General features: G+C 50.5%; 3 protein-coding genes across 5 annotated transcripts; 2 read left to right on the top strand and 1 right to left on the bottom strand.

Annotated features, from left to right (window-relative positions):
- Positions 1–4,501: 4,501 nt before the first annotated feature.
- Brap (BRCA1 associated protein) lies at positions 4,502–29,791 on the bottom strand. Of its 2 annotated transcripts, none has more exons than XM_059248778.1 (10): positions 29,774–29,791; positions 27,564–27,725; positions 26,249–26,444; positions 23,912–24,101; positions 16,631–16,744; positions 13,428–13,576; positions 9,414–9,489; positions 8,735–8,873; positions 8,113–8,222; positions 4,502–4,618 (listed from the first exon to the last, which is right to left on the bottom strand). In XM_059248778.1, exons 2-10 carry the CDS (start codon positions 27,715–27,717, stop codon positions 4,517–4,519), a joined length of 1,230 nt encoding a protein of 409 aa, XP_059104761.1. In that variant the 5' UTR covers positions 27,718–27,725; positions 29,774–29,791; the 3' UTR covers positions 4,502–4,516. The 2 variants fall into 2 exon arrangements, with proteins under 2 accessions (XP_059104761.1, XP_059104760.1); XM_059248777.1 differs by lacking the exon at positions 29,774–29,791 and adding an exon at positions 29,110–29,324.
- Acad10 (acyl-CoA dehydrogenase family member 10) lies at positions 29,603–78,262 on the top strand. Of its 2 annotated transcripts, none has more exons than XM_059248775.1 (22): positions 29,603–29,692; positions 41,181–41,380; positions 48,224–48,372; positions 51,376–51,570; positions 52,532–52,690; positions 53,912–54,071; positions 55,490–55,631; positions 56,953–57,021; positions 60,396–60,577; positions 62,132–62,282; positions 65,280–65,425; positions 66,226–66,399; positions 67,311–67,711; positions 68,738–68,878; positions 69,294–69,431; positions 69,529–69,619; positions 71,257–71,415; positions 72,592–72,764; positions 74,974–75,117; positions 75,907–75,984; positions 76,429–76,621; positions 76,820–78,262. In XM_059248775.1, exons 2-21 carry the CDS (start codon positions 41,194–41,196, stop codon positions 76,597–76,599), a joined length of 3,210 nt encoding a protein of 1,069 aa, XP_059104758.1. In that variant the 5' UTR covers positions 29,603–29,692; positions 41,181–41,193; the 3' UTR covers positions 76,600–76,621; positions 76,820–78,262. The 2 variants fall into 2 exon arrangements, with proteins under 2 accessions (XP_059104758.1, XP_059104759.1); XM_059248776.1 differs by lacking the exon at positions 29,603–29,692 and adding an exon at positions 38,130–38,242.
- A 10,351-nt stretch (positions 78,263–88,613) lies between these two features.
- Positions 88,614–113,503, top strand: Aldh2 (aldehyde dehydrogenase 2 family member). Its single transcript, XM_059249070.1, has 13 exons — positions 88,614–88,821; positions 99,229–99,333; positions 100,702–100,842; positions 101,815–101,894; positions 103,722–103,833; positions 104,263–104,391; positions 104,877–104,990; positions 107,245–107,347; positions 107,707–107,891; positions 108,392–108,556; positions 109,878–110,035; positions 111,973–112,087; positions 113,183–113,503. The coding sequence occupies exons 1-13, from the start codon at positions 88,702–88,704 to the stop codon at positions 113,213–113,215; spliced, it is 1,560 nt and encodes a 519-aa protein (XP_059105053.1). The 5' UTR covers positions 88,614–88,701; the 3' UTR covers positions 113,216–113,503.
- The last annotated feature ends 12,029 nt before the right edge of the window (positions 113,504–125,532 follow it).

The raw sequence follows: 125,532 nt of genomic DNA, 5'->3' as shown, positions 1-125,532 counted from the left end.
TTTGGTTTGTCCTCCAACTTACTGCTTTTCTGATGTGCCATGAAGCAGTATGAACTGCATGTTTGTCTGGGGTCAGTCTATAAGGCAATGTATCTAGAGAACTAATTCATACTTCAGAGAACTAGAAAGAATGCAAGTTCTGGATGATATGGAGGTCAGGCAAAAGCAGTCCTACCAAGAGCCCACTGGAGTCTAGCTAGAGGAACATGGGGCCGACCCACATGTGAAGAGCTGCAGAGCTGGGTGCTGCCTCAACTCCAAGTTTTAGAAACTGAGAGAAGGTGAGCGGAGCAGGGAAATAGAGGGGCCGGGCTGCTAGGCACCGGCATCCAGCAGCCTTTGAACCCACACCTCTCAGTAAGCGATGGCACAGGTCAACAAGCTTCTGAGGAAACAGACTCAGAGAAAGACAAGGCAATGACCCAAGGCCACTCAGCTGCAGGATGGGGGATCCTGTCCAAAACCAAGCTTTAAACCTCTCTGAAGCTGAAGGCCAAAGTTTTATGTTCTCTGCTTGGGGCACATGTGACACCACCACACTAGGGTCATACTTTAGCCTTTCTTTTTTGCCTTGCCTGATTTATCTATCTATTTATTTATTTTGGTTTGTTGAGACAGGGTTTCTCTGTGTAGCCTTGGCTTTCCTGGAACTCGCTCTGTAGACCAGGCTGGTCTCAAACTCAGAGATCTGCCTGCCTCTGCCTCCAAGTGCTGGGATTAAAGGTGTGCACCACAATGGGTGGTCCTTCGTGTGTGTGTGTGTGTGTGTGTGTGTGTGTGTGTGTGTGTGTGTGTGTGACAAAGTCTTACTCTGTAGCCTAGGCTGGCTTTCAACTTGTCAAGCTTCCCGCCAAACCTGCCAGGAGCTAGATTTCACGCATGACTACCAGGCCCAACTACTTCAACCCTGTTTCCAGGTAAGAGACCACTAGACTCTCCAGCTGCTTTTCTGCTTCCCTGCCTTCCTCTGCAGAGCAGTGGAAGGTAGAATTAATACCAAGAGGACTCAAGTACATTTTGGTCAATGAAAATATTAAGCCAAACATCTTTAAATCGAGATGAAAACTTTCTTTGAGAGGTCTTATGTAGCCCAAGCTATATTCAAACTCATGATGAAGCCCAGGATGGCCCTGATCTTCTGATTCTCCTGTTTTCTCTCCCTGGGTGCTGAGATTACAGGTGTGCCATTATGGCCATCTCTGGAGAAGGTCTTGGTGCTCCACAGACAGATGCTATGGTAACTAGGGTTAGTGTTTAAGAAACACCCCAAAGGGCTAGTGAAATGGCTCAGGGGTGTAGGTGATGGCTGCACAAAGCTGATGGCCTGAGTCAATGTCCAGAACCCACTTAAAAGTGGAAGGAGAGAACTAAAAGTTGTTATCTGACCTCTGCACTAGCATGCTTGTGTACACACACACACACACACACACACTATAGATACACATGCGCACACAACAGAAACAAGCTTCACAAAACAATAGATGTAGTACACTTTACTCCTATATCTACCATATTCTATGTAATAAAAATGCCAATTGTGATCTATCAAACTGATTTTTATAGTTTATAACTGAAAGAAGTATGGATTTAAATGGAGCTAGAAATCTGAAAAGATGTATCTTCAGGGGTCCCATTTATGCCCACTGCTTAACTGTGTATTCTCTATACTCAGTCCCATGAAAACCAAAAGCCACACACGGGCTGGAGAGATGGCTCAGTGGCTAAGAGCATTGGCTGCTCTTCTAGAGGACTGGGGTTCAATTCCCAGTTAACAACTGTCAGTAACTCCAGTTCCTGGGGATTTGATGCCCTCTTCTGACCTCTCTAGACATCAGTTAAGCACATGCTGCACATACACACACACACACACACACACACACACACACACACACACACACACACACACACACGGTCAAAACACTCATATACAAAAAACTAAAATAATTTTTTTCTTTTCTTTTTGTTTTTTTGAGACAAAGTTTCTCTGGCTGTCCTGGAACTCACTATGTAGACCAGGCTGGCCTCAAACTCAGATATCCACCTGCCTCTGCCTTCTGAGTGCTGGAATTAAAGGCGTGCACCACCACTGCCTAGCTAAAATAGATTACATTTTAAAAAAGAGAAAGGAAGCCAAGAGCTTTCACATGGCTCTGAGTGGCCGGCTGCTCCTATATCCGTGACGGGCTGAAATAAATCACACTCCCTCAAGTCTACAAGTGACCTGCAGGTTTCAGGCTTGGCTTACCACCCCTCCCCCAGCCCCACCACCTCCATGAATGTGTTATGAAGTCCACGAGTGAGACCCTGTCACTGTCCCCCTGCATGCTCTACTGCTTGGGGTGCAAATGGACAGAATGCCAGTCACAAAAGGACACTGCAGGACAAAAGGCTTGCATCAGCCATGAACTTATGGACAAATGACATCTGTCATTTGAAAACAAAGGCATCCTTTTCAAGTGCTGTAAGCTTTCATTGGGAGCTGCCCTGGCTCCAGCTCACTCCGACCTGAAAGCGAATTCCTTGGGGCTTCTCTTCCCCAGCCCTGACTTGCTTTTGTTGGCATGTCTTAGAGAATGTGGCTAATCCTGAGGAATCATACAAGGCAGAGAGGGTTCTGAGCCCAGCTCGATAGGGTCTGTGTGAAACAAGTTGGGTGGCCATGCTGGTAAAGCCACAAAAAAGCCATTAGTGAAGCTGCGACAGCACACGGCCTGGGGAGTCCACAGTGGGAGTGGCAGCCCCCGCTCTGCCCCCTGTGTGGCAACCACACCCTATCTGGGGCAGAAAGGCCAGTGTCCTCTGGGCCTCTGCACTGGCACCTTCACTGTCTGGAAGGCTGTAGCAAGAATTTCATCCATGACTTTTAACTAAAGATCACTCCAAAGCCTGATCACTCAAACACTGGCTATTTGAAAAGCCAATTCATACTGTTGCTAGGGCCCAGGGCAGCGGCGGGGACTAAGTCACCAGTTGGGACCTTTAGAAAATTCAAAGACCTCATATACTGCTAAGAGAAGCAGCTGCTGGAGATGTCACACACACAAGCCCCAGGTGCACCTGTGTTCAAACCGTCTTCTCTGGAACTCTCAAGGTTCCTTGAACATGCTACACACTAGGAGGAAATCAAACGTGCAGAGCGCAGGCCTTCTATATAGGTTTCTGCAAAACTCACATCACTTTCTATGCCTTGAAATCTAAAACCAAACCAACCCAACAAAGAACCTTGCTAAGAGCTCTGTCTCTCCTTGCAGGGAGGGGACCTTGGTTTAGTTCCTAGCACCCACTGTACTTCACAACCACATGCAGCTTCAGTTTGAAGGGTGCTTATGCCCTCTTCTGGTCTCCAAAGGCACTGTACACACAGACATACAATCAAACATCTTCTCCCCCCCCCCCCCCAGTCCTGGCTGTCCTGGAACTCAATCTGTAGACCAAGTGGCCTTCAAACTCACAGAGATCCACTTGCCTCTGCCTCCCGAGCGCTGGGACTAAAGGCGTGCGCCACCACGGCCTGGCCAATCAAACACTCATACACATAAAATCAAAATGAATCTTCAAAAATTAAAAAAAAAAAAAAAAAAAAAAAAAGGGCTATGTGGCCTCAAACTTCTGGGCTTAAACAATCCTCCTGCCTCTACCCGGTGAGCAGCTAGAGCTACAGGCTTAGGCCCCTATGCATGGCACATTTAAGGGATCACTTAGTTAAAAATATGGTAACTGCAACCACGAATCAGTTATTCTCCAGGGTAACTACAAAAGCTCCATTTCTGCCTAATTTATTTCCCTCGGTTTACAAAGCCTCACAAGTCCACACCAGCTCCCAAAGGCACCGTTCCCAAGCTGACATGCCAGCGGCTGACCCATGCTGCAAAACCGTGTGAACACACTTCCATGGATTTTGGGTTTTACAGGAGAATCCTTGCCTGAGGACACTGGCAGGGAGCAGCAGGCTAGTCAGTCACCACTTTATGTTCTTAGTGGGACTGTGCAAAGCACTAGCTCTGACCCAGGTGAAACACAAACTATCAAGACCCTTAAGTCTATCACCCAGCGAAGATTCTGTCCTGGGCCCTCTCCCACTGTCCTGGGCCCTCTCCCGCTGTCCTGGGCCCTCTCCCGCTGTCCTGGGCCCTCTCCCGCTGTCAGGAGCCCTCTCCCGCTGTCAGGTGCCCTCTCCCGCTGTCAGGTGCCCTCTCCCGCTGTCCTGGGCCCTCTCCCGCTGTCCTGGGCCCTCTCCCGCTGTCAGGTGCCCTCTCCCGCTGTCAGGTGCCCTCTCCCGCTGTCAGGTGCCCTCTCCCGCTGTCCTGGGCCCCCTCCCGCTGTCCTGGGCCCTCTCCCGCTGTCCTGGGCCCTCTCCCGCTGTCAGGTGCCCTCTCCCACTGTCAGGTACCCTCTCCCGCTGTCCTGGGCCCTCTCCCGCTGTCAGGTGCCCTCTCCCACTGTCAGGTACCCTCTCCCGCTGTCCTGGGCCCTCTCCCGCTGTCAGGTGCCCTGCCATGGCATTCCAGTCACCAGGTCAGACACTCACCTCCTCTGCCGTGTCCTTCTCTATGCGAACGATCTTGTTTTCCCAGTATATCCGCTGCGATTCCAGCTGGCTTGTCAGTAAGTACGAATACTAGAAGCAGAACAAACACCAGATATAAGCCATCACCGATACTGAGACCCAGTGAACGTGACCCATGATAGCCAGTAGAACTGCGTGCAGAGTCAAGGTCTCCACGGCACAGTGCTGCTCCTACACTCACAACAAACCAACTCAACTTAGAAAACTCATAAGACAAACAAACAAAACAGAACAGCTGCTGGGCCGTGGTGGTTGCATCCCAACACTCCAGGCTAGCCAGGACTACACAGACAGTCATTATTACAAGAACCAGAGAGAGAGAATGGAGATGTGGCTTTGCTTGTTGCCCAAACTGCCTCACACTTGAGGCACTGGCCACCTTCCAACCTTATCAGCTGGGACTTGAGGCTTATACTCCCATGTCAGGCTCATCAGAATCTGTTACACTTGGGTTCAACCCAGGTCAGCAGGCACTGGGCCAGAGGTACAGAGTGGAGCTTGCAATCTAGCTGGGAAAAATCCAAGAATCCAAATTTACATATATATGTAAATCTTGTTATTTTTTGTTTTGTTTTGTTTTTGAGACAGGGTTTCTCTGTGTCCTGGTTGTCCTGGAACTTGTGTTGTAGACTAGGCTGCCCTTGAACTCACAGAAATCCACTTGCCTCTGCCCGCCTCTGCCTCCTGAGTGCTGGGATTAAAGGTATGCACCACTATACCCAGCTTACTTTTATGTTTTTATAATGCTGTATGTGTGTTCTATTCATGTGTGTGCAAGGGGAGGGCAGAGTCAGCCTCCGGTATCGTTCCTCAGGCACTGTCTACTTTAGTTTTAGAGACAGGGTCTCTCACTGACCTAGGACTTACCAAGCAGGCTAGGCTGGCCAGCCAGTGGGTCCCAGAGAACTGTCTGTGTCCATCTCCTCAGTACTAGGGTTACAACCTTGCACCACCACTTCCATTCCGTAAAAACTTCAGGTTCTGGGGACTGAACTCAGCCCCTTATATTGGCATGGCAAGCACCTTGATAGACTGAGCTATCTTTCTAGTCTTTTTGTGTTTGTTTTGTTTTGTTTTTTAATTTATGTGTATTGGTGTTTTGTCTACATTCATGTCTTTGTGAGAGTGTTGGGTCCCTAAAACTGGAGTTATAGACAGTTGTGAGCTGCCATGTGGGTGCTGGGAATTTAACCTGGATCCTCTGGAAGAGCAGCCAGTGCTCTTAACTGCTGAGCCATCTCTTCAGCCCGTCTTAGGGTTCCTATTGCTGTGAAGAGACACCATGACCATAGCAACTCTTAGAAGGAAAACATTTAATTGAGGTGGTGGGTTATAGTTCAGAGGTTCAGTCCATCATCATCGTCACAGCAGAGAGCATGGCAGTGTACAGGCAGACATGGTGCTGGCTACATCGTGATCAGAAGGCAATAGGAAGTGGACTGTCTCACTGAGCGTGGCTGGAGCATAAATGAGACCTCAAAGCCCACCTCCACAGTGACACACTTCCTCCAACAAGACCACACCTAATCCAAAAAAGCCACACCTCCTAATAGTGCCACTCCCTATGGGGCCATTTTCTTTCAAACCACCACACCAGGTCTTTTTGTCTTTTTGATACAGGGTCTCATATACCCCAGACTGGCCTCAAATGTCCAGTATGGCCTCGAGCTCTTGATCTTCCTACCTTTACCTCTTTAGTGTAAATGCACATTTATATAAACTTATTCTAGTCTAGACAATTTGTAAAATGGAGACTTTGAATTTATATAAAATTCAGGGCTAGAGTGGTAGCTTAGTGGTAAAATGTGGGCTTAGCATGCGTGAGACTCTGGGTTCCACACTCAGCACCCTCCCCAATGCAACTCTAACCCACTCCTCTATCTCTGCACCCCCACTGGCAGCACTCACGACAGCAGTACTGACTGGAAGGTTTACTCACAGACCACCCTGACTAGACTGTGAACTCTGGAAATGAGGACTGTATTTGGTCTCTGTATCTCCACTGCTACATGGTGGCATGAGCCCACAGCACTGTGTGGCCACAGGTAGGAAAGGATGATGGGCTGCAGTAGACAGCTAGGACTTCTGGGAAGAGGCTGTTGACAGTCATGAGACCAGCCCAGGGCCTCTTCATCTCAAAGGACAACAAAGATGCCAGGTGTGGACACAGCAGGATGGGGCCATGGGTGTTCAGACCTGTAGGCAAGGCCAGGTGTGGTGGTGTGTCTGAATAGGCCGGCCTAGCCTACATAGTGAGTTCTAGAACAACCACAGCCTGGTACCAACTGAGGTACAACCCTACCCTGACAAGCTATTTCTTAAATATAAAATGTGGATGGCACCATTACTCAGAGTTCATATGGAAGAGATATTTATTCTAAAGACTTAATGTCAAGGGTTTGATCATTTCTGTAAATATATTAATTTATTAAGAATACAAGCCTTACAGAAGGCCACTTTTCTACATTTATCAGAACTATAAAGTCCACAAATGAGGGGCTGGAGAGATGGCTCAGCGGATAAGCACACTGGCTGCTCTTCCAGAGGACCCAAGTTCAATCTCCAGCATCTGCAAGTGGCTCAAACATCTACAATTCCAGTTCCAGGGCATCTGAGGCCCACTTCTGAGCTTCTCAGGCACCAAGCATGCATGTAGTCCAGACATACCTGTAGACATAACACTCATACACATAAAATGAAAAAAATAGATCTCAAAAAGAGTCTACTAATGAGCCAATTTCCAAACATCCATTTCCTCTGATAGTCGGGGGTTTGGGTTAGTTTTCCTGGTTAAACTTTTTTTTTTTTTTTTGAAATTTACATAAAATAGATAGGAGGATCATTAGTCTGAGGTCAAGTACTTGACAAGACCCTGTCTTGGAACCAAACCCAACCCACTGATCAGTGGTGGTGGTGGTGGTGGTGGTGGTGGTGGTGCACACCTTTAATCCCAGCACTTGTGCAAGCCCCACCCACAGGAAACAACAAAATATTACTAACCACATGAGTGACAGGACGCTCTATGTGTCCAACAGTTCTGTGGGAGGACTGTGCTACAGACAGGGTTTACCGCTCAGAAGAAAACCGAGTGTGCTAAATGTGCTGTTCCTTCAAACACATCAACTCAGAAATGGCTTTAACTACGAGCCCCAACTCACAAAGCACACACATTGAACACACCGCTGCGCACAGACAACTCCAGGGAGGAAGGGCACTGCCGGGGTTCACTCTGACCAAGTCTACTGCGTCAGCTTCTGTGGAGTCACTGACAGGAACATCCTACCTTTCGGCTTTATTGCTGCTGCAGAAGATGACCTGAATTGCCTTAACTAATGAGCCAGAACTCAAGACAACCAGGAACATCACACTGAAAACAGTGAGGCACAGGGAAGCTTAACCTTCAAAACAGAAACATTTTAGAAATTCTTCGAAGAAATGACAGAACTGAAAAAAAAAAAAATCCACACAGGGCAGATGACTGTATTAAAAGGTCAGAGCACCTTTCTCCAGGGAGCGTTGCTAGGCGACGGCTCACAGCATCTCACCTCTAACTGGAGGGCGTCTATCTTCTCTTCCTGGCAGGTGTCGCCCTCACACTCGTACTGAACGATCTTGCCATCCGTCTTGCTTGCAACCAGTCGATGGACATAATTATCTGAGACAGGAGAGTTGGCCAGAAGCGGCTCTTAGGAATGAAAAGTTCTCTGCTCTTAACTCTGAGACATTTTTGTTTTTAGAAATCTAAATTAAGCGTGGTTGCACAGGCCTTTAATCTCAGCAGTTGGGAGGCAGAGGCAGAACTGAGTTTGAGGCCAGCCTGGTCTATAAACAGAGTTTCAGGACAGCCAGGGCTGTTAGACAGAGAAACCCTATCTCAGAGAAAAAACAAACAAACAAACAAAAAAACAAAAAACAAAACAAAAAAGCCCTCTAAATTAAATGATGTATGATTTCTTTAAAAATGGGTCAAATTATTTAAACTTTAGAAAGTGAGAGAGGTTGAGAACAGACATCTAAACTCTCTCTGTAATTCTCGATCCCTAAGCATGGCACCCTCAGGGATAACCACGCAATCTGAGTTTGTCTAGCTGTCAAGAGATGACATTTCACGCTGTGAGGGAGTTTCCACAGCAAAGAGTCCAAATCAGAAAACGATCATGCACTCACCTCCAGCATAGTCCCAGACCCGATGGTTGGTAAGCTGCATGGCGTATGTGTGCTGAGTTTCCTCAAAGTGCTTGTAAGCATGCCGACTTACATACCGTCCACATCCTATGTGGCCACATATTAAACAAATCCAGAGGTTCTGCCAAGAGAGGAGATCTGAATTAGTGATGGGGGAGGGGAGGCATGTGACCTGGCTCACATGGCTTGGAAAAAAGATGACTCAGGAGCTGTTTCCACAGCCTTCTGAATACGAAGGTTCTAAAACCCAACCTTCCAGGGTCCTTATTGGTCTACCATTTCCCCTCCCTGGCTTCTGTAGAGTCCAAAGTACAGATTCACAAATGATTGGCAGGCATCTCAGTCTTTTCAAGAATCTGAACTAGAGAGATGGCTCAGCACTGGCTGTTCTTCCAGAGGATCTGGGTTCAATTCCCAGTACCCGCACGGTAGCTCACAACTATCTGTAACTCCAGTTCCAGGGGCTACAACACCCTCACACAACATGAAGGCAAAACATCAGTGCACATGAAATAAAAACAAATAAATTATTAAAAAAGAATCTGTGTGAGTACAGACAACAAAGAATTAGTCCACAAAGAATCTAAGCTGCATTGGGCAGAAGAAAATCCCAGACCATGAAAGCTTCTCATTATCATCCCCTGTCACCAGCAGTACTTACTTCCTGGACACCACACTCAAAACACTTGTTTTCTTCCACTGGCTCTGGCGTTTGACAGTATCGGCAAACAGGACACCTGTCCAGGACACAGAAGATAAGGCTGAGATTATATACAGATGTTGAAACCTGGACGATTGCTGGGCGGTGGTGGCACATGCCTTTAATCCCAGCACTCAAGAGGCAGAGACAAGCGGATCTTTGTGAGTTCGAGGCCAGCCTGGTCTATAGCGCAAGATCCAGGAGAGGTGCAAAGCCGCAAAGCTACACAGAGAAACCCTGTCTTGAAAAACAAAAAACAAACAAACAAACAAAAGCAAGAGAGAAACCTGGACTATAAACCCTCCCCTCTCGATGCTTTTTCTCTTTTTAAAAATTTATTTACTTAACTGAGATGGGATTGTTATGTGATATACACAATCAATAAAATATTGATGTATCCCTGTACGCCAGAAGAGGGCACCAGATCTCACTACAGATGGTTGTGAGCTATCATGTGGTTGCTGGGAATCAAACTCAGGACCTCTGGAAGAGCAGCCTGTGCTCTTAACCACTGAGCCATCTTTCCAGCCCTGACTCCTGAGTTTTTATTGATAAAGAATAATTAGATAAATGCATCACAGGATCTCACTACATAGTCCTGGCTGGCTTGGAGCTGGCTATGTAGACCAGGTTAATGTTGAACTCACAGAGAGAACAGCTTGTCTCTGATCCCAAGTGCTGGGACTCAAGATTTGAGCTACTACATCCAGCCAATTATTTTTGTTGTTTTTTTGAGACAGGGTCTCACTAGGTAGCCCTGGCTGACCTGGAACTTGCTATGCAGACCAGGTGGCCTAGAACTTACAGAGATCTGCCTGCCTCTTCTTCCTGAATGCTGGAGTTAAATGCATTTGCAACTGTACCTTGCTCCCAGCCAATTTTTTAAAAAAGGTTTATTTTTATTTGTATGTGTGTGCTCACCAAGGCCAAAAGAGAGGGCATCAGATCCCCTGGAGCTCGACTTACAAGTGGCTATGAATAGTTGAGCATGGGTACTGAGAACCTAACCTGGGTTTTCAGCAAGAGCAACCAGTGTACTTAACTGCTGAGCTACCTTTCAGACATACACATGACACCCCTCCCCGCTCAGGTAGTCCAGTCTGAAGATGACCTTTAACTCCTGATCCTCCTGCCTCCACCTCCCAAGTGTTAGTATTACAGGTGTGTGCCACCATGTTCAACTGGGGTAACCCTTTTCTATTATACTCAAGATGAAGTAATATTCAATACTGGTCATCAATATATTTTGTTCGATGGGTCAACGTGACAGCAAGTGGGATACAATTGTGGTTGACTGAACTGCCACCAAGAATGTAGCAAGCATCCATTCACTCTTTGGCCAGGTCATGAAGAACAGGTTTGAAAAGGCTCAGGCAGAAGGCCAAGGTCCTGCCTTGGCAAGGAGGGAGCTAAAGGTCACCTGACTTCTTTAGTGCTGAAGAAGATGGGCAGGTGCAGTGAGCATGCCTGTAGGGCCAGGACTCAGGAGAGAGGCAGGAGAACTCCATAAGCTCAAGGCTAGCCTTGGCTACATGAGTGCCAGATCAGCTGGGCTTAGATGGTAAGGGCTTTTTTTTTTTTTTGGTTTTCTGAGACAGGGTTTCCCTGTGTAGTTTTGGTTCCTGTCCTGGATCTCGCTTGTAGACCAGGCTGGCCTCAAACTCACAGAGATCCGCCAGGCCCTGTATCCGAGTGCTGGGATTAAAGGCGTGTGCCACCACCGCCCATGGAGTGTATTATATGCACCTTGTGAAGCAGTGCCCATGGAGGGCAGAAGAGACCACGGAATTCTCCGGAACTGGAGTTACAGCCCGTTGTGAGCTGTTCAACACGGATGCCGGGAACCTAACCCGGGCCCCTGCAAGAGCAGAAGTGCTCGTAACTGCCAAGCATCTCTCCAGTTCCCTTTTGCTTTTGAAATAGGTCTCATGTAGCCTAGGCTAGCCTCCACCTTTCTATGCAGCCAGGGGTGACCTGAACGTGGGTCCTCCAGCCTTCAGTTCCCTAGTACTGGGATGCACCATACTTCCTGGTTAGAGCTTGCCTAGCTTCCATGCTAGTCAGGGATTCACCAACTGAACTTTATCTCTAGACCTGAGACCTTGTTTCAATTAAAACAACAGACAGACAGGGACTGAGAGTTTAGTGGCAGAACTGTACTTAGCAAAGAGGGGGGAGAGGAAGAGAGAGGGGAGAATGAGTAAAAAAGACAGGAGGAAGTCAGGCAAAGAGGGAGGAAAAGAGAAAGGGAGAAGGAAGGGGGAGAGAGAGAGAAACTGGGAAGTAGTGATAGAAATGGTTCCTGGAGGGCTGGAGAGATGGCTCAGAGGTTAAGAGCACTGGCTGCTCTTCCAGAGGTCCTGAGTTCAATTCCCAGCAACCACATGGTGGCTCACAGCCATCTGTAATGAGATCTGACATCCTCTTTTGGCATAAAGTCAATAAAATACTCATATACTTAAGATAAATAAATAAATCTTAAAAAAAAACAAATGGCTCCTGGATTAGACAGAGCAGCTGCCACAGGTAGACAGTGGCTTCCTGTGACCCTTCTGCCCGTGTGGTGGCTGTAGCAGAGACTGGACAGGAAAACAAACTAATACCAAATTCTGATTCTGACTAGGTCATGTACCAGAATCTAGGGGAAATATTCAAAACTCTTGTAGCGCACAGTGAGTACATTTCGACATTCCACACCATCTATGAAAACATCCAGTGTACTGAAGGACTGATGCTCCTGCCAAAATCCAGCTGCCGTTGCCTCGGCCTGCCTGGAATTAAAGGCGTGGCCACAGGGCTTGGCTTCCACTTCTTTATTGTGTGGGCGGGACCGTTCTGTAGCCCAGCTGCCCTGAAACTCCTTAGCTTCCCCTCTCCAACCCAAATTATGGAATTACAGGTATGGCCACTTCAGCTTTTGAATCGACCTACTCAATTGTGTGGAGGTCAAAGGATAGTTCTGTGGAACTGGTGCTCTCTCCATCCACCACGGGACCCCTGGGGATCAAACTCAGGCATCAGACTTGACATCAAGTGTCTTTACCCAGTGAGTCATCTTGCCAGCCCTAAGCTTCAACAATTTTTTTTATTTTTACCCTTTTCTTTCGCTTTTTCGAGACAGGGTTTTTCTGTGTAACACTGGCTGTCCTGGAACTCCCTCTGTAGACCAGGCTGCCCTCGAACTCAGAGATCCACCTGTCTTCGCCTCCTGAGTGCTGGATTAAAGACAGGTGCCAGCACCGCTGACTAATTTTTATTCTGTGGGTGTCTGTGTATGTATCCACATGAATACCGGTGCCTACAGGGGCCAGAAAAGGGTTCTGTTCCCCTGAAGCTGGAGTTACAAGCGTTTGTAAGCTACCCAGTGCACTGGGACCCAAAATTGGGTCCTTTGCAATAGCAGCAAGTACTCTTCATTGCTAAGTCATCCTCTCGCCCCCCCAAAACTGTAACTTGTCATCCTCCTGACTCTACTACCCAACTTGCTGTGACTACAGGCTTGCAGGACTACATGTCGCTCGGTCTCCCGCGCCCCAATTATGCATCTGTGTGGGTCTGTCAATACACATATCTATATGTGTGTAGAGGAGAGGACAACTTAAAGGAGATTGTTTCTTCCTCTCACCAGCTGGCTCCCAGGACAAGGCCAGGCTGTCAGGTGTGGACGGAAGAGCCTTGACACCTGAGCCATTAGATGGCCCTACTGGCCTAGGACCTATGTCCAGTCACAACACTGCACACTGTTCCTTCCTCATACCTGTTGAGGCTGTGCTTTCACATATAATCACACATCCTGGGCGCACACACACACACACACAAATAAAAAAATAAACAAGTAACAATTTCTACGGGAACTGAGAGAAGGCAAGGAGAAACATCAAGGTCTTGTCCCAATTGCAATCCCAGCTTTGCAGAGACTAGGAGTGTCTGCTGATGGTTATTTTGAATTCTGGGAAGGGCAGCCCCTGCACTCACGTGGTGTCGTCCCAGCGCTGCAGACACTGGCTGTGGAAGCTGTGATTGCATAGGGTGGTGAGGATGCCATTCACAGACTCGTCCATTCGCTCCAGACAGACTGTGCACTTGGGGAGTTCCGTCAGGTCCATCACAGGGAGGCTGGCGCCCTACAGGAAACATCTAGTTAAGCCCCACCTCTCATCCTCTGCCATCTTCTTTAAACAAGAGACTTCCTGTTGCTTTTATTGTTCATTTTTGGAGACAGAGTCCCACTCCAGACCAGGTTCACTGGAACTTGAAGCAATCCTCCTGACTCAGCTTTGCAAGGCTTAAGATTAGAGGTGGGAGCCATATCTGGCATCTGCTGCTTTTTCTTTTTTTAAAGGGAGATTTTTTTTTTTCTCCACGAGATGGTGGTGCATGCCTTTAATCCCAGCACTCGGGAGGCAGAGACAGGCGGATCTCTGTGAGTTCGAGGCTAGCCTGGTCTCCAAAGCAAGTTCCAGGAAAGGCGCAAAGCTACACAGAGAAACCCTGTCTCGAAAAACAAAAAAAAACCAAACAAAAAAAAAACCAACCAAACAAACAAAAAAAACCCAGTACTCAGGAGGCAGAGCTCTGTGAGTTCGAGGCCATTTTGGTCTACAGAGTAAGATCCAGGACAGCCAAGGCTCTACATAGAGAACCTCTCTCAAAAAAAAAAAAAAAAAAAAAAAAAGAAAAAAGAAAGAAAGAAAGAAAAAGAAAAAAAGATTTAAAAAAAGATTTTTTTTTTACATGTATTGGTGTCTTACTTACACACGCCTTGTTACCACATACGTGCAGTGCCTATGGAGGCCAGAAGAAGGCATTAGATCCTCTGGAACTGGAGTTACAGAGGGTTGTGAGCCATCATGTGGGTGCTGGGAACTGAACTCAGGTTCTCTGCAGGAGCAGCAAAAGCTCTTAACCTCTGATCCATCTCTCCAGCCCCTTGTAAATCTTGCTTCTTACTTGTCTGTTTTGGACATAGGGTCTTGTTAACTCAGGCAGGCCTCAAGCTTCCTAAGTAGTTGATGATGACCTTGATGTCCTAATCCTCTTGCCTTCACCTTTTTAATTCTTAAAAATCAATTTATTTATGTCTGTGTCTGAGTGTATGTGTGTGCTCCATGTGCACGCAGAAACCTGTGAATATCAGAAGAGGACTGGAGTCACACAGGGTTGTGAGCTGCCACGTGGGTGCTGGGAACCTGAACCTGTGTCCTTGGAAAGAGCAGTCAGCGCTCTTAACTGCTTCAGTCCCAAGTCTCTACCTTGTTTGTTTGTTGGTTTGTTTTTCGAGACAGGGTTTCTCTGTGTAGCTTTGGAGCCTTTCCTGGAACTCTTTGTAGACCAGGCTGGCCTCGAACTCACAGAGATCCACCTGCCTCTGCCTCCCAAGTGCTGGGATTAAAGGCGTGCGCCACCACCGCCCAAGTAAATTTGTATGTATGTATGTATGTATGTATGTATGTATGTATGTATGTATTTACTTTAGATAGCTCGTGCTTGTGTGTGTTTGCACTCGCACGTGTGTATCTACATGCATGTGGAGGTCAAAGGACAACTTTCAGGAGTTGGTTCTCTCCTTAATCCATGTGGGTCCCATGCACTGAACTCAGGTCACTCAGCCTTGTAGTAGCAAACACTTGCTCAGTCTGTGAAGCCCTAGCTGTCCTGGAACTCAATCTGTAGACCAGATCCACCTGCCTCTGCCTCCCGAGTGCTGGAATTAAAGGCATGAGAATGCCTGGCTTTAAGGTCTCCTTGAAAAAGAAGGAAATTTTACAGCATTAGAGATACTCTCTGGCCTCAGAGCCGAACTTGCTATTTCCTATAGATGACCAAGTGAACCATCATTACATAGGCCAGCCTCGGTGGGAGTGGGGGTGGGCATGGTGGGAGGCCAAGGGTAGGGGGTGGGCTGTTCCACTACAGAAGAGAGCCACAGCAAGTAGACAGCAAGATTGACCCTTAGCACTCAGGATGCAGAGGCAGGAAGATCTCTATGAGTTCAAGGTCACCCTGGTCTACATAGTGAGTTCTAGGATAGCTAGGGCTAGCTACACAGTGAGACCCTGCCTTTATTTAAAAAAAAAAAAAAAAAAAAAAGGCTGAGCATGGTGGCATATGCCTTTAATCCCAGCACTTAGGAGGCAGAGACAAGGTGGATCTCTGTGAGTTCAAGGCTAGCATGGTCTATACAGTGAGTTTCAGGAAAGGAAAGGCTATATATAGAGAACTTCTTTCAAAAAAACCAAAACCCAAACAAACAACAAATAAACAAAAAAACAAAACAAAAACCCCAAACAAAAAACCAACCCAAACACAAAGACACATACACACACACACCAAAAAAAAAAAAAAAAAAAAAAAAAAGGAGACTAGGGTTAATATTTTGAACAAAAAATGCTTCTTTCTGCTTCAAACAGTGTCCCACTGTTCTGGGACAGTCTCCATGGTGAAGATTCTTCTGCTAAGTCTGAGTTGGGGACAGGTCTTGTTACATAGCTCTAGGCTGGCTTTCAACTCCCCAGTCCCTTGCCTCTCTTTTCTGAGTGCTGAGGCAACACGTATGCGCCACCACACCTGTTTTCTACATTTTAAAAATGAGATATAGCTGGGCAGTGGTGGCACACACCTTTAATCCCAGCACTCGGGAGGCAGAGGCATGCCGATCTCTGTGAGTTTGAGGCCAGCCTGGTCTACAGAGTGAGTTCCAGGACAGGCTTAAAGCTACACAGAGAAACCCTGTCTCGGAAAACCAAAAAAAAAAAAAAAAAGGAGATATAATTCTCCATTTTGTTTTTTTAAGCAGGGCCTTGCAATGTAGCACGTTAGCTTTGACCTTGCCATACTACCTGTGAACTCATGCTCCCCTCCCACACCCCACCTCAGTCTCCTGAGTGTTAAGATTCTGCATTTAAACCCGGTGGCTTTTAGAACAGCTACACCAATGTTTTATTGTGCCCAAAGTACCACCATCTAATCTGTCAACATTCCTTCACCCCAAAAGAACCTCCACCACTGTTAGCTGGTCCCTCCCATTCTGTTTTCTCCAGACTCCAGAACCAGTTTTCTGTCTCTCCTCTCAAGCTCCACAGTAAGGCCTTTCTGGAGGTTTCTACAAACATCTTAACAGTCGATCTTACACCAATCAGCAGCACTTCTCGTGAGATCTAGGAAGCCTTCACACTTACATCTTCAGATTTCAGCACTTCAGCCCTTTCCACGTAGACCAGCTGGCAAACGTCATCTTCAATGGAGTTGAACTGGCGGCCGTTGCATGCCATGTAGAAGCTATCGGCGTCAGCCTGTGCCCACCAATGGGGAGAGGCAAAAATAAAGGGCGGTCGGTCACGGAAGATGCTCTCCCCACTCTCCCACTCCCCGACGTTTACAGTCAGAAAAGAAGGAGAGTAGAAGTGGCATGCCCTGGAGCCAGAATCAACAGAGTTCTGCACCACCTCTGTCTGTAGGCTTGGCCTCCAAGGCAGAAGGCATCACTGTGTGCTGAGCAGAGCTGTGCACTGCTAACATTCAACCAGCCACACACAGTCAACACATTCCCGGGTAGCTCTTTCCACTCTAGTCATCATTTGTGTGGCAGTTGAGAGAAGATACTTCTTACAATTCTGGAACTAAACATAACTGATGACAGTCACCGAATTCTTAAAAAAAACAAAAACCAGCCAGGTGGTGGTAGTGCACCTTTAATCCCAGCACTTGGGAGGCAGAGGCAGGTGGATCTCTGTGAGATCGAGGCCAGCCTGGTCTACAGAGGGAGTTCCAGGACAGCCAGAGAAACTTTGCCTCAAACAAGCAAGCAAGCAAGCAAACAAACAAACAAAAACCCAAACTAGCAGCCTTGTTAAAGAATAGGCCCAGTGGATGAAATCCAGCTCCTCTTCAGTAAACGGAATGAGAACAACACAAGCTGGCTAGATGAACACCCCACTAGGAAGGTGCTGCACAAGCCAGGGCTCCTAGCACAGGTCAAGGTGTCTGAACTGGTGCTGGAGAGATTGCGCAGCTGTTAAGAACACTGGCTGCTCTCCCAAAGGCCCAGGGTCCAGTTCCCCACATGGCAGTTTACAAGCATCTGTAACTCTAGCTCAGGAACTCTGACGCCTTCTTCTGACCTCCACCACCACCAGGCCCACACGGAGGACATACACATATATGCAATAAACATATACACATATAATTAAAAAGTCAGGCAGTGGTGGTGCATACCTTTAAATCCTAACACTAAAGAGGCAAAGGCAGGCAAATCTCTGAGTTCGAGGCCAGCCTGGTCTCTAGAGTGAGTTCTAGGACAGACAGGGCTACAAAGAGAAATCCTGTCTCAAAAAAATAAAAAGAGGTCCAAGACTAGCCAGCCTTTTACATACTGAGCTGTGTTCTGTTGTGGTGGAGTCTAGATAAAGAGAGAGACAGCAAGGGAAAAGCAAATCAAACCCCTGGCTCAGGCTTAGTGGAAAGCAACAAGACAACTCCAGTGATTTTTTGTTTGTTTGTTTGTTTGTTTGTTTGTTTGAGACAGGGTTTCTCTGTGCAGTCCTGGCTGTCCTGGAACTTGCTCTGTAGACCAGGCTGGCCTCGAACTCACAGAGATCTGTCTGCCTCTGCCTCCCAAGTGCTGGGAGTAAAGGCTGCGCTACCACTGCCTGGCCTTCTTGAAAACAGTTTTTGCACCGGGAGGTGGTGGTGGTGGTGGTGGTCGCAGCGCAGGCCTTTAATCCCAGCACTTGGGAGGCAGAGCCAGGTGGATCTCTGTGAGTTCAAGGCCAGCCTGGGCTACAGAGTGAGTTCCAGGAAAGGTGCAAAGCTACACAGAGAAACGCTGTCTCAAAAAACCAAAAAGAGTCATATAAAAAAAAAAGAAGAAAGAAAACAGTTTTTAATTCCACTCCAGTGATATAATCACACGGTGGATTCTTAACTTATTATTTTATGTGTAAGGGTGTTTTGCCTGTAAGTATGTGCACCACGTGCCTGCAGTGCCTCGGGAAGCCAGAAGAGGGCATCTGACTCCCAGTAACTAGTTACAGATGGTTATGAGCTGCCATATGGTTGCCAGAAACTGAACCCAGATCTTTTCCAAGAGCAGCCAGTGCTCTTAACTGCTGAGTCTTTCTCTAGCCTCACATTTTGGATTTTTGGTTATTTATGTTTTCTTCATATAAGCCAGTGAACTGAGCCCTGAGAAAGGATGGTCAATTTTGAAGTCCCACCCTAGCCTCTTGAGTTCGGAGATTGCAGGTGTGCACTATCATACCAAGCAAAACAGGTTTGCTATTGTTTCATGGGTTTGTGGAGCCTAGGCTGGCATCAAATTCCTGATCTTCTCCCATACTGAGATTATGGGCATCTACCACCATGCTCAGCCAAAATGTCCCTCTTTCTCAAGTGACACTGTCCACAGCTGAGGTCTCCAATGTGAACACACTGGCATCCTTTTTACAATGCAGGTATTAAAAATGCAGGCTGGAGACCCTTTCTCAAACAAAACAAAACAAATCTGCACTGTGCAAATGTTGCATGGGACTAGGTGAGAGGGCTGCACCAGGGAAGCAGAGGAAGAGGGATAGAGTCTGAGGGCAGCTGGGTGGTGGTGGCGGCACACTCAATTAACTCCAGCACTTGGGAGGCAGAGGCAAGTGGATCTCTGAGTTCGAGGATAGCCTGGTCTACAGAGTGAGTTCCAGGACAGCAAAGGCTACACAGAGAAACCCTGTCTCAAAAAACCAAAAAAATAAAAAATAAAAAGGATTCCCAGGGCACCTGGGACTAGTGATCCACACAACTGGCAGATCTCCGATGGTTCAAAGGCAGACTGGAGTCTAGGACAGTGAACACCCTGTCTCAAAAGGACAAACAACTGAAAAAAGATTTTGAGGGCAGGGGCTGGACATGGATCAGAGGTAAAGAGCACTTGCTCTTTCAGAGTACCCAGGTTTGATTCCCAGAACCCACGTGGTGGTTCAACCATCCTTAACTCCAGTTCCAGGGATCCAATGCCCTCTTCTGAGCTCCAAGGACACTGCACACACATGGTGCACAACATACATACAGGCAAAACATTTATACGCAGAAAATTAAATAAATCTAAATTTTTTTTTTTTAAGTTTGAGGGCAGTCTTCATGACATCAGACTTTGTCTCAGAACAAGACAAAATGTTAGAATTGTATACAACCAAAAATTTAGCTGCGGTGGTGGCGCATGCCTTTAATCCCAGCACTCAGGAGGCAGAGGCAGGCGGGTCTCTGTGAGTTCGAGGCCAACCTGGGCTACAGAGTGAGTTTCAGGAAAGGTGCAAAGCTACACAGAGAAACCCTGTCTCAGAAAAACCAAAAAAAAAAAAAAAATTTAAAGAATTCCAACTTTTATTTTTGCTGTTTAATTTTGCTGTTCCTTCATTAAAGACTGAATCTCCTGGAGGTCACACCACTGACTCCTAAATTTTCATGAACCTCCAATGAAAGCCAAGACAACAGGAGCCAGCAAGATAATGCAGAGGGTAAAGCACTTGCCACCAAGCCTAACAGCCTGGGTTCGAGTCCTGAAACTCACATAGTAGGAGAGAACTGACTGCCACCAACACACACACACACACACACACACACACAGAGAGAGAGAGAGAGAGAGAGAGAGAGAGAGAGAGAGAGAGAGAATGTAGATAGTTAGGGCCAACAGAAATCACAAAATATTTAGAAGACTTTTTAGTTGTCTTGTAAAGAGGGGCCTGAGAACTTGGACAGCTGCCTGTAAAGGCACTCAGGCCGCAGTCTTCACGGGACACATCTGATCTAACTTTGGGAAGTGACTAGCTGGATCTTATTTGCACCTGTTCTGTGGGCCCCTTCAGTGCAGAGTCCTAAGTATACGAGTACACAGTTGTCAATTGGACTTTACAAAGTATGCCACCACCTGGGATATTAAAAATGTATTTGGAGAGCTGGAGAGATGGCTCAATGGTTAACAGCACTGGTTGCTCTTTCAGAGGAACCAGGTTTGGTTCAACAACACATTGCTCACAACCATTTTTAACTCCAGCTCCGGAGGAATGCGATGCCCTCTTCTGGTCTCCAAGGACACTGCACACAAGTGGGGCACAGGCGGATCTAGGAGCAAAACGCCCCCACACTGAGGCACTTTAGAGACAGTGGCTCTCTAGCTGGTTAGACTTGGCAGCATGTGTAATGCGAAGAACAGTGATAACATCACAGGTCCAGTGATGACAGCTCTGTCCTCACCCTTCTGCACACAAGGCAGGCAGTGTCTTGGTTGGTACCCCTGGAGGCCTGAGAATTCTGTCATCTCTGTTCCAAAGGTGAGGAATTGGTTGCAGAGAGGCTAGTGATTAGTTACACACTGCTAGACATCAATAACCAAGATGGATGAGGCCACTTTAGTCCCTAGGAGTGGGACACAAGTGTGGGTCAGGGGACACTCACTGTTTGCAAGTCACTAGTAACAGCAATTCTTTACAGTGTCTACAACTGTGATTACCAGACACTACAAGGGAAAAGGCACAGAACTAAACTGGAAAATGTCTAAAAATGTACTAAGCCCAAATCTGACATTCAAGTTCATGCCTATAATCCCAGGTCAGGAGGCTGAAGCCACGAGTGTGTTTGGGGGTTCAAGGCTAGCCTGGACTAAAAAGTGGAAGAAAAAAAAAAGTGAATTCCATGGCATCATATATTCACAATGAGACCTTATCACAAATAAAATAAAACAATATTTTAAAAAATTATAAAATTGGGCCCAGGATGGTAGTACACATCTTTAGGTCCAGCACTTTGGAGGCAGAGGCAGGTGGATCTCAGTGAGTTAGAGGCCAGTCTGGTCTACAGAGTGAGTTCCAGGACAGTCAAGGCTACACAGTGAAACTCTTGTCTTAAAAAACCAAAACCCGGGGCTGGAGAGATGGCTCAGCGGTTAAGAGCACTGGCTGTTCTTCCGGAGGTCCTGAGTTCAATTCCCAGCAACCACATGGTGGCTCACAACCATCTGTAATGGGATCTGGCGCCCTCTTCTGGTATGCAGGCACAACACTGTATGCATAATAAATAAATAAAATCTAAAAAATAAAAAAAAAAAAAAAAACCAAAACCAACCAAATAAACAAACAAAAAAACCAATACACACACACACACACACACACACACACACACACACACACCAGTGAGATGGCTCAGCAGGTAAAGGCACCAGCTGCCAAGCCTCATCATCCCTGGGACTCACATGGTAGATGAAGAAAACCACCTCCTATAAGTTGTCCCCTCTGATCTCCACGTGTACCCAAACATGCAGATACATACTCATAAAAAATAAACAAACAAACTGTAATCTGTAAAAGCTGTATACAGGGGCCAGTGAGATGGCTCAGTGGGTAAAGGTGCTTGCCCCCAAGTCTAACAACCTGAATCCAATCCCTGTTACCTCCCTCTGGATTCTTGAACGAGGGAGCCCATGTCATGAGTTCCCTTTTACCCACAAACCTCAGTGACCCATCAGAGTGGCAAGAACAAATGACCTGTCACACACACATTTGTAAACTAGAATGATGGGGCAGTTTATCTGGAGGAAACCGTTGACCCCAGAAGTAAGAGAAGTTAATTTTTCACAAAGTAAAACCTAGTCAGATTTCAATGGACAAATATCACAGGATATAAAAACACAACAAGCCGGGCAGTGGTGGCGCATGTCTTTAATCCCAGCACTCGGGAGGTAGAGCCAGGCGAATCTCTGTGAGTTCGAGGCTAGCCTGGTCTACAGAGCAAGTTCCAGGACAGGCACCAAAACTACACAGAGAAACCCTATCTCGAAAAACAAATAAACAAGCAAAACAAAACAACAACAACAAAAAAAAACACAACAAAGCTGGGACAGCTCCTTAGTAAGGCGAGTGGTTGCCAAAGCTCATACAGACATACACATGCTCTTACCTCAGCACAGGAAGAGATGATAACCCTTCCTAATTCAGAACTGCACAGGCACTTCCGAATCTGAGGACATCACTGATCTTTCGGTGTATCTGCCTCTCTGTACTGTCGACCATCCTTTTTTTTTTTTTTTGTTTTTTGTTTTTCGAGACAGTTTTCTCTGTGTAGCCCTGGCTGTCCTGGAACTCACTCTGTAGCCCAGGCTGGCCTCGAATTCACAGAGAACTGCTTCCTGAGTGCTGGGATTAAAGGTGTCGACCATTCTGAACACTACAATATTAGACCTACATCAATATTTAAAACAACAAATGGGAAGCTGGAGATATTCACCCTGCTCTTGCGGAGGACCAGGCTTTAGTTCCCAGCACCCATGCGGGGTGGCCTGCAACTCCAGGTCCAGGGGACATGACACATGATGCATTCTCTGGCTCCCATGGGTACTGCACTCACACACACAGGCACAGGATTAAAAATTTAAAGAAAAAAAATCTTAAAAAAAATGATTTTATTTTCTAAAATGTCTAAAGAGCATCTTGTAGGCAGAATGAAGGAAGCGGGGACGATGACACCGACCACAGACATGCGTGGGCTTCTGTGTCACTGGACAAATCAATCACCACTGGATAAGCACCACTGGATGAGCGCTGGATCTCACATCCAGTTTGATGCACAGGAACCATGAGTCAGGTGTGGGGCAAGTCTGTCATCAAGCAACCCAGGGGACGAGGCACGAGGTTGCAAGTTCAAGGTCTACCTGAGCTACAGAGTGAGTACAAAGGCGACCTGGGCAACTTAGTGAGATCTTGTCTCAAAATATAAAAAAGGAAAGAAAGAGCTGGAAAGACAGTCAGTGGCAGAGCATTTACCTAGTTATGTGTGAGGTGTTGGGACTAATCCCCAGGACCATAAAAATTAACAATTAATAAGTAATTTTTTTAATTTTTAAAAATTATGCTGGGCAGTGGCACACACCTTTAATCCCAGCACTTGGGAGACAGAGGCAGGAGGATCTCTGTGAGTACGAGGCCAGCCTGGGCTACAGAGCAAGTTCTAGGACAGCCAGGGCTACACAGAGAGAGACCCTGTCTCAAACCCCCCCCCAAAAAAATTATGACAGTGCAGGGCAGGGGAACAATGGATAATGCCTCTAACTACAGATGGGAAGATCCTAGGTTCAATGCATGGCTGGTTTGGTCATCTTAGTTTTTTTTGGTTGGGTGTGGTGGCATACACCTTAATCCCAACCTGGGGAAGCAAAGGCAGACAGATCTCTGTGAGTTCTAGGCCAGCCTGGTCTTCAAAGCAAGTACCAGGCAAGCCAAGGCTAGACAGTAAGACCCTGTTTATTAAAAAAAAAAAAAAAACAACGCAACTGTAATTGTATTTTTAATAGCTATGGGGTATGACTACGTTGACCACACCCTAATAGAAACATAACCACATTTGTGGCATAAACCACCCACAGCTGGCATCACAGTTACAACAGCACGTCCACAACAGAACAACGTTCAGCACCTCAACTTTACCTGTGCGCTGAACTTGATCAGCACCATATACTGATTGGGAGTAGAGTCTCTGATGATTTTCATCTGCTCAATCACGTCATTGAAGGGGGCAACAAACTTCATAAGGTCGTGACTGGTCATGGTGGCAGGGACGGTGAGGACACACAGCATGGCACTACGCCGCACATCTTCCTTTAAGGAGGTCATCTTACTGAGGACGACAACGAGACCACCTTGAGGAGTCTGGAGAACGCTAACCCAACAACTCTTTCATGCAAGAAAATACAAAAAAATAAAACGCCCAATATTTCACCATCAACCTAAACAACTTGTGAGTTTCCTTGAAAATACATACCTATGACTACACCTGAATCCTTTCATGTGTATTTTTAGGCAGTCTCTAAATGTTCCATATTACCCCCAACCAAAGTTTTCAATCTTTTTAAAATATTTTTATTAGACCCTTGAGAATTTCACACAATGCATTTTGAGTATATTCACCCCACCCAGCTCCTCTCCAGAATTTTCCTTTTTTTTCTTCTGGTTTCCAAGATAAGGTTTCTTTACATAATAGCCCTGGCTGTCCTGGAACTCACTCTGTAGATCAGGCAGGTCTCAAACTCACAGAGATCCACCTGCCTCTGTACTAGCCAGACTCAGTGTTTTATTCTTTTTTTTTTTTTTTTTTTTTTGGTTTTTTGAGACAGGGTTTCTCTGTGTAGCTTTGGAGCCTGTCCTGGAACTCACTCTGTAGCCCAGGCTAGCCTTGAACTCACAGAGGTCCACCTGCCTCTGCCTCTCGAGTGCTGGGATTAAAGGTGTGCACCACCACCGCCCGGCTAGTGTTTTATTCTTAAAAAAAAAAAAAAAAAAAAGATTTATTTTTATGTGTTTGCTTACATATATGTCTGTGTACCACATGTAGGCCTGGTGCCCAGAAGAGCATGAGATTCCCTAGAACCTGAGTTACAGACAGTTATGAGCTTCCTTGTCGGTGCTGGGAACTGAACCCAGGTCCTCTGGAAGAGCAGCAAGTGCTCTTAACCGCTGAGCCATCTCTCCAGCACCGTGTTTTAGTCTCTTTAATTGTTGGTAATAATCTATTGTTGAGTAACTCTGAAGCACGGTACCACTGTGAACTTTTCTGGAGAGCTCTAGAGGAAGAAAGAGCTCTAAATCCTGGTGAGGATTCTAACCCTGAGGATGGGAAGATCACAGACAGTGCTGCCGAGCCAAGCAGCTGGGAGGAGGGGAGAACCCTCTACAGGGCAGTTTGATTGGCAGCTGTGCTCCAAACTGGCTACCTGATGACGGGCTGTGTTCCCAGGAGGGATCCGGGGAACAAGTTAGGACAAGGACAGTCGCTGAGACATCGCCAATTATCCTGTCCAGGGGGCGGAAGGCCCAAGTGTTCATCTATCCAAGTGCTTCCTTTCCTTGAACTTCCAAAACAAGCTTTAAAAAACAAAACAAGGGCTGGAGAGATGGCTCCGCGGCTAAGAGCACCGACTGTTCTTCCAGAGGTCCTGAGTTCAATTCCCAGCACCCACATGGTGGCTCACAGCCATCTGTAATGAGATCTGGTGCCCTCTTCTGTGTACATAATAAATAAGTAAATCTTAAAAAAAAAAAAAAAAAGTACTTGAAAAAACAAAACAAAACAAAACAAAAAAACCAAAAACACCAGGGGAAAAGGTGTACAAAGGCAGGTCTAGTAGTACACACCTTTATAGGCTGATCTCTATGAGTTCCAGCCAGGGCTACACAGTGAGACCTTGTCGCAAAAACAAAACAAAACAAAAACAAACAGAAAAAAAACCCTCAAAAACAAAATAAAAACGAAGTCATACAAGAGGTATTCTAATTGAAATGAGTTAGCTGGCTTCTGAGCTACGGTACAGTTGTGGTAAGGACATGGCCATGTGGTGCTTTGCCTCACTTGATTTTAAATTCCCCAATACCCATGTCTAACAGCTAACAGAATACTTTCCAGAACATTTCTTTTTGTTGTTGTTGTTTTTGAGATAGAGTCTCTCTGTGTAACAGCCCTTACTGTCCTGGAACTAGATTTTAAACCAGACTGGCCTCACAGAGATCCGCCTGCTTCTGTCTGTAGTGCTCGGATTAAACGTGTGTACCACCAGGTCCAGCTCCACAGCATTCCTTAAGTGCATCTACATATTTATTTTTAAGTAAGGGAAGCTTTGACCCAATCGACACCGTCAAACACAGGGCAGCTCAGAACTCTCCAGTACACAGTTCCTAAAGGCAGTATGTTGTTAAGCCTTCAGGCCCACAGGGTTTTCTCCCTACTCAAAGGGGAATGAGAGCAGTCCAGAGGAAAAGAGCTTCTCTTACTTGGTCTTATACAGGTGCATGATGCCGTGGACTATTTCAACGGAGGGGTTGCCACTGAAGAAGGAAATCTGATCTGGGAGCTGCTTGGACGGGGAGTCTGGGGCTGTGTTCGCCGACTCACTCTGCTTTCTGCTTCTCTGCGCGGACAGGGAGGCTGCTGAAGACTTCTTCTCTTCCATTGTCTCTCTCATCTCATCTTACAAAAGCAAAAATTAGCAGATCGCAAACAGCTGGAAATATGCTGAAGGAGCCTAAGTTAGAATTTCAAGCCAGAGAATGAACTGTGACGGAGACACTATGCTGTACTGCATTAAGAACACTAGAGGCCGAAGCAGGAGGGCCGCAGATGTGGGCTCTTGTGAGAGACCCTGTCACAGACACAAACAACCACAGTGACAGAATGGCTAGGGGTTGGGAACATCTTAACTTTACAGCTTTCCCTGCCTGAAAATAACTCCTCACACCCTTGTAAAAATATGGGAACACCCTCTAAAACCCAAGAAGGGCCCCTCCCACATCTATCAGTACCCCAACCCAGCAGCAAGTCCCGTCCCACATCCAGCAGCACCCCAACACAACAGGCAACATTCACCACCTACTCCCCAATGAGACAGGCAATCAGAGTGCTCTGAAAACCGAACCTTCCAGTTCTGACCACACCTATGCTGGAGATGCAGAAGGCATCCACTCCCTCAGCTGAGGAGGCCAGCAGGGGAGGGAGGGCACTGCAAGCTTACCCGGATGTACCGCTCCTTGGAGCACTCCCCATCACAGTTAAGAATCCACTTCGTTACACTCAATCGATTTTTTTCCCTTTATTATTCTTTTGGAACAGGGTCTTCTTATGTTATCATCTGTTTCCAAACTCCAGGGTTTAAATAACCCTTTTGCGTAAGCCCCCACATTGGCTGAACTAAAGACATGTACCTCTACACTCAATTTTAGTACCATTTAGGAAAAAAATTAAAGAAAAAGAAATGTGGCTTCACAAAATCACACAGAGCACACAAGGGGTGAGAAATAAAAGCGCGCTGAAGCTAGGGCTCAGTTGGTAGAATGTTTGCCTACATGCGTGAGGCTGTGGGTCTGCACCACAGCCCCAGAGAAACTGGATATAATGGTATGGACACACAATCCCCCAACATTCAGGAGGTGGATTAGATGTTCAAGGTCATCCTCAGCTTCATACACTGTACGAGATTAGTGTGGGCTAAATAAGACCTTGTGTTAAAAAAAATTTAAAAATAGAAAGACGCCAGAGGTGAGCCCCATGGGCTCACAATTCAAAAGCAAGGCCAGGTTCCCGAGGGCATACCTGGGCTGGCCTTCATGGTCTCGATAATCACATCAGTCATTTCCCGACGGCCAAGGTGCTGGTGGATGATGGCTGCTTTCTCCCCTGGTGACTTCCCTTCTAGACAGGCGGTAGCTGAAGCCAGTGCCTTCTTTTTGATCTCCTCATCGGACATCTCCCCAGCTGAAGAACACATGAATGATTTATACCCGATGACAGAACAAGTTCCCCTGACTTCTCGGCACTCCAATCGATAGGGTTCCTCCTTGTCTACTGCGTTCCCCCAATGGGTGAGACTGAGTTTGCTGAGCGTGCCTCAGCCCCTCCAGGACTCCTACGGCACACCCCCCACCCCACCCCTGGCAACTGTCAGTGGCATCCATCACGATGATCTCAGAAACATGGGCTGTTCCAGTGAAATCATGTACTTAAAACAAACCCCCAGCAATAAAAGGCCTCCCAGAATGTTCCACGGTGACTATACCTAGATGAACTACCATGAGCAGCACCCCAGTAAACTGAGAGCCTATGTTGTGGCCCAAATACAAGTCTCTCGAATAAACGGCGGCGTTTCCGAGACCCTGAGACCAGGACTGAAATACCCTCAACACCAGCTCTGAGGCAGATCCCAGGCTTGTCCAGCGGGCACTCATCCCACACCACCCAGCATGCAGTAGAAGCTCTCACTCTTTTATCTTTGTTGCATAAATGACTTCATGATTGGGCCCACGAAGATACCTGGATCTGCCTAATGCCAACTTTGTTGACTCTCAGAACTAGCGGGTCACTTTGAGCCCTTGAAAGATGCTTGTAACCTCGAAATACATCACACTCCTTCGAGTACAAATTGCACAACAGGGTAAGACCACCATCTTCCACTGCTCCTCTAAATGCTGGACTCACGGAGGGTGTCCAGTGGTGCCATTTCCCGTGAACAAGCGTCATCCCGGCTCCCCAAGCTAAAGAAGTCTTCCTGTTTCCCTTTTCCATCAACTTATCACATTGATTCCGTGTACCACAAATTAGAGACCACGTCTAATTCTCCGCACGACGAAGCTCTGACACATAACCAAGCCATCACCCTCCCACACACCTTTTTTTTCCTTTCCTGTTTGTTTGTTGGGACAGGTTTCCCTGTAACCCAGACTGGCTTGTGGTTCGCCGGTCCTCCTGCCTCCCCCTCGGGAGTCTCTCTAATCTCCTGAACCAATGTCACCAGGTAATGTTTGGACGATCAAGGGAAGAGTCGGAGCTGCACGGCCCACGAAGGAACGTCAGATTCCCGGGCCCAGCTGGGTTAGCATCCCCGTTCCAGCCACTCACACCTAACTTTAGGCAAATCATTTCACCACAGGCCTGTCGTCTCCCAGTTTGGAAAAGGCACCGAGCATCCCACCCCCACCCCACCTCCACCCCCAGGCCGCGCTTTCTCGCGGCGAAAGCATCGGGGGGGGGGGGGGGGGGGGACGACGTCGAGCCAGGGGCACCTGGTTCCCCCGGGGGGTGGCGGGGGCGGGTGGAGCGAGGGCGGCCGACCCGCCGGCCCTGCGCGAGGCCGCGGACTCACCGGCGGCGCTGAAGCCGAAGTCGGCGGGGACAGGCGAGTGACCCGCGAGTTCCAGTCGGATGACTACCAGTGACACACTCATAGGGCAGGCGCTGGTCGGCGTGGGCCCCGGCGGGATCAGGGAAGGCTGCGGGCCGAGCCCAGAGCCCGAGCGGCCCGCGGTGGGCAGCGCCGCCACCGCCTCGGAGCCGCGGCCGCCGCCTCAGCAGCGGCAGCCCTCTCGCGCAGCCCGGCCGAGCCACAACAACCTCTACTTCCGCCTCCCGGCCGCCGTCTCCGACCCGCGGGGTCGCGCACGCGCATGCGCCAGCGGGAAGGAGGCGCGGCACCACCACCTCCCCGCCCCTCCCCCGGCGCGCATGCGCCCTGCGCCGCCCGAGGCTGAAACTTGGCTGGACGGACTCCTCCGAGATTGTTGGAGGAGAGAGTGCTTTTGGTCGGTGCAGAGCGTTCCGGGCTCTTTTTTTTTTTTTTTTTTTGCGTTCGACCCCTCGCTTCTTGCGTCCCGCCCACGCTCCGGCAGGGTTCTCCCGGGCTTTTTGATTTCCTGGGTCTTCGACCTCAGGGTCTTAACTTTATGCAGGTATGGCGATGGGATGGTTAGGAACGCAGGGGCTTCACAGATGACCACTAGAGCCTGGCACTGCGGGGCTTTGTGGGATACCTTCGCAGACACGGAAAACAGACCCTGGCCGGATGACCTTCAGCTCTCGTGCCACCATCTGAGCTAGTCGTGGCGTTAACACCGCACGTTTGTGTGAAACGAAACGCTGTGTGGAGACAGGGATAAGCCGTGAAGCCTATAGGTTGTGGTTGAGTTTGGTTTTGTTGTTTGGTTGTTTTGAGACAGGGACTGGTGTAGCGCAGCCTGGTCGAACTCTGTATGTTACAGAGGATGTCCTTGAACTTCTGATCCTCCTGCCTCTTCCACCTCCCCAGTGCTGGGGTTAGGGGCTTTCTGCTGAAGGCTTTGTGCTAGACTGAAAGACCCCCAGCCTCCCCGCCTAACATAGCTTAGCTCAGCTGCTTATGAATAAAGCCTGAGAGGTACTGAGGAGTTCAGTTAACGGACATGGGATAAACAGAACATTTGTACTTAGCCACCAGGCCCCAGAGCAAGGAACTAAAAGGTCAGAAAAACACCCTGTACCCTAGACAGAAGCTAGGCGTGGGCGAGCTCGGGGAGAAACCACGAGCTGACCTGGGTTCGAACCTGGCCTCATATGAATCATCCAATCAGAACTGGCCTCATTTGCATCATCCAATCAAGACTCTGTAACCAGGCTTCTTGTTTCTGTACCCGTGCCCGACCCTATAAAAACCCTCTGCTCCAGCCCGTGGGCGCGCCAGTCCCTTGAGCTTCTCGAGAGTCTGTGTCGCCCCGGGTACCCGTGTTCCTGAATAAAGCCTCTTGCTGTTTGCATCTGACTCGTGGTTTCGGTGTGTTCCTTGGGCAAGGGTCTCTCCTGAGGGAAGACTGCCTTCGGGGGTCTTTCATTTGGTGCGTTGGCCGGGAACAGAGACCCCCTGCCTCGGGACCACCGACCCACTGTCAGGAGGTAAGTTGGCCGGCCACTGTCTGTCTTGTCCCAGTCTGTCTACTTGTTTTCTGTTTTCGTCGGGCGCCCTAATTCAGGTTCAGGTAATTCAGGTACAGGTCAGCTGAGTCGGTGGGGGCTGAAGGAGCTGACGGGCTCAGACTTCGCCCACCAAGACCCTCCACGGGTCACGGGAAGTCCCCTGGAAGACGTTCCAGGGGTCACGGTTTTTCGGGGCCACTCCCGTATCAGAAGGATACATGGTGCTGGTAAGAGAACGGAGATCGAGGTCCCTCCGTTTCCCCGTCTACGGAGATCGAGGTTCCTCCGTTTCAGGTTCAGGTAATTTAATTTCTGCTTTCGGTTTTATGCCGAAGCCGCGCAGCGCAAATTTCTGTCGTCTGTATTGTCTTTTTGTTTATCGTTACTTGTCTAACACTCCTTTATCTAGAGACCACCATGGGACAGACCATCACCACCCCATTAAGCCTAACCACGGACCACTGGTCCGATGTTAAGGCCCGAGGAAACAATGAAGGTGTCATTGTTAAAAAGAAAAAATGGATCACCCTCTGCGAGGCCGAATGGGTCATGATGAATGTTGGCTGGCCGCGAGAGGGATCCTTTAACTTCTCTCTTATTTTACAGGTGGAGGGCAAGGTTTTTGCCCCTAATCCTTATGGGCACCCCGACCAGGTCCCATACATCGCCATCTGGAGATCTCTGGTCAAAAACCCATTTCCATGGGTCAAGCCTTTCCTTCCACAGCCCCCTCCAGTCTCTGGGCCCTCTGCACCCCTTAACCCGGACTCTTCCCTTTACCCTGTGCTCCCTCACAAGGAGACTCCCAAGCCCCCTGTCCTCCCCCCGGACCCTAACTCCCCTCTCATAGATCTCCTGGTAGAGGAGCCCCCTCCCTATCAGGCTGGACCCGCTCAGCGTCCAGCCGCTGCGGGGGCAGCTTCCGGCGCCGCGGGGGCGGCTTCCGCCGCCATGGAGGAGGCGGCGGCGGCGGCCGCATTAGCGGCCGCGATCCGGCCGTTGGCAGATGCTAAGGTTTACGACTGTCAGCAGCTCCTGCAGACCCTCTTAACAGTAGAGGAAAAGCAGAGAGTTTCCCTGGAGGCCCAGAAGCAGGTTCCGGGCGACGACGGGAGGCCAACCCAACTCCCGAACATCATCGATGCAGCTTTTCCTTTGACCCGCCCTAACTGGGACTTCAATACACCTGAAGGTAGGGAGCATCTACGTCTCTATCGCCAGTTGCTCTTAGCGGGTCTCCGAGCGGCCGCTAGAAGGCCTACCAATTTGGCTCAGGTAGGGAATATGGTACAGGGAAAGGAAGAGACACCCGCTGCATTTCTAGAAAGATTGAAGGAAGCTTATAGGATATATACTCCGTATGATCCGGAAGACCCAGGTCAGGCTCCAGGTATTATCCTATCATTTATCTATCAGTCTAGCTCAGATATCAGAACTAAATTGCAGCGGTTGGAGGGTCTACAGGCGTTAGGGTTGCCAGACCTAATGAAGGAAGCAGAGAAAATATTTAATAAGAGAGAAACTCCTGAAGAGCGAGAGGAAAAGAGATGGCAGAAACAAGAGGAAAGGGATAGGAAGCAGCATAGAGAGATAAAGAAAGTTCTGGCCGCCGTTATATCTCAGGGACAGCGGAGAGAGAGAGATAGGCCGGGAGGACGAAGGAGGCCACCCCTAGATAAAGATCAATGTGCTTACTGCAAGGAGAAGGGACACTGGGCCCGGGAATGCCCCAAGAAGCCACAAGGACCCCGCCGGCCCAAGCCCAAGACTGCGGACCTCCTTAGTCTGGAGGACTAGGGGGGTCGAGGCCAGGAGCCCCCCCCCCCTGAGCCTAGGATAACCCTCAAGATCGGGGGGCAGCCCGTGACCTTCCTGGTTGATACTGGTGCCGAACATTCAGTCCTAACCCATGCCGGAGTGCCCCTTAGCCGGCATTCTGCACTGGTACAAGGGGCAACTGGAAACAAGAGATATTACTGGACTACCGAGAGAAAAGTTCAACTGGCTTCAGGGCAAGTAACTCATTCCTTTCTGCACATACCTGAATGCCCCCATCCGCTGTTAGGACGGGATCTATTAACCAAGCTAAAAGCACAAATCTATTTTGATGAAGAGGGACCAAGGGTCACGGGTCCTAGAGGGGGCCCTCTACAAATCCTGGCCCTCAATCTAGAAGAAGAATACCGTTTGTTTGAGTCAGGACCCTCGAAAAAGGCCCCTGAGGAATTACAGAACTGGTTAGAAGAGTTTCCTCAAGCCTGGGCAGAGACTGGGGGTCTGGGGTTGGCACATGATCAGCCACCGATGATGATCTCATTAAAGGCCTCCGCGACTCCCGTCTCAATTAGACAATACCCAATGTCACGGGAAGCCCATGAGGGAATTAAACCCCATATCCGGAGGCTCCTGGACCGAGGGGTACTAAAGCCCTGTCAGTCCCCATGGAATACCCGTCTCTTGCCCGTAAAGAAACCGGGGACAGGGGACTACAGGCCAGTCCAGGATTTGAGAAAGGTCAATAAGCGGGTGGAGGACATACACCCCACGGTGCCCAACCCTTACAACCTCCTGAGTACCCTCCCACCGACGCACGTCTGGTACACGGTATTAGACCTGAAAGATGCCTTCTTCTGCTTGAGACTGCACCCTAAAAGCCAACTACTGTTTGCCTTTGAATGGAGAGACCCAGAACAGGGACTCTCGGGACAGCTGACCTGGACACGGCTCCCTCAAGGCTTCAAAAATAGCCCAACCCTCTTTGATGAGGCCCTGCATGCAGATCTGGCCGGGTTCCGGGTCGAGCATCCAACCCTGACCGTGCTCCAGTACGTAGACGACTTACTCCTGGCCGCCAGGAGTCGGGCCGAGTGCCTAGAGGGCACTCGGGCTTTACTGGCCAGGCTTGGACAGAAGGGCTACAGGGCCTCGGCCAGAAAGGCACAAATTTGCCGAGACAAGGTCACGTACCTGGGCTATACCCTGACTGGGGGACAGAGATGGCTGACGGAGGCCAGGAAAGAGACAATACTCTCCATTCCCCCTCCTCGCAGCCCCCGCCAGGTTCGGGAATTCCTGGGTACGGCTGGGTACTGTCGCTTATGGATCCCCGGGTTCGCTGAATTGGCCGCCCCCCCTATATCCCCTCACAAAACCAGGGGTAATGTTCCAATGGGGAGAAAAGCAGCAGGAAGCATTCCAACAGATCAAGAAGGCCTTACTTGAGGCCCCGGCTCTGGGTCTGCCAGATCTTACCAAACCCTTTGAACTGTTTGTAGATGAGAACTCGGGCTTTGCTAAAGGGGTGCTGGTGCAAAGACTGGGACCCTGGAGGAGACCTGTGGCATACTTGTCCAAGAAATTGGACCCTGTGGCCATAGGATGGCCTCCCTGCCTCCGCATGGTGGCAGCCATTGCAGTTCTACTCAAGGATGCCGGGAAACTGACCCTGGGTCAGCCCCTGACTGTACTGGCCTCCCATGCCGTGGAGGCCTTGGTCCGACAACCACCAGACAGATGGCTCTCCAACGCCTGAATGACTTACTACCAGGCCTTACTCTTGGACTCAGACCGGGTCACTTTCGGACCCGTTGTCTCCCTTAACCCTGCCACCTTGCTGCCGCTGCCTAGCCCATCCATAGAGCATGATTGCCTCCAGATTTTAGCCGAGGCGCATGGCACTCGCCCTGACCTAACAGATCAGCCGCTCAAGAACCCAGATGTCGTCTGGTACACAGATGGGAGCAGCTACCTGGACGGAGGAGAACGCAGGGCCGGGGCAGCTGTTACCACCGAGTCCGAAATGGTATGGGCCTCGGCCCTCCCGCCTGGGACTTCGGCTCAGCGGGCGGAACTGATCGCCCTCACCCAGGCCCTTCGGATGGCAGAAGGTAAGAAACTCATCGTGTATACAGATAGCAGATACGCCTTCGCCACTGCACATGTCCATGGTGAAATCTACCGACGGAGGGGCCTGCTCACATCCGCAGGTAAAGAGATCAAGAACAAAAAGGAAATCCTGGACCTCCTGCGGGCCCTGTTTCTCCCGCTCCAGCTCAGCATTGTCCACTGCCCGGGGCACCAAAAAGACAACTCCAAGATAGCCAAGGGGAACCGGCTGGCGGATTTGACTGCCCGGACAGTGGCATCCCAGCCAATAGGGAATAGCCAGTTAATGGCTATACAGGACACTCCAGAGCCTCCTCCACCCGGGAGAGAGCCCATGCCCTACAGCCCCGAAGACCATGAGCTAGCAAAGAAAATGGGGGCGGACTGGGACCCACAGAGACAAGCCTACCTACTGGGGAACCGGATAATGATGCCCACCTCTCACACCCACCATATGTTACAATTCCTCCATGCCCTAACTCATCTAAGTGAGACAAAAATAAAGACCCTGATAGACAGAGAAAACACCGGGACAATTCTGCTAAACCAGAATCGGGTGCTCCGACGGGTGGCCTCTACCTGCCCCGCATGTGCCCAGGTCAATGCAGGTAAAGCACATCTAGCCAAAGGAGCCCGTTTAAGGGGCCACCGTCCCGGTGTGCATTGGGAGATAGACTTTATAGAAGTAAAACCCGGACTCTATGGATACCGGTACCTCCTGGTCTTTGTGGACACCTTTTCAGGATGGATTGAGGCATTTCCAACCAAGAATGAGACGGCTAATATAGTCACAAAGAAACTGTTGGAGGAAATCTTCCCAAGGTATGGGATGCCTCAGATATTGGGGTCAGACAATGGGCCTGCCTTCGTCTCCCAGGTAAGTCAGAAGGTGGCCAAACTGTTGGGGATGGACTGGAGACTCCATTGCGCATACCGCCCCCAGAGTTCAGGACAGGTAGAGCGAGCTAATAGGACAATCAAGGAGACTTTAACCAAATTAACGCTTGCAACTGGCACTAGAGATTGGGTGCTCCTACTTCCCTTGGCTCTTTACCGAGCCCGGAATACTCCTGGGCCGCACGGCCTAACCCCTTTCGAAATTCTATATGGGGCCCCACCTCCAGTCGTGAAATTTCTCCATCCTGATATCTCATCTTTTGCCACCAGCCCCACTTTGGAGGCACATTTACAGGCCCTCCAGCTGGTGCAGAAGGAGATTTTTTTCTGTGCCAAATGGGGCTGCGAGACCACTGGCGCAGCATACTGGAGTCCAAGCTCAAGCTGGGACCTGATCCAGACCAATAGAGGTTTCAGGAAGGTTACAGGCAAATGGCCTTGCTCAGATGGGTCCCCCGAGGTCAGCCGATTCAAGCCCGGGCTTTCACTCCCCCTAAATATAACTTTCACTGGCCCGGGGAAGGCTGATAGAAACTGGCAACGGGGGCACACTTGGGGACTCAGGTTATATGAATACGGGTATGATCGGGGCGTAAGGTTCACTATCAGACTTAAGATTGAGGAGGCCTCCGCCCCCATGGGCCCCAATCAGGTTCTCTCTGACCAGAAGCGCCCCTCCTCACCTATTCCAGCACCCCCGAAGATTACCCCTCGACCCGGTTTGACTACTAGTCCAGGTATAACTCCAGCCACTACCAAGCCACCCCGACCAGGAACCGGAGACCGGCTCTTGGGTCTGCTAGCAGGGGCTTACCAGGCCTTAAACTTAACCTACCCAAATAGAACGCAAGAATGTTGGCTATGTCTGGTTTCCCAACCTCCCTACTACGAGGGGATAGCAACCCAGGGTAATTATATTAACGCCCACAGTCCCCCTCCAAGCCAATGTCTAGGGACAGCCCAACATAAGCTCACAATCTCAGAGATGTCAGGAGGAGGACTATGTCTAGGGAGCATCCCCCGCACCCACCAACACCTGTGTAACCGCATCCTGTCCGTAAGCGATGTCTCTGGTTATATCACCGGCCCTAATGGTACCTATTGGGCATGTAACACTGGGCTCACCCCCTGCGTTTCAGTCTCAGCCCTCAATGCTACCTCTGATTTTTGTGTGACCATAACCCAGAGGAGATTTACTCACACTTCGAACTGGGAAGGGACCTCCATCGATATAAAAGAGAACCGGTGTCCCTAACCCTAGCATTATTACTAGGAGGGCTGACTATGGGAGGGATAGCGGCCGGAGTAGGGACCGGTACCACAGCCCTACTGGAAACCCAGCAATATCAAAGGCTCAACCAGACGGAGCCCGAGTCGCGTCACCAATCTTCCCCATGAATGGAGGATTCCATTCCTGAGATAAGAAAATGGGGGAATGAAAGACCCCCAGCCTCCCCGCCTAACATAGCTTAGCTCAGCTGCTTATGAATAAAGCCTGAGAGGTACTGAGGAGTTCAGTTAACGGACATGGGATAAACAGAACATTTGTACTTAGCCACCAGGCCCCAGAGCAAGGAACTAAAAGGTCAGAAAAACACCCTGTACCCTAGACAGAAGCTAGGCGTGGGCGAGCTCGGGGAGAAACCACGAGCTGACCTGGGTTCGAACCTGGCCTCATATGAATCATCCAATCAGAACTGGCCTCATTTGCATCATCCAATCAAGACTCTGTAACCAGGCTTCTTGTTTCTGTACCCGTGCCCGACCCTATAAAAACCCTCTGCTCCAGCCCGTGGGCGCGCCAGTCCCTTGAGCTTCTCGAGAGTCTGTGTCGCCCCGGGTACCCGTGTTCCTGAATAAAGCCTCTTGCTGTTTGCATCTGACTCGTGGTTTCGGTGTGTTCCTTGGGCAAGGGTCTCTCCTGAGGGAAGACTGCCTTCGGGGGTCTTTCAAGACAAGGTAGCAGGATAGAACTCAAGAATTGTCCTCCATGCGATTGCCATAGTGAGCACACACACACTGAGGAATGTGCTTCAGTGGTAGAATGCTTGGGGTACATGCTCTGGGTTCAATATTCAGTATACACGCACAAGAAAAAAAGAGAGAGAGAGAGAGAGAAAGAAAAAGAAAAGCCAGCCAAAATCAGTGCATATATGGAAAAAAGTGACAGGTTACTATTCTATGTATATGCTGTAATGTATGAAATGTGAGAGAAAACTACAGAAACTGTATCTGTGACAAGAACACACGATATATGCTAGACCCTGTGTACTATGTCTCACACCCTGTGAATGCCTGGGTTCCCCAACTTCTGCTCACATTTTTGGGTCCTGATAACCATTTGAGGGTGCATGTCTGTCTGTGAACCATAGATGTCAGTAGTCCTCTCTCCTGCTGGTGACCAACAAAAATGTGCCAGAGATTAGCAAATGTCCCCTCTGGGGTCCAGATCACCCCCTGTGGACAAGCCATCCACACAGACCATGTGTCAGTAGCAGACATGCCTTTTATGGTGCTCAGGATTGACCTGTGGCCTTTGGCATGCTAAGCACATGCCCTGGTGCTGAGGCACACCCCCAGCTCAGGGGGGAGATAAACTTGATAGCTTTACATTCTTTACCTCAGGCCATGGGGACCCTGTTTTGCAATAGGTACTGTAATTGTCCCCATTTTACAGAGGAGACACCTGAGGCGCAGATAGAGGATTGTGCCTAGAAGCTCACTCTCAATAGGTAGCAGAGCTGGAATTTGAAACCAGAAAGTCACCCCAGGTCAGTTATGTCTTTGTTCAAACCATCTCTGTAATATATAACAATGCTCGTGTGGATGTTTATGAAATTATAATTCAGGCGGTAAGTCTGCATTATGCTAACCTCATCATTCTGATTGACAAGGGGGCAATAAGTCTTCTTTGGGGTGTAAAAGATGACAGTTCCAGAGCTAGCATCATCAGCCAGGAATAGACAAGCTGTCCCAGCTCTGTGGCTGTCAGCCACTGTAGTGTGTCCCTAGCCCCTCCCTCCCTGCATCAGTCCATCCCTCTCCTTCTTCCAAGGCGGCATTCAAGGCTGTCCTGCCTCTGCCTTCTCAGTGCTAGGAGCTCAGTCATGCATCACCACTCCCTGCTGTTCTCTGGTCTACCCTGTTTATTCATCCTTTAGCTCATTTATCCTGAGGAGCTGCTCTGACTCTAGAATCAGTCCCAAGCCCCAGGGGATGGATGTCTCAAGGATGCTTAAGACAGTCCTTGCCTTACGGAGCTTTGCTATAGGAGCAGATAGAGCAGTTACCCTGTGATGGGGGTAAACACCGCACTAAAGGTATGGAACTGTAAGAGTGAGGGTGGGAAATAACCCACCCCAACCCTGCCAGAGTCAGCTTGGGAAAAGACGTAAGATGTGCGGAGAAGAAGGCAAGGCTGAGGTGTGGAAATGAGTGGAAATTCACCAGGCAGATGAAGTAGGGGAAAGGGCCCTGGACTACCAGCACAGCAGGTGCCAAGGCCCGGAGAGATGCGAGGTAAAGTGCTTGCCTAGTGTGTACAAAGGCCAGCGTCGGGTTCCCAGCAGTCCCCACTACCCAGGGGTGGTAGCAGAAGCCTGTCATCTCAGCCTGCCTAGACTTTGACCTTGGCACGGAGAGAAGTGATACTGAAAGAAAGCTCAGCAGCCTTCAGGTTGGCTTTGTTGGTGGTTTTCCGAGACTGGGTTTCCTCTGTGTAGTAGCTCTGGCTGTCTTGGAACTATGTGGGCCAAGCTATCCTCGAACGCACAAATAATCCACCTGCCCCTGCCTCCCAAGTTCTAGGACTAGATGTGTGCGCCACTTACGCCAGGCAAGTTTGGGGTTGTTTTGTTTTTTGAGACAGGGTTTCTCTGTGTAGCCCTGGCTGTCCTGGAACTCGCTCTGTAGACCAGGCTGGCCTTGAACTCACAGAGATCCGTCTGCCTCTGCCTCCCAAATGCTCGGATTAAAGATGTGGGCCACCACCACCCAGCTGAGTAAATTAATTTTAAAACAGATAATTTTTGATTAGATGTGTATGTGTGTGTGTGTGTTCACCTGAGTGCAGATGACTGGCGGGTCAAATTTTTGATTACTAAGTACATCATGCCATTTTAAATATTTACCACTTTAGAGTCTTATGTTAGCTGGGTAGAGAGGTCGATATGTGCCTGCCATAGCAGATACCTGGGGAGGCTGAGGCATGAGGATTGCTTAGGTAGCAGAGCAAGACCCATCTCAAAAAGAAAGGAGATAAAAGATTCCTTTTTCAGGTTTTTGGTTTTTGTGTGTTGGTGAGTTCCTTTGTTTCTACTTGGGGTGTGTTTGTTTGTTGGTTTGTTGGTTTAAGATAGGGCCTCATTAGGTAGCCCTGGCTGGCCTGGAACTCACAGAGATCCCCTGCCTCTTCTCCCCAGGGCTTAGATAAAAGGTGTGCATCAGCAAACCCCAATAAAAGCCCAATTTCTTATGCTTGATTAAGAAGACCTCCAAAGTTAGGAAACTTGGTGTTCTGGTGAAGGGATCCAGAGACAGTGTTCTTCTGAGGGCTCTGGACCCAATCAGTGAATTGACCCCTGATGGATTCATAATGTGATCACGTTGTTGGGAGCTGATGAATCTAGAGAGGTGGGGCCCAGCCGGAAGAAGCAAGTCACTGGTGTATGTCCTGGCCTCTTGCCCTGGCTATTTCCTATATTCTCTCTATCTGTGTCCTGTTTGGCCATGAAGCAGATACCTTCCTACCACCATGATGTTCTGGCCAAGTGCATGGAGCCATGCAGCTATGGACTGAGGTCTCTGAAACCGTGTGCCAGAACAAATCCTTCCCTTGTGCTGCTTCTGCTTCTGTTAGGGAGTGGGTCACAGCAATGGAAATGGTTACTAATACACAGGTTCTTTAAGTTGCCCGGGCTAGCCAATCCTGGGCAACCAATCCTGCCTCAGCATTTCCAGTGAAGGTTGTTTTTTTTTTTTAAATTTATTTATTTATTTATTATGTATATGGAAAAGGGCACCAGATCTCATTACAGATGGTTGTGAGCCACCATGTGGGTGCTGGGAATTGAACTCAGGACCTCTGGAAGAGCAGTCAGTGCTCTTAACCTCTGAGCCATCTCTCCAGCCCCTCCAGTGAAGGTTTTAAATGGGGTTAAACCAGGCGTGGTGGTGCAAGCTTTTAATCCCTGCACTCTGGAGGCAGAGGCAGGCAGAAACCTGAGTTGGAGGCCAGCCTGGTAAACAGAGCTAGTTCCAGGACAGCCAGGGCTACACAGAGAAACCCTGTCTCTGAAAACCAAGGAAAAATGGGGTTACATGTGATCACATCTGCAGTTCTGAAGGGTTCCTCTGGCTGACGAGGGAGGAAGGTTGGAAGGAGGTTTGCAAGGAGGCAGAGGGGCCGTCAGCATCCCTGAAGAGACTGCTGCAGTGACAGAAGCCTGGAGATGGAGATGCTCGGGAGGAAGAGCAGGCAGAGCTGAGCCAGCTGAATTGGGATTAAGGAGAGTCAGGGATCAATACCCTTTTTCTATGGATATAGATGTTGAGGGGTAAAGGGCACCTTGGTGAAGTCGTTGAGGCCAGCTGTGAGTGGGGCTCAAGTGTCCATCGGGCATCAGCGGAGACATGTGGGTGGCACCCGGATTCAGGGATAGAGCCTGGATGGAAGCTCGATCAAGCTCCTTGTACCTTCTTCCCACACAGCCTCAGCCTCACCATGAGCATAAGGAGGCTTTTCCAGCCTTCTGCTCTCCACTGGGCATGGAGGACGGCTGCCATGAAAAGTACCCTGGGCAGGCAGCAGGGAGTCCAACGCTGGACACATTCTGGAGGCCACAGCTACAGAGCCGTCATTTTTGACATGGGGGGAGTTCTAGTGCCTTCTCCAGGGACAGTGGCTGCTGGTAAGCTTGTTGTTACTCTTTCCCTTTTGGGGGGTTTGAAGTAGGAAAAGGGGGTGGTAGGGGAGACAGACAGGCCGTGGAGTCAAATTCTAAGCTCTGGTTAATGGCAGTGTTTAATGCAAGTTCTTCAACTTCTCTGAGCCTTTGATGCCTTGTCATTGAATTAGGGCTAATAACAGGCCCTTCTTCCTTGGGACTCAGGGGAGAGTTAAATGATACGGTCTACAAAAAATACTGCAGCTCGGCTGGACGGTGGTGGCCCACGCCTTTAATCCCAGCACTCGGGAGGCAGAGACAGGCGGATCTCTGTGAGTTCGAGGCCAGCATGGTCTACAGCGCGAGATCCAGGAAAGGCGCAAAGCTGCACAGAGAAACCCTGTCTCGAAAAACCCCCCAAAAAAAAAAAAAAATACTGTAGCTCAGTTGGTAGAGCGCTTCCCCGGCATGCACAAATCCCTGGGTTCAATCCCTAGCTTCTTATAAACCTGGTGTGGCATTTGGGAAGTGGAAGCAGAACGATCAGGTGTTCAAGGTTATCCTCAGCCAAACGGCTAGTTCAATGGTAGCCTTGGCTATAGGAAACCTTGTCTCTAAAGAAATAACACATGGAGCTTTCTCTGCCCCCCGGCTGCCATGATGTGAGCTGTTGGGCTGTACCATGCCTTCCTGCCCATGAACTGAAGCCTCGGAAACTGTGAGCCAAGTAAGCCTTTCCTCCCTCAAAACCGAGTAGAACAAGTAACAGACAGAGAGAAAGCACACAATCGAAGTTCTCAACCATCGAAGCTACAAAACTGAAGCCGTCCCGGTGCATCTCTGCACCTCCCCACAGCCAGCGCTCAAGCCTTGGTGTGCTCTGGGGTTTTTGTTGTACACCGTCTGACTTCATTGTGAGCTCACAGCTACAGTCAAAGATGGCCTAGGATTTCCAAACAGGAGCCGGAAGGTAAAGACTTCAGGCGTTGAGACACACTGGGGGTCCAGTCCTGGGGCTGGGATGTAGCTCAGTGGTAGAGTGTTGGCCTGGCACTCACAAGGCCCTGGGTCCGTTCGCATCACTGCAGGAAAACATGGGGGAAGAGGGGAGGAGAGGAGAACCCAAAGGTCCCAGAGCCCTGCCTGCCGTGGACCACACTCTTGGGTTTTCAATGCAAGGAAAACAGGTTTCTTGTTGCGGTCCTGTCTTCACCCGCTTCTAATTGTTGTGATAAACGCCATGACCAAAGGCAACTTGGGGTGGCGGGGAGTTGGCTTTATTTGACTTCCGTGTCCCAGGCAGAGTCCATCATGGAGGGAAGTCAGGGCAGGAACTGGAGACAGGAACCGAAGCAGAGGACCATCAGCCCAGAGGTGGCACCATTTACAGTGGGCGGGGCCCTGCTACATCAGTCACTAGTTTAGAAAACGCCCCCACAGACATGCCTACTGTCTCAGTCGGGGTTTCTATTGCCGCGAAGAGACACCATGACCACAGCAACTCTTATAAAGGAAAACATTTAATTGGGGTGGTGGCTTACGGTTCAGAGGTTCAGTCCATTATCATCATGGTGGGCGGCATGCAGGCAAACATGGTGCTTGTGAGGTAGCTGAGAGTTCAACATCTTGTAGGCCACAGGAAGTGGTCTGAGATGCTGCTGTTGGCTTGAGCATATATGAGACCTCAAAGCCCACCTCTATAGTGACACACTTCCTCCAATAAAACCACACCTACTCGAACAAGGCCACACCTCCCATTATTGCCACTCCCTTTGAGGGCCATTTTCTTTCAAATCATCACACTCCACTCCCTGGCCTCCAAAGCCTTATAGCCATATCATAATGCAAAAATGCATTCAGTCTAACTTCAAAAGTCCCCATAGTCTACAACAGTCTCAAACTTATTTAAAGGTCTAAAGTTAAAAGTCTTTTCTAAGATTCATGCAATCTCTTAACTGTATTCCCCTGTAAAATTAAAATAAAAAATTAGATCGCACACTTCCAACACATAATGGCTCAGGATATCCATCACCATTCCAAAATGTAGGAACGGGAGCATAGGGAGGAAGTAATGGACCAAAGCAAGACCAAATCCCAGCTGGGCAAACTCCAAACTCTGTATCTCCATGTCTAATGTCAAACGCTTTGTCAGATCTCCAACTCTGTTCAGTTTTGTTGACTGAAACACTTCTTTCTCTGGCGCTGGTTCCACTCCCTGTTAGCAGCTCTCCTCAGCAGGTATCCCCTGTCACTGGCATCTCCAACATCATGGGGTCTCCAAGGCAATCAGGCTTCAACTTCACAGCTTCATTCAATGACCTCCCTAGGCCTCCATTCAGGGACACCCCTGACACATGCCTGGCCTCAGCTCATTTCCTTAGTCATGATGGGAGATTCTATAACCCCTTACTTCTATCCTTAACTCCAGAACCATGTGGCTGAAGCGGCCAAGTTCTGCTGCTTACTAGGGCTGGAACATGGCGCCCTCATTCAAGTTCAATTACATCGTCACCAGCTTTCTGTTTTCCACCTTCACCGCCTAGGCTTGGCTATTCTGGAACTTGCTCTGTAGACCAGGCTGGCCTCAAACTCAGCGATCTGCCAGTGCTGGGATTAAAGGTGTGAGCTATCACACCCGGCTCTAATCTTTTCTTTAATTCCTTTTCAAAAGTTGGAAACTTAGCTGGGTGGGATCTTACCCTGAGATCACCACTCACTTTATTCCATTTCTTAATCTGTTTATCTCCTTGAACACAGAATTTAGCTCCATTACACTTCCTGGTGCCCCTGTTCTCAATCTGTACATTTTGTATTTTTATTTGCTCATCTTATTCCTTTTCATTCTATATCTTCATTAGAGTTACCACTAGTAAACATACTCTATACTAGGCTGTTTTGAGATTTCCTCTGCCAAAAGAATTAATTCAAAACTCTTCACTTTAGTCTCAGGCAAACTTTTTGGACAAGGGCAAAAAAATAATCACATTCTTCCCCAAAATATCCCAAGAATGATTTCTAGGCAACAGACTAATAGTCTTCTCCTCTTAAATCTCTTGAGCTAGCCATCCCCCCACAGTTCAAATCACTCTTAGCACCACTGTCTTCCATGTTCTACTGGTATGGCCCATTAAGCACTGCTTAAAGCATTCCACTGTTGCCTAACCCAAACTCCAAAGTCCAAATTCTTCTAAATAAAAACATGGTCTGGCCTTTCACAACAATCCACCAGTCCCTGGTACCAACTTGTCTTACTTAGGGTTTCTACTGCTGTGAAGAGACACCATGACCACAGCAACCGGTTTGGTTTTTTTTGTTTTTGTTTTTGTTTTCCAGTTTTTCGAGACAGGGTTTCTCTGTGTAGTTTTGGTGCCTTTCCTGGATCTCGCTCTGTAGCCCAGGCTGGCCTAGAAATCACAGAGATCCGCCTGTCTCTGCCTCCCGAGTGCTGGGATTAAAGGTTTGCGCCACTACTGCCTGGCCCACAGCAACTCTTATAAAGGAAAGCATTTAATTGGGTAGCTCACTTACAGTGACCACACCTACTCCAACAAGGCCACACCTCCCATTAGTGCCTTGGGGGCCATTTTCTTTCAAACCCCCCCCCTCACAGAACAGTCTGATGGAGGCATTTCCGTAACTGGGATTCTTGCTTCCCCGATGACCCTAGCTTGAATTAACTCAACATAAAACTAACCCAGCACAAGTCCATAGTTTATCATTTCTAACCCTTAGAGATTAACTAACTCATTTAAGCTGAACTGAGTGAAGAAAGAAGCAAATCCGGCTGGGCACTCGGGAGGCAGAGGCAGGCAGATCTCTGTGAGTTCCAGGACAGCCTGGTCTACAGAGCGAGTTCCAGGACAGCCAGGACTCTTACTCAGGGCACACACCTAGTACCGCTAAGAGAGCAGTCATTCTATATTATTCTAATATTCCATGTTCTCTGATTGCCTCTTTTTAATATGTAAATAGGTCACTTAGATTTCTTTTTCTGTAAGTTCCTAACATTTCATATATACATATATATGTATATGTAATTTATTTTATTTTATGTGCATTGTTGTTTTGCCTACATGTATTATGAGGGTGTCAAATCCCATGGAACTGGAGTTACAGCTGCCATGTGGATGCTAGGAATTGAACCTGGGTCCTCTGAAAGAGTAGTCAAGTGCTCTTAACTGCTGAGCCATCTTTCCAGCCCAAGCTCCTGGTGTTTCTGCTGAACTTGAGTAAGAGCCTTTTGTCACTTATATTGAGGAGCAGCTTTTGATGTTTTTGAAGATTTATTCATCATTTTTAATTTATATGCACTTGTGTGTGCCCGCCTAAGTTTATGTGTGTGCAGGTGTCTGTGGAAGCTAAAGTTGGGTCCTCTTCAAGAGCAGTAAATACTCTTAACTACTGAGTCATCTCTCTGACCCCGCCCCCATCTTTTGATTTATTTTTAATATTTTTGAGAATTTTTTGTTCCTTTCCTTTTGAGAAAGGATCCATACTAAAATTTGCATTTTTAAAATACCATTAGAACATCTGTGGGTTTTTCTGTCTTTATAACTGTAGACTTTCAAGTCTTAGTTAAGAAATTCTTTTCTGCTGGGCGGTGGTGCCGCAAGCCTTGTCCCAGCACTCGGGAGGCAGAGCCAGGTGGATTTCTGTGAGTTCGAAGCCAGCCTGGGCTACAGAGAGAGAGATCCAGGACAGGCTCCAAAGCTACACAGAGAAACCCTGTCTTGATACTCCCACCCCACCCCCAAAAAAGAAGGAAATTCTTTAATTTCTTTTCTACTTGGAAGGCAGAGGAAAATGGATCTCTGTGAGTTTGAGGACAGCCTGGTCTTTAGAATGAGTTCCAGGACAGCGAGAACTACACTGAGAAACCCTGTCTCGAAAAACCAAAACAACAACAGAAAAAGGAAGTTCTTTTCTAACACTTGGTAGACTGAGACAGGAGGATCACTGAGAGTTCAAAGCCAGCCTGGGCTACAGAGTGAGTTTGAGGTCAGCCTGGGCTATAGACCCAATTGTACCAACCTCATTTATTTCCTACTCAGGCTAAATGAATATTGAGTGAATGGCTGGGGAGGGGGCTCGGTAGGTGAGGTGCTTGTCTCAGAAGCACGAGACTCTGGGCTATGTCCCTGGAATCCATGTGAAAATGCTGAGTGCAGTGGCCTGTGTTGGTGATCCCAGCAGAGTAGGGTAGGCAGAGGCCAGAGGATCCCCGGGCTGGATGGCCAGCCAGTTTAGCCTGATTGGAGAGCTCCAGTGAGGGCGAGCCCTGCCTTAAAGGAGAAGGATGGCATTCCCGAGGATGACACCAGAGGTTGTCATCCTGACTTCACATGTGTGTGCGTACACACACACAAATAAGGGAAAGCATGTAAGTGCAAAGGAAACTTGCTGCTGCGCCCTCCGTTTCTAGTAGGTCTCAGAATTCTGTGAGTAGTTACATTGAGAAAAGTTTCTTGTTTTCCCTGCGAACACTTGTATCTATGACCGTATCCATTGACGCCTGACGGTGCAGTAGAAAATGTGTACATGCACGCACACATTAGAACATCCTGTACAGACTGCTCTCTACCTTTTTTCTCTACCTGGTAGACTATTTTGCCAACTTTTCTTTTTCATGGTGCTGGGATCTAGGCGGGTCTTGTACATGCTAAGCACACACTCTACATTGGAGCCCTCCCCCCACCCCCTGCCCTTCCGTACACGTTCACGTCAGTAGGCGTAGGTTTACTACCAGGGTGAGCAAGCTTTTCCTTGGAGGACTGTGTCAGTTTTATGAGCTGTACCACCTCTGCCACAAGTGAGTTTCTGAGCTGGTCGCCTAAGCACGGGTATGGCTGCATTCCAGGAAGACTCAGCAGGTAGGAGGCTAGGGTACACCTCTCATAGGATGCTCGCCTTGTGTTCAATCCTAGTGAAGAAACAAAACCCGAGAAGCCAGAGAGACTGAGGTGGCCCCTGAGCCATAATCATAACTGACATGACAAGCCCTTTATCCATACACATGAACCTTGCAAACTCTTTTTTTTTTTTTTTTTGGAGCTGAGGATCGAACCCAGGGCCACTGAGCTAAATCCCCAACCTGTAAACTCTCCTTTGCCAGCAATGCCATGAACTTGTACATAACCTTCTCTTGCTTTGTAAATATACCTGGAAGAAATTCCTGGAAGTGAAAATTATGACATCAAACATACATTGAGGAATTTTGACCGAAACTGCCAAATTGCTTTCCAGAGGCTGTACTTGTTTACATCCAAGGCCAGTACATGAGGGTGCCAGACTCCTCACATGCTTGCCAACTCTGGGACGCACAGAAAGGCTGTGCCCTTCAGAGTGCTCAGCGCTAAGGAAGCCTTGCGTGTAAGGCCTCGCTGTGCTCTGCGTGTGTACGCTCTCCTGACAACGGTTCTGAAGCTCACTTCTCTCTATATACCTTCCCATATTGCCAAATATTCTCAAGACACAGGCTCCACTTTCTCAGAAAAGGTGCTTCAAAACACAAGATATGGGCTGGAGAGATGGCTGGGTGGTAAGGCACACCTTCTGTTCCTGCAGAGGGCTTGAGTTCTGTTCCCAGCCCCATGGCTCACAGCCACCTGCCACTCCAGCTACAGAGGATCTGATGTCCTTTTCTGGCCTCTGCAGGAAAGTCATGCGGGAGTGGGGCTGGGCCCAGAGCAGCCCTGAGCCCTGTTTGTGTTAGTCCTGCACCCTCCTGATGTCAAAGTGAGAGTCCAGACGTCCCAGGAGCACCAGCAGCCACCACAGTGATGCCACAAGACCGGGGGCAGTTACTCCCACGCTCCCCAAACCCCAGCCATTTCTTGTTCCTCATTCTGTGAATGTTGTGTCCTACAGAGTGGGAGGTGCAGAATCGTGTTCCTTCTGGAACTGTAGTGAAGGCCTTGATCAGAGACGGCGACAGCGGACCCTGGATGAGGTTTATGAGAGGAGAGATGACTACAGAGGCCTTCTTGGAAGAATTCAGGAGAGTGTGCTCTGAAATCGTGAGTGATGAACATTTCTCTCCCTGTTTCCTTTTCTTCTCCTTTTTCGGGGGAGGGGTGCTGAGACAAGGTGTGTAGCCCACAGCAGCCTTGAACTCACTCTGTAGCCCAAGATGACCGTGGACTCCTAATCCTCCTGCATCCACCTCCCAGGGACGTAGGTTACAGGCATGAGCCCCCATGTCTAGCTTTTTTATATTTTCCCTTTTGCCTCGAATATGCTAGCATTCTGCTGTATATTGATTTAAATGTACTAAAATTAAAACCTAATAGCCTGTCTTTCTGTTTTTAAGCTACTCCTTCCATGCCGGGGCATTTCAGCTTTGAGTCTGAGTATGAATAAATAACTGTGCCCTTTCCTGTAAGCCACAGTAGACACTGAAACACCAGCCATCAGCATAATGGCTTGAGCCATAAGCTTATTCAATCAATAAACATTGACCACCTTCTCTACACTATGCACTATTCTAAACTTTTCATTTACAGTAACTTCTATAACCTTCATAGTTCCACTGAAATACAATTTAAAAAATAGTAAATAAGTTCCATGGAAGGACAGTATGATGGTCGACACCAATGAAAGTGTGTTTAATGCTGCCGAGTCATATGCTCAAAAATATTTGCCGGGCAGTGGTGGCGCACGCCTTTAATTCCAGCACTTGGGAGGCAGAGGCAGGCGGATCTCTGTGAGTTGGAGGCCAGCCTGTCTGCAGAGCGAGATCCAGGATATGCACCAAAACTAAACAGAGAAACCCTGTCTCAAAAAACAAACAAACAGACAAACGAACAAACAAAAAATTTACAGTGGAGCTTGCAAGAAAGCGCAGCCCGCAAAAGTGCTTGCTCCCAAGCCTGATGACCTGAGTTCACTTGCCGGAATCAAAGTGATGGGAGGGAGGAACCTGACTCTTGAAAGTTGTGCTCTGACACCCACAAGTGTAAGATGCCACTTGCACACCCACATATAAGTAAATGTACTTTAAAAAAATACTAAGCCAGGCGGTGGTGGTGCACGCCTGTAATCCCAGCACTCGGGAGGCAGAGCCAGGTGGATCTCTGTGAGTTCGAGGACAGCCTGATCTACAGAGCTAGTCCAGGACAGGCTCCAAAGCTACAGAGAAACCCTGTCTCGAAAAACCAAAAAAATTAAATAAATAAATAAATAAGTAAAATAAAAAAATACTAAAAACAACAGTAAACCTCAAAACTATGCTAACAGGTCAAAGGTCAAAGGGTGACACTGAGTTCCTGCTGGTGAGGTGCCATGTTGTTTAAATCTGCAGCTATAAAAAGCTCCATTAGGTTTCTAGGAAGAGAAAATGGAGAAATTGCTCCTGGGCTGATTTCTCTTAGGGTAGTAAGTTCTCATTTAATGGTGATGGTTATGTGACTTTGTGACTTTAAAAACTATTATCTGGGGGCTGGAGAGATGGCTCAGAGGTTAAGAACACTGACTGCTCTTCCAGAGGTCCTGAGTTCAATTCCCAGCAACCACATGGTGGCTCACAGCCATCTGTAATGAGATCTGGCTCCCTCTTCTGGCCTGCAGGCATACATGCGGGCAGAACACTGTATACGTAATAAATAAATAAATCTTTAAAGAAAAAAAACAAACTATTATCTGGATGTAGTATCTATTCCCAATAGTCAGGAGGCTAAGGGAGGAGGATTGAGCAAAATAAAACAGCTGAGCATGGTGCACACCTTTAGCCTCAGCTCTGGGGAGGCTAGGGCGGAGGGATCTCTGTGAGTGCCAGGCCAGCCATGGCTTCATAGTGAGACCCTGTCTCAAAAACAAAGAAGAGCTGTAGACCTGCACGCCTTACCTCGGCAGACTTGCTGTGTTAGTTACATTTCAGTACAGCTATTATAAAATGGACCTGGGCCTCCGAGACTTGGCGTTTGCAGATTTCGAATCCTATTGTTTGCAAAACCCACAAAGATTAGAATTTAAAAAAAAGAAAATTGAGCTGGAGAGATGGCTCAGCAGTTCAGAGCACTGCTGCTCTTGCAGAGGACCTGGGTTCAATTCCCAGCACCCACATAGTCACAACCATTTATAATTCCACTTCTGGGGTTCCAACACCCTCTTCTGGGCCCCGAGGGCTCCAGGCAACACATGGTGCATAGATATAGATATAGATATATACGTACAGGCAAAACACCCATACGCATATTATAAAATACTTAAATAAATAAAATCTTTAAAAGACCCTAAAATTGTTCAGAAACTAAAGTTCATAAGGTTGATGCACAACACAAAACCATCCAGTAGGTTACTACTAATAAAAGACATCTGATAAACAGGCTTTAAAGTTTAATGTATCCTCTTTTTTTGTTCTGTGTTTGGAGACAGGGTTTCTCTGTAGCCTAGGCTGCCCTGGAACTCACACTGTAGACCAGGTTGGCCTCTGCCTCCTAAGTGCCGTGATTAAAGGCTTGCGCCACCTCTGCCCAGCTTAATGTATTTGTTGGTCTGACTTTTTTGACTGTTAATCCAAGATGAAAAGAAGAACTCTTGTGACCAGAGTGGGGACACATCCCTGGCTATTTTAACTCTTCTAACTCTAGTTCTAACCCAAAGGGTTTGCTTTTCTGTTTTCTTGTTTGAGCAGGGTGTGAGAAGGGGTCTCTCTGCCGCCCTTGCTAACATCAAAGCTGAGACCCCCCCTCCTTCACCTACCAGGGTTGAATTAAAGCCCAGCTTCTACATGCATTTTTAAAGACTAGCATAGCTAGGGCCAGTGGCATGTACCTGTTTTCCTGGTTACTAGGGAGGCTAAGGAAGGAAGGTCACTTGACTCCGGGCATTTGGGGCTTGTCGGCCCAATATGCTGAGAACTCTGAAAATACAAATCAAACCCTAAAGTCGTGGGCAGCCAGCCTATGCTGGCCTCTTCCATCAGGGCAGCTGGAGGATGCTGGGAATGGAGTTTTGCCGGTAGACCATGAGGCACTACACTCTAATGCCTGCCAATTCTCCTGTCTCCTCTCCTGTTCCAGGCAAAGACTTCCGTGCCTGTGGATTCATTTTTCTCTCTGCTGACCAGTGAAACAGTGACCAAGCCATTCCCAGTGATGACACAGGCCATCTCTCAGATCAGAGCGGGAGGCCTTCAGACCGCAGTCTTGACCAATAATTTTTGTCTCTCCAATGGGAAAAGCTTTTTGCCCCTGGACCGGAAACAGTTTGACGTGGTAAGTACAAGGTGATGGATTTGATGAAGACAGTCTGGGTACAGCTTTAAATGTTGCCTGCTAGCAGTCTCCAGTAAGTGGTTTTTGTTTGATTTTTTTTTTTTTTTTGTCTTTTTTTTTTTTCCCACACACCTGTCCACATTAGGTTTAGGTGTAATATTAGGGGTAATAAGTTTAAAATGGTCTTTTATTTTTATTTTGTGTCTTTTTTTTCTGTTTGTTCGGGGGGTATAGCACTGGCTCTCCTTGAATTCCCTGCTTTTATGTGTGTGTGTGTGTGTGTGTGTGTGTGTGTGTGTGTTAACAAACAATAACAACAAAAAAAGGTTCTCATATCGCCCTGGCAACCTGGAACTTGCTATATAGGCCAGTCTGGGCCTGGAATGCACACAGATCTTCCTGCCGTTTTCTTCCAGGTTCTGAGACTAAAGGCATTCACTACCACATCCAGCAAAAATGGGCTCTTGCAGCACAATTGTGCTCATAGCCAAGCATTGATGAGGTGGAGACCTCTTTACATCACACATTCAAGCCCTCACCTGCACTTACATTCCCATCAGCCCTCACTTGTCATGTGGTTTCTGACTCTCTCTCCACCTCTTGTCTGATGCTGACCTCCAGATGGGTGCCATCCCATAATACCTCACTGCTGTCTGAGATGGCTCCCTGGGTAAAGGTGCTTTCCATAGAACTTGAGGACCTGAGTCCTACCTGCCTTTCCCAGGGTGTGATGGGCAATTGTGAGGTTCACCGGCTCCTTTTCCTTGGGGTTGGCACTAAGTGTGGCCCCTGAGTTGCGTCCTCAGGCTTTCCAGTCCCTCGCTTTAAGAAGGCAGCATCCTTTTACATAACAGCCCTTCCTGTTAGAGTAAATAACCCTGCACCATCTCCTTTCCCTCAAACCTGTGCCGGTGTGCCTGTGGGAGCTGCACCTCAAGGGCCGCCCCGCTCTCTCCCCCAGGTGGTGGAGTCCTGCCTGGAAGGCATCTGTAAGCCAGACCCCAGGATATACCAGCTGTGCCTGCAGCGGCTGAACCTGCAGCCCTCAGAGGCCATATTCCTGGACGACCTGGGACCAAATCTGAAAGCAGCCGCCAGCCTGGGCATTCACACCATTAAGGTAATCCACATCATCCCTTGAACCCCCTACTGTGCACCAGGATTAGTTAGCACAGGCGTGGCCGGGTTATCTTGTCCTGTTTGTGCCTGCAGCTCTCCTTGGTGACTCCTTTTGAGCAGCCATCCTGCTTTGGACTAATTAGGAAATCTGGAACCGGCTGCTCCTACCTGCAGTGTGGGAGGGAGGCCGTGTGTGGAAAGTGGCCTTTGTCTGGCGCAGACTGTCTGAGCAAAGCTTTTCTAGATGGAAGGGCCAGGAGCCACCAGCCACATGGGTCACTTTAGGTCATGGCTGTGAGGCGTGGACGCCGTGTGCGGTGGGGGGGTGTCCCAGCCAGTTTTGTTCATCTGGGTTTTCAGACTCACAGGCCGCAGAGACAGAACCACCATTCCGGCCCAGCCCTCTGCCCTCTGTGCAAGAATGATACAGGCGGGGCTGGAGAGATGGCTCAGAGGTTAAGAGCACTGACTGCTCTTCCAGAGGTCCTGAGTTCAATTCCCAGCAACCACATGGTGGCTCACAACCATCCGTAATGAGATCTGGTGCCCTCTTCTGGCCTGTAGTCATACATGCTGTATACATAATAAATAAATAAATCTTTTAAAAAAAAAAAAAAAAAAAAAAAAAAAAAAGAATGATACAGGCCTTTTCGTTTGTTCATTTGTTTTAGATCGTCTCTTTGTATCCCAGGCCAGCCTTGAACTCCAGATCCTCCTAGCGTACCTTCCCAGATTGTAGGGTGTGTCCCCATCCCGGCCTCTTGAGAACCTGTGGATGGGTACTCTCCTGTGAAGGCGAGGCTCGGGGTTAGATGGACGAGGAAACTCATGGTGCTTCCTCTGAGCTGAGCAAAGGCTCCAGCGGCCATTGTCTGAGAACCAACTTCTGGGCACTTCCCTCTAAGGCCGTGGGGTTCTCAACCTGTGGGTCACAACCCCTTTGGGGGGGGTCCAAATGGCCGTTTCACGGGGGTCACACATCAGATATCCTGCATATCAGGTATTTACGTCATGATTCATAACAGTGGCAGAATTATGAAGTTATGAAGCAGCAATGAAAAGTTTCTGGGTGGGGGTCACCACAACATGGGGAATTTTATTAAAGGAGCGCAGCATTAGGAAGGTTGAGAACTGCTACTAAGGTGTGGCCCTCCTGGAGACAGGCAGGCTGAGGGCCAGGCTGAGGGGAACCAAGTTGTGATTTTGTTTTTTCTGGAACGAGGTTGACCATCCCGAGACAGCGGTGAAGGAGCTGGAAGCCCTTCTGGGGTTCCCGTTGTGCGGGGGTATTCCCAACACGCGTCCTGTGAGGAAGGCCATGGAGATTCCGAAGGATGCCTTGGAGAAGTACCTGAAGGGCTTGCTGGGGACCCACGGCACCGGTAGGGAAGCTTTCCTGCTCAGGGGCTCTCCCCACACACTGTGGTTGTCACTTCCCACCCTGGGTGGACTATGTGGGTGCTGTTATGGATCCTGAAGAGCGTTGGCTCCTCCCACCGCGGTACTCCATCTCCAAGCCTGGTGGGGCAGCCTTTGCCGCCCACTAGCCACCGAGGAGGAGGGAGCTTGGAGATGCACTGTGCAGTGAGCCGTTCTGTCACTTTTGTGACAATAGTCTGTTTGAGACGGTGACTGTATGTTATATGAATTTAGAGACTGGGAATCCCGCTCAGTGGTAGAGCACTTACCTAGCGTGGGTGAGGCCCTGGTTATGTCCCCACCACCACCACAAAAAAAAAAAAAAGGCTGCATGATTTAAAAAGTGGCAAGGTTGGCGCTGGAGAGACGGCTCAGAGGTTAAGAGCACTGACTGTTCTTCCAGAGGACCTGGGTTCAATTCCCAGCACCCACATGGTGGCTCAAAACCATCTATAATGAGATCTGATGCCTTCTTCTGGCCTGCAGACATACATGCAGGCAGACCACTGTATACATAATGAATAAATGAATTAAAAAAAAAAAAAGTGGCAAGGCGACTCCTCTTCCCCGGTCCTCTTGTTCTCTGTATCCCACCCTCTGAAAGATGGCATCTCCGAGCTTTGAAAACTTTCCTGGTGAGTCCCTTCCCCCAGCCTGGCCCTCTCGAAGGCTCTTGTTTATAGTTTCACAGTATGCTGTTTCGTAGCCTTGGGTTTCTTGGCAGCACACCCACAGAGCTGAAGGGCCCCCTAGACCATGCCAGCCAACAGCCAACTCCCATGCCTGCTCACTCTCCTGCCAAGTGGAACAAATCTTACTATGCAGCTGGGGTGTATGAGGTCCGCCTCTTCCAAGAGCCTGCAAAAGAGCCGCAGAACTTAGCCTAGAGGCTGGGAAAGTGTGTCTCCTGTAGGCAGCTTTGGCTCTACATGGCTCCTCTCAGCTGTCATGTCAGTGCCAGGCGTGGTTTGGAAGGACATGGTGAGGGACATACAAGGGCGCTTTTGATCTCAGGCATAGGACATTCCATGGGGCCAGATGTGTTGCCGTGACAGCTAGGACCGATAAACAGAAGCCAAGGGCCTGTGTTCACTAGGCAGGATTTGGCAAGGAGCAATGCACCCAACAGAGAGAAGAGGTGACCGCTGTGTTAAGGAGGTGGCCTTTGCTGCCCTGTAACAGCGTGAGACTCTGAGTGTATAAGCCTGGGACTCAGTCGACGTACCCTGGGATGGGGAGGGCAGCGTCTCTTGCTGGGTACCGTACAGGAGGGAATCAGACATCCCAGAGGCATACCTCACTGGGAAGAAGGAGTGTTCCCGTCTGTCCAGATCTGGGTTCCGGATCCCCCCTGAGTGCTCTGTATTGTCAAACTCTGCAGGGCCCATGGAGATCCTTCAGTTTGACCATGGACAGTCAAATCCAACGTATTACATCAGGCTGGCTGACCGCCAGCTGGTTCTGAGGAAGAAACCCCCAGGGACCCTCCTTCCCTCTGCCCATGCCATAGAGAGGGAGTTCAGGTACGTTTCTGGGGGTCAGAGGGTGGTTGTCCAGCTGCTGTCCCCCGCACACCAGCTCAGTCCTAACCTGTCAAGGCAGCCGCAGTGAGACCGCCCTGAAGTCTCTCCCTCCTTTCTTTTTTTCTCCCCATCCCACCACCACACCAGAGCTGAGGACCGAACCCAGGGCCTTGAGCTTGCTAGGCAAGCGAGCTACCACTGAGCTAAATCCCCAGCCCCAACTCTCCCTCCTTTAAAGGAACATTTTATATTTAAGTGTGTGTGTGGAGGGGAGACTGCCCATGGAGGCAAGAAGAGGGTGTTAGGTCCCCCGGAGCTGGAGTTACAGATGGTTGTGAGCTGTCATGTGGATGTTGGGGGCTGAACAACTTGGTCCTCCGGAAGAATATAGCAGTACACACTCTTTTTATTTTATGTGTATGAATGTTTTGCCTGCATGGATGTGTGTCCATTTACCACATACCCGTGGAAGTCAGAAGGTGCTGCTGGCTCCCCTGGAACTGGAGTTACACATGGTTGTGAGCTGCCATGTAGGTGCTGGGAATTGAACTCGGGTCCTTTGCCAAAGCAAGCTCTTCACTACTCTCAGCTACTCTCTCTCAACTACTGAGCCATCTCTCCAGCCTCACCCGCCCCCTGCTTTTGTTCTGAGACAGGGTCACCCTGTGTATTCCTGACTCACTGGCTGTATAGACTGTATAGACTAGGCTAGCATTGAATTCATAGAGATCCACCTGCCTGTGCCTCTTATGTGCCAGGACAAAAGGCATGTGCCGCTATGCCCAACTGCCCTGAAGCTTTTAAAACTGTGATTATCAGTCTCCTCCAGATGAGAACATGTTACTCACCTTATTTATTTATTTATTTGTTTATTTATTTATTTATTTATTTATTTTTGGGTTTTCGAGACAGAGTTTCTCAGTGTAGCCCTGGCTGTCCTGGAACTCACTCTGTAGACCAGGCTGGCCTCGAACTCACAGAGATGCACCTGGCTCTGCCTTCCGAGTGCTGGGATTATAGGTGTGCATCACCCTGTGGCTTATCCACCTTAATGTTTTGACATAAAGGTCTCCCAGTAAACCTGAAGCCATGCCAGTCAATGAGTTCAGAAATCTGCCTGTCTTCTCCCCAAACACAGCCCCAGGCTGGGGTTGGCACATTCTGCCATGCTCAGCTTTTTACATGGGTTCTGGGAATCCCCACATGTCTTTGTGTTTGTGTGGCAGGCACTGTACCAACTGAACCCACCCCGATGATGTACCATTTTTTAAATAAGAAAAGCAATTTGCTCACAACAGTGTATTTTCATTTGTTCTGGCAGGATAATGAAAGCCCTTGGGAATGCTGGTGTCCCTGTCCCCACCGTCCTTGAACTCTGTGAAGACTCAAGGTAAAGATCTGTGGATTTTCCCGTTGTGTCCTCAGGCTGCAGGAGAGGAAAGCCCATTTGCTAACTCAAGAGCCCATGTCTGAGAGCTGAGAAAATCAGCTGCAGCCACCTCCCCCAGAAGCCCTAAGACTCTGTCACCCAGAAAGCACACCCACATCCAAAATAGCTTTCTTAGCATTCCAAAAATACATACCCACTTTGCTGAGTGTGGTACATTTGTAACCCCAGCACTAGGGAGGCAGAGGCAGGAGGCTACATAGAGAGACCCTTTCATGACTAAACAGTATATACTACAGAGAGAGAGAGAGAGAGAGAGAGAGAGAGAGAGAGAGAGAGAGAGAGAGTCCACTGAGTTTCATGTTGCTTGCTTTTGTTATTTTTTTTTTAACTGTGGTCTAAAATGTTTTGTTTGTTTGTTCGTTGAGACAAGGTCTCTCTAGCTCTGGCTATCCTGGAACTATGTAGACTAGGCTGGCCTTTGCCTCCTGAGAGGTGGGATTAAAGGGGTGTACTACCGTGCCCTGCTCTTCTCTTTTAAACTGCTGTAGCAGTCTGTCTGTCTGTCTCTCTGTCTGTCTGTGTGTCTTTGAGACATTTGTATCCAGGGATGACTCTGAATGGCTGATCTCTTTGCTTGCACCTCCCGAGTGCTAGGGTTACGGCATGCAGCACGCAGCCTGTTTACGTGGTGCTGGGATGGGACCCAGGCTGTGTACGTGCTAAGCAAGCACCATTCGTTCATAAGAAGCAGATTCCCCAGCTGAGTCTCTCTCTTTTTCCTTAATTTTTGATTAGGAAGATTTCCAAGCACACAGAACAATTGAAAGAAAACACAGCACCGGAGACATCTGTTTATACTTCGGATGAAAATGCTGTTAATATTTGCCACATGTTCCCTTCATATATGTGGAGTAATTTACATGCCCATTTATTTATTATTATTACTATTTTTTGAGGCAGGGTCTTACTGTGTAGCCCAGACTGACTTCTGAGTCACAGTTCTTCTGCCTCAGCCTCCACAGTGCTGGGATTACCAGAGCTGACTCCCAAGAATGTCATGTGTGTACGCATGTTCGTGAACGTGAGTGAATACGTGTGTGCACGCATGTGGAGGCCAAGCTTGAGTGTGGTTCCTAAAGAGCCATCTTGTTTGTTTGACAAAGGGTCTCTCACTGGGACCTGACGCTCTCTAGGCTGGCCAGAAAGCCCCAGTGACCTGCCTGCCTGTCTGTTTCTCCAATGCTGTGACCACTAGTATGCACCACCAGACCTGCTTTGGGGTGTGCTTTTGTTTTCTGTGAGTTCTGGGGTTCAAACTCAGATCCTCATGCTCGCGCATCCAAGCATTTTACTGACTGAGCTAGTCCTTCCGAAGATGCCTCTGATGGGGCTGGAGAGATGAGATAGCTCAGCGGTTAAGAGCGTCTGCCAGTCTCACAGAACCACCCGGGTTCTATTCCGAGCATGCACAGGACAGCTCACAGCTGTAACTCCAGTTCCAGGGGATCCGGTGTCCTCTTCTGGCCTCGGCAAGCACCAGCCACACATGTGCTGCACAGACATACGTGCGGGCCAGACACCCACACACACTAAAAAACCAAAAAGAGGAATGTGTTTCAAGTCAGGACAGACTCACAGGACAATTTTTAGAACCGCTTTTTAGAGCAGTAAAGTACTTTCTAGTCCTAACGGATGGTTAATGATTTGAAAGCAAGGGGGCTGGAGAGAGGGCTCAGCAGTTAAGAGCGCTGGCTGTTCTTCCAGGGACCAGGGTTCAAGTCCCAGCAACCACATGGCAGCTCACAACTGCCTGGCATCCCATTTTCAGGGAGATCTGACATCTTCATACAGACATACATACAGGTAAAACACAAATGCCCATGAAATTAAAATAAATAAATTAAAAAAAAATAGCGGCGAATTAACTGAACACCACAAGGTAGTACATGTGCCTTCAGTGCCTTTAAATAAGGGTGCAGAAAACATCAGGACAAGGAGGGATGTCGGATAGCGGCCCCATGTGTGCGTAGATGCCACACGAGGACCTCTGTGTATTTGTTCTCTTCATTTTAAAACTGGGTAAGTTTTACAGATGAGAAAAAGCAGAAGGAACCCTCTGTAACTCCAGTCCCAGGGGATCCAACACTCCCTTGTGGCTTCCACAGGCACGTGGTGCTCAGACACAGTGCAGGCAGAACAGCTGTACACATAAAATAAAACGGAAGGGGAAAAGACAACTGGGGTGTACCTGGAAGTTTTCCTGTGTCCGCAGCCGCTCAGACCCAAGTAAACACACAGAGGCTTATGTTAATTATTAAAGCTGCTCAGCCGTTAGCTCAGACTTACTGCCGACTAGCTCTTACATTTAAACTCAGCCCATTTCTGTTAATCTATATGTTGCCACGTTTTCCATGGCTTTACCTGTTGTGCCGTTACATGTTTGCTGCTCCCTGGCTGGTGTCTCCTCTGCTCTTCCTTTCTCCTTCCTCCTCTCTAGTTAGAATGTCCCGCCTAATCCTATTCTGCCTCACCACTGGCCAAACAGCTTTATTTATCAACCAATCAGAGCAATACATAGTCACATCATACAAACCGACACCACTCATCACTGGGGCCAGAGAGATGGCTCGGTGGGTAAAAGGGCTTGCTGCCCAGCACAAGGACATGAGTTCAAATCCCAGAACCCATGTAAAGGCTGGCCAGAGAGTGGGAGTACCTATAATCCCAGCGCTCCTGCAGCAAGATGGGAGGCAGAGACAGGAGAATCCCCGAGGCTTGTGGGCCAACTGCCTGCTGTACACAGTAGAAAACTGACCCTGTGGTGCACCTCACTATGTTCTCTCACACACACGCGCGCGCACACACACACACACACGCACGCACGCACGCACACATGCACGCACAATGGCACAGGCCTGTAATTCCAGCCCTCTGGAGGCTGAGGCAGGAGGATCTAGGGTTCATAGACAACCTATGCTGTGCAGTGAGACCTTGTCTCAAAAGAACCAGATGAAAATCTTCAGACAGGCTTCTTGGAAAGTCTCCTTGGGATACACAGCTAGTCAAGGGCAGAAGTGGGAGGTGAAGCCGGTTCTGAAGGACTCCAGAACTCCTCCTCTTCAACAATTCGGTCTTAGTATTATCACACTAAAGCCTCTTCAGTGGTTTCAACACATGGGCCAAGGAGAGGTGAGAACATGCTGGCTGTTTGCACACACAGGTGGGCATGGGGGGGTGGGGGATGGGCACTCTCGGTTCTTTGCACTCAGAGGCGAGGGAGCTCCGTCCCTCTCCCAAACCCTCCTCACAGAAACTGAGGGGCACCATGGCTGACGGCCACTGAAGTGCCCAACCCCATCTGTGTCCCCCGCCAGCATCATCGGTACCCCCTTCTACTTGATGGAGTACTGCCCAGGCATCATCTACAAAGACCCCTCGCTGCCAGGCTTGGAGCCCCGCCAGCGGCAAGCCATATACACTGCCATGAACCAAGTCCTGTGCAGAATTCACAGTGTGGACCCGCAGGCCGCGGGCCTGGACAGCTTCGGGAAGCAAGGTGTGCAGGGGCGGCCCATCCTCCCCCGAGAGTTCCTCTCATGAGGCCAAGTTCTGCTGCTGGGGTCTGGGTGGTTAGGGGTGCTGACCCATAACCCTGCCCACCTTCTAAACGCAGGCTGATCATAACTGCTGACCACTCATATCGTCCTTGGATGAGACACATCATGGACTTAATTAAGGACTCTGTTCTTGCCACTTTTTTCTTACTGAACTGTTTAATCCTGTCTTTCTTACCGATGCTGATCATAGTATTTAAGATACACTTCTTCCTTCCATGTCTTCCTTCTTTCCTTCCTTTTTAAAAAATTTTATTTTATTTGAGCCAGGTGATGGTGAATGCCTTTAATTCCAGCACTCAGGAGGCAGAGGCAGGTGGTTCTCTGAGTTTGAGGCCAGCCTGGTCTACAGAGTGAGTTCCAGGACAGCCAAGGCTACACAGAGAAACCAAGCAAACAAACAATAAATAAAATTTTATTTGAGAGAGTCTGGTGTACCCCCTGGCTGGCCTTGAACGAGAAATGTAGCTAAGGATGGCTTTGAACTCCTGATCTTCCTGCTTCTACTTCCCAACTGCTGACATTACAGCGTATACCACCATACTTGACTTCTTTTTGAGGGGGAAGGTGGTTGTTTGTTTGTTTGTTTTTTTGGTTTTTTCAAGACAGGGTTTCTCTGTGTAGCCCTGGCTATGCTGGAACTCGCTCTGTAGACAAAGCTGGCCTTGAATTCACAGAGATCCACCTGCCTCAGCCTCCTGAGTGCTGGGATTAAAGGTGTAACTGCCACTGCCCAGCCACACTTGGCCTCTTAAAAAAAAAAAAAAAGGCAGAAAAGAAAAAAAAAAACTTTTCTTGCTATGTCAAGGGTCTCACTCTGTTGCCAAACTGGCCTTGAACTTGTCTAAAATGACCTTCCCACCCCAACTATATATACTTTATTTTAATATTATTTTATTTATTTATTTTGGCATTATGAGACAGGGTTTCTCTGTGTAGCCCTAGCTGTCCTGGAGCTCATTCTGAAGACCAGGCTGGCCTCGAACTCAGAGATCCACCTGCCTCTGCCTCCTGAGTGCTGGAGTTAAAGGCGTACGCCACTATGCCAGGCTCAACCTTATGTATTTTATCCTTCCTTTAGCTCTGGGAAGCGCCTATGAAGGTGAGGAAAGTAAGGCCCAGTAGGGTACTTGTCATCATACAGCTGGATGATGGCAGAGATGGATCCCACCCCCGCTAGTCCGACTCCAGATTCATGCTCTTAGCCTACCACCGTTACACTTGACCAAGAAGGGATTTATTCGGCCGTTTGAAAGTTCACAAAGATCAGGGGTCAGGCTTGGAGTTTTGTCATGGGGCAACAGGGCCAAACCGGCCGAGGCAAAGTGGCTTCCACGATGGGCAGGACCTTCACATAGGGATTTCCCTGTCACCGGAACAAGTTCAGACACATGGCACTGGCAGGGAGCTGCTGATGTTCTCACCACTCTGCTGAACTTGCAGGGCACTGAAGGCCGTTGGAACGGCATACCATGTCCCAACCCTCTTTCCCTCAGGGGACTATATTCATCGCCAGGTACAGACTTGGACCAAGCAGTACCGAGCAGCAGAGACCGGCAGCATCCCAGCAATGGAGAGGCTTATCCAGTGGCTGCCGCTGCACCTTCCCAGGCAGCAGAGAACCACGGTGGTGCATGGCGACTTCAGGTAGACACAGCCGTGGGGTGGGGGGGGGTGAGGGGGGCACAGGGCAGCGGCGGCAGGATATCCCATGTGGAAACTGATGGGCAAGGCCCGTGCAGGGGAGACCAAGTCAGTGGTCCATATTACAGACGGCAGTAATACTTCACAGAATGTTTCCTTTATATCAGGGCTTCTCATTGCTCATTGTCAACACCATGACCTCTTAGGAGGTCAAGCATCATCTCTGGCTCTTGCTCACTAAGGTCCATAGCAGCTCTTGCTCACTAAGGCCCATAGCAGCCCCCTCTCCCAGAGCGGCTTGCAGACACTGTCCCGTGTGCCTGTGGGGAGGGGGAGCTGTGCTGGGTGTGGAAACAGTGTTGAGATCAGGTAGACGAGGGCATGTTCACTTCCTGTGGGCTCAGCGTTGGGTGTTGACCTTGTGCCCAGACTGAAGGAGGTCAGGGAGCGAATGTGGTTTCCTGGGGTGTGAGCGGAGTCTAGAGTTCTGCCTTCCCTAGACCTCAGTACACCTCCATCCCGCTGGGTGTCCAGCTGACCTTCCAGAGCTGCCCTGGACCCTGCTCTTGAGGCACTCAGGGCACAGTAACTATTTTCTGCTTCCCAGCAGCTCCTGGAGGCCTGCCTTTGAGCTACACATCGTGTGTGTGTGTGTGTGTGTGTGTGTGTGTGTGTGTGTGTGTGTGTCTGTGTCTGTGTGTGTTTGTGTGTGTGTGTGTGTGTATGTGTGTGTATTTTTTTTTTTTTCCAAGACAAGATGTCTCTGTGTAGCTTTGGAGCCTGTCCTGGATCTCACTTTGTAGACCAGGCTGGACTCGAACTCACAGAGATCCGCCTGGCTCTGCCTCCCGAGTGCTGGGATCAAAGGCGTGTGCCACCACCAGCCGGCTGAACTACACATCTTATTCGGCCCCTGAACCACTTGATAATTGGCTTGCATTTGTTTAATTATCTTCTACCTAGGACCCTAGAAGACCCCCTCCCCATGCAAACCTCCCCATTTGGTGGGGAAGAGTAGGGACGGGTGACGACTAGCCATAACTATTTTATGGCCTTTGTCTTTGCCACAAGAGTCACAAGTGACACAAGAGCAGCGGTCTAAAGGCCTCTCAGCTCTGGCGAAACCTGAAGATACTGCCAGAAAAGCATCCCTGCTCTTAGAGTGTGCTCCCCTTAGAGGTAACACTATCAAAGAGAGTTCCTCCTGCTGCTCCGTGGATGATGGCACCTTGAAGGAAGCGGGAACATAAACTGCTGGATTTGAAAGCTTAAAGCCAGGAAAGCAGACAAAGCGAGCCTGCCACAACCACCAGTTCGCCTCTAGCACAGCCTGGCACCTCCAAGGAGTCTCGGCAAAGATGCCAGCCCGCTGCTCCTTGTAGCACATGATGAACCAACTGTGTGGTTTGGTGGTGTGCTGGGATTCTGCTTAGCAGATAAAATAAACCGATTGGCTCTACATGAGTCAAGCTCAACAAATCTCAAGAGGACCATGCTGAGGAGAAGAGTCAGTTCATGCTGAGGAGAAGAGTCAGTTCATGCTGAGGAAAAAAGAGTCAGTTCCTGAAGGATAAGTGCCTATGATGTTTATGCAAGTTTACCAAGGATTGAGAGAATGCCACCGGTGGATTTTAAGTGTGTGCATAGCTAAGAGAGACGGAAGAGCGTGAGACTAATACAGACCAATTTCAAAGAAGGTGGGGAGTGAGGGTGGAGGCCGTGAGCTGAACCTGGGGTGTTTGTGTGTTAGAGCTTCAAGGAAAAACAGCCAATGCCGGGCAGTGGTGGCGCACGCCTTTAATCCCAGCACTCAGGAGGCAGAGGCAGGCAGATCTGTGAGTTCGAGTCCGGCCTGGTCTACAAAGTGAGATCCAGGACAGGCTCCAAAGCTACACAGAGAAACTCTGTCTCGAAAAAACAAAAAACAACAAAACAACAAAACAAAACAAAATAAAAAAAAACCAGCCAAGCAGAAGGTGTGGCTTCTGTGAGGAAGATGGCCCGTGGGGTCTCATGCTGTTCCCTGTCTTGTTGCATGTTTGGTCATTTTTCTTGTAAAGATTTCGTTGACTTTGGATGAAGTGTCTATGTGTGCAGGTGCCCATGGAGGCCAGAAGGGAGTGAGATCCGGTGGTTGTGAGCCAAACTTCCACCAGGTGCTGGGACCCAAACTCAGGTCTTCTGCAAGAGCAGTACGTGCTCATAAGCACCGAGCCCCCTCCCCAGCCCCTTCCGTTCATTTTAAATCAAGCCTACATTAGTGTCCAGTCAGGACTCAGAAGGACTCGGAGGCCATTGGAGAGTTTAAAAGGAGAGGCCACTGAACAGACTGGAACCACAGTGGAGTTCCTAACCAGTGGCTCTGCCTGGGCCAGCATGCTGTGCTGTAGCTACTGCATGTAACAGACTTCACCACGGCCCGGAGCTGACAGCTGGGACAGGATAACACATCTCCTCCACCAGGGCGGCTCTCTGGCAGGAGCTGCAGTACTCTGCAGGCTCGCTTTGCCGATGGCTGGGCTCCTCAGGCCATTCTGTGTGGCTCTGTGGTTTCCCAGGATGGTGGCCCCTGGGTCACGGGACTTACCTGGTAGCTCATGTCTCCAAAGGTGAGTGTACTAAAAAAAGCCATGTTACCTTCACTGACCTCCGCCACCCTGGAAATCCCTCACTTCTTCCACTTGACATTCGTTAGAAGCCAGGTGCCTCGTGGAGTGGCAAGTGTGTCAGAGGATTCGCGGGCCTGCTTTAGTGCCGCCACAGAGAGGGCATGAATCCAGAAGGGGTAACGTCAGAGAGGGCTCCTGGCCAGAGCTGTGGCCCTCGGGAGGGGAGAACAGCTAACTAAACATCCCCTGCTGGTGCTTCTGACTGGCTGAGGCCAGCTAGTAGTGAGCCCTAGCGGCTGGCCAAGGCACTGCTCACAGGCTGGTGGAGGGTGAGCCCGGAGGGGCAGACGGAGTCCTCCCAGCTGTCTCCATTCTTTCTGTGGCTTCGTAGGCTGGACAACCTGATGTTCCGTCCCGGAAAGGCGGAGGTGCTCGCTGTCCTGGACTGGGAACTCTCGACCTTAGGGGACCCCTTTGCCGACGTGGCCTACAGCTGCCTGGCTCACTACCTACCGTCCAGCTTTCCCATGCTGAGAGGTAGGAAGGAGCCCGTTCAGTGGCACGCACCGTGACACGCACTGGCTGAGGTGGTGGTGGCTGGGCTGGGCTGCAAAGCAAGGTGCAAGTAGTGTCACTGGAATGTGGGGGTACTATTGGGACGTATCTCCCTTCATCCATCGCACATTCTTGTCTTTCCAGTTTTTCTTTTTGCCCCTGGGGGTTTGAATCTCGGGCCTCGTGCACGCTAGCTGACCCTCTGGCATCAAGCTGTACCGCCAGCTTGCATCATCTCTTACTGATAATGCCCAGGCTCAACTTACGCCTTCCATTCTGTGTGTGTATCTATCTTTGTCTTTTGTTTCCGGGTTATCTGCCCTGAGACGGGCTCCTGACACTCCTACCTCCATTTTTCCCGGTGCTGGGATTACAGGCGTGTGTCATCGCACCCAGTCTGTTATGGAAACAATATTTTGTTTCAGTGACCAAATGACCAAAACCAATGACCATCTAATGTTATGATCTCACTGTTTCCACTTAGTGTGTACGCCACCTCCTCTACGACTGTCTGTGATCACATGTCTGGTGGAGGATGGCATCCATCCGGGAGCTGTGGTCCGTCCAGGGGTAGTCAGAGGCCACATTCCTTTATTTACGTTAATTTGGTCGGAAACCTTGAGAGAACAATTTGTAAAATTGGAGCTTCATGCTTGCCTCACAAGCTGCCACATAGCTGTGAAAGCGGTTCAGGAGCATCGTGGCTTTCGGAATCCAGGCTTGCTAGCGGTAGGGGAGTGTAGGTAGCAACCACTTAGGGACGGCTCTGTCTCTTATCTCAGGGTTCAGGGACCAGGATGTGACACAGCTGGGCATCCCAACGGTGGAGGAGTACTTCAGGATGTACTGTCTTCACATGGGCCTCCCACCCGTCGATAACTGGAACTTCTACATGGCTTTCTCGTTTTTCCGCGTGGCTGCAATTCTACAGGGAGTCTACAAGCGGTCCCTCACAGGTAAGCGTTGGCCAGCCCGATGGTCACAGAGGCGTTGAGGACACAGCTTTGGCCAGAATAGCGGAAGGACCAATTTTCTGAACTGTCATAGCAACGTGTATGTGTATAGCCAGATGTGGGGCACACACTTGGAATCCCAACACTTGGAAGGTGGGGTAGGAGGATGAAGACCTCCAGATCGTCCTCAGCTACATGTTGGGGGGCTCCAAGAGGCCCTGTCTCAAAATACAAGCAACAAAAACAGAGAAGCAGAGGGCGGGAAATGCCAGGGCACTCTGTGATACTGGCGTTATCGTCCAGAGAAAATGGTGCCTAGACAGGCCCTGGCGTTTTCTCAGAAGGGCTACTCTAGGATCGAGTAGGATCTCTTACTGTTCCCAGGTGCTGCACAGCGACTTGGGGGGATCACTAAATTAGCTGCTTCTTGTCCTTTTTGTTTATTTTTGTTTGTTTTTTGCTTTCTTGTTTTGGGGTTTTTTTTGTTTGTCTGTTTTTTGAGACAGAATTTCTCTGTGTAGCCCTGGCTGTCCTGGCTGTTGCTGTATTCCAGCTTGGCCTCGAACTCAGAGATCCACCTGCCTCTAACTCCTAAGTGCTGGGATTAAAGGTGCGCACCTCCAAAGCTTAAATCAGCTCCTTTAGGGAAAGGAATGGCAAGCAGCAGCGACATCCGACCTCTGATTTCTGGTTCTCAGGGGGACTGACTTATTGCTCTCTGCAGACTCAGTTTCCTCGTCCACCGAGTTCAGATTCAGACAGCGGTGCCTGGGAGTACAGGGCCCAGGCCCCGGAGTGGATGGAACAGGCGCTGAGCCAGTGGCAGTGGCTGCCCTCGGAATATCGGCTCTGTCGCTGCTCAGTCACCAGGAAGGCTGGTTAGGGGTAACCAGTTCTCCTTCCATTCTGCCTAGGACAGGCAAGCTCGGCAACTGCCAAACAAAGCGGGAAGCTCACCGAGTTCATGGCTGAGCTGGCATGGGACTTTGCCACCAAAGAAGGGTTCCGGATTTTCAAGGAGATGCCAGCTGCCAAACCACTAGTGAGATCCTACCGTGCGTGGGCTGGGTCACGGCCCCAGCAGACCCCCACGGGTGTGAGGAGTTACAGTACCATAGCAGCTGCTTCCCCTGCTCAGGAGGCAAAGGGAGGCCTGATCATCTCTCCAGAGGGCCTCTCCCCTCGGGTCAGAAAGTTGTATGACCGGCTGTTGCAGTTTATGGAACAGAACGTGTACCCCCTGGAGCCAGAGCTGCAGAGACACCAGGCCTCGGCTGACAGGTGGACCCCTTCCCCGCTGATAGAAGACCTCAAGGTAAGCAAGCTCGTCAACATGGCTGACCCTCACCAATGAGGGAAGAGTCCAAGGGGGCTGAGTGGCGTCGGCTTGGTTTCCCGTCACTAGAAAGAGACAGCTGCTGATTAATCAGGTTTTATCCCGTCACAGCGAGGTAGCTGGGGTGAGAAAGGAGAATGGTAAGCCGGGCATAGTGCATCTCCTGTGATCCCAGCACTTGGGAGGTGGAGGCAAGAGGAGGAAATATTCAGGCTGCTAGATGATGGTGGTGCACACTTTTAATCCTAGCATTCAAGCAGGTGGGTTTCTGTGAGTTCCAGGTCAGCCTGGTCTACAATCGAGTTCCAGGACAGGACAGCCACAGCTGTTATATAGAGGAAACCTGCCCCACTCCCTTCTCCCCAAAGAAGATAATAGATGGTCATGGCTGGAGAGATGGCTCAGACATTAAGAGAATACTGCTATTGCAGAGGACCCAAGTTCAGTTCCTAGCACCCACACCAGGTGCTCACAAACCACTTGAAACTCCATCTCCAGTGGTTCCAACACCACAGCTCTAGCCTCCATGGGCCCCTGCATTCACATGCATACACACACACACACACACACACACACACACACACACACACACACACACTCTTACATTGTTTAGGTTTGCTTTGCTATGTTTTGTTGAAACAAGAGTCTCTCTATGCATCCCTGGCTGGCCTGGAATTCAACATGTAGACCAGGGTAGCCTCAAACTCAGAGATCCACATGCCTCTGCCTCCCAAGCACTGGGGTTAAAGATGGGTGCCATCAGTCCTGTATAAATCTTTATCTTTAATATAAATTTTTTGTTGTTGTTTTTCAAGACAAGGTTTCTCCATGTAGTTTTGGTGCCTGTCCTGGATCTCGCTCTGTAAACCAGGCTGGCCTCGAACTCACAGAGATCCACCTGGCTCTGCCTCCCGAGTGCTGGGATTAAAGGCATGCACCACCGCCCAGCAGATATACATTTTTTTAAAGATTCAGTGTTTGAGTCTCTCCTTTTTCCCCTGACAGGAGAAAGCCAAGGCTGAAGGGCTTTGGAACCTTTTCCTGCCCTTGGAAACAGATCCTGAGAAAAAATACGGAGCGGGGCTGACTAACGTAGAGTACGCACATCTGTGTGAAGTAATGGGCATGTCCCTGTATGCTTCTGAGGTACAGTCCCCCCAGTTCCCTCAGTGTGTGAGAACATGTCCCCACATGGCCAGTTGCCTGTGTGGAAAGTCAGATCTAGGGGTACCATACGACCTAAACATCACACGAGAAAAGAAGGCGGGTAATAGGCAGCTGACTTCAGCCTGCACAAGTAGTCAGCTCAGCAGGAGAACCACCCAGGGGTGTGGGCTGTGGGGGCTTCTAGCCCCTGGTTCCAGGGTCCTCTACTTCAAAAAAGTGATCCATGGGAGGGTTCAGGGCATCTGAGACTTGACTTCAGGTATGTATGAGCCTTCTCTGGGGAGAAGAAGGGCTTTTATGATATGTGAGGGGGTCAATGATGTGGAATGGGTCCAGCCCTGCCTCTTCCAGGAGGTTGAAGATGTGGGGGCACCCATGTGTTTCTCCTCCTCAGGTATTTAATTGTTCTGCCCCGGATACGGGGAACATGGAGCTCCTGGTGCGGTATGGCACCGAGGAACAGAAGGCCCGCTGGCTGGTGCCACTGCTAGAGGGCAGGATCCGCTCCTGCTTCGCCATGACTGAGCCCCAGGTACTGTGTTCACACCTTTGTCGGGGGCCCCAGCTGCTCTCTGCCCCTGGGGCATGTAGGTCCATGGGGACTCTAACCAGAACGTGCTCCCACGCAGGTGGCCTCGTCAGATGCCTCCAATATTGAGGCTTCCATCAGAGAGGAAGGTGGCTCCTATGTCTTAAATGGTCGCAAGTGGTGGATCTCAGGTACTTGACCCGGAATAGAGTTTTCAGTTTTTCAGTCTGTGTGGACGAGCAGCCCTCTCTGAAGTCTGTAGGAGCCGCATGGGGTACATTGTGCTGTGGGACCTCCAGGCGTCACCGGGTGACCACACCTGTGGCCGTACCGCTGCAGGCAGCCCTCTTTACCCCGCCCTGCCAGCCTCTTTCAGCTGGGAGTCTTCCCGGAGGCTTCCCCCTGCTCTGAGGTCACGTGTATTGTATCTCAGGGGCTTCCAAGTGCCTCTCCGTCCCTCAGCTCACAGAGTGCTTGTACTTCCCCTGAGGCCGGGCTGGTGACCCCATCCCATTTCACAGGAGGAGACTAGGACTCGGGGTGACCAGTCACTTACCTAAGGCTGTAGTACCAATCTAACAGGTGGAGAACAGGCCTCAGAATTCGCGTGACTCCCTCCAGGGCCCATGTCTAAAGTGTCTAAAGCTGTTCTTTCTAGCACCTGTGGGGATAGCAGGGCAGAAGCAGCAGTTTGTAGAAGAATCTTTTTTTTTTTTTTTCTGTCAATGAGAAATTTGTGTGCGTGCATGCATGCATGCGTGCGTGCGTGCATTCGTGTGTGTGTGTGTGTGTGTGTGTGAAAGAGAGAGACACACACACACACACACACACACACAGAAGTTATCATGTAGCCCATGCTGACCTCAGACTTGCTGTGTAGCTGAGGCTGGCCCATCCTCATGCCTCCCACAAAGCACAACAGCGGCCCGCTGGAGCACAGATCTGCCTTGGAGGCTTCAGCAGTTTCCTGCAGCAGACACCAGATGGGAGCTTGAGAGCCTGAAGTTAGTTCAGTTGTCTTCTGGGTGTTCCCAGGAATGCCACCGTCCTGGGCCTAACAACCCCCAGCGTCCACTAGAGGGTGCACTGTCTTCAAAGTCTTTTGCAGCCAGGTCTGGCTTGGCTGCTTCACCGTGGATGAACTTGTGAGCTGTCTGTTTTGTAGACATCTCATCACGTAACCCACTTCCTCAGCTGAACCTCAGCAAGCTAGAGGAAGTTCTTATGGCAGCCACCTTGGGTCTTCTGTTTTTTTTCAAATCCGACATGATGGTTTTTAAATTTTATTTTTCATGGGGCTGGAGAGAGAGGGCTCAGCAGTTAAGGGCACTAGATTCCCAGCACCCACATGGTGCCTCACAACCATTTGTGACTCTAGTTCCAGAGGATCTGGCTCCCTCTTCTGGCTTCTTTGGGCACTGCACACACATGATGCACATTGCATGCAGACAAAATGTTCATAGTTAAAACGTTGCTCTTAGGCCAAGCAGTGGTGGCACACACCTTTAATCCCAGCACTCGGGAGGCAGAGCCAGGCAGATCTCTGTGAGTTCAAGGCCAGCCTGGTACAGAGCGAGATCCAGGACAGGCACCAAAACTACACAGAGAAACCCTGTCTCGAAAAAAACAAATAAATAAAAAAAACATTGCTCTTATGGTGCTGGATTCCAGTCTCAATGTGGTAAGTTCTGTCTGGCCTGGAGCCTGCACGTGCTTCTCTGGTTGGGTGGACCTGTCTTTGCGTTTGACAGGCCAGGGCTTCCTGTGGTTAGAGGCTCCATGGCCCTGGCATCCGCTGATAGAATGCGTCTCTCTTCTCTCCTGGCAGGCATCCTGGATCCACGCTGCAAACTCTGTGTGTTTATGGGAAAAACAGACCCACAGGCGCCGAGGCACCAGCAGCAGTCCATAGTCTTGGTTCCCATGGACACTCCAGGAATCAATGTCATCCGGCCTTTGTCAGTGTATGGACTGGAGGATGCTCCAGGTTAGATCTCCCAGGGTCAGTCACTCTGAGTATGGCTCTAGTCCGTGGGCAGCAGTTTTGGGGAGTCCGAGTCCTGTTCAGAATTTTCCACATCTTGATGGCATTGGTAATATTTATATATACCAAGGGTGGTACCAGCCATTTGTTTCCTAAGGAGCACGAACTGCCCAGCAGACTGCCTGTGTGTGTTTATGCTTGCCTTTCCTCTTCTAATCTCAGAAGATAAGCAGGAGTCCTTGAGACGAGACAGGCGGACAGAGGCGCCAGGGCAGAGGGCTTGGCTTTCGGGTCCTGTGCAGGTCACAGCCCCAGTGGAGTTGCTTACCTGTGTGAGGAGTGGGCCTTTTCCATGGACAGCATTCACACCCTCACCTCTGGCATCCCCGGAGGACTGATGCATTGTTCCTCATCTAGAGGTTCTGGCCTGCATCGTATTTTAACCACAAGGCCTGAAACATGGCTCAGTGGGTATTTCCTCCAGGCCTGATGACCCGAGTTCAGTCCTTGTGACCCACACGGTAAAAGAAGAGAGCTGACTCTGCTATTTGTCCTAAAACTAAGTAACTCATGGCCAGTGAGATGACTCAGTAGGTAAAGGTGCTTGCTGCCAAGCCCGACAACGTGAGTTCAATCCCCAGGACCTGCATGGTAGAAGAGACCTGACTCCTATAGGTTGTTTTCTGACCTCCCCAAATTCACCGTGCCTATGTGCAGACACACACACACACACACACACACACACACACACACACTCACTCAGCAGTAAAATTTAATGTGCAAAACTTTTAAAGGAAATGGCAGAAGCTGGGCAGTGGTGGCGCATGTCTTTAATCCCAGCAGGCAGATCTCTGAGTTCAAAGCCAGTGTGGTCTACAGAGTGAGTTCTAGGACAACCAGGGCTATACAGAGAAACCCTGACTTGAAAAACCACAAGGAATGGCAGAATAACTTGTTTTTGCCGAAGACAGTGATTCTATTCCCTTGTTTCTGTCTGTCAGTCCATCCGTCCATCTGTCTGTCCGTCCGTCCGTCCGTGTCATCCCCCACCCTCTCACCCCTGTCCTCTCCTTAGCTGTGACACAGTTAGAAGGCTAAGGTCTGGGAACAGTACCAGCACTAGCCTTAACTGAAGCGAGGAATAAACACATCCAAGGAAAATGCGTTTTGGTCTTTCAGGGGGCCATGGTGAAGTACATTTCAAGGACGTTCGTGTGCCAAAAGAGAACATAGTCCTGGGCCCTGGTCGAGGCTTTGAGATCGCGCAGGGCAGGCTGGGGCCTGGCCGTATCCATCACTGCATGAGGCTGATCGGGTATTCGGAGAGGGCCCTGGCGCTCATGAAGACACGCGTGAGTCCCCTAATTCCTACAGTGTCTCACAGCCACTGTTGCTGGCCGGGGAACTTCAAACTCTGGTGCCCTTCTGAATGATGATATTCAGGATGATGTTCATGCCCAGAATCTGTGATCTCTACTTTGCATCTGCTCTCCTTGGCCACAGATGACTTCCAGAGTGGAATGGCCACCTCTCTGTCCAAGTGGCCAGAAGCCAAGGCCAGGTTTTATGGTAGCTGAGGGTGAGGTACCAATGCCCACAGGATCATGGGTAGCCAAGAGCCGTCTGTGCTCCCAGCACATGGTTAAAACTCAGACCCCAGGGAGATCCTGAGTTGCCTGTTTGTGCCTGTGGGGACACAGCACCTCGCCCTATGCATATCACCCCCCTTGTCCAGTGTGTCCAGAACATATAATCTGAGCCAGCATGGGATCTTATTCCAGTAATTCCAGCCCGTGAAAGCTGAGGCAGAAGGATTGCTGCAACTTCCAGACTAGCCTAGATTCCATAACAAGACACTGTCTCAAACAACAGAAGTCATTTGCCGTGGGCCCCTTAACAGCTAGAGGCCTACAGAGTACATCAGGGCAGCAGACTGGGGGTCTGCAGGAGGCGTGGGAGCAGTTTGGTTCAGCACGACTGAGTGTTGTTCCAACTTCATGAGTCCGACCCCCACATGGTTTATTTTAGGTCTCTTTAAGCACAGGATAATTTGGTGAAAACTTATTCTAGTGATGATTAACTCGATCCCATGTGCACAGCAAAGCATGTATGAGTCTCTTTGAGAAACAAAGTAAACTCAATATAGATCGGGAGGGACTACATTGAACCCACAAAATATATAATAAAACTTTAAGACAGTATGTATGTATATATTTTATATGCATGCAGAACATATGGAAGGGCAAATACCAACCATGTGTTTTGAGATGGGCTTGCTGTGCTATCCAGATTGGTCTCAAGCTCCTAGACTCCAACAGCTTGCCTACCTCAACCTCCCAAATAGCTCACGCTACAGATACACTGTGCCCTGCTGACAGCCACCTGCTGTCACTATAGAAAATTAGATGGTGGGATACTATGTATTTTTTTTCTGCCTTTTGTCTGGAAATGGATAGTCGTGCCGCAAGATAAATTATTTGTGTAAAAGTTACTTTCCCAAGGATAGATCAATAAACACATGAAAGAAGAATGCCCTGATAGCCTTTTCCATCTAAGATGGGGCTCCAGGGTGTGAGACTGGCCATTGTCAGCAGGTGGCGACCTGCCCCTTGGTGAGACTCCCACAGTCCCCCACCCCTGCCTTCCTGGGTACTGCCTTGGTCAGAAGCAGCTCAGGGCCTTCCCTCTTCCCAGCCTCATACCCAGAGGTTCAGTAAAGGGTTCTCAGAAGTAATCTGACCACCAGGAGATGGTGGCTCAGTGTGGTGTGTGTAAAAAGTGGCTCTCACCTCAAAAGAAGGTGATTTCAGAGCCATGTGTGAGTGACCATTGCCCAGGAATACAGATTTAGATGACCTCAGATTCCATGTTGCAGTGTGCTAAGTTTTACCAAGTTTCCTTTGGTTTTGAGATAGGGTCTAACACTACGTAGCCCCCACCCCAGTCTCCACCCCACTCCCCGAACTCACAGAGACCCACCTGCTTCTCTTTGGGATTCAGGGTGTTTGCTACCATGCCCAGCTTCATGAAGTTTGTATAGGAACAGAACAGAAAGTCATAAAACACTTTGCAGATAGTTGATGGCACATCAGGCAGGCGATTTCCCAACACAAGTGGGGACATCTCTGCTGGAGGTCTCTGGTACCATCTGACGACATCCTTAGCTTCGGGGTTGGTGGAGGCAGACATCTCCACCTTCCAGAAGGACTTCCCTGAGTCACGAGGATGTTGATTTCACACAGCAGTGGGCAATACATGGCTGTTGAGGCACGAAGGTAGCCCGAGATTCCTGGCTCTGACCTGCAGCATTGTAAGCTCTCCGGGGTCACTGAAGCTGTGTCCATTCCATCAGCCTTCGCAGGATGTTCCGTATAGGTGCAGCATCTGTGATGAGCGTTATGGCCTACGCTCAGAACCCTGCCGCCAGTCAGCAGGCAGGCAGCTCCTGCTCCTGCTCTCTCCCCTCCCTTGTGTCCTGCTCTTCTGCGGATCCCCTGCTCCTGAGCCTCGCAGGGCCACTCTAGGCCCGGCTCCTCAGCTTTGTCTCTCTGGCGTCTGTAGGTGATGTCCCGCACAGCCTTCGGGAAGCCTCTTGTGGAGCATGGCACCATCCTGGCAGACATTGCTCGGTCGCGTGTGGACATTGAGCAGGCACGGTTGTTGGTGCTGAAAGCTGCCCACCTCATGGATGTGGCAGGAAACAAGGTGGGAAGCCTCACCGGTGACAGATGTCACCCCAGGGTGACACCGGAGTCAGCCCTTCTCTCCCTGTCTGGCTCTTGGACGCTGATAACTGCTACTGTTCTCTTGAGCTCTGGTCATCTGTTCCCATCCAGAAAAGGCCCAGGAGGAGGGGAACTGCCACTTTACCAGCTGTGACCTTCCTGGCTTGTTAAAGGGAGGTCTGGTGGCTCTGTACTCCCGTGGCATGTCGGTGGGGGAGGTAGATGAGGGAAGAGAGAGCTGGGGAGGAGGGACCTCACAGGCCTTGTTCAAATGAAGCGTCAGCCAACAGAGGGTCTTCTTCCTAGAGCGCCATTACCCATCGCCTATCGTGGCTAGGCATGGTGCATGCTGACTGCTGGGTTATTTGGCTTCCCATGCAGGGCCCCTGCACCCAGCCAAGAGCTGCAGTGACAGGGGTTGGGTCAGGAGCATAGATCTTGGCTCTTTGATGCTTTTGTTGCTGGAGGCTTGAGATGCCTCAGTCAGTGGCCAGCCCCGAGGTCATCCTCTCTGGCTTCGGTCCACTGTCGCTGGACACAGCTGTTTTGTGTTTGTGGTGCTAGGAGTCAAAGCCAGTGCCTTGTGCTTGCCAGGTGGGTGCTGTCCACAGGCAGTCGCTCAGGCCTCTGGATCTGGCTGTGGCCCAGAACACAGTACCCGCCATTCCCCTCTTGCAGAACCCAGCCTCGCATCCACCCTGACAGTCACTTTGGCTTTACGTGCTTTTAGCGCTTTGTCCTGTTTTTCTAACCCTACCTTCTCCTGCAGGCTGCAGCTTTAGAGATTGCCATGATCAAAATGGTAGCCCCGTCCATGGCCTATCAAGTAATTGACCGTGCTATTCAGGTGAGCCACCCTCCACCGCCCTCCACCGTGCCCGCCACTTCCCTTTTCAAACCAAGCTCCTCATGCAGGGGCCCCCCTCCTTCCCAAGCCCAGTTCAGTAAGTGCCTTGCCCAGAGCATTCTGCTTGCACGTAGCTGGCCCAGGCTCAGGGGAGCCCTGTTGCTGCTCAGACCCAATGCCCCGACTCTGTGGGGTGCCTCCTTCCACATCCTGACACCTGGTCCCCCACAGAACTTTCTCAGTAGCAGAAACAACCTTGAAGAACAGCCTTGGTGATTCAGGCATCGCAAGGGTGGCAGTGTGGCCCCATGTGAAGTCTGGAACTCACAGGTGTCGCAGGGGGCCCCCTGGGGAGACAGCTGTCACCAGCTGTTCTGAGCAGGATGTCTGTCACATTCAGAACTCACCCAGGCCTCCCTCTCCTTCCTACCATGTGTCTGCCAGGCCTTCGGAGCAGGGGGCCTGAGCAGCGACTACCCTCTGGCTCAGTTCTTTGCCTGGGCCCGAGCCCTGCGCGTCGCTGATGGCCCAGACGAGGTACACCGGCTGACCGTGGCTAAGATGGAAATGAAGAATCCCAGCAGGCTGCAGGCGCCAGCAGCGCCCAGAGTGTAGTTTCTGTGCTTGGAAAGGCCAGGTATGTGTGGTTCCTGCGTCGCATCCAGCACCTCAGTCTGGGACATGCTGACTGAGCCTTCTGGGGTCCCCAGAGAAGGCATTTCGGGATAGGCTGTGAGTTTGTGTTTTAGGCGTGGAGGAAGGGCATTTGGGTCCAGGCCTGGGGAGCTGGTCTTGAGTTCCTCAGATTTGACCTGTGGTTCCCCCACTTTTGCAGGCTGTAGGAATCGGGACACCTGTGTGCCGTGTTCTCTCTAGAGGTGATGGGGTTCTTTCTCAGGCCTTCTAGGAAAGCCGAGGGCGCGGACCACAGCAGATGTTTCTGGGAACTGGAATGAAACCACTCTGTGACCGCTGGAGTGCCCGCATCATGGAATACTGACTCAGATGCCCTGTTAGAAAGGGGCTCTTGGGACACACAGTCTGTGTACCTCCTGTGTCACATGAAGGATATGGGAATAAAGGCTCCCATAGCCCCTGTGACTCAGGTGCCCGTGGCTTCCTCACACCTATGCTGCTTCCCTTGCACTAGCCCCATATTGCCGGGGCCCCTTGGGTCATGGATACCATGGCTCCTGATTCTCCCAGTGTCTTCCCATCCCCTCGCCACCAGTTCCCTACCCTACTCCAGAAAACCTCACTAGAGGAACCATGCCATCCAAGTGAGATCCCGGTAAACTGCGACACTCTGCCACCTGTCAGCAGTCATGGTGGGGCATGAGGGAAGTCAGACAAGGTGCTGCTGAGATCAGAAGAGCAATGTGTCCTCTCTGAGGATCGGGGGATGGCCACCTTGGCAAGGTCTGAGGTCTTACAGAAACAGGGGCCCCATGAGACCAGAAAAGATGAACGCATGGCTGGGAGGACTCAGCTTTTTCTTTTTTTTTCTTTTTTTTTTTGGAGCTGAGTACCGAACCGAGAGCCTTGCGCTTGCTAGGCAAACACTCTACCATTGAGCTAAATCCCCAACCCGTGGACTCAGCTTTGAGATGCAGCCACAGCCCATCTCTGGGCAGTAAGCTGGGCCGGCACCATCACATGCTGTACTGTAGACCTGACCTCAGGGTACCTGCTTCCTCCTAATGGACTTGATGCTGCAGCCTGGGCCATGCGCTATAGAGTGCACAGTCACCACAGGCTCCTGACTGGGTTTCTCAGGTGTGCTGGGAACACAGGTGCCACCACACCTGAGGAACAGTTCCTGAAGGACGATCGATGAAGTGCCCACCGATCACTGCCAGCATAGCGCCAGCACATCGGCAGATTCCTGCAACCTGAGTCCCACTTCTGTTTCAGGCCTGGGAGAAAAAGAGGGCTTCATAAAAAGCAAGTGGTCATGACGTGGCATATTATGTGGCCCTAAGAATGCCTCTTGTGCCTCCGGAGTTAAGTTAACCTTGCTCTACTGCACGCCAACGCATGACCCCACATCTCCCTCAGATTCGCTGCTTCAAGGCCCGGGTACACTGGCATGTGTAAGCGCCTGGCCTTAACCACTGAGCTATCCGCACAAATCCCAGTGTGGGTTTGGAAAAGACCCTGCCAGGGCTGGGAAGGAGGCAAGGCCGGGAAAATGCTTGCTGCACAGGCATGGGCTCCTGAGTCTGTGTTCCAGGACCCGCATGGGAAAGCGGAGTGTGTGGCACATGCTTGTGATCACGGGGAGGGCAGCGACAGGAGGGGTCGCTGTGGCTCACCGGCCAGCCAGCCCTGCCTGCTTGCTCAGTTCTAGGCCCCATCTCAAAACTCAAGATGGCCTGGTCCTGAAGAATTACACCAGAGGTTGTCCTCTGGCCTCTAGAGACACAAGAAACACACACACACACACACACACACACACACACACACACACACACACCACACAAAATAAATGACTTTTTTTTTTTTTAAAGATTTGTTTGTTATATATACAGAGTTCATTCTGCCAGTATAAGGAGGCACTGGATCTCATTACAGATGGTTGTGAGCCACCCTGTGGGAATTGAACTCAGAACCTCCGGAAGAGCAGCCAGTGTTCCTCACCTCTTGAGATATCGATCCAGCTCCTGTAAATGACTTTTTATTCTTCAAAGTTGTGGGGGTTTGAATTAAAGTTATACGAGTATGTAATGAATCTGTGATGTGGTCATGAGAACATGCGATGTTGATTTTTTTTTTTTTTAACTTTATTTTTGATTTGTGTCTGTGTGAGGGTGTCAGATCTTGGCGTTACAGACAGTTGTGAGCTGCCATGTGGGTGCTGGGAATTGAACCTGGGTCCTCTGGAAGAGCAGCCAGTGCTCTTAACCACTGAGCCATCTCTCCAGCCCGTGATGTTGGTATTTCTTTCTTTCTTTCTTTCTTTTTTTTTTTTTGGTTTTGTTTTGTTTTGTTTTGTTTCGAGACGGGGTTTCTCTGTGTAGCTTTGTGCCTGTCCTGGATCTCATTCTGCAGACCAGGCTGGCCTCGAACTCACAGAGATCTGCCTGGGATTAAAGGCGTGCTGCACCACCGCCCGGCCGATGTTGGTATTTCTTAAGAAAGACATTGGGAATGCCAACAAACGCAAGAAGGAACACAGCAATGCCTGCCACTTAGCTGTTTCCAGGGAATAGAGTACACGATACTCCCACCCTGAAGAGTGCTTTCTGAAGACAAATATTGCTGTGTTGTATAACCTTGAACATGGTACCTATGAAGAGCTCTTCTCTGCTAATTCTGTTAACAATGGAGCTGTAACAGTAGAAGGGGCCTTGCTGTCCCGAGCGCTGAGAGGCTTCCTGGAGTCACCCCGGTTTCCCACTTCCAGTTCCTCCGGCATTTGTCAGGAGAGGAGATTTGACCAACCTCTCCCAAAAGTTCACCAGCCGTTCAAGCTGAAGTTCCCTAACATCCACGGACTCCAGCGGAGTCTCCCGCAAGAATAAACAGACAGAAAATACAAAGGAGCAGAAGTCATGGTTCTAGAAGACACAGGGAAGAATTCCAGGATCACCTGGCATAGCCTTCCCAGCCTATCTCCAGTCTGGCCGTTCTGTGGCACCTCGGTGGCCGTCCTGGCACCTAGCCCCATGGAAGCACACCTGTCTTCCAGCAGGGCTGCTCAGGCCCCAGTGGGCTTGGTCTGGTGAGGATCCAGTCTGACCAGTTTTATGGGCTCCATCCCACTGTGGCCTGACCTGTCTTGGAAGAGGATCAAGGCAGAGCGATCCTGCCTTCCCTCCTCCCACCACAGCGTTCCATCCTAAAACAGGAATGGTAACACAGCCATCTGGGCCCCTCTCGGCACTCATCGGGCAGGATTTCCATGGGGACAGCGGACCTTCTGACTCCAGGGTCCCATCAAAGGTGCTGCCTTTGCTCCTACGCCTCCATTTCTTCATCTGTGTATTCCCAGCAGCCTCCTGCAGATCTCAGCCTGTGCTCCCTCAAGCCCTGATTTCAGATACAGTCCTGAGATTCCAGAACCATCCTGAGAGGCTGGTCTCCAGGTGACCTTAACCTGTCTGGCCAGGAGAGTGGAGCCGAGAGAGCCAGGCTCCAGGATGCACCGGGTGTCTTAGGGTAGTTTTCTGTCACCTCAGGGCTTCAGGCTCCCCAGGGATGTGTGGGGTGTCAGGGCTGCACAGGGGTGGCCACTCAGCCAGGACTGAATGAAGCATTAGCCAAGCATTCCTATCTCCCATACTGGGTAGTATGGACTGACAGACACCTGGGCACAGACTCCTCCCCTCCACGTGACCTGGGGACCAACCCTGAGTGATGATTGGACAAGTAATCTGATCCAGAGTTTCTTGTGATCAAAGCAACACAGTGGAGAGATGGTTTTGTTTTGTTTTGTTTTGTTTTTATCAGCATCTTAGATAACTTGGTGTTTGAGATCAATGAAAGATAGCCAAGGCCAATCCTAGCTGAAGTAGGAGGGGCTGGCTTCATTCAGTAACGTGACTGGGGGAGAGAGGGGTCAGTATGAGGCGAAAATACCGACATCTGCAGAAATGGGGGTTAAGCAAATGTAGGAAGTAGAGTTGGTCCGTGTGGAACCCACCTGGGCTACCAGGTTGTCCGTATGGAGAAACCATGACACAGGAGAAGGGGACCCTGCCTATCTTCAGTATTGGTAACAAGCAGGAACTTCCTTGGCAGCTTGGAGCATGTCCGGGCTGACAGTGCTTTAAGGGGACCTGGGTCCCGTGCCTCCCCCCCTCCCCCATGATGAGGCCTGGAGCTGCTAGGAACTGTCAGTGTTGACTGTGGATTCTTTGTGTGACATGTGTGAATAGTATTTCTGGGCCAAGCTGGAGAAGCAGGCCAGAGTTGGGTCAAGGAAAGCATCTTCGTTGTGGGTTCCAGTGTCCCACATTCAACTGGGCTTGGGAGGGGAATTTTCCTTCTCTTGGCCTTGAGTTTTCTTCATTTGACAAGTGGAGGGGCTGGAGAGATGACTCAGTGGTTAAGAGCACTGGCTGCTCTTCCAGAGGACCCGGGTTCAATTCCCAGCCCCACACAGCAGCTCACAACTGTCTCTAACTCCAGTTTCAGGGGATGACACCTTCATACCAACACACATAAAGTTAAATAAATTAAAAAAAACAAAAGTGGAGAGGACAGAGCTCCCCGGGTTGAAGATCAAAGCAGACGGTGAGTAGTTAGGAGCTTGCACTGTCCGGGGTCATTCCTGCATGGCTGCCCTCAGGAAGAGGTCAGAGAGGAAGGGGCTTGGCTGCAAGGGCGTCGCTCAGTGGGACCGTGTTTGTCTAGGGTGCACATGAGTTCAATCCCAAGCAACGGCAGAAAAGAGAGGAGGCCGTGCTTCCGTGGAGGACCGGGCCTGATGGATTTTCATCAGGCCGAGGGTCAGCCCCGACTCCCTAGAGACCACGGTGCTTCTCAAAGTTAACCTGCAAAGCATCATCCTGGGGTCTAGCCGAAGTGTGAGTTGGTATGAGGGCCTTTCAGTCACACCTGCAGAAACGCTGTTTGCTTTGAGCTTCCCTCACACACACCCTTTTGAGAAGCCCGAGTGAGGAGGATGCTGGACCTCCCAGGTCAGGGACACCAGCTGGAGGAACTGTAAGTGCTCCTGGTTACTGGGGCACAGGAGGTGGCAGGTACAGACTCTTCCCTCCCCATTCTAGAGATAAGGAGACTGAGACTTAAGGAGGTCAGATACCTTGCCCAAGGGCGCGCATACAGCCAACAGCTCGGTTCAGAAGTTTCTAGACTGCTTTCCCCTTTGAGACTTCGCTTAGGGGCTTCTTGTGAGCGTCTGGCCACCCGAGTGAAGGGAGAGGACGCTGGTGACCTGCCACCTACAAGGAGTTTGCTCTCCTGATGCTTCTGTCTCAGGAGATCAGTAACCTCGGAGTGGCCCTCTGTCTACCTGAGGGGTTCAGAGGCTCTGAACACAGGCAATGGCCGGCCACGTGGGCTGGTTGTACCCAGAAGCCAGCTGTGCGTGCCATGAGATTGTGTATAAACCAGGATGTGACAGGGCCGCAGGGCTGGGCCACACTTTTTCCTGCTGGTGACTTGTAGTGTGCTCTGGTTTGAATGTTGCTGAATCCCCAACCTAACTTAACTGGGTGTGGGGAAGACCTGTCCTTAGCCTCCGTGTTCCAGATGGAGACTGAACAACCAGTGTTTTGTCTCCCTATTCCCTGACCCTGAGGAAGCCCTCAGTGGCTTTCAGTTTTCTGTGTATATTTTGGTTCGGTTTTTTGAGGCAAGGTTTCTCTGTGTAGACCAGGCTCTTCTGGAAACTCATCTGTAGACCAGGCTGGCCTCGAACTTACAGAGATCCCTCTGCCTCCCGGATTAAAGGCCTGCACCACTACTGCCCAGCTGTTTGGTTTGGTTTTGAGACAGAAGAGCAGCTGTGCATTGTCCTAGGGGAAGTGTCCCCTGGTGCCTGTCCCAAAGTATCAGCATGGTTGATGAGTGTCTGCCAGGGCTTTTCCTAATAATTGGTCCAGAGCCTACACAGAAGAAAAGACCAGAGAGGAGCAGGGTTGTTTTTTGTTTGTTTGTTTTTGTTTTTTTGGTTTTTTTTTTGTTGTTGTTTGTTTGTTTTTTTTCCTTTGGTTTTTTCGAGACAGGGTTTCTCCGTGTAGTTTTGGTGCCTGTCCCGGATTTCACTCTGTAGACCAGGCTGGCCTCGAACTCACAGAGATCTGCCTGCCTCTGCCTCCCAAGTGGGTTTGTTTCATTTTTAAAATCAGATTAAAGATTGGAGAATGACGGGAGGCAGAAGCAGGCGGATCTCTGTGAGTTCGAGGCCAGCCTGGGCTACCAAGTGAGTTCCAGGAATGGCGCAAAGCTACACGGAGAAACCCTGTCTCGAAAAACCAAAAAAAAAAAAAAAAAAAAAAAAAGATTGGAGAATGAGAAAGAAAATGGAAAGAATCAAGGAAGGTCCGGGTGTGGAGTGGACGTTTTTTCATTCCAGCGCTTGGGAGGCAGAGGCCTCTGGAAGCAGCCAGTTCAAGGCCAATTTGGGTTATATTAGTGAGACAATTCTCCAAAAGCCAGGGGCTGGGGATGTGGCTCAGTGGCTAGAGGACATCACTAACCTAAGGTCCCAGGTTTGATATACAGACCAGAAAATGAGGAAATTACCAATACAGTCAGGTAGAAATACAGTATGGGTGTTAAACTGTAATACCTGACATTCTCTAATGTTAAATTAGACTTGTCAACATTAGGGGACTGAGCCACACAAAGCCTTGCCTCATTTTTGTTGCTGTGATAAACACCCTGACCCTCCCCATCCCAATTAAAAAAAAACCCTTAGGGCAGAAAGGGGTTAATTTGGTTACAATTCCAGGTTAGAGCCCTTCATAGCAGAAAGGTCACAGTGGCAGGAGCTTGAGGCAGCTAAACCATGTCACACCCCCAATTAGGAGCAGAGAGCAAAGTGCATGCAGCTTGCTCGCTAGCTCTCTCCTCTTCAGGACCCCCTAATGGGGAATGGTACCACCCATAGTGGGCCAAGTCTTCCCACATCAATTCATAATCAAGAGAGTCTCCCACAAACGTGTCCATAGGCCAACCTGATCTAGATAATTCCTCCATTAAGACTGTCTTCCCTGGTGATTCTAGGTTGTGTCAAGCTGACAGTTAAAACGACCCGTCATGGTGTTGAAATGGAGATTATACAAAATCAGCAAAGGAAGGCTGGTGTGCTGATAGGTCCTAGCAGATGAAATTTTGCCTGAAGCTCATCTCTGAGTTCAAAGCCAGCCTGGTCTATAGAGCGAGTTCCAGGACAGCCAGGGCTACACAAAGAAACTCTGTCTCAAAAAAATAGAAAGAAAGAAAAAGAAAACAGAAAGAAACCTGTAAATCACAAAGATCCACCTGCCTCTGTTTCCCCAGTACTGGATTAAAGGTGTGTTCCACCATGCCTAGTCCTTCTGCTAAATTTTGATGATTTATAGGGTGTCCAGCATGCTAGGCAAGTGCTCTGCCATTGAGTTACATCCCTTACCCCAGAATGAGAGCCTTTCTGTTTTGTTCTGTTCTGAAGTTTGGCTTTTTGAAACAGAATCTCTCTGTTTTTTTTTGGGGGGGGGGGTTTTGTTTGTTTGTTTTCTTTTTTCGAGACAGGGTTTCTCTGTGTAGCTTTAAGCCTTTCCTGGAACTCGCTTTGGAGACCAGGCTGGCCTCGAACTCACAGAGATCCGCCTGCCTCTGCCTCACGAGTGCTGGGATTAAAGGCATGCGCCACCACCTCCAGGCTTGAAACAGAATCTCTTTATGTAGCCCAGGCTAGCCTTTAAGCCACAGTCCTGCCTCTCTGTGTTGGGATTAAACAGTGGGGGTTAAACTTAAAGGAGGGAGTTCTTCACAGCAGCGGCAGCCATGTCCACTGTCGGCCACCAACATGCAGCTGCTTGTCCATGTCCAGGGATCACACACCTGGAGACCTTCACCCAGATCACAGCTCATGTGGTCTCACTGGAGGACCTGGTCCAGGAATGTCAAGTTGTTTTCTGCCAGGCATGCCAGCCTAGGCCAGTGTTGGGTAAATGCCCTAACCACGCTGGAAGCAGCTGATTACATTCTAAACGTAAGTCCATGGTTCCCCGGCACATGCTGGAAGAGGAGGACGGGGATGTCATACTCCCAAAGTGACCAAATGGGCAAAAAGACTCCAAGCCCATTGGGTGCAGTGGAACCCGAGCTAAAGCAATGAGTGATGTGCCCACCTTTAGCAAGAAGGAAGGCCAAATGCTGACTCCTAAATCCTATGTAATCTCGGCTTTCTCAAAGAAAGCCACTTTGTCCATGTAAAAAAATAAAATAGAGGGCTGGAGAGATGGCTCAGAGGTTAAGAGCACTGGCTGTTCTTCCAGAGGTCCTGAGTTCAATTCCCAGCAACCACAGGATGGCTCACAACCATCTGTAATGAGATCTGGTGACTTCTTCCGGCCTGCAGGGAGGCAGGCAGAACATTGTATGCATAATAAATAAATAAAGTTTAAAATTAGTAAATAAATAAATAAAATGGGGTTAGGGGGTATGTGGCTCAGAGTTTAGAGTGCTTCCCTAGCATCCATGAAAGCCCCGGCTTTTACCCTCAGCACGTAAACCAGTGTGGTAGTCATAACTATAATCCCAGCTCTCCAGAGAAAAGGCAGGAGGACCCTGTCTCTAAATAAATAACAAGGAAACAAACAAAAAGGTTAAAAGTCTGGAAATCAATAAAAGTGGTGTCGCACTGATATGTATGTAAACAGATAAACAGGTGGTCTACTTAAGGACATTTGACAGTCAGAAATGATATGTGACAGAAAGGACACCTCACTGAGGCACACACACACACACACACACACACACACACACACACACACACACACGGCACTGGGTATAGTGGCGCACTCGGATCTCTGTGAGTTTGAGGCCAGCCTGATCTACATTAGTAAGACCTTGTTTCAAAACAGAAACACATAGGAGTTCTGTTATAGTTTGAGTTTTTATTGCTGCGAAAAGACACCATGACCACGGCAACTCTTATAAAGAAAACCTTTAATTGTGGTGACTTGCTTACAGTTTCAGAGGTTCAGTTGTCACCATGGTAGCAGGGAGCAGGGAGTATGCAGGCAGAGGTGGTGCTGGAGCTGAGAGTGCTATAATTTACAGGTAACAGGAAAGTCACCTGACAAGGCATTCAATTTTGCTCCTTGGAATTTTATATTAGCTGAGCGGCGGCAGCGCACGCCTTTAATCCCAGCACTCGGGAGGCAGAGGCAGGTGGATCTCTGTGAGTTTGAGGCCAGCCTGGTCTCCAAAGCGAGTTTCAGGAAAGGCACCAAAACTACATAGAGAAACCCTGTCTCAAAAAAAACAAAACAAAACAAAAGAAATTTATATTAAAGCAATAGAGGCTAGCTATCAGAACAGATACTAGCAATATATATATACCATAGTGGGGAGGGTGTAAGGGTGTGGTGGAACCTAGATCTGAGAGTATGAACTCACTCTGTAGACCAGGCTGGCCTCGAACTCACAGAGATCCGCCTGCCTCTGCCTCCCGAGCGCTGGGATTAAAGGTGTGCACCACCATTGCTGGCCAGGCTATAGACTTTTTGAGCATGTATCTCTTTTTTTTTTTTTTTTAAAGATTTATTTATTTATTATGTACACAGCATGTATGACTGCAGGCCAGAAGAGGGCACCAGATCTTGTTACAGATGGTTGTGAGCCACCATGTGGTTGCTGGGAATTGAACTCAGGACCTCTGGAAGAGCAGTCAGTGCTCTTAACCTCTGAGCCATTGCTCCAGCCCTTGAGCATGTATCTTTTCCCTGGCTAACTATAGCAAGCTGGGCTCCCAGTCAGCCCTAAGTCACGAGGGCGGTACAGGGACACTACAGAGCACAGTCTAATAGCTAAGCTGTAGTATGTGGCAGACTAGGTGTTTTCAACTGTTTGTTTAAGATAGCATCTCATATAGCCCAGGATAGTCTGGAACTCTTTATGTAGCCCAGGTTGACCTTGACTTATGCACCACAAGAAAGTAGACTTATGTCAATGTATTCTTGATTTGTGATACTTCCAATTTAAGAGGGGGTTCTAGGCCACACCCCGTCATAAGTCAAGAAGCTTATTCATGGCAATATCCTTTTTTTTTTTTTTTTTTTTTTTTTTTGGAGCTGAGGATCAAACCCAGGGCCTTGCGCTTGCTAGGCAAGCGCTCTACCGCTGAGCTAAATCCCCAACCCAGCAATATCCGTATTTAATTAGGAAATATCCTGTGTCTTAGTGGCTCTACCTCTGTGAATTTCTCAGTAAGCCAAAGATACAAAGTGTGGCATTGTGTGTAGTCTCCCAAGATTGGAAGCCACCTAATTATCACCCACTGAAAATTCTTTTTTTTTTCCCCCTCCAAGACAGGATTTCTCTATGTAATAGCTGTGACTGTCCTGGAACTCACTCTGTAGACCAGGCTGGCCTGGAACTCACAGAGATCCACTTACCTCTGACTCCAGAGTGCTGGGACTAAAGGCCTGTGCCACCACCGCCTGGTCTCAGAAAATTCTTTAAATGGAAATGTACATGTGGCCAATGGAACACAGAATAGCTCCCCACCACCACCACCCCAACCCAATCCCCAGACAGGGTTTCTCTGTGTAGCCCTGGCTGTCCTGGAGCTCGATCTGCAGGCCAGACTGGCCTCAATCTCACAGAGATCCACTTGCCACTGCCTCCCTAAAGGCCTGAGCTACTACCACGAGGCCAGAGTAGCCATTTTAAAAACAGTGAATTCCTTCCTGTAGGAAACGGGTCTGGAGATTCAAGATCTCCCACACAATCCAAAACATTTTTGCAAGGCAAAACTGTTTACTTCTGCAGAAGCAGGTTGCCCCGCCAGGCTGAGCAAGCAACCACATCCAGAAGGGCCCTGCAGATTCTTTTTTTTAAGGGTCTCACTCTGTAATTATGGCTGGCTGGAACTGGTATGTAGACCACCAGGCTGGCCTCGAACTCTCAGAGATCTGCTTGCTTCTGCCTCAGAGGGCTGGGATTAAAGGCCTGGACTCAGCTTCCTGATGGGTTTTTATTCCTGAAACAAAGGGGTTCTGTTGTCTCCCCGAGTGGTCAGAACCGGCCTCACATTCTGACCTGATTGGCTAATACAGACAGCTGCGCAGTTTGCAGGGGAGACATGAAATTTGAGCATATCTTTTGCTTTCTGTAAGTGCGCCGCCCCCCCCCCGCACCCCCTCCCCCCCCAGGAATCTCAATTTCTGCTAAGTGGCTCCATTACAAATCCTCCTAACTGCTCTCAGTTTCCCAGATTCCTTTGCACCGAAGGTTGGTCATGTGACCCTGCCTGTACGGTCCTTAAATGCTTTTCCCTCCTGTTTTGTGCTAACCATGCTGAGTCCCGGGACAACATGAGCTGTCCAGTGCTAAAATCAGAGGCACACAGGGAAACGCGCCCAGGACCCTTGTCTAGTCACTGGGATTTCTCTCCCAAAGCGCCGGCGACCATATACTGCGAGTCATCAGAGTAGGGCGAAGCTCTCGGGCCTGGTGCTTCAGAAACGGTCCGGGCCTCGGCTTCCAAGGGCTCCGCCCATTTTCGGGGTTCCTGTTTCAAAACACTTCTCTTTGCACAGCCCAGAGCCCCTGCCAGGCTCCTCACCATGTCCTTTGCCCATTGCAACCTTCCTCTGGTTGAAAGGCACACGGGTGGCCAGGCGTTCGCGTCCCTTTCTAGCCAATGCCCTCCTGCACCCCTAGTGCCCAGTCCCAGGTTGTCGGAATAATCCCGTTCCTGAAATCCTCTCTTCCCTGCCGCGTCTGCACAGATGGGAGTCAGGGACGTCTGTAGGAGCTGGCAGGGCTTTCTCAGGCAGCTCCCGTGTGTTTTCTGCACCGCTCCATCTCTGACTCGGCCTGTAGAGCCAGGGTCGCGCCCTGCAGGCCATTGGGGGCTGGGGCTCTCCGGCCCCGCCCTCGTTTCGCCTCCGCCCATTGGCGGCCGCGGGGGGCGGAGGCGAGGGAGTGGGTCTACAGCTTTGCACTCGCCCGGGCTGGTCCAGGCTCCTCTCGGCTCGGCTCTGCGCAGTTCGGCTCCGTCCAGCTCCGCTCCGTCCAGCTCCGTTCAGCATGCTGCGCGCCGCACTCACCACCGCCCGCCGCGGGCCGCTCCTGAGCCGCCTGCTGTCCGCCGCGGCCACCAGCGCCGTGCCGTCCCCCAACCAGCAGCCCGAGGTCTTCTGCAACCAGGTGAGACGCGATCTTCTCTGCAGGCCCCTGGGCGGGACCGAGCGGGACAACGGCGCCCTCAGTTTCCCCGCCCGGCGATCTTTGCGCATGGCCTTCCCCCGCCTATATGGCCGCAGCGCGTATCCCCTCGGCCCGGGACATTCGTGGGCCTCTATCCCCCATCGGTGCAGCCGCGGTGGTCCTGGGTCCCTGCCCGCGTGGTCCTGGGTCCCCCCCCAGAAGGCCCAGGCGTCCCAGCCCCTCTCTGCGATACCTCCCATTCTTCCCTACCCGACTCCCGCAGACCTGGGCCAGGGTTCAGAAGGAAAAGCTGGGTCAGGAACCCCCCCTGTGACCGCTCTTACCCAACCAGGACTTTGGAACGTTTGTTGCCTTAGCTTTTTGAGTTTTGGGAAAGTCTGGCATCACATAAAAAGAAACAGGTTGTAAAGTATTCCGTTTGTTTGTGCAACAAGTGGGACTTGACTGCCCTCTTTGGAATGGGAAGGCAGTCAGGGCAGTCTTAGCGTGTTATTTTGAGACAGGACCTCATTTTGTAGCCCAGGCTGGCCCGGAATTCGCCGACTGCTTGCTTCAGCCATTACCACTCCACTTTGGACTTGCACAAGCCAGACAAGCCTACCACCTAACTACACCCTCAGCCCTTCAGCCCCCCTCTACTTTTTCTTTGGGAGACAGGGTCTTACCAAATGGCCCAGGCTGGCCTTGAACTTGCAGGATCGGAACATCAAAGAGATTCAAAATGACCACAAGAGGAGGCACCTGATCGATGGCTTCCCTTCCTCTAGGGGGCAGGGCACAGAGTCTCAGGTCCTAGCAAGTGCCCAGGCTTGATTCGGTTCGGAGTGTGGGTTGGGGGAGTGGAGTGAATTCTCCCCGGTGGTGGCTGCCTTTTTCATTTTACCGCGGGTTTTTTTTTGGTTTTTTTTTTTTAGATCACAAGAATGGTGCACGTTCGTTATAGGACTGCATGCCATTAACTGATTAACAACTGAGCACCTTATTGTGCACCCAGCAAGAGCACTGTTAAGACATGTGGCCTTGGTTGGTTCTTTGCTTTTATGAGCTTGTGTGGGATACAGCATGCTGGCTACCTGCCACTCTCATCCCTAAACTCTGTCAAGCTGAACACTACGCTTGTCTTATCTTTCTCAGCCAGTACACTCAGCTGCTTTTAAGTTTTTTTGAGAACACGAGCTCTCTGCCCTAGGGCAGTACCTGGGGGGAACTCTAGAAATTGCTAGGCGTTAGCTGTGTGGCTTTATTGCAGACCCTGCCGCCAGGGACACCAGGACTTGGAAGCAGCAGCTCTGGGTTTTGTCTGTTTTGTGCTTCTGGATATCTCTATGGCAGTTACTAGGGCCACTTGCCCCAAGGAGCTGCCAGTATGGCCTCAAGGTTGCTTCTGCAGACACTGGGCTTGCTTCCAAGGGCACCTGCAGGGCCTGGGCATCCCCGGGGGATGTTACTCTTCAAGCTTCTTGGGTCCCATCTGGATGGGGTCACGTCCTCACTTTCTTGCCTAACCAACACTGCTTGAGTGAGGTTGGGCCCATCTTCCTGGTGCCCTCTTGCCTCTTGTCCTGGGAAGGACCCTAGGGTAGGTAACTTGCTGGGTAAGTGATGAAGACTTTAGGTGACTTTGGCTTCCCAAGAAGGAATCTGTGGCGTGGCTTCCAAACGAGCCACATTTTACCCACATGTTAATTACGGATTTCAGGAACTGAAATCTATACCTCTGACAATGAAACTAGTTTTCACATTTAATTATTTCCTTGCTGACTTGGAGAACAGTTAAGGTCTAGAAAAGTAACTCCAACACCAAGGGTGTATGTTTGCCTTCATCTGGGGCCACTGCTCATCCTTACCAATTCTTTTATTTATTTATTTATTTATTTATTTTGGTTTTTCGAGACAGGGTTTCTCTGTGTAGTTTTGGTGCCTGTCCTGGATCTCGATTTCTCTCTCTCTCTCTCTCTCTCTCTCTCTCTCTCTCTCTCTCTCTCTCTCTCTCTCTCGACCAGGCTGGCCTCAAACTCACAGAGATCCGCCTGGATCTGCCTCCCAAGTGTGCCACTGACGCCCGGCATCATCCTCACCAGTTCTATGTGCCAGTAACAGTAATGAATGTGGAAACCAGGTATGATGCTGGCACCTTTAATCCCAGCACTTGGGAAGTAGAGGCAGGAGGACCAGGAGTTCAAGGAGGGACAGAAAATTCTGCCTACCCCCTGCCTCAAAAACAACTAAAAGAGTCTGAGACTGGGGGTGAGCTCAGTTGGTAGAGTTCTTGCTGGCCATGCATGGGGCCCCGGGTCTGAGTCCCAGCAATGCATAACCCAGGTGTGGTGGCGTGAGCTTTTGCAATCCCAGCATTCAAGGAGGAGGCATTCAGGTGGAGGCAGGAGACTCAGAAAGTCAAGGTGATTATCAGCTACAGAGTGAGTTTGAAGTCAGCCTGGGTTATAGGAAAAACCTGTCACAAACGGAAAAAAACGGTAACAAAGGGATGTGCGATACCACCTCAGATTTAACTCCTAGCCATGCCCCTGTTAATGGGATGCGTCACTCATCCACCAGATGCTTCCTAAGCCCTCCAGGACCAGCTAACAACATTCTAGATCTCCTGCCCATAGGATGCTCACGAGTTGGAAGGTGGAGACCTAAGTGAAAAGTGCAGCGTGGAACAAAGCTGGGACATACGTGCAGGGTCAAGTCTGGGCCTCAGTGGCCACAGCTGCAAAATGGGATAATAATCCCACGCACGTTGTATGGTTGTTGTGAGGACAAAATGGGGTGCTCCTCAGCCCTCACCACGGCCTTAAACATTTATTTCAACTGTATATGAGCTTGGACCATGGAGCTGTTGCTGAGCCTACAAGCACAATGGTGATAAACTCCTTTCCAGGCTAGGGGCGTGGCTCAGTGGCAGAGCACTGGCATCAGCCTTTTGTTATGTAAGTGCTGATGAATTTGGGGTTTATATTTAAGAGAATGAACTAGCCCGGGCACACACCTTTAATCCCAGCACTCAGGAGGCAGAGGCAGGAGGATCTCTGTGAGTTCGAGGCCAGCCTGGTCTACAGAGGGAGTTCCAAGATAGATAGCTAGGACTGTTTCACAGGGAAACCTTGTCTCAAAACCACCCCCCGCCCCAAAAAAAAGCTGAGGTTCTTGTTTTTAGCCTCCTAACCCAACACCTAGGAATCAAGGAGAACTAACCAGCAGGAAGGGAACTAGAGAAGGCCTCCCTACAGAATTTTTCTTTAGATTCATTGTTTATTTTACATGTATGAGTGCTTTACCTGCATGTGTATCTGTGTGCATGTGCCTACCTGGTGTCTGAGGTCAGAAGAGGGCATGAGATCCCCTGGAACTGGAGTGATGGATGGTCATGAGTCACCATGTGGGTGCTGGAATTGAACCGGGATCCTCTGCAAGAACAGCCAGGACTCTTAACCACTGAGCCACCTCACTAGTCCCTGGGAGTTTTCTCACTTGTTACACTGATGCACCCTGAGTATAGAAAGAATAGCTAGGTGGGAATTCACTGGAAACATTTCACAGGCCCTTTGAAGAAGCTGCTTGTCAGAGTTCACCTAGGCAACACTTAAAGATGGACCCCTCTGCCCCAGCTGCAGGAAAGGACCAGCCTGCATGTGCATAGTTTGCAGAGTCGGCTGGGTCTCTGAATACTGGACCCCAAAGACTGTGCTTCAAAGAGGGGGGGTGGCGGCCTGCATTCTTTGTAGTACAAAGTATATTAAACCAATTAAAACTGCACAAACCAAGCCTTGCCTCTGAACACTTCACCATGTATGGTATGCACCAGTAGACTGGAGGGAATATGGTCCAGGGCAGTGGTTCTCAACCTGTAGGTCTGGACCCCTTTCTCGAACCTCTGGCTTCAAAAAGATTATTTGCATTGTGATTTGTAACAGTAGCAAAATTACAGTTATGAAGTAGCAGTGAAATAATTTTGTGGTGATGCATCTGTCGAAATGCCTGGTCTAGTAACAACCCCAGTTGCTGACCCCCTTACTGCCTATCTGGCCCTGGACTGAGGGCTATTTCCTGAATCTTCCTATCTGCTGTATTTTGTTTGTTTGTTTGTTTTTATTTTTTATTTTTTTCTCCCCAAGACAGTTTCTCTGTCTTAGCTGTCCTGGTACTCACTCTGTAGACCAGGCTGGCCTCGAACTCACAGAGATCCACTTGGCTCTGCCTCCCGAGTGCCAGGATTAAAGGTGTGCGCCACCACAGCCTGGATCAGTCTGCTCTTCTGTAAGGCAGTCAATTACTGTTGCTGTCCCTGCACCACAGGTAAGAACCGGTGCTCGGGAGGGCCTTAGGCTGTAGGTTTGAAACCAGGCTTAGCTCTCAGCTCTGCCTAGCTTCAACACACATGTGCTATCTCACAATTAGACCCTCTGATCTAATAAATAGATAAGGAAGTGTTAGATCAAAACCTTAGGAATCAGCGGGGAGGAGCCACCAATACAAATTTGTGTCCCAATCTGTATTCCTGGCACTGGCATCGAGCTTGGCAAGGAACTGCCCTTGAGTAAATACTGAATTTGCAAATGGTTGCTGTTTATGGAAGTGGCTGTAGATTCATACCGAAGGAGCCAGAGATAGGGTCACTCCCTGGGGACCCAGTGTAAAGTACCTGGGAGTTGACATGAACAGAATGTAACAACAGGTGGGGAGGTGGTGGTGGATGGGCCGGGGTCGGGGGTCACGGTGAGAGAATTGCCCATTGTTAAGCACAGGGACAAATTAAAACCTCGATATCCTAGCAAAGGTTCCAAAATAGAACTAACCCCCACACTCAGTGGTGACAGGATTGCAATACAAAAAGCACAGGTCCTGGGGGGCAGGCAGAGCAGGGGGGCGCTGAGGTCAAGAGCCAGAACAGCTCAGGGAAGTCTCGGAGGGGTGAGGTTGGCTCCCCTTAGCCTTGACCACCAGCTAACCCTAGGAAGTTCTGGATGGTAAGAGTGTGGATGTGTGTGGCATTCTGTGTTTATCTGCACTTGACCCCATGGACTCTTGCAATACAAAAAGATAGCATGAGTTGCCCACTGGATTGGTTCCATAACTGCCATTAAAAAAAAAACAAGATGAGCGCTTGCCCCAGGCTATGAACCCTGGGGTTTGATTATAGCTTAAGGGAGGGCCTGGGGCAGAGTAAGGAAATGTGGGCGAGATTGAGCATGGCTGATATGTGCCGGGCATGATGGCGCTCAAGAGGCTGAGACAAGAGGATTGTGAGTTTGGGGCCAGCCTAGGCTACATACAGACTATCTCAAAAAATAAAAATAAAAAGCGAAGCAAGAAGACAGAGAAAGAGCCAGAAGAATTCCCCAAACCAAATGCTCTTTGGAATCACACACGTGGGAAGTGAGGCGCTCCGGAATGAGTCATGGGTCTCCTAGGAGACATTCCTCATTCTTTCACACATCAGGACCCGAAAGGGATGCCCAGGATGGTGCTGGCTATATGCCTCGGGGAACCGGGCAGCCATCCACCTGCAGAACTGCGTGCCCAGGTTTCCTTGGAGCTGCATGTCTCCCTGGAGTCTCCATGTGTGAGGCAGATACCCTGCTGTGTTGGGAAACACCAAGACCACTGTTCAGAAGTAGATGGAAGAGCAGGCTAACACCCCGACTCCCCACACGGTGGCTGCTTCTGATGGAGGAAAGGCATCTCCAGCTCCTCTGCTTCTCCTGCAGGGGCCATGATTCACCTCCTGGGTCCTCCTTGCTGGCATACCTGTGCTCCCATTGATGGCCCTCTCCCTCCTGGGACGATGCTGATAGTGCCTGCCACTGGAAATGAGACCACCCTTGAGAGACCCGTGTGCCAATGAGGCCTCTGCTTGTCCCGTGGCCGTGTTCACTGACAGCTAAGGGCATGGAGGCTCTTGATATCATTTTGTGAGGAGGAAGATTCACTCTCCTTTCTGTTAAAGACAGTTCCAGAAGGGGGTGGGACCAGAAAGCGCAAGTTTCATTTATGTTGTGGAATGTGAAAATGAAATTGTCGGCTCTTTTAGTTTCAAAACAAAACAAACTCGGAGCCAGTGAGATGGCTCAGGGGGTAAATTGTGGCCGAGCCTGATGACCTGAATTCAATCCTCAGAACCCACATGGTGGAAGGAGAGAACCCACTCCCTAAAGTTGTCCTCTGACCATGACACACATACATTGGCATGCACATACAGTTAATAAAAACAACTAACAAAAACAAAACAAAACAAAAAAACCAAAAAGCCGAGGAGAGGCAGAGGCAGGCAGACCTCTGAGTTCAAGGCCAGCCTGGTTTACAGGGTGAGCTCCAGGACAGCCAGGGCAACACGGAGAAATCCTGTCTCGAAAACAAAACAAAAACAACCAATTTGGAATTCTTTCTATAAGTTCCCCGCTTCTGCAGGTCACAGCTACTAATTAATATAATTAGTCTTTCATTGGCCCCAGGGCATATGGTGACTGCTTGTATATAATGCGTCTGGAATAATCTGTCTTCTGTCAGGCCTGAGATCCCAGGATCCACCCATCCTGCTCACAGCCCTGGCAAACCTAGCTATAGCTCCTACATCTTTCATCCCAAGGCCACTACCATGGCTACCTGGCCTCCATTTGCAAATGGCCGAGAAGGCTCCTGCTGTCTGTCAGCTGGCTTCACAGAAACTCTGGCCCGGAGATTGGTGTTGGCTACACTACAGTCGGGAGCATGGCCCTCTTAAACGATCTGTACTGAGGAGTGTTGCTTACGGTGCCTCAGCTCCCTGCCTGTGGAATGAGGCCCAAGGCAGAGCAGTTACCAATCGGAAAGGCTCCTGTCCCCAGGCCTGTGGTGTCTGGTAAGGGCTCCAGCTCACTGCAGGCTCCTTGCACCCCAGTAAGTAACTCCAGCGAGTGGAGTTTTGAACCCACTGCCCTGTCCTTGTTCTTTGCCCCCAAACTCTTCTTTTTATTCTTTTGTTTTTGTTTTTTTTTGAGACGGTTTCTCCATGTCGCTTTGGTGCCTGTCCTGGATCTCGCTCTGTAGACTAGGCTGGCCTCGAACTCACAGAGATCCGCCTGGCTCTGCCTCCCGAGTGCTGGAGTTAAAGGCGTGCACCACTGCGGCCCGGCGCCCCCAAACTCTTTCAGCTGTCACCCTTCAGGTCTCCCCTCCAGCTCCCCTTTTGTCAGGCAACCTCAAGTCTTTCTCCTTTTTTTTTTTTTTTTTTTTTTTTTTTTGGAGACAGGGTATCACTATGTAGACCAGGCTGGCCTTGAACTCACAGAGATCTTCCGAGATCTTCCTACCTCTGCCTCCCGAGTGCTGGGATTAAAGGTATGCGCCAACACATCTAGCCTAGTTTTCTTTAATATTTACTCTTTGCGTTTGTGCTGGGATTAAGGGCATGTGCTACCAACACCTAACTCTTTGGGCCCCCTTTTCTTCAGGTCCCCTTTAATGGGGCCTCTCATTGCCCCCCTGGTTTCATAGCCTGTGCTTGTCCACTGGGCCCCCCTCCTCAGGACTTCAGCTCCTAGGAACCAAGGCTTTGCTGTTTTGCCCCATGTCTGACACCAGGTAGAGGCTCTGGCTTGCTACTAGAGCTTACAGGATGTTGGGGGAGTGACTCCGAAGCCCTGGCGACAGACGTAGACACTGTTTTGATTTTGCTTCAGATTCAGAATGTCACCTCCTGACCCATGTGTTCTAGAAATATGAAGAGGAAGTGGGAGCCAGGAGGAACCTCCCCTCCGCCATGATGACGGGATTGAGCATGTTATGTAAGGCAGGCCTTGGTGTGGGGCCAGGAGGGTTAGAAGTGAGTGGAGTTTTGGCCTGGACTCTGCCCTTTTGTGGTTCTGAAGGCGTTCTTCTGAAAGCAGGACTGTGTGAGAGTGCCCTCCCCCCGTGACTCCCTATCAGTGTTTGGGGTGGGATGATGGGGGGTGGGGTAGCGGGGAGGAAATGAGAACCCTGAGCTCAGGAATTTATTTCACCAGCTAAGAAGGAAGGACAGATTGTTGAACACTCATTCTGACAGACCGGAAAAATGACACAGCATATTCCAGACTTGGCCTTTCAACACAGGGACCGTGCACAGAGTGTCTGGGGGGAGGGACATGTGCTAGGTGTCCACCTGGTCTGACCAGCCCACCCCCTCCCTCCCTCTCTCTCTCTCTCTCTCTCTGGCTTCCTGATGTTTGCAGACTGTTGATGGGAGCCTTTTCAGGGTAGATTCATGGAGTATCTGTCATGCGGGGAGAGCCGAGAAGCTGGGTGACTCTGGGTCTATGATCTTTAGCTGTAGATGGCTGTGCCATCTAGGGCTGAGACAAGAGACAGCCTGTGGCTAGCTCCTGGCAAGGAACTGCACACCTGTTGTCTCGGAGACATCTTCCACAGCCCCCAGAGGTGTTGGGTCAAACTTCTGAGACTCATTTGCCCGTTTCCCAGTGTGAGGAGGGCTGGACTCCAGCCCATGACTGCCTCACTTTGGGCTTCGCTCTTTGCAACATTCGGAATCAAGTGGTGGGGCAGCGAGGAAAACAGGAAGGTGGTAATGGGTGTTTGTTGTTTGTTTTTTTGATTATGACTTTGTGAGACTGGGTTTCGCTATATGCCCTATGCTGGTCTCGAGGCGCTCCTCCTGCCTCAGCCTTCTAAGGGTTATACACATGAGCCTCCATGCTTAGCTTTTAAAGGAACCCCTTTGGGGACGAGTGTTCTGACCTTGCAGGCAGACCTGGGCTGTGGCTGGAGACTGTAGTTGGAAGTAGGCAGGTAATGGGGCCTTGGCATCCTCAAGCTTGGGTTTAAGTCCTGGCTCGCACTGCTGTGTGAATGTGAACCCAGGGCCAGCCTTCCCCGAGGCCCGGTGGCCTCCTGTGTACGGTGAAGCAGACGGAATTCACCTAGTGCTGGTGCTGACGACTGTGCCTGAAGACGTAGGTTATGGAGCGTAGACAAGGAGCAGCGGGCAGTAGGGAGACCCTGCAGCCTGACCCTCCAGTGCCTTCCCTAGCTCCTACCTGTGCCACCTTGCCATGGAGGGATCCCTGAGCCTGTGCCACCCCAAATCCAACCCCAAGTCCTCCTCTGTGTGACCTCAGGTCCTCGCTTCCCCTTGCTTCATAGGAACCAGGAAGAAGAGGGAGAGGTCATACCATGCCCGGGGGCCCAACTTGGCATGACACAGGTGGCCTGGAGCCCAGCTCTGAGGTATTAAGGTTTCCAGTCTGAGCCTCACACCCAAGTCCCTCACTGGGAATGACAACAGGTCTAGGATTAAAGTGACAAATTAATTAAAGATGAGTATCAGTGGATATGAAACCACACGAGCATAGCTTGACTGTCTAGTTCATGCTTACACATATCTTGCCAGGTTCGAGCAGCTTGGCTCTGCAGTGAGAACAACATGTAAATGGTGCAGAAAATTAGGCCTCCCGGGATTCCTAATCACTACCCATTGCAGTCAGCATGGGCACCTGCCCCATGCCAGACTGGTGCCAGGGCATGCCACCTTAGGGAAGGGAATTGCAATGGTCTCCACTCTGGAGGTGAGGAAGAAGGCTGGAATCACAGAAGTCCTTGACCCTGGGGACAAAGCCAGGAACAGAAATGTCTTAAGTCTTCAATCCAAATTCTGCCTTCAGCCTACGTCCTGGATCACTGAACTGGGCCACTGTCCCCTCCCCGGGACAGTGCCTGACCCGGAAGTAATTCACAGTGTGTGCTGCAGAGATGAGTCGATACCCTGAGAAGAGTCGTCCATCCCTTGTGCAGTCTAGAATAAAGATGGCTAGCTGGGCATGGTGGTGCACGCCTTTTATCCCAGCACTGTGGAGCAGAGGCAGGTGGAGCTCTGTGAGTTTGAGGCCAGCCTGGTCTACAATCAAGTTCCAGGACAGCCAGGGCTACACTCCCTGGGCAGGCCAGCTGCCCCCAGACATCTGACTAATCTGGGTCTGCCATGCCCTCAGGAAGCCAAGTAGCCACATGGTGCTAGACGAGTGAGGGAAGAACCGCCTTGGTCATCCTGCCCAGGTGACTCCTACACTGCAGTCACACGCTGAGCCCACCCCCTGGGCACAGCTCTGAAGAAATGGTCTTTAGTTTTTGGGGGTGTTTGTTACGCAGCCGTAGGTGACTGATACACTGGGAGCATTCTCACTGTTCTGCAAAGATACCAACTCACTAAGGTCAGGTGGTTTACTCAGGTCAGTGGGCTGTCTAGCTTGGATGTTTCTGGGTTTGTGCCTTTAACCTGGAATCCTCGGCCCTCTGATGCTGATCTTTGTCTCCTCGTCTTCTCCATGTTTGTTCTGAGTTTTCTTTTCCTTGAGGTGGTCAGTAGAGTTGAGAGCTGGACCTGAGAGCATTTTTCCATTCTCGTTGCAGATCTTCATTAACAACGAGTGGCATGACGCCGTCAGCAAGAAGACGTTCCCCACCGTCAACCCGTCCACGGGAGAGGTCATCTGCCAGGTTGCAGAAGGGGGCAAGGTGAGGCCTGGTGACTTCTGTCGGCGCAGACTGGCTTTGTTTGTTTCTTGGGTAGGGTCTCATTCCGTAGCCCAGGCTAGCCCGGAACGTGTGTCAGTTTTCCCAACCGTGCCTCAAGTGCAGAGGTTACAGGTTATGTGCTACCACACAGCACACAGTTGTTGCTTTATGTTTTTATATGACTGAAATGTGACCACATAGGTGTTTCACTTTCCTAACTCAAAAACCACATTTGACATTTGTGATATGAATCCGAGACAGTCTCCATTACATTAGCGTGGCGACTGGGCTTGCTTTCTCTCTCTCCCCGCAACCCCCAGACAGGGTTTCTGTGTGTAACTCTGACTGTCCTGGAACTTACTCTGTAGACCAGGCTGGACTCGAACACACAGGCCTGCTTCTGCCTCCCAGTGCTGAGATTAAAGGCGGGCGCCACCACTGCCTGGCTGCTGCTGGACTTTCTAATTTCTGCTGTGTGGGTTGGCAGGTAAATCGGGAAACACTGAACAACTGTTTCCTTTATAGATCTGGAGTAGAAGGACAGGGAGGAAGGTGGAGAGGATGGCGTAGAATTCTGGTCTGCTGAGATAAATAGTTCTGGTGTCGTTTTTTTTTTTTTAGTTATGTAACTGGAGGAAGTATGGAACTTTAAAAACAAGACTCTAAGCTGGGCACAGTGGTACACACCTCTAATCTTAGCATTAGCTAGGCGAAGCAAGAGATCAGAAGTATGAAGTCATCCTTGGCTACATAGCAAGTTGTAAGCCGGCCTGGGCTACATGAGACTCCCTCCTGAGGAAAACAAAATGGGACAAAACACAAAATTAGAGTATTTTTTAATAACTCAGCATTAAAACAAGGTCGTGGCTGCTTTTGGCCTCCGCTTTGAGATGGTCCTTTCCTTTATGTCCAGGCCTCCTTTGGTGAGACCTACTATGTTTTTCTGGTTTATGGAGTGTCCTGATGATAGATGTGCTTATTCTAAATGAAAGCCCGTACCCACCTCCCAGTTCACACCCCCCTGTGTGGGCCGTGCTGCGCTGCCCCACTTCCTGAAGCTGTTGGGGAACCCCAGAAGGATTGGTGCCTTTGACTAGACATGCTTCTGTGGGGCACAGAAACAGGGTCCCTTTCTAAGGATTGATTCATGGGGGGGTCTCACTTCGAATGGCTGGGAGTCTCCTTCCCACCACATCCTCTGATGAGGTCTATGTTTGCAGCTGAAGTTCAGGACCCCAGAGGACTGTGTTGGGGCGGTTTCCAGCACTGGCCCATACTGATTGGCCTATTATGTGCTCGGCAGTGGGGTGCACAATACTGGAAGGCATTCACTGCTGAGGTCTGAGCTCCCAGGTGACTCTTTCACAGGAGGATGTGGACAAGGCCGTGAAGGCTGCAAGGGCAGCCTTCCAGCTGGGCTCGCCCTGGCGCCGCATGGATGCATCCGACCGGGGCCGGCTGTTGTACCGATTGGCTGATCTCATTGAGCGGGACCGGACCTACTTGGCGGTGAGTCCTCAGGCCTCTTTCCCTCACTTCCCACGGCTGAAGAGACTCATAGCATCCCCTGATCATCCAGAGGCCTTGCTGGTCCTAGATCATAATGGCATCTGATGGGTGGACACTTTGGGGGTCTACCTGTCACTAACCAGAGGAGCCTCAGTGTCTGTCCCGATTTGATGGCTGTGGCTAAGATCTAAGACTTTGAGAGGGAGAGGAAGAAGACTGTTCCTCTTGCACAGGCCTTCCCAGTGATCCCCAGGGCTGGTCACCTCCCCTGGGCCCCTCTGCATGGTGCCTGGCCACTCTGTTGGAAGAACTCGAAGGCAACCCCTTTCTCTACGGTGGTAGCCAGAGTGAACTGTCCGGGTGCACCACGGCATTCTGTTATAACCTTAGGGTGAAGGCCTCAACATGGCTGGGCTCCACTGTCCGAGGCAAGCCAGGCTGTGCCCCTCACGGGCTGAGGCCTCCCTACTTCCCCTTCACTTTTTGACAGCCAAACTTCTTGGAGCCCTGGGACCTTTGCCCATACTGTCCCCCTCCTCCTGGGTCTCATCACTTCATCCCCATGTGTCCAGTCTGCCCCCTCCCCAGCCTTCAGGGTTAGTCTTAGTTGGAGTTTCCGAGACGGAACGAGGGAGACTGGTTTTCTTCCTAGCATGTTTACCATGTGTGACAGACAGTCTGTGCCTCCGATCTCTTTGCCCCGAAGGCTCTCTGCTCTTCTCTATATTCCCTCCAGCTGCATCTGGTAGAGGACAGAACTTAATAATGTCTGTGAGGGGAATGAAGCCGGCTCCTTCCTCATGCCCTCCTCTCCTCTCCCTGCCTTGGGAGAGGCTGGGGCAGTGGTCCAGTGGAGACTCTCACCCTGAGCCTCCACCCGTCCCTGTCAGTTCAGACCCCCATGTCACTGGTCACCTTGCTTCCCTTCATTCCTGCGCCAACGTGTCTCTGCCAACCTTGCTCTCTCATCAGGCCCTGGAGACCCTGGACAATGGCAAGCCTTACATCATCTCCTACCTGGTGGATTTGGACATGGTCCTGAAATGCCTCCGGTATGGGCTCCTGTTCTTTGTTCTGGCCATCGAGAAAAGGGAGGGAGTGATATTGGGAGGTAGAAATTTAGAAGGATGCAGAAGGCTTACAGGGACTGGAACCTCTGTTTAGGTTCCTTCTTGTGAGAAGGTCCCCTAGTGTCAACCGATGGTCAGATTTATTCCTCTTAGTTTCTCCTCTGTTGAGGGAGACCAGCTCCCACTTTTTCCCCCAGGGTACTCTTGAGGAGGGAGGAGTGAGAAATATTTAGATAGAAATATAGAGGAGAGAGACACTTAGAAACATAGGCTAGCCTCGGGAGGGCCTGGGTCAAAACCCACCAGCCCCTTCTGTCTCTTCTAAAGGGCTTTTATAGGAATGCCAAGGGATGGAGCAAAAGACCTCCCCCCAGCACAGGCTAGTGCAGACCATCCCAGACACCTGGTGACCACGCACGTGGTCAAGCCATCCCCTAATGCAGCCCTGCTGTGTAAAGCAAGCTCAGATCTCACTAGGAAACCTCTGTGAGACCCCCAAGACTCTGTCTTGAGCTGTGCCTGATCATTTCTGTGTCCTTGGAACTGGCCGTTTATCTGAGGGATCTGATGCATCGGTCTTTGGTTGGCCTGGTTTCTGGCAGCCTTGTTCTGTCCTGCTCTTTACTGTCTGCTTCTAGTCGCTTGGACCGGCTGGAGGCTTGCCAGGCAGTCTCTTGATTTCCTGTTTCTCTCCTGCTTTGAGTTTAGTCCGATCATAAACATCTTACTGACTGAGGAGTGGGGGCTAATTTGCCCTTGGGATTTGCCCGTTGTAGACAGTAACAAAGGCCATGTCCCTTATTTTCTCTTATCTTGCTACTCGTGGCTTCTTCCGGGCCAACCTTCATGGTGCCATCCCTTAGACCGAATGCCAGTGTCCTGGGGGAGGGCCTGCAACCTGCTTGCGTTGAGTCTGACCAGCCACGGGTCACGTGAACAGACCGTGGTGCCGACAGTGGCTGGCAGGGGGAAACAGTGCCCGAATGGCGGGAGTTGTCCTCCACAGCAGGGGGACATGGAGCACTTCCAGAGGCGGGTCTCGTCACTGTCAGGGAATCGCTGCTGGCATCTGGTGCAGAGTGAGAAGCCAGGGACACTCCTGACCATCCTGAGACCCACAGAACAGGCCCCCACAACAAAGGATTTTCCAATCAAAAGTTTCAGACATGCTGAGGCTGGTCAGCTTTGGCAGGCCCTGCACACTTCAGGAATCCTCCTTCTACAAGCCGCCTCGCCTCATCCTGAATCTTTCCTCTTCCTTCCTTCCCCAAAGGCTTGACCATGACACGACATGAACACACACTGGCTGTTCCCCAACCATGGGGCTTTCCTGTCACCCATGTCCCCGTGATCGTGATAATGACCTTCATGAGGCCAGGCCAGTCGGGGAAGTGCTGGCCTTTGATGGGTCTGCCCTCCTCCACTAGGTCAGACCTATGATCTTCCAGTGCTGGGCTGGCACAGCAGACACATGGAAATAAACCTAGGTGCTTAGTTGAAAGACTGAGTCCCCAGAGGGGTGTGCTGAATAGGTGGGAAGCAGGCCCTGGCCGGGGACCTGGTGTTCGTCAGGATCGTCACAAGTAGTTCTGAGGCTCCGAAGTTTATTATGGAGAGTGGGGTCCCCATGTCCTGGTGGTCATCCACTTCTCTCTGGGAATAAACCAAATGCCAGGATGGTTATCAGTGCCGTCTAGGGCCTCTCTCCTCTGCCAGGTAGTGGCAGGCTAGACACCAACTAACACTTGGATTTTCCTTCTTTTAGTGCAGGCTAGATACCGGCTAACGCTTGGATTTTTCTTCTTTTAGCTATTACGCTGGCTGGGCTGATAAGTACCACGGGAAAACCATTCCTATCGATGGCGACTTCTTCAGCTACACCCGCCACGAGCCTGTGGGCGTGTGTGGGCAGATCATTCCGGTGTGTGCCAGACCCTCTGGAAGTCAAAGTTAGGGGGTGAACCTGGGGGCCAGCCACGCTCATTGCAGAGTGGGGTTCTGCAGGTGGCATCGGAAGGTGACTGGGTGTTGGCTGAGAACATGGGCTCCAGCAAGTCTCCCGGGACGGGTTTAAGTCTGGGCCGGCGAAATCATTTATCCCTTCTAAGGCTCGGGTCTCCATCTGAACAGTGGCAGGCTATTGATTATGGGGAAAAAATGATTAGGGACTCACATGGTACCTAGTACCCAAGGTACCAATAAGTTAAAGCCACTGTCCCTATCAGTCACCTGCCTCAACCATCCTCCAAGCCCGTGGTAAAATAGTAGGGGCCCTCAGGAGTGGCCCTTCCTGCCACCTGCTCCATCTCTCTGAGGAGGACCTGTGGTGGGTGGCTGTTGTTTTTTACAGTGGAACTTCCCGCTCCTGATGCAAGCGTGGAAACTGGGCCCGGCCTTGGCGACTGGAAACGTGGTTGTGATGAAGGTCGCTGAGCAGACACCGCTCACAGCACTCTACGTGGCCAACTTGATCAAGGAGGTGTGTGGCCTGCTTCTGCCGTGACCTCTAAATGTCTTGTAGCGTGGCTTGCTCCTGAACCAGAGGGGAACTCAGTCCTCAGTACCTTAATCTGAGGAGAACTCAGTCCTCAGTACCTTAACCAGAGGAGAACTCAGTCCTCAGTACCTTAATCTGAGGAGAACTTAGTCCTCAGTACCTTAACCAGAGGAAAACTCAGTCCTCAGTACCTTAACCAGAGGAGAGCTCAGTCCTCAGTACCTTAACCTGCTACTGTCTGCCACCCTGGGGCCTGTGGTACAACCCTTTCTGAAGGGTTCTTCTAGAACCGTCAGCTCCACAGGGCACTCTACGGCCAGGCTCCTTGTCCCTATAGGGCGGCTCATGCCCTATAGAGTGGCTTTCATTTGCACGTGTCCCGGGTCACTCTTGGGGAAGGGGGTGTTTTCTGGGTCAAGGCCCTGGGAGCAGCAGGCTGACTTCAGGTCTCCTGGCTTCCCCTACAGGCAGGCTTCCCCCCGGGTGTGGTCAATATTGTCCCTGGATTCGGCCCAACCGCCGGGGCCGCCATCGCTTCCCATGAGGATGTGGACAAAGTGGCATTCACAGGCTCCACTGAGGTAAGGTGTCTCAGATTTGCGGCATGGTGGCTCAGGCTTCCCTCTTCAGTGGCTGCTCCCTTCAGAGGTGTCGGGTTCTGTCCCAGAACATGCCTCCCGGTCACCCAAACGATAGCCCGCACATGTGTGCCAGAGGGCAGAACAGGACTGTGTCCTCTGTGGTCTGCTGGCCTCTCTGGATACTGTTGGGAGGGTCAGCAGGCCTATGGAATAAGGAGGCCAAGACTAGCTGGCTTCAGAAAGCCCAGGGGCCGGTCCAGGCTTAGCTGTTGTATCCCTAGTGGACCCCCGGGTGTCCAAGGGTCCTGTTCATTCCCTTTCAGACCAGGATGTTGCCTTTAACCTCAGCACTCAGGAGGTGGGTGCAAGAGAATCAGGAGCTAAAGGAAACCTCAGCTCAGCTACGTGAGACCCTGCCTCAAAAAAAATTAAAAAAAAAGCCAGGCATGATGGTACATGCCTTTAGTCCCAGCACTCGGGAGGCAGAGACAGGTGGATCTCTGTGAGTTCGAGGCCAGCCTGGTCTACAGAGTGAGACCCAAGACTGTCACAGCTACACAATAAGATCCTGTCTCAAAAATAAATAAATAAATAAATAAAAGAAAAGAAAAAAAGAAAGAAAGAAAACAGCAATATTAACCAAAACCAGGACAGTGTCTATCTGGCAGAGACAGGCAGGGCATGGGGTTTGGAGTTGTGCCTCAGAGCAGCACGGATTTGCTGTGCAGCCTTGGTGTATTAGGTTTCTGGTTTTTTTTTTTCCCCATTCATTCATTCATTTGTTCATTCATTCATTCATTTGAGGCAGGTTCTCTACACATCCCTGGCTATGCAGACCAGGCTGGCCTTGAGCTCACAGAGATCCATCTGCCTCTGTCTCCCGAATGCAGGGACTAAAAGTCTATACCGCCACCACGCCCAGCTTGGGTTAGTTGTCTTTTGGTTGTGACCAAGAACTGACCAGAAGCAAATTAAGGGAAGGACGGATTATCGCTCCGCCGGCATCTGTCACGGGGGAGGGGCGGGGCAGCAGCTTGAGGGTGCTTGCCCGGGTCTGGGCAGACTAGGGAACCAAGACCGGAAGTGCTGCTCAGTTCTGACCTCCCCAGAATGAGCCACACTTCCTCCATCTGCACCCTTCCCACTCCCCAAGGTCCCACAACCTCCCAGAGCACTGCCACCAGCTGGGAGACTAAATGTTCAAACTTGAGAGCCAGTGGGGGACATTTCACATCCAAACCCTGACGTCTCCTTGAGTCTCCAGCCCCCGTGGGTAAAGTGGTGAGAACCGAGCTGGCTCCCAGGCTTCCAGCCAGGGCCCGCGAAACCACGTCCGCTTAGGAAGAGTGAACAGTGAGCGAATGAGTGAGGACCAGGGTGGTTATTGGGCTACTCCATGCTGGAGAGCCAGGGACAAACTGAGACCCAAGAGAGTCCTTGCATACACTGTCCTTGGGAGCAGGAACATATTTCTTTCCAAAGGTAAGCAGCAGGTTCCACCCTGGAAAACTCAGACTTCCATGAGAGGACACTGGTTAGTATAACAAGTGATTTTCTTTCTTTTTTTTTTTTTTTTTGGTTTTTGAGGGTTTTTTTTGGTTTTTCGAGACAGGGTTTCTCTGTGTAGCTTTGGTGCCTGTTCTAAATCTTGCTCTGCAGACCAGGCTGGCCTCGAACTCACAGAGATCCACCTGGCTCTGCCTCCCAAGTGCTGGGACTAAAGGCGTGTGCCACCACCGCCCGGCTGTAACAAGTGATTTTTAAACAACTGTACCTACCAGGCCCTTCCACACAGAACTTGCCCTCGGGCAGAGGCACTGTTGAGTCTCAAAGGGCCGTTGACCTCCTTGCAGAGATGAGTGTAGGGCCAGCTTTGGGCCAGGCTCTGGGTGTGTGGAGGTGAGAAGCACCCTATCCTGGCCCTCACAGGGTCCACAGCACGCTGGGGACAACACTCAGCTGGGAAGGAGGCCACATCATAGTTTGACTGGGTCCTGACTCCCCGTTGACCACCCGGGTGACTGGTCGTGTGCCTTGCCCACTCCGAGCCTCCGCCCCCTTCATCTCTAAACCATACTAGCCTGTGAGGGCATCAGGAGGACTGACTCCCCAAGCCCCAGCCCAGTTAGTTACTGTCATCATGGGAGGTGCACTCTTCAGGTCTCTGGGGATTTGGTGACTCCCTGTGGGGAGGAGCAGTTAAGTTTTCTTCCCCTGCTAAATAAAGGCCGCCCATGTGTCTGTGTCCCCACAGGTTGGTCACCTAATCCAGGTTGCCGCAGGGAGCAGCAACCTCAAGAGAGTGACCCTGGAGCTGGGGGGAAAGAGCCCCAACATCATCATGTCAGATGCTGACAGTAGGTGACGGGGCTGCAGGGAAGGGCCCAGACTCCAGCATGACAGATTTGGGGGGGGGGGGAGTCCATGTGGTCTGACGTTGACCTCTCCCTACTCTAGCGCCACCCGTCCCCACAGGCCACTAGGCCACCGTCCCTCAGCGCATCCTCTCCAGCCCTCTCTGGGAACACTTCTTCTCTTCTCTTTCTCAGTTACCAGCCTCCACACAGGGAGGAAGGCTCCATTTTATCCTGACCAGGCCCTGGCCCCCAGCGGGCACCAGCCCTGCCGGGGTGCGCGGTTTGTGTGGGTGAACAGTGCCGGGGTTAGCGGCCTCTTCTCACGTCGCCTCTCTGTCCGCTGTCCCCCCTCCCCACAGTGGACTGGGCTGTGGAGCAGGCCCACTTTGCCCTGTTCTTCAACCAAGGCCAGTGTTGCTGTGCCGGCTCCCGGACCTTCGTGCAGGAGGACGTGTACAATGAATTCGTGGAGCGCAGCGTTGCCCGGGCCAAGTCTCGGGTGGTCGGGAACCCCTTTGACAGCCGGACCGAGCAGGGGCCGCAGGTAAGCCCGCCAACGACAGCTGGGCCTGCAGTCCAAGGCTGGCACGGCGAAGCCAAAGGGGCATGGCTCCGAGTCGGTGAGGCTGGGTTTGTTTTCTCTGCTGGGTACCAGCTGTGTGTCCTCTTGGAGTAAGCATTGAGACCCCAGCTGCTTTTCGAGTCTCACATTCTGGAGGGTTCATAGACCTTGGCAGGAGAATGGCCACCACACCTGCCCATGACACCCGCTACCGAGCCATTCCCTAAGCCCCTGTGGGTTGTGTTTTCATTTTGCTAATCTCAGAGTTTAAAGAGAAAAACATTGGGTGTGACGTGCCTCTCTCTGGTGGTAAAGGATTTGGGATCTCTCTTGGGTGTTATATTTCTGACCCCGGGTGTTTTCTCTTCGGATCTTGGTTCTTCAAGACCTTGCTCCCTTTCCTGGCTTACCTGTGGCTTCATGTTCTCCAGCCAGGGAAAGGCTGGCTCTAGCTTCTCCGTCACTCTGGGCTTCTCCCCTAGGTGGACGAGACTCAGTTTAAGAAGATCCTCGGCTACATCAAGTCCGGACAACAAGAGGGAGCGAAGCTGCTGTGTGGCGGAGGCCCCGCCGCTGACCGTGGCTACTTCATCCAGCCGACCGTGTTCGGAGACGTGAAAGACGGCATGACCATTGCCAAGGAGGAGGTTAGCAGCTCGGCCGTGTCCTGGAGGCTGCTCTTAGCAGGGAGGAGAAGTGGGTGATTTGGTCTAGTGTCTTGACTGTGCCCCAAACTCTGGTTTTGAGTCCCCTCCTTGCCTAGAGAAGTTATTTGCAGTGTGATTCTGACACGCCACTCTCCCCTTAAGTTTCCAGGGGTTTCCCACCATTGGGAGACTGTTAGATCCCACAGTCTAGCCCACAGGGATTCTGGCCCCTGGGTGTCATGAATCTAGGAATGGGCTCATCTGGCCCTTTTCATAGTTTTGACCCACGAAAGACATTGGATGAGGTCCGTGGGTGACTCTCCACCCAACACGATAGCTCTGCCATGCCCCCTACACTTGTACCAGCTGGGTTAAACCCCCAGGCTGCACGCAGAACAGCATAGCGCCACCTTTTTACATGCTAGTGAGAATGTTCTGGAAGGTCGAGAGAGTGCCTGTGCTTGCCCTCCAGAGGCCTGTGACACCTTTCTGTAGTCTCCGTCACAACTCTGAGGCTCATGGGCGTCCTCTTCACCCTTCTGTTCCCTGTCCCACTCGGAATCGGCCATTTCTTTGTGGAGACCTAGTTCCTCTCGGTGGGGAATAGGACTCTGTTTTCCTCCTCCCCATTCACTGCAAACTGTCGCTTCCCTTTATCTCTCTGCGGCTCTCCGTCAGGCCCCTCTGTTCCAGCTCCATGTATGTTCTGGTTATGTGACAGTCAGATGGTCACGATGGCCAGTTCCAGCCGGTTCTCACTGGTCTCCGGGGCGGACCTGAAGTGGTGGTGACAGCTGCAGTAGCATGCCTTGCAGCAGCATGCCTTGCAGTAGCATACCCTGCTGTAACATGCCTTGCACCTAGGTCTTGGTTTCTGAATTGCACGCTCCATCAGAGGAGCTGGAGTTACTCGAAGAAGTGGCCTGTTTTGGAAACTGCTGGGAAGAGCAAGAGCAACCAGAGGCCATTTTACGGGCGCTTGCTCAGCGGCCAGTCTGTGCCTTGTGCCTGGGTTAAACTTGATGGGAGCTGCTCTTAAATCCTCTATGCTAAGTTCTCGTGCTAACATATCCTGTGCTCTGTGGGGCTGTTCAGAAGTAAGATGACTGTGCACGAAGCACAGGCTGCCCAGGAGGCGGCCCGTCCTTAACCATTCCTCTTCCTTTGTGTTTCGTGAGCTTGGAGGCCACTGTAGTTCTGGACTGGCTAGGTCAGGTCGCAGGCTCGACACTGTCCACTGTCTGCCACCCGCTGCTACCTGTCAGCCCTGGAGGTGCGGAGCAGTCACTTCTGGCCTTCTCTGTCTGCCCTCCCCTTCCAGATCTTTGGACCAGTGATGCAGATCCTCAAATTCAAGACCATAGAGGAGGTCGTGGGCAGAGCCAATGATTCTAAGTATGGGCTGGCAGCCGCTGTCTTCACGAAGGACCTGGATAAGGCCAATTACCTGTCCCAAGCCCTCCAGGCTGGCACTGTGTGGTAAGAGCCTCCCAGAGCCTCCCAGTAGCAGCTACCCCTCAACCCAGTAAAATATCCCCCAGCGCAGCGTCTTCTGGAACCTTAGGGCACTAGACCAGGAGCTGTCCAGCCATATCCTCTCCCAGAGAAGGGTAACCCCCCCAATCTCCAGAGCAGGTACTCCTTAAGTCAGAGACTAGCCACCTTCCCCAGCTGTGGGAGCCCAGGCGTACACGGTTGCTCAGCTCCTTCACCATGGTTAGGATTAGAAAAAGAACAAATGTGGACTGGGCTGTGTAGACATCAGCATCTTCAACTTACCTGGTGGGAAGAGACATGGTCAGTTTCTGTGAAACACGCTCTGGCAGTCCCCCAAAAAGTTCATCATAGGGGCTGGGGATTTAGCTCAGTGGTAGAGCGCTTGCTTAGCAAGCACAAGGCCCTGGGTTCGGTCCTCAGCTCCGGCGGGGTGGTGGGAGTTCATCATAGGTGGCTGTGTCCAGAGAAGCCCATACTCCTGTGATGGGCACCGTTGCCCCTTAACAGCAAGAGCATAGCGCTGTGATATGAGCCAATAGAGAAGAAAACATTCTCACAGGAACGTGCGCACACATGACATGGCAGCCGACAGGTAGCAAGGACTCAAATGTCTGTGAGTAGGTGGATGGACAGACAGAAGGCGGCCTGTCCATAGAGGAAAGTGGGAATGGAGTCCTGGTGCATGCTGGAGTGTGGGTAACCTTAGTAACATGATGCTAAGTGATAGACCAGGCACTACAGGCCATAGACTGACTGCCCAGGAGGGTTCTCCATGCATGGATGCTGGGTCTGGAGGGGAGGGGCCAGAAGAGATCAGTAATGGGGTGCAGTGTTTCTTTTTATGGTGTTACGAATAATTGGGAGTTAGACAGTCATAAGTGTTGGTTTTTTTTCTTTTTTTTTTTTTTTTGCTCTTTTGAGGAGCCCACCACCCAGCTCCCAAATAAATCACACATACAGGCTTATTCTTCCTTATGAATGCCTGGCCTTAGCTTGGCTTGTTTCTAGCCAAGCTTTTCTTATCTTAAATTATCCCATCTACCTTTTGCCTCTGGGCTTTTCACGTTCTCTTACTTCTGCAAACCTTACTCTTACCCTGTGGCTTGCTGTGTAGCTGGATGGCTGGCCCCTGGAGACCTCCTCCTTCTCTGGCTCCTTCTTTCTTCTCCCAGATTTCTCCTTCTATATATTCTCTCTGCCTGTCAGCCTTGCCTAGCTCTCTCTCCTGCCTTGCTATTCGCCATTCAGTTCTTTATTAGACCATCAGGAGTTTTAGACAGGCACAGTGACACAGTTTCACAGAGTTAAACATATGAAACATAAACAAAAGTAACACACCTTAAAATAATATTCCCCAGCACATAAGGGCTCACCAGGACTCTGAATATGACACAAACCACAAAGCTAGGCCCTTCTTTAAAAAACATTTTTTTAAGCATGTGTATGTGCATGTGTGCACATGCCTGTGTGTACTTATGTACAAATTATGTGTATGTACAGGGATGCACAGTGTGTGGGGGAGGTCCTTCTGTCATGTGGGTCCCAGGAACTGAACTTGGCTGCCAGGCTTGGTAGCTGATCTTCACCCATGTGACAACCCATGTCACCGCCCTTAGCCTCGTGCTTTTAAATGCTAAATTTTCATTTAAATGTTAATAATTTTTCACTTAAAAGAGACAGAGAAAGCCTAGCCCCTGTTAGCCAAGATGACCCATTGAAATTGGAAGCTGGCGTGTAATGTGTTGTGTTGGTGACCTTCTGTGATCACATCTGCAGGGACAAGGATGACACCAGAGTGTCACATGACCTGCACTAGCCTCCTCCATGTCCTATATCTCCATTTTCCGTATAAGATTGTGGAACCTGGGAGGGCCCGCAGTCCCTCACAGCGACCTCTGTGTTCTCATCTCCAATAACAGGGTCAACTGCTATGATGTGTTTGGCGCCCAGTCCCCATTTGGCGGCTATAAGATGTCGGGGAGCGGCAGGGAGCTGGGGGAGTATGGCCTGCAGGCCTACACAGAAGTGAAGACGGTAAGTGCGTGTGGGTACCTGCGGCCTGGCCTCACCCGGCCCGGGGCCTCAGTACTTGTTAACGTTTCTCATTGAAGCCAGAGAAGTCACAGGAGAGGTTAGGCACAGGCTCTAGGGTCTTACCCTGGCCAGGCCCAGGCAGTAATTCGCCAGGGAATTAGCCCGAGAGAAGGCAGGACCCCAGTGGGTGGAGGCAGCAAGGTGGCTTCCAGTAAGGAGCGTGAGCAGGCACCCTTGTCCAGATCTACTCTCAGGAACGTAGCCCCAGAGGGTGGCAGTGCTGTGGATACAGGTTCTTCGAGAAGAAAAGTCAGGTGTGACCCCAGTGCCCAGCGTCTCTTTTCCAACCGTGGAATGCAGATCCTTTTTTAAATGGCTTGTCGCAGGTATATGGGAAATGCTCATCTTTTTTTTTTTTTTTTTTTTTTTTTTGGTTTTTCGAGACAGGGTTTCTCTGTGTAGTTTTGCACCTTTCCTGGAACTCACTTTGGAGACCAGGCTGGCCTCGAACTCACAGAGATCCACCTGGCTCTGCCTCCCGAGTGCTGGGATTAAAGGCATGCGCCACCACCGCCCAGCTCAAAATGCTCATCTTTTAACGTAAAGGAGGTGGATGCAAAATAACATAATGGAGGAAGAGCCAAATGTTAGAACACTTTGTAACACCTGGCTACAAGCTGAGACACAGCTGTGGGCTATTCGGGCCCTTCTCTGCTGCCAATCCTGTGGATGCGGCCTTGGCCTCCTCCTCAGCATTCCGCTGTGGGAAGCTGGCTCCGTGTGGGGGGGGGTGGGGGTGGGGTGGATGGAGGTTGTACAGTGGTGGGTGCTGCAGCTCCCTCGCCTCAACTTACCAGGTTCTACTAAACTACGATTGTACCCAAACCCCAGGAAAGGGCCTCCAGATGCTGCCAGATGTCCCCTAGGGCCTTGGGTGAGCATCTAGGAAGGAGACAGGGTGTGATCTCCCTCAGAGGTGGACAGCCTGCCGCCAAGGAGATGGGAGAGAGAAGACGGGGCTGTTGTCGCCAAGGGGACCCGTTGGCACTTGCCAGGTGTGAGGAATAAGTGCTTCTCCCAACCCTTCCTCCACAGGTCACGGTCAAAGTGCCGCAGAAGAACTCGTAAGCAGGCAGTGCGCCTGGCTTCCTCACCCCGCACCCGAAAGCCCAGCAAGAGCCTGAGAAAAACAGCCATACACACTCGCCTCCGAAGAGAAACCCCCTTCACCAAAATGTCGGGCCTAGAAAGTCAGAACTTGATAAACAGGGCGGGCTGGTGGGGCCGTGTGTGTGGAAAACGCCCTATAAACTGGGTCCGGGGATGGGGCTCAGGTAGAACACTCGCCCAGTATGTGTAAGGCCCTGGGTTCCATCCCCCATGCTGCAAATGAGTAATAAAAACCCACTGATCAAGGGCATGGGGTTGTTTCTCTAAGACAATAATAGATTCTGGGTCTTGTCTCCATTGTGCTCTGTGGGGCGTTTACCCAACCACCCCCACAGTTCCCCAGAGTTTTCTTGAGTGCGAGCAGCAAGAAATATTAGATAGAAGGATTTATTGTGCAGAATCTTGCGGAGATAAACAGATAGAAAATAAAGGATAGCCTCAAGAAGGCCTGGAACCTTTTCCAACGGCCCCCGACTGTCTCTGCCCCAGGGTTTTTATAGAGACGCCAAGGGGTGGCGCAAAAGACCTCCTCCCCCAGCACAGCCAAGTGCAGACCATCCCAGACACTTGCACTCAGGCCCGTGGTCCTAATCATCCTCTATGCGGACCTGCTGGGTAAAGCCACGAGGAACCCGAGAACGGGCTCCCACAGTGCTCTGGAACTCTTAGCCATTGTTTGAATTGCAGTGGCTTTGTGGGACATTAGCACCTTGCTTTGTGTCCTGGACAAAAAGCCATTAACAGCAGGACCGCTCTCCATTCCAGGATGCTGCTTCCTCCCGTCACTAACCCAGGGACATGTCCAGCACCAGGCCAGAGTGTCCCCACTGTTTGCTTGTGCGTCACTGTGCGTGAGTCCTTGATTCTCACAGGTCTTGATTCTGGGCTATGGAGGAGGAACGTAAGCCAGAGAGAGGGAGGCCTGGCTATCCACGGCTGCTGCTACATCTTGGAAGTTCACATTAGCCTGTCTTTCGGGAGTCTGAGTGGGTGGCTGACCCCTGTTTGCTCCTTCCCAAGGTGGCCTAGGTTAGCCTTCAGCCAAGACACCTTGAGGCTCAGTGTTGCTCCCAGTGACTGCTGACCCGGGGTAGGGTCACAAAAACACAACTTCCAGAAGTCGCTTTTCATTTTGCCGGCCGCTCTACAGCCTCCTTGGGGCTCAGAGTGGAGCAAGGCCGTGTGCACAAGTGCAAGGGACTAGGAAGACATGGAGGCATTAGTGGCAGTGACCAGATGGAGATGACCACGGATGGCCAGAGGTGACAGTGTTTCAGGGACTGAGAAGAGGAACGGAGGCGAATGTGGGCTGGGGGCCACAATGCAGACTCCGTAGCTTCTAGAAGCTCCAAGTCTGTTTCAGGGTGGGGAGGCTACAGTTACTGCAGATGCCAGGGGGTGTGACAGATGTGTTGACATCGCTGGAGGGCAGGGGGACCCACTCACAGTGGAAGACTGAGATAGCTCTTGAGCAGGAGCTCCAGTTACATTTTCTCTCCACCCCTCCTACCCGAAGGTTCCAATCTCAGAGGTCTTAGATTCCTGTGACCTCTGTCCTGTGTATAAATGGGGGTGCCCTGACCATAGACCACCCTTGCCCCGTCCTAAGGAGTGAGGTGTAAGCCTTCAGGGGACACCCTGTGCCCAGCTGATAGAATATTTCCTAAACAGAAATGCTCATGATTAGCATAGAAAATTAGTAAGCAATCAGCAATGGCAACTGTGAAAAATTCCACAACCCTTGGCATCGCTATGCTTGTGTTTTGGGGTTGAGGAAGCTGTACGTAAGTCCTGCAATACTCCAGCAAGCCCAGTAACCAAGATGGTTTCTAGTGGCCGACAGGTGGGTCTATATCCCGGTGGGCACATCGGCTGCAGGCATGATGTTCATCCACGCAGGATGCAGCAGCCGGCATGGCATTTACTCATGCATCTTACCCCAGTGTGTTTATTTCCGGAATTTCCTTTTCTTGGGGTGTTTGGTGACTGTTAGGTGCTTGGCACTTGCCCCGGGGCAATGAAAAGCGTGTCCAAGTCCGAGATCCAGCTGGGAGCCTGACGGGACGCTCTGGGGCGGAGGTCAAAGATCTTACTCAACTTGGGGATGAACAGGACATGGAAAGCACGTGGGAACAGTTGAATGAAGATCGCTGTCTTCAAAGGTGTGAGAGAGGGATAGGGAGGTGAGGTTCAGAACTGGACAGTGGACCGGCGAGAGATGGTACTGCTAAGGGGAAAAGGCTTACTATGTAAGCCTGATGACCCCCTGAAGTTGTCTTTTGACCTCCATATACCTGCACATGCATGCTCACCCCCAACACAGAAAGAAATAAGTAAATCAATATTTTAAGAAATCAGATGCCTGGTGGGGTAGCCCAAGCCTTTAATCCCAGCACTTGGGAGGTAGAGTCAGGTGGATCTGTGAGTTCGAGGCCAGCCTGTGCTACAGAGTTGAGTTCCAGGACAGCCACAGCTGTTACACAGAGAAACCCTGTCTCAAAAATCTAAAACTAAAATTGAATGGGGTGCCGGTGCAACACACCCAAGACTTAGAAGACTCATTAGTGAAGGCAGGAGGATTGCCAAGAGTTTGCGGCCAGTCTTCAATAAAGAGTAAGACCCGCTTCTCAATAAAACAAAAAAGGAAGGGGAGGCGGGGAGAGGCCACCAGGCAGCCTTAGCTGGTGTGAGCCTGCTTCTGGCTAACCTCATGACCCTGTGTTTACTGAGGTAAACACAGTAACAACCTTCCCCTGGGGCTGCGGGTGTGGCTCCATGGCAAAGCCCTTGCCTGCCACATGGAAGGCTCTGGGCTCAGTGCTGGCAATGGAAACAGTAACAGACTCCCCCAACTCAGGCTGGAGGGCTGGTTCAGTTGGTAAGGTGCTTGCCTTGCAACCGTGTGGACTCGAGTTCAATCCCCAGGACCCACGTGAAAATCCTGGTTGGGGGGGTTGCACATTTGTAATCCCAGCACTGGGGAGGCAGAGACGGTGATCCCTGGGGCTCAGTGGCCATCAATGTAGCCTAAACGATGGGCTCCAGGCCAACGGGAGAGCTTGCTTCAAAGAAAGTGGACAGTGTTCCCAAGGGGCGCCCAGCACATGCTCCGCCCTGCTCTTTGGCCTCCTCCCTAAGGGTTGCCTGACTTTAGGGTCATCCACTTTGGAGTCTCTCTCACTGGGTTTCTGGGTTCTGACGCATCCATTCTTTGTTTTTGCTCTTGGTTCACAAGTTCGAGCCAAATAGTAATTAAGACAGATAAAAATTTCTCTAGGGTAAAAACTAGAAATGTAAGCAGTTGTTTGGAAAATCCTGCAGGGATTCAGACTTCTACCATTACAGTATTCCATCAGGGTTCAAGATAGCTGCTGACACTCCAGCCATCGCATCAACATTACAGGAAACCAAATGGTAAAAAGGATAAAAAGATGGGAACCCTTAGAGACGGCGGCCCAGAAGCCCCAGCGCTTTACTGTACATAGTTACTTGTGCCTCACTGTGACCAAATACCTGACTAAAACAAGGGGAGGGTGGAGAGACGTGTTTCACAAATTTCCGTTGATGTGGTGACACGCTCCCTCTGTGGTGGCCGTTTGTCAGGCCGTCTTGCAGTAGACAGGAGGTAGAGGAAGCAGCTGGGCCCTGGCGTGGCTCTTACCTTCCAAAGGCCCACAGCCACCAAAATAGTGCCACAGACTGGTACAAGCACCCACAGCGTGTGGCTATGGGGGACAGTTCAGACTCTAGTACTGCACCTTTCTTTAGACACAGCTGAGGGACATGGGGAAGCTCTGCAGCTCGCATGCAAAGGTGTCCTGGAAGGTGGGAGCCAAGGAGTACCCCAAAGTCACCTTAAGTGCGGCAGCTCTGCTCTGGAGGAAGTGTTGAAGCTCTGCTCAGGAGAAAAGGTTCCCCAATGCAAATCTAACAACTGGGGAGAGTTTCCCCCAGAAAAATTGTAACAGCTGGACTCGGTTCCGCCAGAGCAAAGCATCAAAGCCGGGCTCCACTCCAGCGAAAGTGTCACACCTCACAACAAACCTCACTCGAGACATTTATTGGAAAGGAAAAATCAGGGAGGGTGGCCGCCTCTAGGGTGAGAAGCAGCTGCAAACTGAACAGGGTACAGAGCTTATATAGGGTTTCTTGGGGGTTGGGGGCAGAGCTTTCCAGGGTGGCTTGGGATTAGTGGGATTTGGTGACCTGACTCTGGGGCAAGCTCAGGGATTGGTGGGATTCCCAGTCTTTGGCCCCTGGTCTTGGGGTCCAGTCAGGGTCAGGGTGTTTTTCCCTGGCCTTTTCACCCTACAATATGGTCACCCACAGCTATAAAGGAGGATGCTAAGTGGCAACATTAGTGTCCTGTCCAAAGCATGGAAACCACGCGCTCTACTGCTGATTAGTTTTGTCTTTTGGGCAGGTTTTCACAGAGTCATCCAGGTTGACCTTGTAACCCAGACAGGCCTTGGGGAGCACATGTGAAACGCCAGAGTGATGATGTTAGGATTCTGCAGCCACTCCAGCTGCATGGCCACACATGCACAGTTTGGCAGCTAAGTAAGGGGTCTTACGTCATCAGTGCGCAATGGTGAGTACATGTGCGCCGCGTGCGTGACACAGCTCCATAAGCCTACCTGCACATGTGCACGGGAATCCTTAAAAAGCCGGACACAGACCCCTCCTTCCTCCTCTCTGTCTCTCTGTTCTCTCCTGCCCCCCCCCCCCCCCCCCCCCCCCCGTTCTCTGCACTTTCTCTGTGTAGCTTTGCGCCTTTCCTGGAACTCACTTTGTAGACCAGGCTAGCCTCAAACTCACAGAGATCCGCCTGCCTCTGCCTCCCGAGTGCTGGGATTAAAGGCGTGCGCCACCACTGCCTGACCACCTTTTTGTTCTTAACCCGGGCTGCTCCACCACTGAGCTACAGTCCCGGCCCTGAGAAAAACCTCCCTTCAGGGGGGGTTGAGTGGTACTTTCTCTGTGGCTGACCCCATGAAGTCACCCGCTGTAGAGTGCGAAGTGACCACAGCTGACATTGTAGTAAATGCTTGGAACCCGCAGGTTCTAAGCATCCTCTTCACATGAGAAGTTACCATGGAAGAGCTGCGTCCCAATGTAGAACAAGGCTAAACCCACACACAACAGCTTTGCATTCAATACTCCTGAGACCAGCCCACATCCAGGTACCCAGAGGGTGTCATGCTACACATAGTGAACGCATGATATTTGTTAACCGTGTCTCGGAAATGCTGCAGAGGGATTATATTATGGTGTCGAAAATCAATTGCTAATACTGATATTGCAAAGTAAAGTTTATTTGTGGCTGGGCCAAACTTACAGTCTGCTCCTTGGGAACAGGAGAATGTAAGCGGTGCTCAGCTGCAGCAGCGGGAGTCTGTCCTAGATCCTTTATGACCTTTGCGAGCAATCAAAGCTTAATACAATAAGCAGAAATTTGGTTTGCATTTAGCTCAATTTTTTTTTGTTTTGTTTTGTTCTTTCGAGACAGGGTTTCTCTGTGTCACTTTGGAGCCTGTCCTGGAACTCACTCTGTAGCCCAGGCTGGCCTCAAACTCACAGAAATCCATCTGCCTGCCTCTGCCTCCCGAGTGCTGGGATCAAAGGCGTGCGCCACGGCATTGTGATTGGCCAGTTTCGGGAAATCCTCGTTTCTCAAGTCACGCCCCGTGTGGTTCCCAGAAGGTCTTTGTGGTTTGTTCATTTGAAAAAGTTTGAACAATAGGAACATAAATTTCATTTTACTTCAAAAATTACAAGCACAAATACCAAGATTCTGGAGACAAGAGCAAATTTTTAAAAAAGGGGTAGGCCTTGCTATCTTGAGCAGATGAAGTGAATTATTCAGCCCATATTAAATCAGTAGTGAAGGCAGACATGGAAGCGTCAGCTTCTAACAGAATACTGTAGTGTCAAGAAACCAAGTCCCACTCATGTGACAAGAGGAGACGGGGAAGGGGTCCCCTTCAGGGGGCTTCTATCGCTTGACTCCACCTCCATCTCAGTTTCGTTCCCAGCTGTTGTGCATCCTGGCTTCCGGTGTGTCTGGATCCTGAGAAGAGCTGCCCAGCCTTGCTCCCAGCTCGCTGAGGCCCACCCGCCCTCGACTCCCCACCACCCATCCCCCACCCCACCCCCCTGCAAAGAGAAAGCTCCCTGGAGCCCTGGCGTCCATACTGTCTGGTCCAGTTGATGTGCAATCCCCTCTACAGAGATGGGACCGAAGCTTGGGCAGGGTCCCAAGAGTAAGAGGGGCGGATCTCCAAAGACTAGAACTTTCTCCATGGGGACGGGTCCCCTGGCTGGAGGAGACGGATGCCCATGCGTTCTCCTACAACCAGCGCCGCAGAGAGTGGAAGGAGCAATTGAGGAAAGAGAGAAACAGAATTCTTGGCCCTGGACGTGTGAATCAGGCTCAGTGCGAGACAAGCAGTTAATCCAAAGATTAGCAAAGACAGACAGGTGTGAGGAACTGCCTGGAGGCAGTAATCCTCTGCTCCGGGGAAGGCACCCATCAGGGCCGGATGCAGCTGTCTGGAGGGAAAACAGGGTTCTCGGGTTCCGAGGAGCCTGATCCCTCTGGGTACCTGGATGTGGGCTGGTCACAGGAGTATTGGGTGCAAAGCTGTTGTTTTGGGTTGAGCCCTGTCTGATCCTCAAGAGGAAATGCTGGGGCATGTGCGCAACAAAAGCACGTGGGTGCTCGAGTCGAGACCTAGATGTCAGCGCCACCTTGCGGCCACTCGAGGAACCACAGCGATGTCCTCTGCGGGGGTGGGTGGGGGTTGGGGGGGAGGTCAAGACGTCAAGGGGGCACAAAGGGGAGGAACGGAAAACAGGGCTTGTGAGGGAGCTTGCCACCAAATGGGATGGCCTGAGTTTGATTCCCAGAACCCACCTGGTGGAAGAAAGAGAAAGCGGGGACCCCCAACAAAACCCTGCGCAGTTCTTCACAGCAGCCAAAGGTTGAAATGCTGAACCAACATCCATCAACCAACAGCTGGATCAAAATGTGACCCGGCCGCACGATGGAAGTGTCCATCCCCTAGAGGGAATGAGGCTGGGGCTGGGGAAAACTGAGCAGCGCCCTGGAGCCACTACACTAGCGTGCAAACTTGCTTTGGGTTTAAAAATATTTGTTTATTAGCCAGGCAGTGGTAGCGCACGCCTTTAATCCCAGCACTCGGGAGGCAGAGCCAGGCGGATCTCTGTGAGTTCGCAGCCAGCCTGGTCTACAGAGTGAGTTCTGGGACTGCCAGGGCTACACAGAGAAACCTTGTCTGGGGGAGGGGAGAACAAAACAAAACAAAAACTATTATATATCTGGTGTGTGTGTAGGATGTAGGGATTGAACTCAGGTCATCGGGCTTGGCAGCAAGCACTTTTACCCACTAAGCCATCTTGCCAGCCTCCTTCCTTTTTTTTTTTTTTTTTTGGTTTTTTAAGATGGAGTTTCCCTGTGTGACCCTGGCTGTCCTGGAACTCGCGCTGTAGACCAGGCTGGCCTCGAACTCACAGAGATCAGCCTGCTTCTGCCTCTAGAGCACTGAGATCAAAGGCGTGCACCATGATGCTTGGCTGATTCATTCATTCTTCCGATTCTGCCCGGTTTGGTCTGTCACCCCCCATCCCTGGTTTTCTTGCTGTCTCTCTCTCTCCTTCTCCCCTTCCCTCTTAGTTTGTCCTGGTGGGTTGCAAGCATCACCCCCATTCTCTCCCCTAGCATTGTGTTTGAGGTTTTACCTTGTATGTTCTCTTCCATGACCACAGTTCACATACAGAATGTGGGGAGTCTGATTCCGAAGGACAGGATACCAGTGGGTGGTGTGGGTAACACCACGGGAGACATCTGTGGGGGCAGGGTCAGCCTGCTCCCCCTCTGCCTCCTCACAGCCTGCCTGTGAGTTTGAGGGGCCCACCTAACCACTCCCCGCTTTGGAACAATCTTTCCCATCGGTCCTCTTGGGGCTCTGCTCCCTGCCCTGGCCTAGCATACTGCAAGAGGGCAGCGCGGATACTTGACCAGGCTGGACCCACAGAGGCTCCCGACCCCATGGACATTGAACAGGGTGAGCCAGAGGGTGTGGCCCGGAAGAGCGAGGTCACCTGGCAAACAGAAATCACAGAACAGACCGAAGCCATCACCCAGATGGAGCGGGCGTAGAAGAAAGCTCGGGGGGGGGGGGTCTATGGGACAACCCAGCAGTCTTGGGGGGCACACTTCACCTTTCTCTACTGTCCCTGTACACCACCTCTGCATTCCTTCCTTGGCTCTTGTCAGAGCAGTGACAACCTCGGTCAGAGCAGTAGTTGACACCAGAGCAGGTTGGATTCAGTAATTGACAGCAGGGGGGGCGGGGGCTACAATGTGCACCATCAGCGCTGGAACGGGGTTGGGGGTGGGGTGGGCTGGGACATGTGGAGGCAGACTGAAGGGGCTGGTGGCTAGGGCAGGCCAGCTGTGCTTGCCAGAGGGATGTCAGAGAGTTAGGGCCCCCCCAACTCCCCAGACAGCAGGGGAAGAGTCCTGTCACAGCTATCAGGGTCTCTCTGTCTCTCCCTCTGTCTGTCTCTCTCAGAATACAAAATAATGTCTTCACTATGACACTCTCATGCACACATAGCTGCGCAGCCCCCTCGCTGCCCTGTCAAGCCTCTCTGTGTGGATCTGGATGGGCTCCCTCCGTGGTTCAGAGTGGCGGCCTCCGATCTACTTTGGGCCTCCGTGGGCGGCTCCTCCGGCTGTTCACCCTGTGAGTGGAGCCGCCCGGTGTTTGGCTCTCTGTAATCGGCTCTTTGACTCAGCGTTATTTCATCTCTTTCCTCCACCCACAACTGCAGAGAGCTCTGGCTTTCTATTTGATTTGATTTTTGTATTCTTTGGGAGTTTTGTGAATCTGTGGGTGGGCAGAGAATATCAACACGGGGACCAGTGCGATGGCTCAGAAGGGAAAGACTTGACGCCGAGCCTGATGACTTCAGTTCAGCCTTTCAACCCACGGCTGAAAGCAAAAACAGACTCGTTCAGGTGTCCTCTGACCTCCGTGTTCTTTGTCCTTCCAAACTGTTCTGTAAGAAGGTGTGTGACAGTTTTATGTCAACTTGAGACAAGCCGGAGTCATCTGAGAGTGTGGGGGGATCTCAACTGAGAAAATGCCTCCATGAGATGGGGTTGTAAGACATTTTCCTAATTAGTGATTGATGGGGGAGGGCCCAGCCCATGGTGGGTGGTGCCATTCCCTGAGCTGGTGGTCCTGGGTTCTATAAGAAAACAGGCTGAGCAAATCAGTAAGCAGCACCCCTCCATGGCCTCTGCATCAGCTTCTGCCTCCAGGTTCCTGTCCTGATTGAGTTCTTTTATGTATATGGGTGCTTTGCTTACATGTATGAACGTATGTACACCATGGATGTGCTTTGTACCCGAGGTCAGAAGGTGTTGGATCTCCTGGAACTGGAACTACAGACAGTTGTGAGCTACCATGTGGGTGCTGGAAACTGAACCTAGGTCCTCTGCAAGAGCAGCAAGTGTCCCTAACCACCGAGACATCTCTCCAGAACTCCTAACTGCTTTCAATGATGAACTTATAAGGAAGGGGAGTGTAATAAACCCTTTCCTCCACAACCTGCTTTTGAGCGTGGTGTTTAATCACAATAGGGACCCTAACTGAGACAGTGTTGTAGGGTATCACCATGACAGACCTGACCATGTTATTTTGGGGAGGCTGTGGGAGGCCCCTCAAACTTTGGGCACTTGGGAGGCAGAGGCAGGTGGATCTCTGTGAGTTTAAGGCCAGCCTGGTCTACAGAATGAGTTCCAGGACAGCCAGGACTACATAGAGAATCCCTGTCTCGAAAAACAAACAAAAAAATCAAACAAACAAAAATGATAATGGGAGACATTGATGTCTACCTCTGGCATCCACAGATGTGTGCTGAGTCTGAGTACCTACACACGCACACACGCATGCACGTGCGTGCACACACCCCCCCCCCCTCACATGAATTTTATTTGCCCTCTAGCTAAACACCTCCCAGGGACTTGGAATAAGACCCAAAGCCCCTGCGTCCTTCTGTCTGACCCTTTCCCTTTCTTCTAACTCCACTCTAACACTGTCCTTGAGAAATCACTTTAGGGCCTGATGGAAATTCCGTAAGTCACTGAGTGAGTGCTGGCCCTCAGAATCCACTCAAGTTTGTAGAAGCCAGCTCTCCACGGATGGACATGCACAGAGGAAATCGGCTTATCCCGTCAGTGACCTTTGGATGCCATCTCAAGCCGAAAGCCGCAGAGCAGAACTTAACCGCTCCCAAAAGAAGCCTGTGACCTGAAAGGATCTTGGTGACCTGAGCAAGACAGCCACAGACTTCCTCCTCCTTCCTGTCCTCTACCCAGTAAGCTGTATGTCCCCTTCCCTTCCTACAAAGTCTCCAGCCACCAAATATTTTGCCCCTGTTCCTGTGTCCCTGGCTGACTCTTCTTCTTCTTCCCCTTCCTACTCCCCCCTCCTCCTCTTCATCATCATCATCATCATCATCTTCCTCTTTTCTAGATAGTCTCACTATGCAACCCTGATTAGCCTGGAACTCAGAGACGCACCTACCGCTGCCTCTCCAGTGCTGGGGTTAAAGTGTGTGCACCACACCTGTCCACCTTTGGACTCCTAAGCTCACTGTTCCTCTGCCCACATCTCTTCCCCTGGTTTCCATAGCTCCCTCCCTTCTCTTCCCATCGGGGCCTCAGCCGGCGTTCCCTCTTGAGACCTCTGTGAGCATCTGTGGGAGATGTACCGTTGCAGACAGTTCCTCTCACCCCGGCATGTTTTCTTCTTACCCGTGTCCCCCTGTTCGTCGGCTTTTTCCTACTCTCTCCCCAGTTTAGTGGGCCTGGCCCAGTGGTACAGTGGCCTCAGTGAGTGGACAGATGAAGACCCACTGAGAGGTGAAGCGCTAAAGCCACTGTGAGGACCCTTCCCAGGCCTCAGGTAGAGAGTACAGACCGAGATTCCGAATCTGTACACAGCAGACTAGCAGCACGAGATGTCACTGGAGACCAACCTCACAGCAGTGGACTGTCCTTGGTCAGAACAAGGAAGGGCAGCGGTGTCTCCTTGAGTGGAGACCGTGAGACAGGACACAGTGGCTTTGAGTGTTGTCGGGGAGAAAAGGGTATTTGGGGGGTGGAGAGTTCACGTGTTGGTTTTTTTCTGTGGTTAGTAAATGCCGGCACATGTTCTCATCCGTATGTCCGCTTTCTTCTCAGCAGTTTCTCAACTCACCCAAAGCTCTTTGCTTTAGGTCATTAGCCCTTCATCCCAAACCCTGACGACAGGTATATGGGTGTGTGTGTGGGGGGAGATGGGACACCTTTTCTTTAGCTACTTCCTGCTTTGGAGATTGGGGGTGTCGCTTCAGGGGCTATCCTCAAGGCTTAGAGGGGTATAGGTCAAATGTCTTCATACAGCAGGCAGAGAGTTTGGGCTTGACTGTGGCCGATCAAGTGACGGCAGTTATGTGCTCTTGGAGACACCTTTGAAAGCAGTCAGTTAGAGTTCAAGGCCAGCCTGGTCTACAGAGAAAGTTCCAGGATAGCCAGGGCTACACGGAAAAAAACCGTCTTGAAAAACCCGAAACCAAAAAAATAGTCAATTAGATGGGGCTGTAGTAAGTAAAGATAAAACCACATATTAGAAGGTTATAGCCAGCCAGGGTAGCCATTTCCTAAAATGGACCAGGCTCCCCTTGTTTCTGAATACCCGAGTCTTTTTTGAGTTTTTTTGGGGGGATGTCTCAAAGGATCCCTGATTGGTTGACATAGAAGCAGCAGTCTTCATTGAGAAAGGGCATGTCCTCCTCTCTTCTGCCACTAGGAGATCTAGGGCACAGCTGTTTTGGAGACTGACCCCGCAGGGAGATGTACTTGGCTTTGGAGAGTGTTGCCCATGGCTGCTATCTCAGCTAGGGAGTTGGAAACGAGCAGAGGTCATCGAGGGGGATTGAAACTGGTTAGGCCTGAGGATCTATCTCGTCACGGTATTGGAAGGCTAGCATGCAGGCTATCCTGATGGAGCCTTTGTATTCCCAGGTCCCCACGTTGATAGGTCCAGTCACACTGGGCAGCAGGGACCATGGTCTGCTGCTGGGCTGACAGCTCAGTTTTGTTCATGGAGGTAATCTGCATGGGCTTGAGTGATGGCCAGATCCATTCCTTTTTATCCGGGGTCAGGGTTGAGGTGAAGATATTGTAAATAGTTCCCCAG

The sequence above is a fragment of the Peromyscus eremicus genome, chromosome 23 (assembly GCF_949786415.1).
Source record: "Peromyscus eremicus chromosome 23, PerEre_H2_v1, whole genome shotgun sequence".
In the NCBI taxonomy this organism is placed as follows: Eukaryota; Metazoa; Chordata; class Mammalia; order Rodentia; family Cricetidae; genus Peromyscus; species Peromyscus eremicus.
This window is presented reverse-complemented; position numbering and strand designations above follow the sequence as displayed.

Excerpts from the sequence above, each read along its gene's own strand:
- Acad10 (XM_059248775.1), top strand. The coding sequence starts at position 41,194 with ATGAGCATAAGGAGGCTTTTCCAGCCTTCTGCTCTCCACTGGGCATGG. Across the intron at positions 54,072-55,489 it reads GCTGGGGACCCACGGCACCG|GGCCCATGGAGATCCTTCAG; the intron begins GTAGGGAAGCTT and ends CAAACTCTGCAG. Across the intron at positions 69,620-71,256 it reads TCGCAAGTGGTGGATCTCAG|GCATCCTGGATCCACGCTGC; the intron begins GTACTTGACCCG and ends CTCTCCTGGCAG.
- Aldh2 (XM_059249070.1), top strand. The coding sequence starts at position 88,702 with ATGCTGCGCGCCGCACTCACCACCGCCCGCCGCGGGCCGCTCCTGAGC. Across the intron at positions 104,392-104,876 it reads TGGCCAACTTGATCAAGGAG|GCAGGCTTCCCCCCGGGTGT; the intron begins GTGTGTGGCCTG and ends CTTCCCCTACAG. Across the intron at positions 107,348-107,706 it reads CATCATGTCAGATGCTGACA|TGGACTGGGCTGTGGAGCAG; the intron begins GTAGGTGACGGG and ends CCCTCCCCACAG.
- Brap (XM_059248777.1), bottom strand. The coding sequence starts at position 29,191 with ATGAGTGTGTCACTGGTAGTCATCCGACTGGAACTCGCGGGTCACTCG. Across the intron at positions 24,102-26,248 it reads ATGCACCTGTATAAGACCAA|TAAGATGACCTCCTTAAAGG; the intron begins GTAAGAGAAGCT and ends TGTCGTCCTCAG. Across the intron at positions 9,490-13,427 it reads CAGCGCTGGGACGACACCAC|GTGTCCTGTTTGCCGATACT; the intron begins GTGAGTGCAGGG and ends TGTCCTGGACAG.